Below are 102,334 nucleotides of genomic sequence, written 5' to 3'. Positions count from 1 at the left end.
AGCAGTGTTATTTGGCTTAACTGCCACCTGCATCTCCGGTGGATAATACACAAATTAGTTTTAGAGATGTACTTATTTATTCCACATAAGAACAAAAGAAAGAAAGAAAAAACAAACAAACTTAGATAGGAAATAGACAAAGAGGTCCTTCCACATTTCCTTCTGTGTATTTTAAAACTTGAAATAACTGGTATAAAATGAACATTCCATTTAGTGATAGTTTTCTATGTTAATCAATGTTACTCCTGAGGTGAGGAGGGGGGAGGTACCTTGCTAATTCAAATTAAAAAGGACCCAAGAGTGCCAAATTGAAGGTATTAAAACTAAATTGGGCCATTGGGAAAGTGTAGTATTCTTCACCTAGCACGTCATTCTAGACTGGGTCTTAGGATATGCGCAATCATTACAATGTGGGACTGGGACCCAGAGTCTCTACTTCGTCATTCAGGGTCAATATTTTCTATTAAAAATATTGACATTACCTCTTTGTTACCAAAGATAGAGTCCATGTTCAGTTTCTACACATTTCCCAAGTAACTTTCTCAAGTTTTCTTAGTGCCCAAATTTTCAGGGGTAACTCAATAAATGAGGTCTCAGAAATAAAGTGCAAAAATCTACATATTAGTAAAGTTATTTCAATAGAATCGTTTACTTTTCAGAAAAGTTATCTTTACTATAAAGAAGCTACTATACGTAATTGATAGAACCAGTTTTTACCCAGAAATGTAAATAAAATAAATGAACTTCATTTGAAATTTAAGTCAGGTCTTTCTGTTCTGCAGTGAGAAATTCTACTAGCAGTAATTATTCTAAAAATTATTCACAAAAAGTTGTTAAAATACATACTGATCTCTGCAGTGTTTTCTGTGTGCAATTGGAATGTATAGTAAAAAGGAGGGAAATGTTTCCCCCCGCTGAATTCATAGCTAACAAAGAGGAATGCATATAAGCAAAACTATCACTGAGGCAGATTTTTTTTCCCTTTCCCTACTGATAGTGTAATAGTCATAAAGATCGGATTTCTTCCAGATCCTTAATGCAGTGATTTTCAACCAGTGTGCTGCAAGAAGAATTTTTAAAACATTCAATACCTGACTATTTAGTCAGGGGCACTGGCTTCTTCTCAGATTGTCAAATAAAAAAAAAATGACAACAGCCAATACAACAATAGCCGTCTGGTATGAAGGCTCTGTCTTGAACCATAAATACAGTGTCCCAAAAAAATGTATACACATTTGAATAGCTGATAGCTCAATTTTGCAAGGGAGATGTATTATAATAAACATTGCCTTTATAATAATCCAAAGTAGGTGTATACATTTTGGGGGGACACCCTATATATAGATCATGTAATAATTAGTTGCACCTTATTGGTCGCATTGCATAATAAGGTTTCATCTGATTGGTTAGTTCTTGGTACCAGAAATCTTTATATACAAGCAAAAAGGTAGGTAATTATTATTATTATTATTTTTTTGGTAAATAAAAATTATACTTTTTTTTGTCAGATTGGCAAAAAATATAGTTTTTGGTGTGCCACAGAATTTTAGTGACTAGTTTATGTGTGCCGTGAGGTGAAAAAGGTTGAAAATCACTGCCTTAATGTATTATAAATGGTCTCCACGTTCTTATTTTACTCCTAAGTGTGAAGCTGGTCATACCCAAGGGTCCAGATGAGTTATAGTATGTTTTAGGTAAGAGTGGTAAGAAATAAGGAGGGCCATCTTTCCATCCAACCTTACAGAATGTTCATTTTAAGAAAGCATTAAAAATTCTAAAATACACTGAATGCTGTGGGCGAGGGCCAAATATACACCTGGTAAGAGAAAGGAATTCAGCCTTTACCAATGAATGGTATGGATCCTGCAAGGCAGGACAAGGTTTCAGTGCTTCTCACTTTATATACATGTATACCGTCTCCGTCATTTTACTTGGTACAGCTATCTCTAGTATCTCCTTATTACAACCGCATCAGAGAATGGTGGCAATGCTTTAATGCAGAAGTTTACATTCTGCTGACATCAGGCAACCTTTTTCTTACAGGGAGTCCACTGTTGTGGACTAATAAAGTAAGATCCAGCAGAACATGGTCTCTTGGCCTTATGTGCTGAGGGCAGTATCTCTGGGAAGTACTACCAACCGCCCAACAATGATTTTTCCTAAAAAGGCAAGTTATTGTTTTTTCAATCAGCAATAAAAAAAATTTAGGCGACAGTTTTCCCTTGAGAACATCACTGTCACCCTTTGTTTCATCATTGTTATTTTCAGAGTCAATAGGCCCCTTGGTTAAGTTCCTCCCAACTCAAAAGATGAAGCAGTTCTCACCTAACATCGACCCATAAAATGCCCCTTCTCCTTTGGTGCCACGGCTTGGAATGAAGTCCATGGCCATGGACTTGTCACACCCTTTCTCCACCTTTGGTACAAACACAATACGCCACTTAATAGTTCCACAAAGGAAAAGTAAGGCTTATCAATGTATTAAAAAAACAACCCACAAACAAGGTAAAATGTCTCCATCTTGAACTCTACTTGCCACTGAAAGATCTCCATTCCACAACAGCAACTCCTAGGGTCCCAAGAGTCAATTTGGTAAAGGTGGCCTTGATAAAATAAAACCCCAGTCAATTGTACGAGTGTCCAAACTGTAACCTCCAAACTCTTGAGTGAATGACAAATTGTAAAAAAGAGTTGTGTCAGAAGCTTTCCGATTTATGAATGAGAAAAGACATGATGTGACTGTGGGTTCTAGCTCAAGGGTGGCACGGCAGTTAAGGTTTCGTGATATGCACTTCCCTGCTCCCGTTCCCGTTGGTGGTGGTGGTAATGATGTACTGTGTGGGCTGCTGTTGGCTGGTGGCCTGGGGGTCCAAGTCACTGTGCGGAGTTGGCTGAACCTGGACTCCCCCAGAGAGGGCAGAGGCTTGCTTTTCCTCCAGCTCCGGTTGACTTTCTGATAACACATAATGACCCTAGAGCAGGAAGAAAGGATCTTTAGAAATCTGAGGCCTAATGGGGGCAGGGGGTCCTGGGGACAGAAAAAGGGAGGAATCTGTAAAGAAATGTTATAAGGGGAACTAAAATAGGCACATAGGGGAGGTGCCCTACCAAAGTGTTTTGGAGAGAATGGGTCAGGCACAGTAACTGACGACAAAGGTGACTTAGGAGGGGTCCTTAGTTATTCTACCAAAAGATACAGTGAGAGACAGAACTTGGCATCACAATGGTAACCTACATGGCAAACAAAACATTTGCCCTTGTACTACTCTTAAGAATTTGGATTTCTAAAGTAAGATTGCTATATGTCAATTAAATTTTAAGATTAATATAAAATTGATCAAAGAAAAATTATCATCTAAAGCAAGCATGTCAAACTCAAAGGCTTACACAGGCCAAACAAACGAGGCATGTGGCCCTCGGGCCGCGAGTTTGACATGCTTGATCTAAAGTCTCATTAAAGAGGCAGAACAGCCCCCAAGACAGGTAGTTAAGATCAACTGTTCCCAGACTTCAGAATTTCAAACGCCGGCAAAATTAAAAGTAATAATAAATGTTTCCAAATGTTATCTTGCCAAGCAAAGCCATTTTTGAAATGCCGCTGTCCAACGAAAGACGCTTTAACCCTCAAAAGCATAGGAAGAGCACAGTCTTAGAATAAAGTCCTTACATTGAATACATTATCTTCATGAAAATATACACTGTCTCTCTATTTCCTCATTTTCCTAATAATGAAATCTCCCTCATAGACTGCAGCTAGCTATATCCTCACGTTAACATTTTTAAGAAAAAATGCGGACAGAAGGGGGATTAGCTAGCTACTAGGCTGAGAAAAAAGGAAGTCACAGAGCAAAGCCAGTGTTGCTCAGTGGTTGAGCATCTACCTATGACCCAGGAGGTCATCTGTTTAATTCCCGGTCAGGGCACATGCTTGGGTTGTGGGCCCAATCCCCAGTGTGGGGCATATAGGAGGCAGTTGATCGATGTTTCTCTCCCATCGATGTTTCTATCTCTCTATCCCTCACCCTTCCTCTCTGAAAATCAATAAAAATAAAAAAATAAAAAAGGCACAGTTTGAAAACTCAAGCATTGGCCTTTTCAAGCAATGCTCAAAAAAAAAAAAAGCCATAGCCAAATACCCATTTGATTGATGTAGGGCAGCCGTGGGCAAACTACAGCCCACTGGCCGGATCCGGCCCGTTTGAAATGAATAAAACTAAAAACAAACAAAAAAGATCATACCCTTTTATGTAATGATGTTTACTTTGAATTTATATTAGTTCACACAAACACTCCATCCATGCTTTTGTTCCGGCCAGTTTAAGAACCCATTGTGGCCCTCGAGTCAAAAAGTTTGCCCACCCCTGATCTACGGCCATATGCTCTGAGTCTACGCTCATCACACAACTATGATTATGATTTGGTTTCCCATATGGATCTGGTTCTCAACCTAGGGTACATAAGTGGACTTCCGAGAATTTATGAACCCCCCAAAATATACATTAAATTTGTGTGTATGTATATTGTGGTGAGGGAGGGGGCATCCTTGGCTATAATCTGATTCCCAAATAAGTTCCTGGGTAAAAAATGGTAGAGTCACAGGAAGCAGAAATTTCATTGATCATTACCATTTTACATTAGTTATTGTTTTCGTTGACAATAGTGTTACTCTGGATTACACATCTCTCCTCAGTCTGGGTAATGTGAGTTTGGATGCTAAAAAATGAGTGTGCTCTCAGTATGCTTTGAAAAAAAAAAATCAGGTTTTTGAGGCCACTAGACTCTCCTGCTACGCTTTGAGGCCTCTTGGGAATCAGTCTTCCCCTGGAACATCTTGTTATTCGTATCCACTTAAAGAGTATTTTCCTTAATTTAAATTTACATACTCTGTTTTCTAATAACTTAGAGGCAGGCCAGAATAAACCAGTGAAGATAAAAACAGAGGTAGCAGATACAATCAATGTTGACCTGCCCAATCTAAATATAGCAAGATAATTTATGGTAATGTTTTTCACCCTGAGATGGCTGAATTGTTTAAAATAGTTTGAAAGAGCTCTATAATAGATTCATTATGCCATTCTCTCCCAACCCAAAGTGATAACCAACAGTAATGACAGCTCATATACATTCCAAGGAGCACATAAAAAGGTGATGAATTATGAATCCATATGTATATGGATCTAGGAGGTTCATTATAATTACACATAGGATAGATATTTATTGATCATTTACTATAGCCCAGCCTCCTGTGCAAGGCACTGAGAATAAAGAGGTAATGACCAAGACCCGGCTTTCAAGGAATTCATCACCTACTGAGAAAAGATAGACAGTAAACCGATAATGAAAATAAACTGTGACAGGGTTAGAATACAGCTCCACAAGTTGTAAGGGGAGCACAAGAGGGGTACTTCTAACTCAGACATTGCAGGTTGGGGAGTAGAAGGCAGGGGAGGGGAGTCGGGTGCAGTAGGGTGGACAGGAAACCCCTCTCGAGCACACAGCTTACCGGAGTCACCGCCTTCACTTGGCCAGTTGTGACTGGAGTTGCCACCCCGCTATCGGTAATCACAAACTGTCCTGGGGGAAGCGTCATCATCTGAATCTCGGATGCTGAAAAACAGGAAATATGCATATTCCAGTGGTCTCAGATTTTAATACAAGGTGTAGACAAAAACCCTAACACGTGACCACCTTCCCCACCGAGACACTGCCATGGATTTGCTTGCTGAGAGAGACTTATGATGACGTGATTTTTTGATATAGTAAAAGCACCTCTGGCACGAACTGCCCACATGAAGGTTAGACAGTTACCAAATATTGCAGGCGATCAATGCACCTCCCTCAACTGTGGCTTCTGAATATCCATAAAGACAAATACACAACAGCTTTTTAAAACCCTAAAATCAGACACAAAAACTTACCTGTTACCTTAATATTTTTATCTCTTATAGTCACATCTGAATGAGTAGCATAACGTATCCATTATTGCCCAGTAATCACGAATCAACCAAACTTGAGTTTTATTTCACCAAAGTTCACCCTAGCACCCAGTTGAGTCTCTGAGTAATATTTTCTACTAAAAGGGACCAGAGCTTCTTGGGAAAATGGCTGGTTCCAGATTTGGGGAACCTAGAACATGGTGTCACATCAGCACGCAAGATACTACAAGAGACTACAGGATTGTGTAGAAAAGATACAGGAGCCAATCCAAAGACACTCCCAGTCAGCATGGCTCAGGGATTGAGCATCAACCTATGAACCAGGAGGTCATGGTTCGATTCCTGGTCAGGGCACATGCCCAGGTTTCGGGCTCCACCCCCCAGTGTGGGGCATGCAGTAAGCAGCTGATCCATGATTCTCCCTCATCATTGGTGTTTCTCTCTCTCCCTGTCCCTTCCTCTCTGAAATCAAAAGTATATTAAAAAAAAAAAAAAAGATGCTCCCAGTAGCTAAAGATGGGTAATCTGAGCATAAGGATAACCGCTGCAGTGATCTGGAACACGTCAGCTGTGTTGAAATCCATGAGCACATGACAGCACTAACACACACATAGCCCTCATTGGTCTACTGGGTAATACTAGGAAACAACGCATGAATTTGAAAATTGGCAAGTAAAGGCGATGAGCCAGGTATTTCAAGCATTTATCCTGCCATTACTGCACAAACTGTACCTCCGAGTAACCTGCTCATTAAGGTAAAATTGTTTTCTTCATTGAAGTTTCCTAGCTAATCCTATATAATAAAAGCTTAATATGCAAACCGACCGCATGGCAGAATGACTGGAGGAACGACTGGTCGCTATGATGCACACTGACCACCAGGGGGCAGATGCTCAATGCAGGAGATGCCCCCAGCCCGCAGGCCCCAGGTCAGCCGAGGGAGGTGTCAGCGGGGGCTCCCTGATCGTCCCACCAGTTGCCCCACAGATCAGCCCTGATTGCTAACCCAGGCCTAGGGACCCTACCTGTGCACGAATTTCATGCACCAGGCCTCTAGTTCGTGTATAAAAATGACAGAATCAGCCTAGGACCACTTTGCCATCCCTAATGAAATAGTGGGCCAAAGGGAAAGTGAGACAGCAGACACTGTGTGCCTCCTGATGGACACACACGGCCAGCTATGAAGTGTCGGGGACAAAACTGAACCTGATTCCAACAGGGCCTCTAGATCTAATTGCCAGCCTACAGGGAATAAAAGGGCCAGACGCAGGCATCTTAAATGATCATACAGGGATGTCAACAGCAAAATCCATGTGGGATGTTGAGAAATGTCAGAATGTGAAAAATTCTACAGGTCAAATGACCCACCTTCTTCAACGCATAAATTGTAACTTAAAAGAGAGAGAACACATATTAAAAGAAATTCAAAATACAGAATTAATTATAATGTCTGGCCCTTATTTGGAACCCAGTTTGGACAAACCAACTACTAAAATTTTTGAGACAGTCACAGAAATATGAGCCCCGACTGGATATCTGATGGCATCAAAAAAATTACCGTCATTTATTTTTAGGGGCAGTCACGGTACTGGAGTTGTGTTTTTTAAAAGTATATTCCTTTGGTTTTAGAGACACATACCAAAATATTTGTGGATGAAATGACATGGATTATTACCTAGTTGGAGAACTGGGAGAGAGGGAGAGAATGTTGAGGGGACATGGGGGTGTTCAGTGGAGATAAAATTGGCCATGAGTTGATAACTGCTGCAGCTAGATAATGGGTACAGGGACACTCATTACACTATTACTAGTATATTTTTCTATCTTTTAAATTTTTTCCCTAAAATAAAAAAGTTCAGTTCTACAAACTTTTTCTTCATTAGAATGCTAGTTCATACTATTATCACCATGACTGTCTTCATCATTCCGTATTTCGTTCACAGGGATTAAACTGAGTATAAATGCCAGCCTGTTGACCAGGATCCCACTGATGTTTCCCATGACTAGAAACTAGACTCAGGCCTCGTAGTGCCCCCCAATATTTAAGAGAATGGACTGTAAAAATAACTAAGTGGACAGGGTGGAGCCTAATTCCATACCAAATCTATATAACATAGCCAATGATCAAACACAACAGAGATGAACCACCCCCCCCCCCCCCAAAGAAATCAATAGTAGGGGAAGATCATCACTGGCCTTCCCACCTTCTCAGCCCCTATCCCTCCTAGTTCCCTGTACTGAGGCCTCTAGTCCTGTTCCTCCCACATCTTCAGTCATAGAGGTCCGTACTTTCCAGCTCATACCCAAGGCTGTCATCCCCCAGACTGTCGCCTGTTCTGAACTTCAGCAGCCAGCCTTTTGCTGCTTCCGTAGCACTAATCTCAAGGTTTTGAAAGCAACTACTCATATCTCTCTCTCAAGCAGCTAACGATCTTTTGGAGCCAAAGACAATCTCCTTAGGAGAGGCAGCCCAGCAGGGTGGTTTGGTGTAAACTCTGGATCCAGATTGCTGGGTTCAAACCTCCATTTACAAGCTATGTTCCTCAGACAAGTTCCTCCATGCCTAAGTTATCTTTTCTGTGAAATACAAATAACTATTGTACTTATCTCATAGGTTGTGGATACTGAATGTGTATATACGTGGCTTAAAAACATTCCTGGCACATAGTAAGAGCTTAATGAAAGCTGGCTAGCATTATTATTGGGTGGTGCTAGTGATGTGAATGTTAACCTTTTATATACCCAGGGTCTAGCACACTGGTGGATATGCAGACATTCAATAAATACTGGTGGAAGACATGAATCAATAATCGACAGATCCTACAACCATCTATTCTACTATTTAAATCACCTGCCTACACTTATTCCAGCAATATTCCTAATGACTCTGAAATGGGTGGCTCTCTGATCAGGATGCTACCTTGAATTCTGTCATGAAACTCATTCAAGTATATGCTGAGTGAAGAAAATGGTCAATGAAACTTTAATATAGAAAATCCATTATAAAGCTGATGAAATTATGGCCCATGGCTGCAGGTTCCCCACGATGACCTGTAGCTTTATCCCCTTGTTTCTTTTTATTTTAATGACTTTAGAGAGAGGAAGGGAGGGAGAGAGGGAGAGCAAGAGAGAAACATTGATGTGAGAAGAAAAAAAAACATCAATCAGTTGCCTCCCGCAGGCGTCCTAACCAGGGATCAAACCCGCCACCAGGGTATGTGCCCTCACTGGGAATCAAGCCGGCCGGACACCTTTTGGTGAACAGGCAGACACTCCTACCCACAGAGCCACCCGGCCAGGGCCCTGTTCTCTCACTTACAGTAGCCACGAAAGGAGTTCCAAGTGCTGGGCAGGTACGTGTGCTGCACAGAGCTCTGCTGCTGCTGGGGTGCCTGGCCTGGGGCCGAGGAGCTGCCTTGCATGTGAGAGGGGCTGAGCCCTTGCTGAGACTGCTGGGAGGAGGGGCTCAGCGGCTGCCCAGCCACCTGGAGGACGAGAGAAAGCGAGAGTAGAAAAATCATGAATTCCCAATATAGCGAAGGTTCATAAATAAGTCAGGCTAGTATGAATTCTAATACTGAAAATACCCCTGCTAAAATAGTAATATTTTAAATACAAATAGGATCAATGAAAAGTAATCATAACAATGAAATCCTACTTCGTTTTCAAAGGATTATCTCCAAGAGTATATTGTTAGAAAGATAAGTGAGTGAAAATACGATTATCTGTATCACACGAAGTGAGAACAATGGAGAAGCGAACTAACCTGCCTGCATCACAAAGCTAATCTGTCGCACAAACTGAAGTCCTACTTCCCACTGAAGTGAACAGCACAGACCCAGCGTTAGCGGAGCTGAGCACAGGGCGAGGTGCAGACCCCGCTGCGGAGCCCACTCCTGTCCCCAGGGTAAGGCCCAGGCTCCCAGGCTGCCCCTCGAGCCTCCCATACTCCAGCTCCAAACCACCTTTCCAGCTTTTTTTTCCCCAAACACCAATTCCTGTTACTACCTAAACAGTTTTCTATACATACACAATGTCCCATCTCTGGGTCTTGACTCAAATGAGACCATATTCAAGTCATCATGCCTTCCCCAAGTACCCCGTCAAAATCCTACCTCTCCTTCAAGACCTAATTCAAACACCACTTCTACAAAAATGTCCTAAACATCATCTTAATTCCCAGAATTTATCTCTATAGCCATATCACTCTTTGACCCAGGCCAGGGGGACCCTTATTCGCTGTGCCCTCCTCCTAGGAGGCCAAGTGATTACGCCCCTAGAATGTGAAAGAGCCCCTTCCAGGCCTCCCTTAGGGGGCCACACCCCCCTTCCCTGTGGAAATGGCCCTGCACCCACTTCGAGGGCCTGTACAAGTCTCCTCCTTGGGCCTGTCCTCCTGCAGGGGTCCTGCCTCCTCCATGTGGGTTTCAGTGGTTCTCAACCTTCCTAATGCTGCAACCCTTTACTACAGTTCCTCATGTTGTGGTGACCCCCAACCATAAAATTATTTTCGTTGCTACTTCATAACTGTAATTTTGCTACTGTTATGAATCATAATGTAAATATCTGATATGCAGGATGTATTTTCATTGTTCGCGACCCACAGGTTGAGAACTGCTGCAAGGGTTTTGGGCTCCTGAGACCGAGGGGCCTCCCTCTACCGCCCCCACTCCCTGCCCCCAATAAGCAGGAAAGTAGAGACTGTGTGTGTGTACCCCATGGATTTCCACAGAAACTGGAAGGGCAAAGAGCTAGCAAACGAGAAAGCCTTCCTCCCAGTTTCCTCCTGCGACAGCCCAGCAGGTGCTAGAGCCATTGTGGTGTGTGGCAGAAAATACTATTCATTTCAAACTGGCACTACCCACGTATCAGGTTATTATGATCACTGTTACTTCACATACACGTCTCAATTTTGTCATTATAAAAGTGTATGTGTCAAGTAGGAAGACAGAACATATTTTATTTAATGGTCTGTTAGCTTGACTCAAGACTTGTAAGTGCTCTAGCCCTGGCACGCAGGTCTTCATCTGTACTCTCACCCTGGGGCCTGTGAACACCAGGGGGGCCTACGTGCACCCTTTAGGGTACACACACCTCCCCTCCACGTCCTATGCATGCACGTCCTATGTTATCCCCCTACGAGAATCCACGCTCCTGCGGACAAGACCTAGGAAAGCTTCCTGAAAGCGATAGGATTTCCTAAATATTTTAATGGGTCTCGCTATGCTATCTTAACAACAGACTCAATCATCCCAGCTCAATAGTGTTCCTCAAAGTCACTGCTCCAAATGACAGGAACAACTTAGCCATTGCAGACGTCCATCCCCGGGCACTGAGAAGAGGAAGCAAAGGCCATGTCGTCTGCAGGATGTCCTATCACAGGGCCTGTTGGGATCAAAGCTGATCCCTTAACGTGTGACCATAATACCAATATTAAGGTCCACACTAACAATAGCTCGGTAGTCAAGGAGACCAGGTCTGAAGGGAATGTCTCTTCACTCTTATTAATTCTTCCGGGTCCCTGGGTCACACTCATGTCTGTGAACCGTCTACGCGTCGTGTACCTGGGAGGCCGGGGCCGAGGCGGCGGGCTCGGTGACCTGGATGTGCTGCACCTGGATGGCGTGCTGCGTGTAGGTCTGCGGGTCGTGCAGCTGGCCCACGTCCACAGTGGACTGCTGAGACTGGTGAGGGGAGGTGGCCTGGGGGAGGCAAACACAGATCCATTCTGATCGAGGTGAAGGGAAGTCTTTCCGGAGAAGTTCAGCTCAACCAATATCCCAACAGAAACACAGGAAGAGGGGGAAGAGAACTTTAGATCCGACGCTTCGCTCCCAGGGAGCTCACACCTAAGCCGAGCGGGCAAACCTCAGGGGAAAAGGCAGTTTTCAAAACGACGCTTGTAAAACAGGGGCCACTAATGCTATTAACTTCTGAAAGAGAAGGAGCCAGCAGAAATATAGCTCTTAATAAAAGCTGGATGAGACGCTCTCCGGAATCGGAAATCTTTCCCCTTCAATTTCAATTAAATGTAATGACCTACCCTTTATGAGTTAAAAGATATCACGGAAGAGAATTGCCTTTTAGCTTGTCTCGACTGAACCACTAGAACAGTGGTTCGTAACCTTTTATACATCGCAGGCATCTTTGAAAACCGGCTAAAGTCTGAGCCCTTTTCCCAGAAAAATGTACATGCACATCGTATTTTACAGGCAAGTCCAGGGACCCATAGATTCTTCCAGAGCCCAACCTTAAGAGCCCTCCCATAAGAAAAACGAGAGGAAGAACAGTCCGTGAGTGGCAGCTTCCACTCCCTGCTCTGGTATCAGCTTCCAGTTTTCAGAGACCACATGATCTCCATTTGGCTTGTTCATGCGCCTGGTGGACCCTTCCTCAGTGTAATTAAATAAAACAACAGTTCTGGGAGGGTTCCTTCTCTCAGCTCCCTAATCAGGAAGAATGAGCTACTAATTACCTGGTAGAAGGAACACAGTTCTATGCCTATACCAGTGATTTTCAACCTTTTTCATCTCATGGCACACATAAACTAATTACTAACCTTCTGTGGCACACCAAAAAATATATATTTGCTGCCGATCTAACAGAACAATATGTATAATTTTGATTCATTCACGCCAGGCAGCTATTGTTGTGTTGGCTGTTGTCACTTTTTTACTTGAGAATCTAAGGCAGTGGTTCTCAACCTTCCTAATGCCACGGCCCTTTAATACAGTTCCTCATGTTGTGGTGACCCCCAATTTCACTGTTACAAATTGAACATAATTAAAGCATAGTGATTAATCACAAAACAATATGTAATTATATATGTGTTTTCCGATGGTCTTAGGCGACCCCTGTGAAAGGGTCATTCGACCCCCAAAGGGGTCGCGACCCACAGGTTGAGAACCGCTGATCTAAGGGAAGAGAGGCCACTGCCCCTGGCTAAACAGTGAGGTGCTGCATGTTTTGAAAACCCTGCGGCACCCCTGTTGAAAGTCGCTGGTCTATTCGAATAAGGTGCTGACTGGTATTCAGAGACTGGGTCACATTTGTTCTCAAGCTCCCACTGAGAGAAGGCACTTGGTGCCTGTGTCGGGACCTCTCACACTGGCTCCTCACCAAGAAGTCACCCCAGTGACCCAGGATAAGGATGCAGAAGAGGCTCAGAGAGTCTGCGCGGGTACTGTCCGCAGCAGCGCGGATGGCAGCGTGCGCTGGAGCCTAAACCCTCTGACTGCTAGGTCGGAGCCCTGCACGGCCTGCGGAGGGCTTTACAAACGCCTTAGACTCCGAATGTACGTGCAGAAGCACATTATAGCAGGGCCCCACGCCAGCTCTGAGAATCGTTAAGCTCAGGGCCACATGTGCTGGTGACAATGTGGCCTTCAGGAAGGGAACGAGAGACGAGAGCAGTACAGTACCGGGGCCACTTGCACCACTTGAAGCTGTATGTGCTGAGGCTGCTGGAGACTGGATGCGGACTGTGACACGGGGATGTAATGAATTCGCTGGTAGTCCCCTTGCGGCGTCCGGTAATCGGTCGTTAGGGTCTGGGACAGCTCTGTCATGGCCTGGGTTAGCAGGTCTGTTGTCTAGAAAATTCACACAAAACTCATTAGCTGATGGCAGTACTGCTTGCAGCTACTTCAGTGCACTTAGACCCTACAAAAGGCTCATTGGTATCACTGGTGGATCGTGGAACCTACAAGTTAGTCCTGAGCTCAGATAGAAGAAATTCCTAAGCAGAGAGGATGTGGGAAGGTTACCTACATATCTGTATCCATCTGCCTACGCCAGGCCCAGTGGGGTTACCCTCAAGGTTCGGACAACCTGGCGGCCAAGGAGCAGCACTGACTACCCCTTTCACCAAGGAGACCCGATCAGAAGCAGAGTGGCTACATTTGCAGCCAATTCAAGACTCTGGCCTTGAAGGAGAGATGCTCTCGCCGGTCACACACTTACCACCACGGTCTCGCCGGTGGCACTGTCGGTGGTTAACACGGCCGGAGCAGTGCTGATCACAGCGGTGGTCAGCGGCGTGTGCAAGGTGTTAGGGAGCTGGGCGTACTCTGGATGCTTCTTGCGAATGTGCTGGACCATCTTGGTCTGGAAAATTATGGCAAAAACCGAGAATGAGTTACTGCTGGAATTAGTTATTCTCAGTCTTTCTCAAAAGCAAACCTACAAAGGCTCCTAAAGTCTCTGATGTTATCCATTTAAAAAAAAAAAGAGCCATGCTGGCTGTGCCCTCCCTAAGGCGGCACATGCTACAAAGGGAAAAGAAGAGGCTGAAAGAAATTAAAGAATCACATGACCCCCGCCATCAGGCAAGGTAAGAACACCTCACGGCACCCCCTGGTCCCACCAGCACCTGCCGCAGTCAGTCACAGCCCCCCTTTTCAGGAGCCATCACGTGAGCTCCCAGGCAGTACTCGAATGCCCAAGCTCACAAACTCTGGGCTGGACTCTCACAGGAGGCCTCAGCTGCAGGCCAAGGAAAAGGAGCCCAGTCGAGTGCTCAGGCCACCAGAGGGTGCTAATCCTAGGGCAGGCCCACCCTCTTCTCCCCTGTTCCATCTATGGTTCCCAGCTCTCAGAAAGCAGCTCCTTATAACCGTCAGCCCCCATCAAGTCGGAAGAAGCCGGCAGAGCGCCTGGGAGAAGCCACCTTCTCTCCAGAGACCCTTTACACAGTGGCCCAATTCGGACTCCGCCAGCAGCTCCCCTACCTTGCTGCTGTACTGTTTGGAGCAGTGGGGGCAGCAGACAGGAGGAGTGGCTATGGTGCCTGTGAGCTGGGTGTGGGTGCTCAGCATGGGGTCTGGTTCTCCAGGGCCGGCAGGACGGAGCTTCCGAATGCTTGGGGGGAGCTCGGCCCCGGGATGGTTCTTCAGGATGTGGGCCTTCCGCTTGCTGGCACTTTTGTAAACCTGCAAGTTCAGATGCTCTGCCGTGAAAGCTGTACACAGTTCCCCTTTCCTGCTTAAAGCCAACCCTCTAACAATTTCCGTACAAGAAAAAGAAAAAGTATTACTGTAGCCCAAAATAAAATAGATATCATGCACCCAAAATAAACAGATAAAATGGAAGATAATGTATAACATAGATTAGAATAAAACAAGGGCATCATCTAGCCCGGCCAGTGTGGCTCAGTGGTTGAGTGTTGACCTACAAACCGGGAGGTCACGGTTCAATTCCTGGTCAGGGCACATGCCTGGGTGCAGAATTGATTCTCTCTCACCAGTGATGCTTCTAGCCCTCTCTCCATCCTCCTTGGATTTATAGATCTGCGCTAGTAATAGCGAAACCAGCCTTTCTCCTACAGTTGAAGAGGTGGCTACACAGAGAAAGAGAACTGTCCCTAAGACCAGTCCTCCTTAGCCTTTCTGTGAAAGCTCTCACATGATGTATGGACTAGACTGCCAGATGCCAAAGAATCCTCCACAATGAAAAGCCTAATAGCAACCAGCACCTCTAGTGGTGACTGTCCATTGTATAAGGAAACAGTGTTACAGTGAAGCAATAAACACATATTCTCCTTCGGTCTTTTTTGTAACTGTACAGAAATAAAGAATAAAATAGCACAGAGTACTCCACCGCAAAACTTTTGCACGTGCTACTCGATCTTCCAGACATCCAAAATCTACCGTATGTCTTACAAACCCGCTGATAAACACTCTCATTTTAGAGCTAAGACATTTTAAATGAATCCATATACTAAGCTCTTGGTAATAAGACTCTTCTTTTGCAGCAAAAATCACAGAGAAGGGAAAACGAGTACAACAAAGCCAGCTCACTCTGAAGAAAAACAATTTGGCTTAAGCTGAGGCTACACTTGCAGCCCTTGTTTGGTGGAAAAACACTGAGAGCCGGGGAACCATCTGTCGAGAGCCCTGCAAGGTCCTGGCCCACGTTCCCACCCGCAGACCAGCTGGCCCTGCGCAGGCTCCCACAGGGCCGCCGCGGCGGGCGGTTCCGTTACCTTGTCACAGTACTGGCAGAAGTAGTCGCGGTTGGGCTTGATGATGGGCAGGGTTAACTCCGGCACCTCCTCTATCTTCATGTCCGGGTGCCTCTTCGATAAGTGATTGACCTAAACGGGAGAAAGGACATGAGAAAAAGAAGCCCATGGCGAGCAGAAGCAGGCAAAGGTCTCGGAGCGGCGGCGAGAAGCTGGCATCCTCTGCAGCAGCGCCCCGAAACAACAGGCGTTCGGCCAGAACCAGGCCCATCTGACACCAGAGCATTAGCAGTCCCTGTTAACAGGAACTCAGCAGATTACGGCAGGGAACTGGGCCGCTGTGGATCCCATGAATAGTCTTTGATGAAAGAACTGTTGGCAAAGGGAAATTACAGTAGCAGGAACTTCTCTGGTGAATTCTCCTGAAGCAAACCTGTCTTTCATTACTTAGTGCCCTTCCCTAAGGGAGGACATTGACTGAGATAAAAATTAAGGTTCTGAATTTTATTTTTTAAAAAATATTTTTATTGATTTCAGAGAGGGAGAGGGAGAGAGAGATAGAAACATCAATGATGAGAGAGAATCATTGACTGGCTGCCTCCTACACACTCCCTACTGGGGACTGAGCCCACAACCCAAGCACGTGCCCTTGACTGGAACTGAACCTGGGACCCTTCAGTCCACAGGCCGAGGCTCTATCCACTGAGCCAAACCAGCTAAGGCAAGGTTCTGAATTTTAAATGATGCTCTCTGACTTTAGCTCCTGGCAGAAATACAAAGTCCTCACTTAATGTCTTAGCTGTCAATAGGTTCTGCAACTTTAAACAAAACAACAAGAAGGAAACCAATTTTGCCCCAGGCTAATTGACACAAACAGGGATTAGGTCCCTCTGGCATCTCATTGAGATTGTAACAGAAGGCCGTATTGGGGCCTGCTGTGCGCTGGCTGTCCTGGTGTCCCAGCTAACCTGGTCACACGCCTGCCTTGATGAAAGTTTCTTCTGTTGCTGTGTCATAGCTGGAAAGAGGCATTAAAGGAACCATCGGCGAGAAGGCAAAGAGCCCAGAGGAAGTACACTCAGGAACACAAATGAGAAGAGGGAAATAAAATGTGGTAAGACCAGAGACTGAGATAGGTAAAGCAAAACAAAACTAGCAATGAAAAGTGATAGATAGCCCTGGCCAGTGGCGCAATGGTTAGAGCGTCGGCCCATGCACCAAAGGGTCATGGGTTCGATTCCTGGGTAAGAGTACGCACCTGGGTTGCAGGTTCTCCCCCGCCCCGCTGGGGGCACATACAGGAGGCAACCAATTAATGAGTCTCTCTCACATCGATGTTTCTCTCTCTCCCCCACCCCCCCCCTTCCACTGTTTCTAAAAAAAGTCAATGGAAAAAAACATCCTCAGGTGAGGATTAACAAAACAAACAAACAAAACAAAAAAGAAAAGTGCTAGCTGTACACCTCTTCTAATGAACTATGGCAAAGGAGGGAGAAGGGAGACTGGCAAGGAGAGAACTCCAAATTGGGAACGTTCGCCTGTTTTTTTCCCCAGCCACTGCCAGAACCTATGGACAAGTCTGTAGAGAATACAGGTAGATACAAGAGACATCACCATAAAACAGAAATGGGAGGGGAAAGGTGGCAGGCGGAGCCCGCGGCCACTCGGCACTGACCAGCATGCCCCGTCTCCGGAAGCCCATCATACACAGGCGGCACTTGAACGTGAAGCTGTCGTAGTCGGTGGACGTGATGCGAGGCTTGAAGGTCTTGGAGCGGCTGATGCGGTCAGCTTTCTTGGCCTCCCTCTCAGGATTATGCATCCTCTGCATATGTTCCCGCAGTTTGTCTTTCCGCTATTGAGAGAAAATCGTTGAAAAGGCGATGGGGTGAGAAGTGGGGCTAGAAAGTTTTTAATTGAAGGGATATTTTTAAAATATCAACACAAGTTAGCAGTGACCACAACCTACTGAGATGCACCGGAGTTGCCAGAGCTGGAACATACAAGGACATGGCAAAGTGGCTCGGAATGACTCTGTCCACTAGCAAGTAAGTGCATCTCACCGAGCCTCAGTGGAAAATGACCCTTCAATTTGAAAGATACTGATTTTTGCCCGGCCCATGTGGCTCAGTGGTTGAGCGTTGACCCATGAATCAGGAGGCCACGGTTCAATTCGCAGCCAGGGCACATGCCCAGGTAGTGGGCTCAATTCCTAGTAGGGGGCATGCAGGAGGCAGCCAATCAATGGTACTCTCTCATCATTGATGTTTCTATCTCCCTCTCCCTTCCTCTCTCTCTAAAAATCAATAAAACTGTTTTTTTTAAGAAAAATAATGATTTTTTAGGAAAAAAAATGACTGCATTTTTGCAGAAGAGATCGAAGGGTACATGAAATAAGTCTGGTAGTAAGAAGTACAAGACAGATTGATAATGAATGATAGCTAATACGGAATTTACAAAGCAGTATGTAAACTCAATTCTCACATGTTTTAATAAATATAATGACATTCTTCTAAGTCCCAAATAAATGTAGTTCAAGCAAACAATTACACTGCCTGCTATGGACAGAGCTTATGGTCTAGGTCTAGTCAGAGGAGCACATGTTGGTGTGAGTCCCTAGAAAAACAATGAGGCAGAGCCCATCCTGAACAAAAACAAATGCAAAAACAAAACACGCCAGCTCCCTTGCCCCGTGAGGCGCTGCTCTTGGACATATGATTACACAGTTTCTTGTGAAGGTTCAGGACCTCCCAGCAGACTAGGTCCTCTCCTCTTGGGTACAGACTGGGAGGTGCAGATGAAGCAGCAGCCGCGATGCTCTCCGGTCAGATGCGGTGGTACCAGAGCATCCCTGCTGTCTCCCATGAGTCACCAGCTCTCAACTGCCAGCCCTGCTGGCCAGTCCATGTCCACCCCATGGGCAGCCACTCCGTCGTCCACGGGCAGCACCAGCTCTCCCTCACAGCCCACCGTGAGCTGGAAGGGCCTGGGTTCCCAGACTCCCCGCTTCCCATTTGTGCACCCAGACCAGGGTTTCACACAAGGGCAGCAGTGACCTTCTCTGGTCCTCCAACTTCTCCTGTCAGACCTTTACTTCTCCGTCTCCTCCTGTAATAACCCCTCATCCCATAGTACTCACAGTGGTTTGGCTTCTCTGACTGAAGCCTGTCTAATACGTCGGGTGAAAGTAAAATGTATTAGCAGAAAAGTGTGTGTGTGTGCGTGTGTGTGTGTGTGTGTGTGTGTGTGTGTGTGTTTTATGCCTAGGTGCTAAAATGGTATCTGGCACAAAATAGATTACCAAAAAATGTTAAGTGGATTGGATAGATGGCCAACCAGTTAGCATCACAAAACAGGAATCCTTTTAGATAAATGGCCATCTTCCCAATTCAGAAACAGAAAAACCTAGACCCCTTTATACTTTCCCATTGGCGTCCTTGAGAGAGTTCTAAATCACGCTACTATATATGAAAGGCCATCGAGATTACAACCTGTAACACACACACCATAAAACTTAAGCTTTGAAAGGTGTTTCCACGTTCCATACAAACACATCCTTGTAAAATTATCTTTCCCCTCCTGATACTTTTCCAGTTTCCATGACGGAGCCACCTATGTCAGAGCCAGGAGGGTGTCCCCCCACAAATCTTTGCAGAATCATCTGATTTCCCAATGAAGCATTGTTTTTAACCATTTTTACATTTATTTGTTTAACTCAGATCTCTGGGCCTCCCATGGGTTTTTCCTGTGCTTCTAAATTCCAGGCAGGTTACTGAATTTATCTTCCAATTTAATCCTTGACGTCATTAACACTCCCCAGAGTGGCCTAAGCCCTCTCCGCACCCGACAGATGTCCCACCTCCATCAGATGACGGTCCTGCTGCTGCAGAACTCAATCACCAGCCTCCTGTGCTTAGTAAGTGCTCAATAAAAATCTCTTGATTTGGTAAGTAAACGGACTGTTCTCTTAGGAATGCCTCATAGCCATTTAGTTCTAGTTATCATACATCTGGATTATTTTAGGAGATGCATTATTACTCTGTTTGTTCAGGGATCTGAATGAATAATTTTGGGAAATGAAGGTGAGCTTGTTTCCTTAATGTTATCAGAATAACTAACTCAAACATGAGGCATGAAATGCATCTCCAGACCAGTTCTTTGAAAGTGGGTGATGAGCTGATGAAACAAACACGCACTGATCCTTCGCTCGACATGACTCAGGCTGCTCCTGCTTACACACCTTAAACTGCTTCCCACACGTAGAACACAGGAAATCCTTGCGGTCCGAGTGTCGTAGCATGTGGAGGCGCAGCTTGTCGGGGCGGCAGAAGGCCTTGTCGCACTCCGTGCACTGGTAGATCTTTTCTGAGTGGAAGCTCCGCACGTGTTTTTTCACCTGCCAGCGAAGACAGAAAAAGTCAGGGGACTGGGGCATCAAAGGAAATGACAAGGCAGCTTATCAACTCTAGAGGGCGCCAGAGGCGTTGCCAAGCGCTTTCAGAAGCTGAGCAAGGTAATCCCATTAGCTGTGACTGGTAATTGGCCTCAGTAACACACTCTTTCCTTATGACAAAGTGACAAAACAAGTAGCCAGAAGCCTTACAAATCTTAACCTCCCATAAGAAGAGGCAGAAGGAAGATGCCTGTAGTCAAGGCCCTGATTACATGCAACCACCATTTTTTTTCTTTTTCTTTCTTTTTAAGATTAAAAACAGAGTTCTGCCTAGCCGGTTTGGCTCAGTGGATAGGGTGTCGGCCTGAGGACTGAAAGGTCCTGAGTTCGATTTCCATTAAGGGCACATGCCCAGGTTGCGGGCTCGATCCCCATAGGGGGTGTGCAAGAGGCAACTGATCAATAATTCTCTCTCATCATTGATGTTTCAATCTCTCTCTCTCTCTCATCTCTGAAAATCAATAAAAATATATTTTAAAAAAATAAAGTAGATTGAAGAAATGTCTTCAACTGTAAAATTGTTACAAAGAAGGGAAGAAAATGCAGGTGACAGGTGACGGCAGTCTCAATTTTCCAAAAATCCGTGTCTCTCACCGAAAGAAGGGAGCATAGGGGAATCTCAGTGGCAGACACTCACCTGGATAAAATCTGGGAACCGCTTCTTACAGGTCGGGCAGGTGAAGTAGCCGTCATTGATATGAATGGCCACGTGGTCTTTCAGCAAATCAAGGCGGTCAAAGGATTCCGGGCAAAAAATGCAAGAGTACGTCTTCTGGTCCGAATGGAGCTTCATGTGGCTCTCCAAGGAGGCGCTGCTGATGAAGCCCTTGTTACAGAGGTCACAGGTCAGCGGGCAGTTCCCCTCCCGCCCGTGGAAGCGCAAGTGCTGGTCCAGTTTGTCCTTTTCACGGAAGGCCTTGCCACACTGCAAACATTTAAAAGGCCGGAAGGACTTGCGAATGAACAGATGCTGGAGAGCTGCGTTCTGAAAGACACACACAGACATGATCATTTAGGGAGGAAATTAATGTGTGATCGCACGTTTATAGAGAAAGCGGATGATCTCTGTGATCACAGATTTCCCATAGAAATGAAACTCTAGGACACACTGGAAAAAAAAAGATTTTTCTGGTGAAACATTAAAAATGAAGACTTCGCAAAGAAGTTCATCTTGAAAAGACGAACGTTTCCTGTGTTTTGTTTTATGTCTATGTGTGTGTTTTCTTATGAGAGGATTTAAGCAACATTCAAAAACGTATTCCCAATAGAGGGCTTGCTCAGTAAGACAAATCCTAAAGTGACGTGGAATAAAAATTGCACACTTGGAAGAAATGACTTGGGATTAAGTCACACGTGCATGAATGAGGCTGGAGCAAGTCAGTCAAATGTTACTTGTTCAAGTCCTTGAGAAAAAGAATTCAAAGCTTGACCTGGCCAGCGTGACTCAGTGGTTGGGTGTTGACCTATGAACCAGGAGGTCATGGTTTGATTCCCTGTCAGGGCACATGCCTGGGTTGCAGGCTCTATCCCCAGTAGGGGGGATGCAGGAGGCAGCCGATCAATGATTCTCTATCATCACTGATGTTTCTGTCTCTCTCTTCCTCTCCCTTCCTCTCTGAAATCAATAAAAATATGTTTTAAAAAAAGAAATAAAGAATTCAAAGCTTGATTAAAATGTTTAGCAAAAAAAAAAAAATACGGTAATAAAAAGAACTGAAGGGTAGCACTTGCCAAGGGCTGGGTGAAGGAGGCAATGGATACGGGGTTTCTTTTGAGGGTGATGAAATGTTCCAGAATTAGATAGTGCTGATGACTGCACAACTGTGGGAATATTCTAAAAACCACCATAAAAGGGCGATTTTTATGATATGTGAATTATGTCTCAATTTAAGAAAAAGAACTGAGACAGAAACAAAGGATACAGATTTATGTGAACATGTTTATATATCATGAGATAAGATACATGAGCACACATGATAAATAGAGACTGTACATTTAATCACTTCTACGCAGAAAATGCAGAGGACAAGCCTCAATGCAGCTAGTTAGTTCCACCGGTTAGCATGCCAGGCTAACCAAGTTAAGCTTGTTGCTTTGGCCCCTTGTGTAGACCAGTCAGTTTTGCCCCCCCGCCCCCTTTTCAGTCACAGATTGCATTTCTAATGTTGATTAGCCACCTAGGAAATGCATGCAGTTGTTATGGGGGATCCAAGTGAGAGAATACGGATAGTCAGTGCAAATTCATCACCACTATTGGAAAAGCCACTCATCTCTCCTGAGAGCAGATTAACAGTCATCTTTCACAGGGATAGTACAGAACCAACACCTTAGCTAAACTACAATGAAGTTTCATTCATGAGCTCCTCAACAACCAGGGGTAAGGTCTGCATAGCTATGAGAAGGGGCGGGGGTAGGGGAGGGGAATCTCTCAAAAAGAAAAAAATATATATATATATATATGGATAGGCATGCTTAGGTAAGTAGAAGGGAATAGTAATGGAAGAATTAGGAGAGCTTTGAATGCATTATTTGTAAAATAAAAAGTGCAATGAACAATGCTTAAACCCTTCATTTCAAATTACTTACACACCGCAACTTTTAAACTAAATTTGCTATAAAATAATCATTTCTGGAAAAAGCAGAATACTTGTTTTTGATTTAGTGAGAATTCTGGACCTAGTTACTTTGCAATATAAAACTTCCTCCTCGGGGCTTCTCCAGAGGGCTGAGAGTGCACGTTACACTCATGTCTTGAGCGGGTGCTTAGGAATTCTCCTATCTTCCAAGTTGACGGGGGCTGCTCCAGGCTTACAGCAGATCTTATTCACCTTTGCATCGAGAGCCCTTTAAAAATACCTTCTTTCATAGGAAGTGTTCAATAGACGTTCGAGAATTAATGAAATGCATTTCGTATGAAAATCAAAAAGAATTATTTCAAACTTTCCATAGCATCTGCAGAGATCTTTAAGAGTACACCTTTCTCAAATCAGCCAGAACTCGCTTTCGCTTCATTCTCCTGCCTAGCAGTGGCCCAACCTTTTAAATCTACAGATCCTTATTTTACATCAAAGCTCTCAGTATTTTAGCTCCTGTCAAAACTTTATGGAAACATGGCAAATAAGCAAATGCTGTCCTGAGGTTCAGAGAGTCCAGATTTAGAGCGCTTTCGGCAGGTAAGAATCGTTCCCTTCACCCAAGTCACCGAAGTTCCCAAGGGCAGACACAGTGTACACCACCTGACCTTGGCCTCGCTGGAGAGTCCATTTCTCCTTGGATGTCACCTCTAGGACTCAGTGTTGTTTTGATCCATTACGCTCATAGGGCTCCTGTCACTTCTGATTATGGATGCGCATCCTCAGACACTAGATCTAACTGAGCAGCCACCTGGCTCCACTTCCTTGGTGCTTGGGACAACCTTGCTCTTATCGTCTTGTCCATTCCCACAGAGCCCTGAGCACAGTCTCGGTCCCCAAGAACCAGAATGCCCTTCTCTGATCTGATGACCCTAATGAAATCCTCGCATTGCCCGGCAGGGGTGCTGAGACCATTCCAAGCACGGATGCAGGCATTTCACTCCGGGAGCTCCTGTAGCTCGGAGCTACAGTTGGCACACATTTCCAGGAGAAATCATGGAAAATGGTGACGGCAGCACAGATGCATCCATTATGGACCCTGTAATGCTCACTGGCATTAATGAGATACGGCCAGTCAACCACACCACCCTACACGGTGCAGAAGCTAACAGAAGGGAGCCCAAGTGGTACAGCTGCTAAAATCTGTGATGAGAGATTCAACTTACAAAGGCAGTGAATTCTGAGACCACAGATTCTTTGCAGACAAAGACCATAACATGTTTCTAACGTTTGATATTAATAGCTCAAGGAATCTAAACTCTTGATTAATTTCCATATTATTTTGATCCTGCATTCAAAGCCTTGGGTGGGCTAGCCCTGCCCGACATACCTCAGTCACTGCTGTCCTTCACCTGGCACCCACCCTAGGGTCAGGCTAGTGTGCGCACTGTCCCATAACCACACCACGCACATCTTTCTCGGCCTGCATCCCATGGCTGCCCTCCTTTGAAATGGTCGACCTTCTTCCGGTCTCTCTATGAAGGACTAGTTTTAAGTCTCACTACATCTATGAATTCATCTATTCCCTGACGCCGTCATCTTTTTTTTTTGCCTTTCACTCTTCGAAGTTCCTTTAACAATTATACGCTATACTTTTAAATTTAGCTCTTAGCACCTTGCATTAGCACTGTCTTCCCAATCAGACTGCAAACTCTGAGAAGTCAGGCCTCGGGGAAAGTTCTACTGTACACAGCACATGCTGAACACGCGTTAGAATTCAATACCAGTCCACGCGTCACTCAAACTGTCTTAGAGCTGGAAGGGACCTTGGATTGATCACTTAGTCCTACCCTTCCTTTTGTGTCTGAGGAATCCGAAGCCCATGACTAACTCGCTGATCTATTAGAAAATCAATGATCATTATCCATTAACTAATTTGCATTTACTGCCGCAACCAAGCTGTAGTTTCTACCAGGATTTAGTCAGTACGGGTTGCAAAGGATAGCAGGTAAGGCAAACACTTAAAGGAACATTCTGTTATTGAAACACAGAAACCAACCTACCTGCAGCTCCAGCTGAGCAGGCAGCATTAGAGGAGAGAAAAATAGTTACATTACCAATTGGCTTGGAAGACTTCCTTTCAGTTGGTCATTACCAACCTGGACAGAAAAGATGAAAAAAAAAATACATAGCCCTACCTTTTAGAGTGTGTGAGGGGGGAAAAATAGCTCAACTAAGACTGACCTTTAAGAAGCCACATGCACGTGGCTTTTGCTTTGACAGGAGGAGCCTTGTACAGAAACCGGCAACCCACTCACTCAAGAACACAAGTACAATCATAGCTAGATTATGCTTGTATGTCCATATCTTCACTACACGGGTGGGGTTGAGGTTTTTCCGTCAAAAAATAATTAAATCTAGTAAGCATGTCTCTGGACTTAGTGAAAAATCAGAATGGCCAAAGCAGAAAAGACAATAATTGGGCAAGAGCATGAAATGCAGACTGGGAAGTAACGTGGAATGATGGATGGGAAGTTACTGGTTCGCAGCCGTTTGCCTTTCTGGTCTCTAGTTCTGTGTGTTTACATACACTTTTGAAATAACATACATGGAGCCACAAGTGTTATATGTTTCCGTTGCAGGACCCTCACAGAGGTCACATAGCCTCAGTGGGCTCAGAGCCCTTCGATGCTACCACGTAGCTATTAATGACTAAACACATTTGCATAAGACATGGACTACACTATTTTTCAAGGTCCCTTCTAGCATATAGGCATATAAGAATGCCAAAAGAAATATAAGCTACGCCTATGCAAGTAAGAAAACCAACAGAAGCATTAGCTAAAACCATGAGCCATCTAGAAATTGGAAAGTTATACAGAAAGAGCCCAATCGTCCACACATAAAGTACTAATAAAAGTCTTTACACATCCTGCTCAAAAACAGGGGTTTAAGACACTGTTTTCTGAATGCAAACTGGCAGCACAGGCACTTACTCCACAAAACCACATTGCTCTCCACACGCACCCCTGCAGCTCCTGACTCGGACTCAAAGGCTATCTGCAGAGTAAGAATAAGACACGTGCGCCTGGAAGTCAGAGAGGCCCTACAGCCCTGTGGCCTCGAGTCAAGATGCAGGGCACACAGGGGAGATGCTGACTTGCTCCCGGACCTACAGCATAACTTCGAGCTTTCCCGGGGGGTGTGGGTCGTACCTGCCACATCAGCTTGGACACAGTCCCTTTGCATTGATGGCTAATGACACTTGCCAGTCTCCCCTTGAAAACTGCAGCTAACCAAATGAAGGTGCCCCAGGGTAACTTGAGAGCTATGATTAGACACAGATGAGCCTGGCTGAAATGTACGTAGCTATTATAATGAAATGTACTTATTTCTCCATTTCCAATCAGTGAGTTTAGGGAGCCAGAGAGCTCTGCGACTTTAACTATCCCAGTCCAGGAGCTGCCAAAAGCCCAGCTCTGCATCCTTAATAAACGGATGGACTCTAGAACCAGCCACCCAACCTGCCTGCCACAGGGCACAAAGACATTGAGACCCAGTTAACACCTTCTTCCAAAATAAGGGGACTGAGCGTGGGATAAGCAAGATGCAAGATTTTGAAGTGGATGGTGAACAGGTTGGAAAACACAGCACCTTTCAGCCGGCAGACTGGAGAAAGGCCAGCGCCTGCTTCCCACTTACTCGGATGCGTTTGGCCCTGCGCATGTCATCGGCGGTCAGGGTGCTCTGGGTGGGCAGCACACTCTCCTCGTGCTGGGGCTGCAGGTGCAGGCTGTGCGCTTCTGGCTCCTGCTCCAGGGAAGACGGGGTCTCCTGTGGCAGCTGAGGGATCGGGAGGGTGGTTGGTTCTGGTTGATCCAGCCCATTCAGAGTAGCTGGCTCAGCCTCATCGAACTGTTCCTTGGGGGAGAAATGTAGCAAGTCCTGAAATTGCAATAACCAAGAATTATTCCCTCACCTACATAGAGATGAGCGTGCTTTGAAAGAATGTTAGCTATGGTTTTGAATTACTGCTTTTTTGAAATGGCTAGAGTCGTAATGCTCAGAAAAAGTATTTTCCTCCTGGGGAAGTTAATTAGACAACTACCCATAGAACGTGAAAACTATGAGACATTCCAGATCGCTTCACGAGGAAAAGACTCTTCTGGAACATCATTTTTTAATTTTTAAACTAATTAAACAGAGTCCCCCAATATCTCCAGACAAATTCAAAGCTTTAGGGCAGGAAAGTTGGGTTTTTGTTCTAAGTAATATCTGAAAATACAGTTTTCTTTGCCTTTCTCTAGCCACACTTTTTTTTTACTAATTCATTTTTATTGCATTTTACAAAATGTTAACAGCAAGTTTAAAAAACCAAGCATGCCCTGGTCCATCTTCATGGATGCCTTAGAGAGCACTGCTCCTGACTCCCTTTCCCAGCCTGCACTGGGCGGGGGCTGCTGCCCCAGGCTGTGGATGTGAAGTTCTCCTTTGGGTCTCCAGCCACACTGTAAGCAACAGGCAGCAGAGGGCTGGCCTGACAGAGCTGTCATCCTCGGAAGGGCATCTGTATTAAATCCAATAGTAGTGCCAGTACATCCTCTAATTAACTACAATAGTAGTGCCCGTATGCCCTCTAAGCCAGCATCTTTCCCATCAGTCCCAGTACCTGTGTCCCATCATCACACTTCTCCCCATTTTCACTGGTGATTTCCAAGCGGATAAACTTTGGAGGACGCCCTGGCCGTCGACCTGGGCCAAATCGCCTCTTGCCTCGTCCCCTCCCTCTGCATCTTGTTCTGAGGACAAGAGATTGGGTTATAATGAGTCATGGCTACATATTGCGCTATTAACAAATACTTTCCCAAATCTTAATTTCCTTACTTTATATTATTCTTCCTGATTTTTTTAAAATGGAAACTACTGTTTCTGCTAATATATAGTACACTTCTTAAATGTCTCATCTTTGCTCTCTAGAGAGCTCAAAGAGATGTCTCAAATTATTCAGAAAAAAAAAAGAAGCTAGAGCCCTGGCAGGCGTGGGTCAGTGGACTGTGCAACCCAACCCTCCGCCCACTCTGCACAGCACCTCGCAGCGAAGGAGCTGGAGATGGCACAGCCACGCTGGTGGTCTCCCTGTAATTCATGGCCATGGCCTCAGCGAGCTCCCCAGGCTGCAGGCAATCATACTGTACTTCCCAGACCATTTACTTCCCACTCCCTAAATGCCCACACCATCTCCTCTCTTTTCAAATCCTACAGAGGTTGGTAGCCCTACCTCTGTCCTCTGGTCCTTTCCCTTCCAAACCACTCATTCTTCACCGGGTCAGTTGGAAGAGCTTCTCACTGGGCTCCCTGTCTTCACTCTTGCTCCAACATAAGCTAAATTGGTTTTATTTTTATCTGGGTGATGTTTTAAAATATAATTGACATCACAATACTCTCTGATCAAAGCACCCTAAAGATTTCTTACCAAGACTCAGAATAAAATCCACATTTCTCACCATTACTCATAAGGCCTACCTGTTCTGGCTCCTGCCCACCCCATCCGGTATGATTCTCCCTCGTTTATCTTTTTGATATAGTGGAATTAAACATATAATGAAGGAATTCTACTACAAAAAAAACCAGTCTGAAAATCAAAGGTGCAGATTATTTCCAAGGTGTATGCGATCTCAAGAATTCATACTTTAGGATCTTTAGTTAGGGGAGATTTAACTAAGGTGAAAGGCCCTCCCATTGCTGGCGACTGGTTATGCTGGAAAAGAGTTTTATGATAAGTGAGGATGGAGTGGGCGGGAAATGACATAAAAAATTCCCCTCAGCAGCCTACCTGGTTACCTGTCTACACACACACATATACACAAACACTCATTAGTTTATAGACAGTATGAAGTGAGTCTGGACTTGAAAACCTAAGTTTCTGAAACCTTCCCCATCATTCTACCTGCTAAATACATCCAGTTTCTCGTCATGAGAATTGAGATGCTGTTGCAACTGCTCCGAGCTTATAAATCGGCGGTTACATTCATAGCAGGGCCAATTCTTTTCTTGCTCTCGAAGAACTACAGTCACAGGAGAGAAGTTATAAAGGCTGATGATCAATAGACACCAATAAAACTCAAGCATCCTCCCCCACTCATCTCACCACAGCCAAGTTCATAAACATACAGTGTCTGCTACTTGCATTACTGTTTAAAATCAAAGGCTAAAGTTTGACAGAGAACAATTTTTAGGACCTTATTTTCTGATATATTCATGATGTAAGACATCAAAGGAACAAACATCCTCATACTATCCTCTTCCACCCCCCAACACACACACACACACACACACACACACAGCCTCACCACACTGGAAGGACAGAACGTGCTACAGTGTGAATCTGTATTCAGATAGCCTAGTGATTCAGATGCAAGCTTCAAAATCTGAGGGCATATTTTATCACAAATAACTTGAAAATCAATGCCCAATATAACCACTTTGGCACAATGTTCAGAGTTGATTATATGCATAACCTATGACCCAGCAATTCCACTCCGAGAGGTACACCCCTGAAATGCACACACATGTTCACTAAAAGACATGCATAAGAATGTTCAGTGGCACTCTTCATAAGATCCAAAAGCTGGAAATGACCCTCCCATATAATGATGAATTTAACCGGCTTTTGTCCTTGGCTCCTGGGAGATAAACTCTACCTTGGAATTTCCCAAGTAATATGTGTTCTTGTGACTGATAGTAGTCCCTGACCATCCCTGAATTTATGCTAATGAGATGATTCTGATGAGGGCTGGCTGTGCCAGAAAGCCAGGCCACTTGATTACAGATTGCTTTGAGCAAGGCAATAGCAGCCAGGGCGTGGAGCAGGAGCTGGAAGGTAAATTCAACCCCAGGGACAGTGAGTCACTCCATGGCGCCTCGGTAATGAGATCTCAAAAAAACCCTGGGCCTCGAAGCTCAGGTGATCTTCCATAGTTGCTAAGCACACATCAATGTGCCAGGGAGGTGACATGGCCCAAGAACCGATCTGGTATTCTATTGTATGAATATACCACAATTCATTCATCTATTTTACCGTAATTTGGGTTGTATATATAAAGCAATTCTGACACTACCTACTTGGATTTAGGTCACATAGCAATGAGAACGATTAAATAACAATACACAACAATATGGATGAAGCTCATGAACATAACGTTGAGCAAAAGGTGCACACCAGAGGTGTACACATCACACACTTCTATCAGACAAAGCTCGGTGCCAGCACGTCGTGTCTGGGAGGGAAGGCAGGAGGCATCACATTGGGGTGAGGGGCAACTGAAAGAAGCACAGAGGCCTCCTGGGACACAGGTCCTGTTCCGTACCTGCACCTGGGTGCAGGTGACACAGGTATGTTCACTTCATGGAAAGTCACCGAGCTGTATACTTCTAATTTGTGCATTTCTATGTTTGGAGATTATCCTACCGTAACACTTACATTAAAAACAAAATTGATGCCTGTCTGGCTATGTCCCCAGAGATTACATCTAGATAGGAATCACCCTCTGATTTAGCATGTGCAGGTTTTCATTACGTTAAATACTATTTCCCAGCACTCATGAAAGAGATGTAAATATGTCACTGTCATTTGATCCTAGAATTAGACAGGGATGTGTAGCTCTAGAAAGCCTACTGGAATATCTTTCTAAATATATTGAGATAGAAAAACTAGGGATTGCATAAAGATACAATCTATGTAACTTAGAACTCATATATAACATATATATATATATATATAAAAAAACACAAGGCAGCCACCTTTCCTTTCTTCCTCAGAAATGTCATGAATTTTCTGGTTCACAAACTCAGCGTAGGACGCGGCGTACCACACCTGCAAGAACCAAGCGCATTGTCAGGCACTGCGGGCCACCACCAGGCGTTCTCTGCGAGCTTAACTTCTCAAATACTTCTCCTGCTCATAAGAAACAATGCGGGCCTTTCCACAGCCCGTGGAGAGCAGCTCACAGCAACAACACACCCCACTGGGCCCAACCCCTCCAACTCCAGTCGGCAGATGGGCACTCAGGAAGTTCATCTGCCAAGACACAGAGCGTGTTTTCATTTGCCTTTTTTTAAAAAAAATAATTGTTTTTGTTATTAGAACGACTTCACAAGAGGTGATATTCATGTCTCTTCATCTAAATAAAACACAGCCTCTCCTGATGTTTTTATCTGTATTTAAACACGGGTGTTCACACAGCTGTCATCACAGCGGCTCCGGCCCCCACCAGTCACCAAATGGCTCTCACCCAGGGCTCCAGATGCTGTCCCGCCCTTCCTGGTCTGTTCCCCGCGCCCTGCATCTGCTCCATGTCTGGCTCTTCTTCCTCTCCCTGACTTCTAAATACTGGTGTTTCTCAAAGCTTAGTCCAAGTTCGGGGCCTTCTTCATTGTTACGAAGGTGGTCATATCCATTTCCAACCAATTCTACGCTAATAACTCCCAAATCAGTATCTCCATCCTAGACCCTCCCTGTTCCCTCCACGTACATTCTATCGCCTACTTGGTATTTTAGGTGTTTCACAAACAGCTCCAACTTAACGTGCCCAGAACTGAATCCAAGATGCTCCCCAACTCCCCTACTAACCACTGCTTACCTTCCCCATTTCAACAAATACCCCACCTTTCACCCAACTGCTCAGACTTGAAACGCAAAAGGTATCTTGGACTTCTGTTTTCTTCTGTAATCCTTTAGCAAAAACTGGTGATTGCTCGAATGTTCTTCATCTCTGCTTCTGCCACTAGATACATGCCGATGAGCCTCCTCTTTTCTACTCTTGCTCCCTCCAGCCCATTCTCCACACAGGAGCTAGAGTGGTTTTCTTAAAACACCGTCAGATTCCGCCATTCCCGTGCTTAAAAGCCAGCAACAGCTTCTTGTTTGGTGACAAACCTGACATGCTTGGCAGCCTCCTCAGGGCACATAATCTGGTCCTACCTTGCTAAGCAATCCCAGCTCTCATCACTCTGCTTCACTGTCTCTTCAACCAAGAGGCCCGGGGTCAGTTCCTCAAACACGCCAGTTCTTTCCCACCCCAACCTTCACTTGCCCTTGCTGCTTCACCACTGGGAATGCTGGATTCTTTTCTTCACCGTCCACTAACCCTGCTCCACTGCTGGCCCCTTCTCGTTAGCTAGTTCTCGGCCTAATTATCTCTTCAGCAAGGCCCTCTCTCTCCAGCGATCTAAGCTGGTCCCGTTCCTGCTATTTGCTTTTTTTGCACCATTTGTTTCCTTCCTAATGTTCACCACTATTTGATATCATTTGCTTATTTATATCCTTTGCCCATCCTCCTCCCTCCCCCCCTCCCTCCCCCATCTAGAATACAAGTTTCCTAACACAGGGAACCATCCACCTTTTCCTCGTGTCTGAAACCAGTAGGAGTTCCGTGTGTTAATCCCTAAATGAATGAATCCTACATCATTGTTATGGAACATTATTTTAGCAACATGAAAATATTAATTTTGAGAGACTTCATTTTTAACTGTGGATACTATTCCATAAAGTCTGTATTCTAAAATGTACTTAGCCATGACCCTGTGGTTGGATTTTTAGGTGATTGTGGTTTTGCTGTTATAAATTCGGGGGGGGGGGGGGCGGGGAGTAGAGAAAGCATTAATTCATCACAATTCCTAGCAGAGCCCCCACTGAGGCAGCTCCGTACCTTCAGTTCCTGCTTGGGTTCCACGTTCTTTATTGTTGTGTAATACACGTGATGGCCATACTGGTAAGCCACCAGGTTCTGCTCCAGGTGGTTCTGGGCTGGACGCACAAACATCATCCAGTTACAAAGGGTCTCATCAGACAACTCAAACCATAGGTCTTCGTGCAAGTCCCTGTCTTTTCTGTCCCCTTTGTCAAGGGAAACCTGCAACCGAAGAGAAAGTTCAAAGCCACACCGAACAACAGAAGTAAAATCTTCAATAGGCTCTGCATTCGCATCATAATAATAAAAGATTAAACCATATGTCCCGATTCTCCCCTCTGCACAGCTCCTGGAATTGTGTCTTGCCAAATATAAAAGGGAAAGGATACTTCCAAAGACCCACCAGTAGGAGAATGACCTGGCAAAACCACAAAGTTAACAACCTGATTGTATAGTTTCTGACGATGTTTTATCATTAACTAACACATCAAAAAACGCTACAAAATAAGCCAGAAAATGCAAGCAAAATACTCCATTTTATTACAACTCCATTTTATTACAACCCCCCAAAAACCTTGATCTTGGCCTTCTAGCCTCCAGAACTGTGAGAAAATGCCTTTCCGTCATTGAACTGGCGTTTTGTTATGCAGCTCTAGCCAACTAATACAGCCCCTAACACCAACACCTTTGAGAGCTGCTCATTTCCTGCCTTAGCAATCAACTGCTAGGAAACTGGGTTAGGAGGCTCAGTAGGAAAATGTGTGCCCTTTACAAGTAATGAGAACAAGAGTGAACTACGAATAAAGCATAGCTTACCTTGAGGTGAATGTAACAGTCTTTCAGCTCGGACTCCCTGACCAGGGGTCCCTCCACGGGGCCGAACTGGGTGCGCTTAGGGATGCGCCTTTTGGAGAACACACCTCCAAGGAACCGGTCAATGTAGAGGACCAGGGGGAGGCTGGCTCTGGCTCTGGTGAGCACGGGGCGGTTGGGGATGGGGTGCAAGGGGCCGTGCTTCGGGCACACTGAGGCGTGTGCATTGTTACACTCCTCACACCCTGCAACAAACAGAAAACCTGCAAGTCAGACCTTTCAACATGACTTGATCTCAGGTAAAAAGTTCTAAAGCTGAGCCCTGGCCGGGTAGCACAGTTGGTTAGAGCAGTGTCCTGATACGCCAAAGCTGCACATTCGATCCCCGGTCAGGGCACATACAGAAATCAACCAATCTATAGTAATAAAAGCCTAATATGCAAATTGCTCAAACGGCTGAAAAGGGGAATGGCCATCCGGATGACCTTCCAGACAACCTTCCGGACAAAGCCGGGGCTGCGAGGGGTGAGGCAGTTGGGGCTGCGAAGGCCTACTCTTGCATGAATTTCGTGAATCGGGCCTCTAGTAGATGCATAAAGAAGTGGAACAACAGATAGATGTTTCTCTTTTTCTCTCTCTTTCTCTCTCCCTTTCTTTCTCTTTCCCTTTCCCCCCCTAAAAAAATCAATTAAAAAGTTCTAAGCTGAAAAACCCCCAAGTTTTCAGACCAAAATTCAATTAACTCCTATAATTACAATACCCATTCAATTGTAATATATTAGCTTTCATAGGCCAATAAAATCCTGAACTTCTCCTCTAAAATCAGGCAGAAATCAGCTACGCCTGCCAAAAATAATATGCAGGCTGTGGCTGTGACTTATTTCTCTACTGGTATTAATTCCAATAGTGGCCACTAAATTTACAAATCAATTATAATATGTCTGAAAAGAAAAAAAGAAGAGCTTATTAGGCTAAATGTTATAAAATCTGATGAGATGAAGAAGGTGAATTTTATAGTGTATAAATTATGTCTCAATAAAGCTGTTAAAAAGAAAACCTGACAATACCATTTAATCAATTTTTTCAAAAGAAATTACAGAATTACAGAAATCTCATTGTCTGGGAACAAAAACAGAGAGCGTGCTGTGCAGTTTGAGAGTTCAATGCACTCCGTGAAGGTAATGCTTCAATGAATGAATTTAACATCCCAGCCTTCATTACCTGGATGGCACAATCGGACCCACCCGGAGAGGACCCGCTGGCTCATTCTCCGAGTGATCAGTTTGCACTAAGCATCCACATTCACCGCCTCTCTCCCCGTAGCACCCGTCTGTCAGCTAGCCGTCAGAATGATGTATATATAGCCACTGGACCACACGGAGATCATACTCATGACCCTTAGCTAATTTAATTAGCCAATCATATTTTACCAACTCTGGCTGTGTGAAGATCTGGCTTAGGAAATAGGAATTTCCAATTTCAATAATTCTCCAATAGTGAAGAGTTACTTTATATGAATGTCTATAAGAGAAAGTGACTTTATGCGTATTTTGACTAAGGAGTGGCCTTGAAAACACATGCATTCAAGGAAAAACACATGAGGTGGGGTTCTCTGTTGGACATGAAGGTGATCTCTGGCCCCATGCAAACGGGCTTTACCACCATCACACAGAAGGTCCCAGGAGAAATCTGGGGAGCCTGGCCAGTGTGGCTCAGTGGTTGAGTGTCAACCTATGTACCAGGAGGTCAGGGTCCAATTCCCGGTCAGGGCACATGTCCAAGCTGAGGCTCGATGCCCTGGAGCAGGGAGCTCGGTCCACACAGGAAGCCTCACTCATGAGAACTCGCCAGTACTCACATAAGTCGTGCGGGTCAAAGGGCCGAGGGGGATCCGGTTCCCAGTCATCCAGGTCTGTGTCTTCACCATCTTCCTCCTCCTCTTCCTCTGTGTCCTCATCCTCATCCTCATCCTCTTCCTCTTTGGCCTCCAGTCTACTCATAGGGTTCTGTAGAGTGACCAGGGGGTCCGGGCCGTCCACACTCTCGATGGAAGGTAACACCTGGTTATGCACCGGCAACGAGGCCTGGACAAAGTCGCATGACAAAGTTAGCACACGTCCCCTTACAGTTACTGTAGAAACGGACACACGTGACATTCAGGCAGTGGGAGCGGGTATTCTTCACACGAGCCCCCTCCAAGGTCCTGGAAAAGTGATTTCCATCCATCAGCTGTAAACAGAGTCTGCCCTCAGTTTTGCTGCTTCTGCCCCACATCCGGGCAAGCTGATGAGAAGTCCCAGGTGCTCCCTCCTTTGATACTGGCAGGAGTTTCAAACCCCACCAGCACCTGACCAGGTGCTCTCGAACCCTCCATCTCAACAAAACCCTGAGCCATTCCTTACTCCCTCCAGCCATTTCCAACCTGCTGGAGAGGCCTGCCCTGCCTCCCCTGGGACTGCAGGGATGTGAGCAGCAGACCTTTTCATAGCCTTGTGGTGTGCGTGTGGTATCATCAGTCTCGACCTCTGAACTCAGTTTTGGGTGGGGGTCCCTCCTGCCTCTTCAGGGTGGCCACAGCACTGTAGGCAATGATTTTACCTACCTTCCACCACTCACTTCTCAAACTAAGCACATGGTGCAACCTGCAGTTGGTAAAATTCCATGGTGAGCAGCTCTCCCTCTACCCCTCAGAGAGGCTGAGGTCTTAAGAATGAAAGTGGTGTCTATGTGTTTCAGCGTGCTGAAATCGGTCTTTTGCAAATAAGGGGAGGTTTGGGTCATGTACTGGGTTAAGGCCACCTTACCAAATCTGCTGGCAGAACATAAAAGGTCCCTCAGAGAGTTTTCTCACCTAAATGAGTGCCATGGGTTACAGACCACCCAGATTCCTTTTACCCAATCTTATTTCTCCTGCCCAACTAGTCCCAATTAACCCTAAGTTACACTCAAGCCATGTGCCCTTACAATTTAATAAATACAGCAAGACCCTAGCTGGTTTGGCTCAGTGGATAGAGCACGGGTCCTCGGACAGAAGGGTCCTGGGTTCCATTCCGGTCAAGGGCACGAACCTCAATTGCAGGCTCAATCCCCAGCCCGGGATTCTGTGGAAGGCAACCCATCGATGTGTCTCTCTCACATCAATGTTTCTCTCTCTGTTTCTCCCCCTCCCTCCCATTCTCTTTAAAAAATCAATGGGAAAATATCCTCGGGTGAGGGTTAACAAAAATATAAGTAAATAAATACAGGAAGGTCTTTTTTTATGTCTACTCCCTTTTTCTTTATCTCCCCACCTGGCGTTTTCCTCACCTAGAATGCTCTTCCCGCACCAATCTTCTAAAGCAGACATCACCTTCCAGTTTCTCCATGACCCATCCTGACGCTCTAGCCCTCCCTGACTTCTCTGCTCTGACCTGTGCACCTGGAGGCACAGAATCCCATCCACGTCACCCAGCCCCTGCTCCCTAGTCAGCACCTCCCAGAGCAGCCGGACCCCACTGGAGAGTTCAGTGATGGTCTCTGTGGCGTGGAGATGTCCCTGTCCGTATCTCCCATGCATTGGACGGGCCCTACATCTTCCCTCTCCAGACACCTGAAGACAGTTCTTCAACGACGTCAAGACCAAAACCTCTAATCCATTTACATGGCCGAACTTCCAGCCCCTCTTCATCCTGCTGTCTTCATGGGCTCCCCGGTGGATTCCATATCTGTCTGAATGTAGCATTAGCATTTATGACGGCCTCTGTTCCCCGGCTGACCCATCTCGCATTTGCAGATCATTAAATGCCCAGGCCCCTCTTCCCTCTCAGAGAGCTATTAATCCACTTCTCTCCTCCTCAGAACTTAAACAGCTGATTTTCACTCAAATGAGAGGATTCTGCATTTCTTTCCAGTCCATTTCCTTTTATTGCTTGCTCTGTCCTTCCAGTCTGCCAAGATCTTTTAGAAGCTAGATTCTGACCTCTCACACATTGGCAAGCCCCATAGCTTCGTAGCCACTGCCAAACACCACCTGCTTTTCAATGCTAAGCGTTTTCCTGTGAGTCCACCTTGACTCTCCAACTGCCTCTCATGGAAGCAGAGCGCATGGGCTTTGGCGTCAGATGTGGATTAAAATCCTGGCCCCCTACTTGGCAAGGTAACAAACTACTCTGAACCTCAGCTTCCTTATCTGTCAAATGGACACAGCAATAAACCTACACCAATAGGTTGTGAGGACTAAATGAAACAATGTATATGAGGGTAGTAGTAAAGTGTCTGGCATTTAGTAAGTGCTTAACATTAATAATAATATATTATTATCAAAAATTCTGTAAGGACTGAGATAACATTATATGTAAAAGACTGCTGAACATTCTATGTTCAATGAGGATTACTTTGTGAAAATATATCGGCCCCTTGGGAAATGACACGAGTCCCTGTAGGAACCTAAAGGAACTGGGCTGCTGGTCACAGAAACACCTGTAGTGGGTTAGTTGTGCACCAAGTCCAAGAGCTTCCTAAACTCTATAACGAGGAAGTTCTGCGAGTGTTTACAGAGCCTGACGCTATGGCAGTCAAACCTCACAGGGAAGGCAAGGGAGGGTGGGGGGGAGGGGGAGAGATCAACCAAAGGTCTTGTATACATACATATAAGCATAACCAATGGACACAGACACTAGGGAGGGGGGTGAGGGCACGAGTGGAGGGGGTTGGGGGAGCAATGGGGGAATAAGGACACATATGTAATACCTTAATCAATAAAGAAAAAAATAATTAATTTATTTATTTTTTTAAAAGATCATTGTCCAACGTTTAAAATACTCAGGCTCGCCCAGCCAGTGTAGCTCAGTGGATTGAGCATCATCCCATGGACCAAGAGGTCCCAGGTTCGGTTCCCAGTGAGGGCACATGCCCGGGGTGCAGGCTTGATGCCCAGTAGGGGATGTGCAGCAGGCAACTGATTGGTATGCCTGTCGCATCACTGATGTTTAGATCTCTCTCTCCTTCTCCCTTCCTCTCTGAAATCAACAAAAATATTTTAAAAAGTAAAAAATAAAATAAAATGCTCAGGCTCCAGAAAGCAGATAAAAATCAGTTACCTCCAACAGTGCGAGCCTGTTTTAACATGCATGCCTGCAACCCAGGAGCCCCGACTCCTACATGGCATCCCACCTCTGCAGCTCAGGGCCTTCTAGAAGCTTTACGTGGGAGGACAGCATGCTAGGGGCTGCTTCAGCTTCGGCTTCCATAAAAGCAGAAGGAAATACCCGCCGAGTGAAGCCTGAACAAGAAAAAGACCAGGGACTCCTGTCTGGCAGCAGGACTGCGTTTGCCACCTCCCCTCGCAGCCGCCCCTGATCCTCCAGCAAAGCTGCTGCGTCCCCACTTGTTATCTCAGAGCACAGTTTCAATGTCGCCCTTTATTCTAAGCACTTAAATTTTATGCCTGTGTTAGTGATGAATGTTATCACACACTGAACAAACCAAAGCATATATCCACCTCTGCTCCTCATAAATTCTTTATATCTCTGCAGAGCCAACCTCAAAGAATGAATTCAGCAATTCAGAGGCGTTCCAGCGGAGCGGAGATGTATTTCCCCCGCAGATGCTGCTAGAAAGACTGTGGTTGGGCAAGGTTACCGCTGGCTTCTCGCCACTGCTGAGAAAGCTGACATTAAAATAGTACCAGCAACCTTCTCCTCCCCCGCGCTGAGCTCCCCTAAAAGACTGTGGCAAAGAAAAGGCCCAACACTTCAGCATTATCTGGAAAGGCTGATGTTGAAGCAGAGGTTGAACGCACAGCAGAATCGTGCAAACTACTGCTGAAAAGGGATGAGAAGGGTCCATGACAATCATTGCTAGGGACACACTGTCTATTTCCAGAAAGCATAGACCTCAACACACAGTAGGCATGCATTATAAATTTGTTCAATTAATGATTCAAATCCAGCCTGGCCAGTGGTTGAGTGTTGACCTAGGAACCAGGAGGTCACTGTTCAATTCTGCACATGCCGGGTTGTGGGCTCAATCCCCAGCAGGGGCCGTGCAGGAGGCAGCTGATCAATGATTCTCATCATTGATGTTTCTATCTCTCTCTCCCTCTCCCTTCCTCTCTCTGAAATCAATTTTAAAAAACAACATATTTTTCAAAAACTAATTCAAATTCAACTGACACTTACTGGGAGCGAGGCATATTTTTAAATTCCTTTGAGGCCAGGTAACATTACTACATCGCTCCTAAGTGGCAGAGATAAAATTCAGATTCTGATTCTGCTTTTTCCGCTACATGACAATGGCCCCTAAGGAGCAACCGCGGAGGTGAGCCTCACATACACCTTGAACCCCAGAGCCTCAAGGCACCCACCCCTGCTCCGGAGACAATAGCCAGGCGGCAAGGTCGAGTGGCAATTATACTCACAGGAAGAGAATTCAACACAAAAGTACTTTAATCCTGTGCATTTTGTCACCCACAATAAAACACGGGAGGTAGGAGGAAAAAGAATTTGTTAAACTTATTGGTGCACCTTCTCCGTCCCACTTAATGCCTCGCTCTGTAATTACCTCTGAAACTATGTAATGCGTTTCAGGAGGCAATTTATGGGAGGAGTGAAATAGGAAGCCACACTGGACAGCAGCAAACGCAACAGAATGCTTCAGGTCCCTCCCGAGACCCATGATCAGCAGCATATTTCCTCCTCAGCGTGTGGGGAGTCACACATACTCATTTTCAGAAACAAAGAAGAGACTGTGCTTCCAGGTCTGGAGACCGCGGGTGCCTTGCTTAGCAGGTAGGGAAGACACATGTGAAAAAGGCTTCTGCCCTAGCCGGTTTGGCTCAGTGGATAGAGCGTCGGCCTGCGGACTAAAGGGTCCCAGGTTCGATTCTGGCCAAGGGCACATGCCTGGGTTGGGGGCTCGATTTCCACCCCCCCAGTAGGGGGCGTGCAGGAGGCAGCCAATCAATGATTCTCATCATTGATGTTTCTATCTATCTCTCTCCCTTCCTCTCTGAAATCAATAAAAAAAAATTTTTTTTTAAAAAGAAAGAAAAAGGCTTCAAATGGGTTTTGCCACCACTGAAAATAGGAACCTTTTTGCTAAGGGGGAGCGGGGAGGGGGAAGCTTTTATCGTCTGTGTTAAATGCTCATCCAACTCTCTATCCAGAATGTATCCAGGTCACAGAATAAGCTGACAATCAATGAGGTGTTATAGCCAGGAATAAAAACCGTGAGGGTTGAAAGGAAGCTGTAATAAAGAAAGATGCTAAGCCCACGGTTACACTTCCTTGTGATGTCACTGTTCACAGAGCTATCTGAGCCCAGCCTTCCTTTTGTACAGAACATGAAACAGATTGTTTCTGGAGATTGAAGAAGATGAAGGGCCCTTTGAGGTGCAAATGGCAACACCATTTCTAATTAAAATATGACTTAATAGTAAAACAACAGAATACCATTTTGCATATCAGATTGGCAAAATATTAAAAGAACGGAAGGGTGTGTGGTAATGGGCATTCTCATATATTGTTGGTAGGAATGTAAATTTTTTCACCTTCTGAAAAGCTGTTTAGGGCATCTTGTCAAAATAACTTTCCCACTTATAGTGAAAAATTTTAAACATATGTCAAATAGAGAGAATAGTATAATACACCTCACACACCCATCACTCGGCTTCAAGTATCAACTCACAGCTAACCTTATTTCAACTACTCTCCCACGCATTTTCTCCCTCACTAGATTATTTGGAAGCAAACCTCGGGCATTGTTCATTTTCATCTGTAAATAGTTCTGTAGATAAGCCTACAGAAAAATAACTTTTAATTTGATATATTAGCATATCTAAAAAGTTAATCATTCCTTAATATCATCAAATAGCCACTTAATGTTAGGATTTCCCCAGTGGTCTCATTTTTTCTTTTTTTTTTACAACTGGTTTGTCCAAAGTCTCCTTTAATCTGTAAATCCCCATTCCTCTTCTTTTCCTTTGCAATTTATATGTGGAAGAAAGTAGGCCTTTTGCCTGACCATTTCCCACAGAATGGACTTTGCTGACTACAGCCTTGTGTGTCTCTGAACTTGTTCTAGTTTGTCTATCAGGCTTCCTACAAGCTGGTAGCAGAACCCAGAGACTCAATCAGATTCAGGCTCAATTTGGGGAGAGGAATACTTCATATGAAATGAAGTAGAAGGTACACAACAGCAGGAGGCCTATAATGAATGGTTCTCTCTTTTTCATGATATTAACAATGTTCAGAGGGTCAGGTTGATCCATCCGTTATAAGGTGCCTCGTCAGCTTTTTCCTGATGGTTTCAGACTATTGTTAATGATCACTGCCTAGGTCCATATTTCATTAAAGATGAAAAATGGTGATATTCTAAGCCAGGCCTCCCCTCTTTATTTATTAGTTGGAATGCTTCTAAAAAGATATTTCCCTCATCAAGTAATTGTTTACCTGAGTACATTCAGGGGAGAAAGGCCGTATTCTTTCTGGTCATTTACCAGTTTCCTGAAGAATGAATGTAGTGGTCCCTTAGCATCCTCAAAAAGTGACCAGTGAGTTATTGCTTTTAATATCGGTATGAGCTTATGGGTTTTAAACATATTTAATGTATTTCAATCTATTATACTTGTTTTCCTATTAAAAAATATTTTAAATATATTTTTATTGATTTCAGAGAGGAAGGGAGAGGGAGAGAGAGATAGAAACATCAATGATGAGAGAGGATCATCAATCAGCTGCCTCCTGCATGGCCCCCACTAGGGATCGAGCCCCCAACCCAGGAGGTCACAGTTCAATTCTGGTTGGGGCACATGCCTGGGTTTTGGGCTTGATCCCCAGTAGGGCGAGTGCAGGAGGCATCTGATAGGTGATTTTCTCTCATCATTGATGTTTCTTTCTCTCCCTTTCCCTTCCTCTCTCTGAAATAAATAAAAACAAATATATATATTTTTTTAAGTTCAAAAGCAGAAAGTGCTTACCAATTGAGAATGTACTTAATAATCACTCGAGACACTCAGTGGTGTGGCTAAGTTAATCATACTACCTGACATGAAAATAAAACTATTTGGAATAAGACTGACAACATCTAGCTCCTGTACCTTCTTTATTACTTTCACAATCTGGAGGAGAACAAGGAAATCCCTCAAAGTCAAAAAGGCTATATTAGAAATATGGATGAAAGGAAAGAAATGTTTTAAAGGGTAACCAAAAAGAATCTCAGTTTTTCAGAAGCTAGAATGATGAAGGCTGCCATCAACTTTACTTTCCTATATGAGAAGCACACATTCAAGAGAATACGCAGTACAGAGGGTTGGGGAACATTCCAGGGAATGGTAACATTCGTAATATTATCCCCAACAACAAAGAGGCAAAAAGGAACTCATTACCTGCTGAGTTGTAGCATCCTGTTGGACATAAGCGACCTGGCTGGGGTCTGTAAACAGAGTCTAGACAAAAACAAAAACAACAACAAACTTATCAATAGATCTTTAGACAGCTCGCCTACACAGAAAAAATTATCCTATTGCTAAGCACCAATTCGTGGGAGAGTTAACTCCCATATAGCTAGTAATAATCCTTCATTAATAAAGAAGATAACGATAGCAATCTTACATTTAGCTAAAGCCTTTCATTCAGATGGCACCACAGAGGCTGTGTAGGCTAACCATCTCAACTGGCTAACATACTTCAACATTTTACTCGTCAGCAAAGCCTCTCTTGAGGCTGAATGTCACGGCTAATTTAAAAGGCCTGTCATGAAAACATAAAAGACACGCCATGAACGGGGGTGCATTCGCTCACACTTACACTGTGAACCACAAGGAGTAGACCTACAATTAAATGAAAATGATAAACATACACAAAAATATAGACGAGTACTGCACATGCAGCCATGGCAACTCTTTCAAATATAAAATGCACACATTATCAGAAGAGCAGAAGAAAAATAAGCTCAATTTAATATTCCATAGATTTTTTTTTTTCAGAAAAGCCAGTAAAATCACAATTTAAAAGGAAGTTCTCATAAACACATAATTTATGTCATGATGCAGCAAAGCTGATTACAGAAGAAAAATCTTCAAAATTATTTTAGCCCAGGCACCACAGAAAACCTCCAGTCCAGAAAAATATTCTTTCCCCTAAAACCTTTAAAAGACTTTAATTTGCCCACGCCTTGAGCGAACGCATGGGAATAAGAACTATGGCTACGTTTCGATTGCAAAAGAATGTAAAAGAGAGTTTCAGCCAGTGCCAGATTCTTAAATCTGACATTAAAAATTAACAGAATTCAGACTTGCGGGGGGGGGGGCAATGGGGAGATGAGGACACATATGTAATGCCTTAATCAATAAAGAAAAAAAAAGAATTCAGACATTTGGTAATAAACTAAAAGCTGGACACAGAACAGTCTTTACATTAACTATGTGATCTTATTTTAATACAGTTAGGGGACTATGCCTAAGCAGAGGCATTCCAAAACTATCATCTCCATGTTTGGCAATTTCATGTTTATACCAATTTGAAAGGTATCAATTAGGTAGGCTCCATTTCTTCTTGGAAATGATTTGAGTCTCCTGATTAAATATTACATATAAGGGCACATTTTTATTACCAGGATCCTACGATAAAAGCATGGAACCTAATTTTTTTAATATGTTTAAAAGTGCTTTGTCCAGTGTAAAAAAAGTGCTAACAAGAGAAACAAAGAGTTATATTGGGGAATATTTGTGTCATACATTTGGAGACTAATACCCCAAGTCACTGGCAAAAAAAAAAAAAAAAAGAACCTATAATTGTACAGCTTTTACCTTCGCTCTCTGACAGTCCTGCAAATCGGTAATGAATTACTAATAAATAGCAGTGAATAAGCTAGTGGGACCTTTGCTTATACATTTAACTACAACTCTGTATGTTTTCCCTGACCCGTCTTTGATTAAGCTATGCAGAACTAAATGCCATTTTTGGCCTGCTTGTTGATACTTAGGAAAAGTAACATGTTGATCTAGTCCAGGATCACTGGGGAGAAGAACTGATACAAGCCCAGTGCTCTAACTCAGCGGCTTTCAACCATGTGCCGCAAGAATTAAAAAAAAAAAAAAAAAGTGCAATACCTGACTACATAGTCAGGGCTACTGGCCTCTTTTCCCTTAGATTGTCAAATTAAAAAATAACAACAGAAAACACCACAATAGCTGTCTGGTGTGGGTGCCCTGTCTTGAACTATAAATATATAGGTCATATAATAGAGTTGCATCTTACTGGATATGTTGCATAATAAGGTTATGTCTGGTTGGTTAATTCTTTGTGCCAGAAATCCTTATATACAAGTATAGGCACCTGATTTTTTAAAAAGTCACTCTGGAACAAAAAGGGTGGGTAATTATTATATTATTGTTATTTTTTGGTAAATCAATCAAAAATATACCTATTTTTTGGTCAGATTGGCAAAAAATATTTTTTTTTGGTGTGCCGAATTTTAGTAATTAGTTTACATTAGTACCATGCAATGAAAAGGGCTGAAAATCACTCTTCTAACTCATTACATTTAAGTTAAATAAATAAATCGTATCTTCCTCTGCCAAGCTGGTTATAAACTCCTTGAAAGCATAAATCTTATGTGAACATTTCCTGTATCAACAGCCACCGTGGTGACTGGCAGAGAGTAAACAGCAGTCATGAGTGAATCAACGGATTAATAAACAAACGATACACAATAGTCATTCACGTGCCTGCGCAGCTTCCACGGGATGGATGTACACCAGCGTGTGCTCGGGACCGTCCACTGACGTGTAGGAGGCACCATCTGTCGTATACACCACCTGCTGGGGCGGCCGAACCTGGTCATCGGTGTAGACGATTTGAGCCACAGTTCCGGCGTCTGGGACAAAGTGTACCTGGGGCAAAAAGCAGCCACGTCTGTAGCAACTACCCCTGCAGCACAAAACCAGTCTCACAAAGATCCGTGCAGACCAAGCGGAGTACACAGCTGCGAGCCTAAAATATCCCCCACGAGAGAGGGGGATTGATACATTCTCACCTCTGCGGAGTTAGTGACCGGGAGGCAGGCCAACTCGTCACTCATGATCTACTGCTCACTATCAGGCCACTGATTTAAATTCCCCTGTGCCTCAAATATCCAATGCGGATATCTCTTTGCGGGAGCTTATGGGGGGAATTAACTAATCCTGGAAGTAAGGCTGGAGGCTGCAGGTCAATAACATTCCCAAAATAAAACTTATTCTGTAATGTTAAAAAAATATATTCAAGACTCAAAAGCCAATTGCTGTTAACACATCATAAAAACTCCACTTTGTAACTAATCGTGCCTTTCAGCAGACACTTTAAAATAAGGTCACCCTCTCTCCTCCGAATTCTTTCACACTCCACGGCTGCACTGGAGGCACGTCAGTAAATTTTTGCTGAATCAAGGACTGTACCAGAATTCCTTGCCCGCTAGATCAACATACAGAAAGTTCTAACCGAGTACTTTTAAGGGGTTCTGGACAACTCTTTCAGTTGTCAACAGGGTAAACAATTTTCCATCTACCAAGAACTAAAGCAGAAATTGAATTTCCTAACATGTTTTCTGAGTAGTCAGCTTCAGAGGTTTTGAATTCTAGAAGGCTCGAGTTTGGCACGCCGCCTGAGTCTGATATTGAAGGTACAGAAGCAGATGGCCAAGCACACTTTGGGGAGAGAAATAATTTATGTGCTGATACTAAAGTTGATCACTCACAGTCCATGACGCACACCAAGCATAGGCTGGAATCCTTACTCCTATACTGTCTTGTCTTTGGACCTAACTCTTTTTCTCCGATGGAGAACAATAGGACCCAAAGATGACATAAGCTAATTTCATCCCCAGAAACCTAAAGAGCAAATGCAATCAGCACCACAGAAAGAAAGCAAACTTCCACTTTCACACTCAGTGATCAGTCCTGCTTCTACATAAATTTAATTTGTCCATGAAGGTGCAGTTTATATATTGGAAGAATTAGGCTTATAAGATACTTGTGCTGCACATTTAAGTGCTGCAAAATAATTTTGTGACTTTAGATTTGCCCATTTACATCAAAACCCTGCCCTGGTTTCAGTGCTTTAAAAAGCAAAAAACATTTCCTCCTCCCCTCGCTGTCCTGCTAACCCCGAGTCCCCAGCAGGGAGAAGGCAGGGTTGGGGGAGAGGACGCAGTGCGGGAGGTGAGCTCTGCTGTCTGGTGACCCACGTGTGGGGACCCTGGCCACACAGTGCCGTAACCACATTTTCTTTTACTCTGTTCTTCAATACACTACATTTCTGTTTATAAAGAAAATACATGGTAATATATAGCTGCATTGAAGCACCTTCAAAATGGTTTCCATGAGAACAAAACAGCATTCTCGATGGCTCTGCTAGAAGCATCTCCGGAACGTTTTTTTAAGTATTCAGACTCAGACATTTAAATCATACCAGATGATCTATTTTATTCGCTGTAATATTTACTATATTGTTTAAATTAAATTATACGCGTACATCTAAAGGTTTGAATTAACATCCTCATTTTGATATTATTGTGGTCATGTCATTCAGTGAAAAATTAAATAAAAATTCCATATTTACTATAATGCTGAAAAAACTAAGTTTTGTACTGTGGTCACATACAAAAGCTGGCTCCCCGGCGCACAGCAAACATGCAGAGGGCCTGGCTTTGCCGGAAGGAGCATGCCCAGAGCCGGCGGCTGCCAGGGCAGAGGTTTCAAAGGCAGAGATCGCAATCACCACGGCACTGGTGTAAGTGACTAACCTCCAGAGCTACTGACTCAACGGGACAACTTTCAACCAGAGGTTTACACTCCCCATTGGAAAAGAAAGAAAAGCCACTCACTTTGTAGACATACCTTGAACTTCATTACTCGCAAAAAAAACAAAACCATATACTAGATAACATCAAAGTAACGCACTTTCGCCCAGCCGGCGTGCTCAGTGATTGAGTGTCGACCTATGAACCAGGAGGTCATGGTTGATTCCTGGTCAGGGCACATTCCCAGGTTGCAGGCTCGATCCCCAGTGTGGGGGCGTGCAGGAGGCAGACGATCAATGATTCTCTCTCATCATTGATGTTTCTGTCTGTCTCTCCCTCTCCCTTCCTCTCTGAAATCAATAAAAATATATTAAATAAATTAAAAAAAAAAAACACTTTCAGCACCAATAACAAAAGAACATGGAGGAGTGAGACAGACTGTGACGTGAGCTGGGGAAAGCAGAGAAGCCACAGGGTTGGAAGTTCAGTCCCTCTGCATCGCATGGGAACACACTGCGGGTCCCTCACCTCCGGTTCTGCAGGTCGGCTCCCTCCCGACTACTCACTACTGTTTGGAAGCTGCTATTTGGCTGTGAGCACATGTCCCCACGCTGGAGACCCCTCTCACCTGTGCGGCGCTCTCTTCGTGTTCTGCAGCCGCGGGCCACACGTGTGAGCTCTCATCTTTGGAATCCATCCTTTCCCTGGACAGCTCACGTCGGGGCGCCTAGAGCAGCATGGGGCGAAGGGCAGTCACCTGTCTACCACGCAGGTGTTCATGAAGGACGAAGGGATGCCTCTGCGATGTGCCTGCAAAAAGAGAGAAAAGGAACCAAGGCTTTAAACAGATGAATACATTTTAATAAATTATCATTTCAACCACAAAGAGAGAAAAATAAAACTCTGTAAAAGAGAACACCTGGACAAAAAGGTAGAAGTAGAGAAAAATTTTTATACTAATGCAATGTCTAGCATGCTGACTATGTTCTAGGCACACATGATATAATGTAACCCTCATCAAAAATATTTAAGGTGGCCCGGCCGGCTGGTATGGCTCAGTGGTTGAGCATCCACCTATGAACCAGGAGGTCACAGTTCGATTCCCAGTCAAGGCATATGCCCCAGTTGTGGGCTTGATCCCCAGTGTGAGGCGTGTAGGAGGCAGCTAATCAATGATTCTCTCTGATCATTGATGTTTCTATCTCTCTCTCCCTCTCCCTTCCTCTCTAAAATCAATAAAAAAAAAAAATTTTTTTTTTAAAAATACTTAAGGCAGTTCTCTTAGTTCCGATTAGGAGAAAGAGGTTCTAAATGCAGGTAGTGACGGTTCACACCCACGTCTGAGTGCTGCACAGCCCGAGCCCCCCTCTTCCACACCTGCTTGCACGATGAGTTCCCATTCCACCTTCAGAAATGCACAGCAGAATAACAAAAGTTACAAAACCAGAAAAAAATGGCAGGCAGAGGAGGCTAAATGTTCTGGGCCCCCATTGGGCGAGCACAAATATAAACTTTGTTTCCCATTTGGTCAGTATAGGAGTGATGAGTGAACAAAGCCTTACCAAACATCAACCGGCACTGAGCCTACCTCTTGAAACCTTATTCTTTTCCAAAACAGGCATTTTAGGGAAATCAATTGTCCCTTTAGATCAGTGGTTCTCAACCTTCCTACTGCCGCAACCCTTTCATACAGTTCCTCATGTTGTGGTGACCCCCAATTTCATTGCTACAAATTGAACATAATTAAAGCATAGTGATTAATCACAAACACAATATGTAATTATATATGTGTTTTCCGATGGTCTTAGGTGACCCCTGTGAAAGGGTTGTTCAACCCCCAAAGGGGTCGCGACCCACAGGTTGAGAACCACTGCTTTAGATGATGATAGAATGCTGACATTTTACAAGCCCGTGGGGTTGCTGTTTAATAGGGCATCGGGGCAGCCGTGCCTGATAAACCGCCTCCAGCTACCCCACCGAAGAGGCCTGTGTAGACAGAAGACGTAAATCTGCCCAGAACATCATTGAACTAAACGTAATTTCCTCCCTTGCTAGTGATGAAGGGGACCAAAGTTTTGACTTTTGGGATACTGATTTCAAACTGGTTATTAAGAAACAAAAGACTCAGGAAGGACCTTTGACGCTCTCTCTTCCTGCCTAAGAGGCTGAGATGGAAAGACCCGCTCCAGGAAAGGAATCTTGGGATGCTCGCCTTACCTAATTTGAGTCAATATGGTAAATGGGAGGGCGCCAGGCAGAGGCCTCTGAACTAGATACCCGTGTCCTGTTGTTTCTGAGGTGCCTGCCCTGTGTGCTCAGCAATTCCTCAACTACAGCTACACTGCCTGCTCTCACGTCTGAAACCTAAGACCCCGCCCAAGCCCTTTCTCTCCTTTGTCCAGAAGGTCATACATGCCCAATGTTGCCTGTCGTCGAAATGTTCATGTTTATGTGAATTCCCTGTGCACAGGTATTAAAATGTTGATTTCCCTGTTCATCTGTCTCTCTTCATTTGCTTATTAGCCCAGCTAGAACTTAGCAGGTTCCTTTATCTCCCACCATGGAAACAAGCTGAGAAGCACATTCTAAGACTACACATGCTCCAAACTCCGAACCCATTAAGGCCCAAAGAAGAAAGAAAGAAAAGATTCAGAAACGCCCAACGTCTGGGCCTGACTCAGAAACACAGAACTGCCAAGTCCCAGCTGCGGGGGAGCCTCAGGGAGCCATGAGGAGCCTGTTCTGCGTCACCTCAACACCAGCCACCATCCTCACCCCCCCACGCCCTCCACCACTATGCTCACCCCGCAAGCACCCCACTCTGCTCTCCACCTGGGACCATGTGCACCAGCGGGTGAACGCATCAACAACGGGACAGAGGGAACTTTCTGAAGAAATGGAAAGGTTCTACATCTTGTATCTGAACTGCAGTGGTGGTTACATGGGGAATAATGTGTCCAAAGTAAAAAAAAACCTCTTTAATTAAAATATGTGAATGTTATCGTGTATAAATTATCTATATTTTAATAATATAGCATAATATGCTAATTAGACTAGACAGCCGAACACCCTTCTGGACGTCCTTCCGGACGACCTTTTGCTGTGAGGGCCGAGCCCCTTGCATGAATTTTGTGCATCGGGCCTCTAGTAGCCTAATAAAGTTAGTTTTTAAAAACTCCTTACAAACAGCACTATTTAAGCAGATCTGAAAAGATATTCAGGATGAGTTGTACAATATGTTCATTATACCACAGCAAAGCTAGTTTTTTAAAAGGGACAAAAATATTAAGAAACATAGGAGAAAATGTCAATGATAATATAAACACCTGGCCCTCACCCAAGTGGCTCAATTGGTTGAGTGTGGTCCCATGCACCAAGGGGTCAGGGCACATGCCCGGGTTGGGGGCTTGCAGGAGGGAGCCAGTCGATATCCCCCCTGTCTATCTCCCTCTCCCTTCCTCTCTAAAAATCAATAAAAATATTTTTTAAAAGAAATAAATGTGGTACATATATACAACGGAATACTCTCTCCCCTCTCTATCTCTCTCTACCTGAACTATTTGACAGTAAGTTGCAGATACAATGCCCTTTCACTACTAAATTCATGCTTATTTCCTAAAAATGAGGACATTTTCCCACGTAACCACAGTATTAATATCAAAATCAGGAAATTACCAGTAAAACAGTACTATTACCTAATTTACAGACCTTCTTCAAAAGTTGCCAACTGTCTTGCTCTGGCTGGTTTAGCTCAGTGGATATAGCCTTGGCCTGCGGACTGCAGGGTCCCAGGTTCAATTCCGGTCAAGGACACATGCCTGGGTTGCGGGCTCGATCTCCAGTGGGCACTGTGCAGGGGACAGCCAATCAGTGGTTCTCTCTCATCATCATTGATGTTTGTATCTCTCTCTCCCTCTCCCTTCCTTTCTGAAATCAATAAATATATATATATATTTTTTTTTTTAAGTTGCCAATTATCTAATTAATGTGCTTTTCAGAGAAAGAAACAACCTCTCGTATCACACACTGTGCATGTAGTTGTCACGTCCGCCAGTCCCCTCTGGTCTGGAACAGGTCCCGGTCTTTCGTAGTTTTCCACGACCTTGACATTTTTGAAATGCACAGGCTATCTATTTTTTAGAATGTGTCTCAATTTGAGGCAGTCTGCCATTTCTTCATGGTCACATTCAGAAGATCTATTTTTAGCAGGAACACCACAAAAAAGATGTGTCCTTCACATACAGGAATTTGAGAGTTTTTTCCAAGTTGGTTCATCGATTGCACAAATCCTCAAGTGTATACTACGCTAGCACTGGATGTGATGAAGGCGGGCTTATCCCACACACTAAAGAAACATACAAGCCCAGAGGGCTTTTCTGTATTTGTTTCAGTGCCTAGAAAGGTGCTTATTGTTGCTTTCTTTTTAATTTTATTTATATCTTTTTTAATAGGGAGTAAATTCAACTGACTCAAATTCAAAAAGGACAAAAAGGTATGTACAGTAGACAATCTCCCTACCTGGAATCCCCTAGCGACTCTTCAGAAGCACCTTACAGGATCAATTTCCTGTCTATTCTTCCAAAGATATTTTATGCATGTACAACCCAAAACATATACAACAGGGTGTCCCAAAAAATGCATACACACTTTAACAGCTGATAGCTGAAATCTGAAAATGAAATGTATTTTAATAAACAATGCCTTTATATTTACTTAAAGTGTATGTATACATTTTTGGGGATACCCTTTATACTCTTTGCCTCTCTAACCACATACAGCAAATAATATTGATTCTATACAAAGTGGCATCTCTTCTACACCTTGTTTATTCCACATAATACCATACTTTTTACATTGTCCTCATCCATACAGCATTTCCTCATTCTTTTTTTTTTTTTTTTTAATGTTTTTATTGATTTCAGAGACAGGAAGGGAGAGGGATAGAGGGATAGAAACATCAATGATGAGAGAGAATCATTGATCGGCTGCCTCCTGCACGCCCCCTACTGGGGATTGAGTTTGCAACCTGGGCATGTACGCTGACCAGGATGGAACTGTGACCTCCTGGTTCATGGTTGAACCAGTATGGCTCAACCACTGAGCCACGCCAGCTGGATCCTCATTCATTATAACTGCATCATTTCATTGTAAGAATATATCATAATTTATTTAATCAATCTCATGTTGATAAACATTTAGGTTATTTCTAATCTTTTGTTATTACAAGCAACGCTGTGATGAACAACTTTGGACATATATCGTTTTACATGTTAGTATCTTGAATTCTTTTGGTCTCTGAGGGAAGACACTGAATCAGTTAAGTGGCTGTGTGGCTGTTAAATTATTATTGGTTTCTGAATGAATTCCAACACTGGAGCTCATCTTCCCCTCCTCCCCGCCCCCAAGCACGAGGGCCCTGAGGATACACAGGGCAAGGGCTCAGTGAAGGGGCAGCAGTTAGTTCAAGAGGAATAGTGGTTAAGAGCCTGGACTCTGACCTGGATTTGGGTAGCAATTCTCAGACTTCACCGACCTTGGGCAAAACACAGAAGTTCCCTAAATACCTCTTCCTTTTCTGTAAAATGGGGACCATAGGTTATTGAGAGAATGACATGAAACAATACATGTAAAATGCTTAGCACAGTGCCCGCTATAAAATAAATACTCACAAATTAGCTTTTTATTAAAAGATATTCAATCATATTGCATTTTTCTGACTAATAGTCTGCCTCCCCATCTCAACTCTAAGTTCTTTCAGGGCAGGGAATGTGTTTGCTCACGACAGTACTCTAGACCCGGCATGGGACAGGTGTACGGAGTGGTTTAAAGGCATCACCATGCGCAGTGGGAGAGAGAAGAGGCCACCCAATCCCAGCCACAGCCTTCAGGGATGACTTCTCCGAGGAGGTGAAACTTAAGGATGAATGGGAGCAAGTAAGCAGAAATGGGCAGGGCAGACTGAAATATCTTCGTTCTAATTCTACCAAAACAAGGAAGCAGATACGTGACATAAAATTCCATCAGGCAGGGAAAAGGGGAAATAACTACCTAGCAGATGTGGAGCAGAACAGAACAGTTAATACACGCATAGGAAACTCTGTCAGGAAAATTTAGCAATAAATTTTGCCCACAATTTTGCCAAAAAAAACCACAAAACAACAACAACTGCCCACAACAGCAGTTCCCAATAATTTTAGAACACTGTTAGCAAATAAGGAAGCCTAAGATGGTGAAACCCTTTAATTCAAGAAGTGTCTAGAATCCAAAACAGAGATACAGCATACGCAGTTAGTAATTCCTGTTCTTTAAGACATAGTTATAAGGCCTAGTGAGCTTCTGTAACTACTAAACTGAAACACCAGCATGGCCTTCTGCAATTATTGTTTAAAAATTTGTTCAAGAAAACTGAATTCTAAACATGACTCCACACTAAGTAATTCATTTAAAATCCTCTAGCATCCGTGTCCTCATCTGCAAAATAAGAACATAAAATGGTTTCTAAGGCCTATCCTAGCCTTAAGCTCAGATGGTAAGCAGTAAAGTAGAAAATCTGCAGAATCTGAATTGAATCCTGGCTTCCAGACTGTCTCTACTGCTCACTAGTTATATAACCTTGGCCAAATCACTTAAGCTCTCAATATCACCACATGTAAAATGGAGATAATAATTGCCTCCTAGAGTTATGGTGCGGGTTCCATGATATATGTGAAAATGCTAGGTACAAGATCTGGCATAGAGTGGCTCTCAAAGACATCAATGTTTATATTTTACAGATGAGCTTATAAGAGGTTCAGAATTTTCAAAACATGTCATATTTTTAAAACCTAGCCATGTGTCAAATAACAAATGCCCTGGACATGAACGTCCTTTATAGTAAGGCTTGCCGTATTTGTTTTCCTTTTTAATGACACAATTTATAAAACCCTGTGGATCTTTGTTTTTCCATCTGTGATTTTTATCATTTTATTTTTCAATTACAGTTGACATTCGGTATTGTTTTATACTGGTTTCAGGTGTAAAGGAGCCCTGTGGATCAGGATTTAGAGGAGATGGGAGGTAGCATCTGGGAGCTACCTCAGCGCTGTCCACCAGGCCGGTGCTGACGGGCTCTGCTAACTAGGGATACACTTCCTCACACTGCTCACCCTGTTGCCCCTTCTGCAGACCTGAAAGAGCTAGAGAACCAAACGATGCGTTGTCTAGAAAATGGTCACCCACATTCCATTCTTTCACCCATTGTCCCAAATGTTACAGACTATTTCCAAGAAGAGAAGGTCATGCTTGCCTTCTAGCCTCTCTAATGACTTTATTCAACAAATATTTATTAAGAAACTTAGCATATGTCAGGTACTGTTCTAGACCCTTAAAAAAAAATCAGTGTATCAAAAAAAAAAGATACTTGCCTTCCAGAAGCTTCGAGTCCAGTTATTTTTTTTCTTGAATAGTGTTGTACAGTTGAAAGTATGAGCTTTAGAATCAGACCTGTCTGGATTCTACGCTTCCAGACCTACCAAGTGCTTAATGGGTGTGATGCCAGTAAGCCACAAACTGAGCCTGGATATCCTCATTTGAAAATCTCAATTGTCGCCCTAGCCCGTTTGGCTCAGTGGATAGAACGCTGGCCTGCAGACTGAAGGGTCACGAGTTTGATTCCAGTCAAGGACACATGCCCGGGTTGTGGGCTCTATCCCCAGTAGGGGGCGTGCAGGAGGCAGCCGATCAATGATTCTCTCTCATCATTGATGTTTCTATCTCTCTCCCTCTCCCTTCCTCTCTCTGAAATCAATAAAAATATATTTTAAAAAGAAAAAAGAAAAAGAAAATCTTAATTGCCCAGGCTGATGGCTGTAAGAATAAACAATCTGGCCCTAGCCGGTTAGGCTCAGTAGATAGAGCATCGACCTGTGGACTGAAGGGTCCTGGGTTCGATTCCCGGTCAGGACACATGCCCGGGTTGTGGGCTCGATCCCCAGTACTTCTAAACATTTTAGAGCTTGATGGGACAAGCACGTTTTATGTTTAATTTTAGCATGAACTACAATGCCCCTCTGCCCTTGAGCTGCATTCCTACATGCAGTGAAGTGGGTATGCTAGAGCCACACACCTGGATTCCAATCCTGGCTCCACCCCTGACCTACCAGATGACCTTGCCCAAATTACAGAACTGATCTATGACTCAATGTCATCATCTGAATAAGGTGACAAGAATGGGCTGTACTTTAGAGTTGTAAAGAGGATTAAATGATGCCCTGACCAGTTTGGCTCAATGGATAAAGCATCAGCTTACGGACTGAAGGGTCCCAGGTTCGATTCCAGTCAAGGGCATGTATCTTGGTTGCGGGCACATCCCCAGTAGGGGGTGTGCAGGAGGCAGCTGATCGATGTTTCTCATCGATATTTCTGACTCTCTATCCTCCCTTCCTCTCTATAAAAAAATCAATAAAATATATTTTTTTAAAAAGAGGATTAAATGAGTTAATATTTTCAAAGTGCTTGAACAGAATCTACATTATGATGAGCACTTTATGTGGTAAATGAAAAAATGACATGGGTCAATTCTGAGTCACAAATTTAAAATGGCAGAGCAAGAAGAAACTAACGAGGGGGAGGGGAGAAGGGAGCGTAAAAGGAGAGAGAAGAAAAGAGGAGTCTAATGACGAAACAGAGGAGAGAGAGAATTCTGGAGGAGAACATAAGACTGGAAGGCAATGAGGGAGGAGGACACAGGGAATAGAGAGGGGGAGTCTAAGAAAGCAAGAGCTAAACAAGCGCAAGAGGAGTGAGGGGGGGAAGGGAGAGAATAAGAGTAAAATTAATGGGAAAATGAAATGGATTGCTCCAAGCTAACTGGATAAGAATTGGAAGTACAGGTAGGACAATCTACAAGACTGTTCCCGTCAGAAAGATTTCCCAGGTACATAAACGCAACAGTTACAGCTGGGGTTTGGGAAGGGGACACCTGTTAGGCTCCCACCAGGATGGGACTCTCTCATCATTGATGTTTCTACCTCTCTCTCCCTCTCCCTTCCTCTCTGAAATCAATAAATATATGTATTTTTTTAAAAAGTTAAATGGTAAATTTTACTGTATGCATACTTTACCACAATAACAAAATTTCACATTAAAACATGCTGTAGATGACCTTGTAGTAACCTCCAGCCCTCCCCACCAGGGTGGAGATGGGACTTCACTGGTCCCTTTCCCATTGCAATCATCAATAAACCCCATGGCCACACAGAGCCCCTACTCTTCACATTCACAAACAACTCTGACCTCCACTGGTCCTTCCTCTGCCCAGCCAAATATACCTGTGCTGTCCCTGTCATTACTGCCATCACTTTCAGCTCAGGTCAAAGGAGCTAACCTCTAACACACCCACTCCCGGAATTCCTGAGAGCCAATCAACTGGTCTTGTAGCAAGGTAGCTACCATATAAAGAATCCTACTATGTGCCATCTGGTAGCTAACATGTAGTGGATGCTTACCGTGTGCCAGATACTGATCCATCTGGCACATAGTAGGTGAACAATAAATAGCAGCGATTGCTATTACTTCCAATGTCCTGTCAGACTTCAATTTCATTCTTCCCAGTTCTTAGGTACAAATACCTCACCCACATAAGTTACCTCTAAGACTCTGGGGGACCGGGGACAAAGACAGGAGGATAAGAAGGAAGGTCCTTGTCCAATTCACTTTCCAGTTAAAGGCCCAGTCACCACAGGCTGCCCTGTGGACCTATATCAACTGTTCCTTTTTCCCCATCTCCCAGTTCCTAACTCACAAACTCTCAGGCTCTGGTTCTGGGTTTATTTCCTGGATCTCTGACTCCAGACCTGATCCATCTTGGGTTTCACTCCACACTTTTTAGTGCAAGGCTTGGGAAACTCCCGATCCTGCTGGCCGTAGAACCTACCATGGAGCACAGTCCTCTGGTTCTGGCACTGAGCCCCTTGGGTGGACAAGGGAAGACAATGAGGCCAGTCACGGGGGCAGGATATGCAGTAGCTAACGTGTAGTGGATGCCTACCGCGTGCCAGACACTGGTCCAATTAACACTTACCATTTAATTACTGTAATGTCCACAATGCCCCAATTAAATTGTTTAAAACTCACATCCTCACAATTCAGAAAACTAAAGAGTACAAAATCAGAAATGAGAGAGCTTCAAAATTAGACCAAGTATTATGTTCACTCACTTGGAATGGCAAGCAGAGATTTAACATTTAACTGATTTCTAGAACAAACAGTTTTAGAACAGAAAAGAAAAAATACTGAACTTAGTTCTAAATGGTGAACAGGAACTAGCAGCAGAAGTAGCAATGAACAAATAACAAAATTATACAAATTTCAGCACAAATTCCCCAGTGTTGCTGAGAAGGGGAAGCCCAAATAATCCATCACATAAGTTTCTCAATTTAAAACATTCACAACCAATTATTAGCATTGAAAAAAAAGTGAACATGGGTAGTTAAAAGTAACAACACTTTAACCCAGCCCAGGAAAGTTCTCGAAGTGCCCTCCGAAACCTCCTTGCTCTTCACCTCGGTCCTGTGGGAGTTCCCCATTTTACAGAGGGGGGAGTGACTGAGGAGAGGTGACGGCCTTTGCCCACAGTCGTGGGTCTGGTCAGGCTGAGGTCACTCTGTTTGTCATCTTACCCTACCGTGACCCAAACCGAAGAGCGACTGGAAACCACAAATGAGGGTGGAGAAATAGGACTAAAATATTTTGTTAGTTCCACTCAGAAGCAAAATAAACACCATTTTAGTTAGGGGAAATATGCCGAAGGACCTGAAGGTTCCTGGGAAAGTAAATAAACAGGGAAGCCAGGCTTTCATAAAGGCTCTCAACAAATTTTAAGAATGGTAACAGAAAGCCTTTGACTAGGTCCCCCCGCCCCAGAAATGTTTTTGATTAGGCCACGATGGATCCAGACTATTTCCATCTACACAGAGAGATCCAAAGGGAAAGGTTAAGAATGAAAAAAGTGATCTAATGGGGTCCTCCAGGTATTTCTACTGTCGCCACTCACATTGAACATTTGTTTTCAGTATTAATAAAGCAAACAATGAGATGCTCAAGACTGCAGAAGAACTCCAGATAAAATCACATGCCACTGGAAAAAGAACTCCAGGAAAAACACTGCAGAAAATGGATAACGTAAACAGGCAATGGCAGATAGATTTCAGAGAAAGCAGCACTTGAATAGCATGAGACTGAACTATTCAGTTACAAAGAACTATTACAGCAGCGGTTCTCAACCTGTGGGTCGCGACCCCTTTGGGGGTCGAACGACCCTTTCACAGGGGTCGCCTAAGACCATCGGAAACACATATATAATTACATATTGTTCTTGTGATGAATCACTATGCTTTTAATTATGTTCAATTTGTAACAATGAAATTGGGGGTCACCACAACATGAGGAACTGTATGAAAGGGTCGCGGCATTAGGAAGGTTGAGAACCACTGCGTTATAGGATGTACCCTAAAGAAATCCGCCTAATTTGTTTCTGGTCACCATCAAGGATGATACCAGAAGAGAACTGAACTACTGTAAGGTCTAAGTAAAAAACAGAAAAACAAGCAGATTAGAAAACAAGGGAGACAAAAGCCTGCAAGGAATGAAGTCATGGAACAGGTCTGAAAGAGCGACCTTGACCTTCTTTTCCTCTTCATGTGTGTCCCTTTGCCCTTCCACTTCCCAGGCAGAAATCCTCACGGCGCAATGGTTCCTCCTACTTTCCTTGTGCACTAAAGGACTTCAGAGACTATGAACGAAAGGTTTTCTTCTGCGAAAGAAGGTTCTTTCCTGGTCGGGATTGTGCACTCCTTTCTTCTGGTTCAAAAGAGGCACGCAGGCAAGTACTTCTTCACGTCAGCCCAAGACAGCTTTTTTTTTTTTTTCTAGTTGAGATTAGAATGTTTCATGTACCAAGGAACAAAGACTGGTCCTCCCACACTATTTGATAGCTCCTTAGCGATGCATGGGAACCCCATCAAGTCCCTGAAAGAGCTCTCAGCACTGACCCAAGGGAAAGAAGAACCTGGGCTCAGGGCCCTGTTGGGGGTCTTGGCCTGAGGAGTCTACATTAAGACCCTTGAGCGTGTAAAAGGAGCCAGCACTCAGTGCCGTTCTAGAGAAGGATAAATCCTGACGCCTGCCTTCTCCTTCTTGCAAAGGACGCTGGTTGGCTGGGAAAACGGGAAGGCCATTTCAAGGAGAAGTCTATCAGGAGGCCTCCACTCGACTCTCCCAGGACTGTAGGTACAAACCTCACAGCCGCAGAGTGTATCGCAGGCAAAAGCACACAAATCATCAGCGCCCAGCCTGCGAGGTGCTCACAAAGTGAATGGATGTGCATCAAGGAACAGACCACCAGCGGCTCCTGGGAGCCTCAGGGTGGCCTCTCCCGGGGCACCCACACCTTCCCTCCACTGGCGGCTGCAGCAGGGCAGGCCCTCGATCCCAGAGCCCCCGGGAGCTGACTTGGGCGGTTGTCAGTCCCCGTGGACTAGAAGAGTAGGCCTGCTCCCAGGTTTGACCTGCCAGGGCTGACAACAGATTTTGAGTTGTTCCTTGGTGGACCCTAATCCCAGTTTTGGTCTTTCCAGCAAAAATATTGTTATTCAAATGTAATTCTCCTAACTTTGCAATTAAACGTGTTAAATTAAATACGCCTTCTACACACATTACGGTGGAGTCTTACCAAGACCGGCCTCTCCACTTCGCTGCTCTGGAGCGGGGGCCGGCCTTCTGGAACCCCCTGGGCTCCACCGGGAGTCCTCTGCCGCGTCACTTTCTCCCTCCCTCCTGGAACTTTCACATCCGCAAATCTGCGTAATATCTCCTACCTTTATTTTCATTTTACTGATTCTCTATTTATTAAAATTTTGTTAAAATATATTTTATTGATTTTTTACAGAGAGGAAGGGAGAGGGGTAGAGAGTTAGAAACATCAATGAGAGAGAAACATTGATCAGCTGCCTCCTGCACGCCCTCTATGGGGGATGTGCCCACAACCCAGGTACATGCCCTTCACCAGAATTGAACCTGGGACCCTTCAGTCCGCAGGCCGACGCTCTATCTACTGAGGCAAACAGGTCAGGGCTGTTTATTAAAATGTTTAAGTGTGTACTTTTCTAGACATGTATTTCGATAAAATGTTTACAAGCAAAACCTTTCCCCTGAACCCAGCCTCCTGCTCACCTACAACACTACCTGCTCTTTCTCACACAATAAAAGCTCTGAAGAGACATCTACAGTCCACCTGCCTTCCTCACCGCACGTCCCCTCCTAGGCCCTCCCAGCCGGGCTTTGGTCTCCCACGAGAGTGCACTGTTTAAATGTCTATTGCCAAGTCCAAGGCTCATGGGGAGGCTGTCATCTTACTCGACCTCTCTCTACAACATCCACACCCTCCTTAAATCTCTCCCTCTCCTAACACGAGCGGGGAAGCTTCCCCGGTGTCCCCCAGTCTGGGCAGCTCCGGCACAGCCTCCTCCGTGGCCTGACCTCTGGCTGTGCTGCCCGCTGGCTCCGTGCCTGCTCTTCTGTTTTCTGCTTCCACTCCTCCGGGGCACAGTCCAGCCCTTGAGCTTTTGCAGGAGCTCTACCTGAATGCTTAGCACATCCTCCTCCACGTTCAGATCTGAGAATCAGTGCTGCCTCCTCAGGAGGCCTTTCCTGTCCACCCTCCCTCATATTACTCTCCTTTAATGCTGTGCAAAGTGTTTATCATCAATTAAGTGATGCATATAGTTGTGCATTGTCTTCTTCCAACCCCACCCGCAATGATCACATGAGAGCACCCTCACCCTCAGCGCCTAGAACCGCGCCTGACACCCTGGCCATCAACAGCTGTTTCTTGAACAAATGCATGCTACCGTCTTCTCCTGCCTTCAGAAGAAATTTGTTACTTAACAAAATCCCTTAGGATGAATTCTCATAAATAAAAAATGTACTGCCATTTAGAATGATGATGCACACTGCTTCCCCAGTTAAGAAACTAGGCATATGTATGACTTCAATGTTTGTAAATGAACTTTAATGAGCAGGAAAGACAAAACACACAAAGAGGGAGACAAGCAATTTATACATGACATCATCTGGTACATAGACTAGCACATCAGAATATCCTGAGAGAACTTGAACTGATGCCAACTACACTATTGGAAGAGGTACGCGGAATGCAGCTGCTTCCCAGGTACACAACATCAAAGTCAGTCCTTGAAAGCGCAAAGAATACGCTGTGAGCCAAATATGGTGTCAGAAGAAATCCTCTGAGAAGTCAAGGTGTGTTTTGATGTATGATGTACAGTTTCTAAAGCTGTCACATCCATGATCTTGTGTCATGTCATGACAACGCTGTAAGATTAACTCAAATATTACCATCTCCATTACACAGAGGAGCTGAGCGCGTAGTGGTCAAAAGGCAGGCTCCACTTGGCACAGCCAAGGTCAGTGGTAGAGCAGTTCTAGGAATAGAATACATATCTCACTCTTCCCCACAGGCCTCCCACCTGCTTTAGTTAACAGGATGGGCACAGGTTCAGAAATGACCGTGGGAACTGTTGGAAATAACTCATAGAGTATTCCCTCATGTAACAGGCCTGTGGCAATTTCTTATGTAATATTTGATGTTTTAACATGGCCTTCCAGTAGCCTGTTATTGATCAAACTTCCTCTTTTCCCACATCCAGTCCTGCCACATGAATGTGGACGAGAGGTAACCCAGCTGAGAGTCAAACTCTTCAGCCACTGTCTACTTGCTACATGACTGGGTAAAGCTAATTCACTTCTCAAGCCTTAATTCCCTCATCTATAAAATGGGAATAATATTGTTCTACTCCCTGAGGCAGAACTATGAAATCAATGAAATAAAACCCCATACCTGGCACAAAGGAAACACTTGAAAATGTTCATTGTTGTGATCCTTCGGGTTATTAATATAATTATTAATACACCCTAATAATTCATGTTCATTCCTAGAGTTAAAAGGAATGAGTACTTGGGTTCCTTTTTTCCCCCTTTTTTAAATATATTTTTATTATTGATAGTATTACAGATATCTCCCATTTCCCCTTCTTTACTCCCCCCTCCCAGCCCCTGCCCACACCTCCTTCCCCCCACCCCAAAGCACTTGGGTTCTTTACCTGCTATTGTGTAAGCAGAATATTTGAAATTCAAATCATACAGATTGTAAACTCTCCACTAAAAATTGTCCAGCTAAGAAAACGTACAGGATATTATAGCTTCAGAATAATAGCTGAACATCATTCCTAGAGCCTGAATTTCAGCAAAATACTGATCTCTGAACATAACACTAGGAAACATTTATTTTTAATCATCACCCAAGGATATGTTTTGTTTTAATTGATGAGAGAGAGAGAGAGAGAGAGAGAGAGAGAGAGAGAGAGAGAATCGATCATCTCCCATACTCGCCCCTACCGGATCAAACCTACAACCTAGGTATGTGCCCTGACCAGGAGTCTAACCCATGACCCTTCAGGTGCATGACGACCAACTAGGCCAGGACTAGGCAACTTTTTTAAAGCCATGTCAACTAACTATACCATATAGCCTTTGTTAATGCTATTCTAGTTTCTACCCTACTCATTTTTGTAGTATATTTTAATCTTCTCAATTCATTCAAAATTCTGATATAGCAGCAGATAATAGCAAGTATTGGTGAGGGTGCAGAAAAACTAGAACCCTCATCCAGTGCTGGTAAGAATGTAAAGTGGTGCAGCCACTACGGAAAAGTCTGGAAATTCCTCCTAAGGCTAAACATGTTAGCAAATGACCCAGTGATCTGTCACCAGATATAACAATCCAAGAGCAATAAAACCATATGTTCACATAAAAGCTTGTACATGAATGTTCACAGCAGCATTATTCATAACAGCTATAAAGTGGAAACAGCCCAAAAGTCTATCAACTGATGAGTGGGTAGATAAAATGGGGTACTATCCATATAATGGAATATTATTTACCAAAAAACAAAGAAAGAAATTAAAATACCTTGAAAACTTTTTTCTCTTAAATGAAAGAAGTTAGTCACAAAGGACCACATGCTGAATGATTCCATTTATATAAATTTGCAGAACTGGCAAATCAATAAAAATAGAAACTAGGTAAGTGGTTGCATGGGAAATTGGGACGAAATGGGGAATTAAGGGGTGATGGCTAAGAGGCATGGAGTTTCTTCTGGGGTTATGAAAATATTCTAAAATTGATTGTGGTCCTCCGGGTTATTAATATAATTATTAATACACCCTAATAATTCATGTATATTCCTAGAGTTAAAAGGAATGAACACTTGGGTTCCTTTTCCCCCCTTCCCAGTTGCAATAGACAGGTAGATAGAAAAAATTATACTTGCTACTACTTCAGTAAATATAAAGGCATTTCTGATTAAAACAGCTTGAGAAAGTTTCAGAGACAAGAGAAATTTAGGCCATGCTCAGGGACTAGTAACTATGAGAGAAAAGCTTCAAACAGTAGCTAGGATGGGCCTCTAAAAGACTTCAAGGTGAAGTACTACAATTCCCATAGTTGTATCAAAATCACCTGGGGATCTAGGAGAAAGGCCAATGTCAGTTGCAGAGGTCCAGGAAAGAGCAGGAATCTTTGTTTACAAACCTCCCCAGGCACTCCTGATGTCAGCCAGATCTGGCTAACTCTCCCACAATAAGAAAAGAAAAATATTTTCTCATGGCAGGAAACTCCTTTCGGAGAGTCATTCTGTAAGTAACCTGAGGGAGTGATTATAATGAGGCCAAGAACTGTCTTCAGTAAGCACTGGGCAAAGATTAGAGCCCTGAATTCTTACTCCAACTTAGTGGTATGAACAGATGTTCATACATAAACCTTCAGTGCTCAAAGTCTTCACCTTAAAAAAGACTTTTATGTTACTGAATAACACTTAGCAAGAATCCTTACACCTTTCTTAAAGACTTACCAGCTTCCCCAGTATGTCTGTGGTATTTATGCCTTAGAATTCTGCAAAGACTGGGTGGCTGTGCACTGGGGTGGTCCTCCTTGCCAACCATTTACTCTCATGGGCATTTGATTGTCCAGCTTCCCTTCACCACATGACAACACGGAGATCTATTCCATATACTTATCAGGAATATTTTAAATAAGCTCTGTCTATAAATATGGTTTTATGAGGAACACTTGAAAACTGAAAGGTTGATACAAATGACTCACCAAATAATATTATCTATGTTTTTCGACTATGAATGATAGGTTTACATAGCTCCAGCACAATTCCCTCCAGTTACCTTTTTGAACAGTGACATTCATTTGCAAGACAAACAGCAGGGGTACAAGTACAATCTGTGGCCCTGGCACACCTGCACGCAGAAAGCTATCTGGCCCACATATCTCAGGTTCTGTTGCTGAACTAGCAATTGCAGTAACTGAATAGGCGACTTGCAGGTGGGCTTTCTGGGGCCCTGACAGCCTTTCGTACAAGTGGGTCTGGGTGGTAAACTCTGGCTCTTGACAATCACAAACACAACCTTAGTATAAGACACTGGATAATGTACTGAGGCATAATCTTAATTACTAGAAAGTATAAGCTGTTTCCTCAGTACACTTAAGTGCTTTAGCTGGGCTAGCATGGCTCAGTGGTTGAGCATCGACCTATGAACCAGGAGGTCATGGTTCGATTCCTGGGTTGCAGGCTCAGTTCCCAATGGGGGACGTGCAGGAGACAGCCAATCAATGATTCTCTCTCATCATTAATGTTTCTATCTCTCTCTCCCTTTCCCTTCCTCTCTGAAATCCATTTTTAAAATTTTTTTTAAAAATTCAAGTGCTTTAAAATGTTTTAATTGGGAAAAGAATATTAAAATTGCTTGGAGGAAATTATTCTAGAGCACAATTTTCATAATTTCACACTATGCATATAACACAAAAGAAAACAGTGTAAGTACATGTTCGCTCTACGTCAAACTCCTGAAACACACACAGCCTTTTATCCAGGAGGCTGAACCATGGCACTGGCCCAGGACTAAGGAGCAAACGGCTACTGATTTGAAGTAATTCCCTTCATATCCCATTCACTCCCCCTGTGATAGGGGAATGTGGGCTTCACCTTCTGTTCATTTTCAAAATCTCATTCCTCCACCTCAGTTCCTTGGTTGCTAAGTCCAATATGAAACACAATAGTGTCCAAAGCAAGCATTTGATTAACAAGATGGTGAGCCCAGTGAGGCAGTTATTATTGCCTTCATTAAGAACTCTATCTTACTGGCATATAATTAAGGTCTGTCATCGAAATGGAACCTCCTCCATCTTAATAAAACTGCGACGGCAGACCAGCATCCGCTGGCCTAATATTCAAAGTTGTCTTCCACAAGCCAGGATGTTTCTTAAAATGTTTTCTCAGTACAGAGGAGTGGGAAAACATTGGAAGGCAAGTAAAAGTTCTTTATCTGGACAACTGGAATAATGCCACCTGTATTACCTGATCCGCAGGCTCACTGTTAAGTTATAGTGGGATGCTTGTTATAGTACAGCACAATGGTATAGAGCAGAGATTTACAACCTTTTTCAGCTCATGGTATACAAAAGCTATTAAAATTCTGTGACACCAAAAAATAAATAATATTTTTTGCCGATCTGACCAAAAAAAAGTAGATGTAATTTTGGTTCATTCAAACCGAACCGTTATTGTCGTGTTGGCTGCTATCATTTTTTTTATTTGACAAGCTAAGGGAAAAGAAGTCAGTAGCCCTGACTAAACAGTCAGGTACTAACAATTCTTGCAACACACTGGTTGAAAATCACTGATAGAGTGTATTACAAATATTAATAATTATTTAAATTATGATCAATACAGGCTAAGTATTAGATCACGAAGGTATTTTATCCAGAAAAGTCTATTTTCCAATTAAGAGACATTTTTAATATTTTCATTATTAAACAATTTTTAGGGGAACAAGTATCTCTTAAGTGTGGGCAAGTGCTCTCTCAAATGATATATTTCACTAGAAAACATGTACATTTCAACTTAAAATGGACAGAATTTTAAAACTATGTAATTGGCGCCCTAGCTGGTTTGGCTCACTGGATAGAGCATCGGCCTGGGGACTGAAGGGTCCCAGGTTCGATTCCGGTCAAGGGCATGTACCTTGGTTGCAGGCACATCCCCAGTAGGGGGTGTGTAGGAGGCAGCAGATCGATGCTTCTCTCTCATTGATGTTTCTAACTCTCTATCCCTCTCCCTTCCTCTCTGTAAAAAACCAATAAAATTATTTAAAAAAAAAAAAAAACTATGTAATTGGCATTTTCTTCCATAAGGAAAGACAAAATAATGGCATCATGCTCCTGTTTAGAAATCTCAGCCTTATCTACTCTTTGCAAACACTTGCTGATCAATTTCATGGTTGGATTCATTTGCAAATCCAGTGTTGGAGTTAAATGAGACCACAACATTAGAATCCCCTAATAGATGCAGCTCTTTGTTTTAAATATCAGCATAATCATAGTTCATCTGATTAAAAATGTGGAAATTCAATGTTACTTAAGTAAAAAACCAGTACAATAGTGATAATTATAGCAATTGCCATTTACTATGTACCTATCGCATGCCAGGCACTGTGAGCTGTACTGAGTACTGTATTTAAATACTCAGTATGTCTGTAAATATTTAAATACGCAGATATTTGAGTAATCCTCACAACAACCTAAAATTGTTACTTGTCCAAGGTCATGGCACTGATAAGTGTGATTTGAACCCAAATTCTTTTATTACCGAGCTTAGATATCTTTTCCCTTCTCTGCAGCACCGCTCTCCTAGGCAAAACTGCCAAACCCAAGCTTGGCTTGGACCTGCTGCTGCTAATCCCTTGGTCTCCCACCAGCTGATGCAATCACCAGACTAGGCTTGATCTCAAAGGAACCAGGGAAGGTTGTAATTTTCCAGGCCACAAACAGATTGAATTGAGCAAATCAGTCAATAGAGAGTTGAGGTAACTATAAACTAATAGTGAAGGGTACCCATTTTAAAAATTCAAATAATTGTTTAAAAACACAACAATATTTATCAAATGCCTATTCTGTGCCTAGCGTTGTTTTAAGAACTGAAAGCCAGGCTGAATATTAAAATATTGAGCAGATGTGCTCAGAAATATATAAGACACTGAAGAAAGAAACTGAAAAAGATACAAATAAGTAGAAGCATATACCGTGTTCATGGACAGGAAGAATCCACATCATTAAAATGTCCATACTACCCAAAGCTATCTATAGATTCAATACAATTCCTATCAAGATACCAGTGGCATATTTCACAGAACTAGAATAAATATTCCAAAAATTTATATGGAACCACAAAAGACCCCGCATAGCCACAGCAATCTTGAGAAAGAAGAACAAAGGTGGAGGGATCACACTACCTGATATCAAATGATACTTACAAGTTCATAGTAATCAAAACAGTATGGTACTGGCTTAAAAACAAACATATAGATTAATGGGACAGAATAGAGAGCCCAGAAATAAACCCATGCCTTCAGAGTCAATTAATATTTGACAAAGAAGGCAAAAACATACAGTAGGGTAAAGTTAATCTATTCAATAAATGGTGTTGGGAAAATTGGACAGATACATGCAAACAAATGAAACCAGACAACCTTCTTACACCATACACAAGAATAAATTCCAAATGGATAAAAGCCTTAAAATGTTAGACTTGAAACCTGTGTAATTTTATTAACCAATGTCACCCCCAATAAATTCAATAAAAAATAAATAAAATATTCAGCAGAGAGAGAAAAAATAAATAACATTCACTCACTGTTGTGGAAAAAAAACAAACAAAACAGAACAGAACCTAGCAGCCCTCAAATATTAACTGAATCAATTCACATCAGGAAAACTGATTACTCCAAATATTTTTTCTGATTCTCTCATGTGTATGTATTTATCTAAGAGTGGAATCGCTGGGCTTTAAAAGACTCTGCATATCTTTGACTTTCTAGGTAATGCCAAATTATTTCCCAAAGTAGTCAGACCAATGTATATTCCTAGCAGCCAGGTATGACTATTCCTACTGCTCAACAGCCTCAGCGTTTGGTATTGCCACCACTACTTTAGGTGCGCAGTAACACGGCTGTAAGTTGCACTAACAAGATTGAGCATCTTTCCATGTGTCAGTTAGACATTTGGATTTCTCTTGAACACGGTAAGTGCCTGTTCAAGACCCTTGCCCAGTATTCTATGAGTACAGGTAACATCTTAGTTAAGAAACCTTTCTCTGTACTGAGGTCATGAATTCTATATTAACCTCTAAACGGTTTATTGTTTGCCTTTTATCTGCCATGTCTCCTGGGTCATAGATCGAGTGTTTGAATATGTGTGGGACTGTTTCTGGACTCCTTATAGGGTTCTATTGGCCTATTAGTCTATCCCAATGCCAACAGCACACTGTCTAATTATTATAGCTCTTCTTGATCTCTAGTAAAGAGTTTTCCCAATTTCTATTTCAAGAATGTCTTGCCGCCCAGCCGGTATGGCTCAGTGGTTGAGCATCTACCTAGGAACCAGGAGTTCACCAGTTCGATTCCTGGTCAGGGCACATGCCCAGGTTGCGGGCTCCATCCCCAGTGGGGGGTGTGCAGGAGGCAGCTGATCCATGATTCTCTCTCATCATTGATGTTTCTGTCTCTCTCATTCTCCCTTCCTCTCTCTGAAATCAATAAAAACAAGTATTTTTTTTTTTTTTAAAAAAAGAATGTCTTGCAATTTACTGGGCCTTGACAAAAATGTTAATATTGGCTTGTCTAGTTGGGCTTTTTTTTTAATTTTCTGGGATTACATTAAATCTACAAGTCAGTTCCAAAGAATTGGCTCCTTACAATATTGAATCTTCCAATCCTTGAACCAGTGTGCCTTTCCATTTTAGATTTTTTAAAAATTATTTTTATTTATTTCAGAGAGGAAGGAAGAGGGAGAGAGAGATAGAAACACCCATGATGAGAGAGAATAATGGATCGGCTGCCTCCTGCAAGTCCCCCACTGGGGATCAAGCCCACATCCCGGGCATGTGCCCTTGACCGGAATCGAACCTGGGACCTTTCAGCTAGCAGGCCGATGCTCTATCCACTGAGCCTAACCGACTAGGGCCATTTATTTAGATTTAATTAAAGTCACTTTCAATAAACCTTTAAAAATATTTCTGTAAAGGTCTTACACATATTTTGTTAGACTTAACTGTTGAAAAACCATGAACATGAAAAAAGATATGATTTTTTAAATGTATCAAAATATATTTTGATGAGATACCTAGGCTTTGGGATAAGTCTATATAAGTATTGAAATAAACTTTCTTAAAATTTTTAAATGAAACAAAGTTCACCAAAGCACAATTAATGCTACGTAATTTAGTTTTAAATCTAGGGCTACTGTTTTATAGTTATGTCATTTCAATAGGTTCTACACACTTGAGAAAACTTACATGTCACATAAACAAGTGTCCTAAACATCTATTGGCCATAGGTCCTTATACTAATCAAATTGTGAAATACATAAAACCCAGATTAAGTTCAATTCATCAACTTCCAAGAGAAAAAGAATGAAAGAGATGAATAAAAGGTAAGAGACTGAAATCTTATTAATATCACACCATTGCCTGAGATTGAGAAATACAAAGACCTTGCTCCTAGCCTTAGCTCCCACCACTCTCACATAATTCACTAAGCTTCTGTCTCCTTTTTCTCATTCATGATATAGTTACTACACTGTTCTGTCAATGACGCGCATCAAGGATTTAACAAAAACAGGTGCCTTAGAAAGGACACTTAAAAAGTTAGTCAAACACAAAGCAATGGTTACAGCTATCCCACCATCAGAAGGACAGCTGTCATCGTGGTTTGCAGCAAGACTGAAAATAACCCCCAATAGATGGGCCTCGAAATCTTCAAGCAATGCTAAGAAAATGGAAGCATTTGCATGCAACGCTAAGAATTTTGAAGAAAAAGGCTTCCGTAATCACTTCGAATGTCTTAAGTTAATTGTATTCACTCTTTTATTCCTCCAGACATTTTAGAGTCCAGTAAGTAAAAGTCATTCTATATGAGGGGGGCTAAAAAAATATATCCATTGCTTTAAGGAATTTAGGTTTAGGAAGCAAGAAATAAGCACAAATCATTGCTACAGGACACAAATTAAGCACTCAATAAACGTCATTATTACAACCAAACGGTACAAAAATACTGTAGGACATTCGCAGACAAAAGGAATCACTTTCAAATAAAATGCTCAACAGAGCCGCTGGCAGGAATGTGTGCTTTCAATTTGCTCTAGTTCAGGGGTTAGCAAACCAGAGCCCACGGGCAGGGCAGCAAGACATCTGCTTTTGTAGGGCCTGTGAGCTAAGAATGGTTTATACTTTTCAAAATAGTTGAAAAGACTCAAAAGAAGAATATTTCATGACACATGAAAGATATGCTACTTCAAGTTTGGGGGTCCATAAAGTTTAATTGGAACACAGACATGCTTTCGCACTATAGGGAGGGAGGGCAATAATTTCAACAGGGACCATACCACCCACAAAGCCACAAATATTTAGTCACTGGTTTAAGAAGAAGAAAAGTTTACCAACAACTGCTCCAGAAGAATGGGTGGGACTTCAGTGGGCAGAACTGGGGCGGGAGAAAGGAGTGGGCAGAGAGGAACAAACATCCCAATCAATAAATGAAGGAGTGAAAACATGAAGGAAAACCCCTGAATGCTGTAGGGACAATGGGAAGACCAATCTGGCTGAAGCAGTGGGTCCAAAAACCAGTAGACATTACTGAGCCCCATTACTCTACTTTGTTGTTGAGCCATTTATACTATTGAGGCACGTGAACACAAGCACTCTCCCACCTCGTCTATGAGACTGATGCTATTATCATCCCCATTAATAAAGAAACTAGTCGCCCTAGCCTGTTTGGTTCAGTGGATAGAGAGTCGGCCTGAGAACTGAAGGGTCCCAGGTTCGATTCTGGCCATAGCTGGGTGGAGGGCTCGATCCCCAGTAGGGGGTGTGCAGGAGGCAGCAGATCAATGATTCTCTCTTATCATTGATGTTTCTCTCTCTCTCTCTCTCTCTCTCTCTCTCTCTCTCTCTCTCTCTTCCCCTCTGAAATAAATAAAGAAATATATTTTTTTAAAAATAAAGAAACTAGGCCCTAACCAGTTTGGCTCAGCGGATAGAGCATCGGCCTGCAGACTCAAGGGTCCCAGGTTCGATTCCGGTCAAGGGCATGTACCTTGGTTGCAGGCACTTCCCCAGTAGGGGGTGTGCAGGAGGCAGCTGATCGATGTTTCTCTCTCATTGATGTTTCTAACTCTCTATCCCTCTCCCTTCCTCTCTGTAAAAATCAATAAAATATATTTTTAAAAAATAGAAATAAAAATAAAGAAACTAGTTAATGATTTATTAAAGAAACGAAGGCTTAAAAAAAAAAAAGAAAGAAAGAAACTTGGGCTCACAGAAGTTAAGTAATGGGCCCAAGGTCACAGCCAGTCAACTGAGCTGAGCTATGAATCAGCCTAGGTTCCTTTGCCTCTAGAGCCCATGCTGTTAAGTGCTACACAGCATCAAACCTCCATAGATAGTAAAGGAAACACATCTACAAAGGTCAAGGAGGGCAAAACGGTCAATGTTTTCAAATACAGGTGTGAAACAACATGATTTTTCCCTGTAGGCCATGATTCTTTGTGTTTAAAAGGACAGTTGTCCCACAGTTGGTCCAAAGTTCACACTTAGAATGAAACTATTATGGTTTGTTTGTTTTTAATCCTCACGGGAGGATATGCTTAGAGAGGAGGAGGGAGGGAGGAAGGGAGAGAGAAACATTGATGTAAGAGAGAAACATGGATCGGTTGTCTTTCGTAGATGCTATCACTGGGGAAGCTACCTGACACCCAGGCATGTGCCCTGACTGGGAATCAAACCGGCCACCTTCAGGTGCACATGACAATGCTCAACCAACTGAGCCACACTGGCTGGGCTTGCGATCTCTTCTTAAATCACCGGAGAAAAAAAATTATGAGCTTGATTGTCTCAATTTTAAGTTTCTCACAGAGATCTTTCTTAAGTCTTTGAAAATTGGTACATTATAAAAATCAATGGGTAAGTAACAGACCAAGTTTGGGAAATTTTAGTTGGTTATGCCTAGCTCAACTTTTTTTTTTTAAATATATTTTTATTGATTTCAGAGAGGAAGGGAGAAGGAGAGAGAGAAACATCAATGATGAGAATCATTGATCGGCTGCTTCCTGTACACCTTCTACTGGGGATAGAGCCTGCAACGGGCATGTGCCCTTGACCGGATTCGAACCTGGGACCCTTCAGTCCACAGGCTGATGTTCTATCCCGAGCCAAATCGGCAAGGGCAGCTCAACTTTTTGGTTAAAGAATTATGTGCTCAACAGCTATCATTTTATTAAGTTCAAAGGATTAATTGAATATGTTAATTCCATAACTGTTAACTCAATTTTCTGGTCGTCTTAAGATTAAGGTGTTCTGCAAAATAATAATGGTTCTGTGAGAGCTGACAACACTAAGATGATCAAATACATCAACATATTAGCAGTATCTATTAGTAGAAACTAAAGAAACAAAAAGATAAATGCAAACACAAATAAAAGGATAAAAAAATTGTATGATGACAGTGCTACTTGGGAACGCCCACCCCTACCAGACTAAGTCTCAGTTCATGAGAATCACACATGCCATCCACATGTAACTTTATTTTAATTTACCTTGGACCACGGAAGACAATGCCTTGAGAGAGAGAAACATCCATGGGAGAGTGAAACATCACCGGGGATCAAGCCTCAAACCCAGATACTTGCCCTGACCAGGAATCCAACTAGCAATCTTTCGGTGGGCAGGACAACGCCCAGCCAGCCAACCGAGCCACACCAGACACGGGTAATTTTAAATGTTCTGGTAGCTGTTTTCTTAACATAAAAAACAGGCTAACATAATTGTAATAATATACTTTATTCAACTTAATATCTGCAACATATTTCAACATGTAATCAGTATTTTAGAAACAGAAGTATTTGGGGGTTTTCATTCTAAGTCTCAAATCTGGCATGTATTTCATATTTGCAGCACTGACCATATTTCAAGTGCCCCACAGACCACGTGGGACAGCACAGATCTCAGGGATCACAGCAGGAAAGAGGCTGTGGCCTGCAACCTGCCACTAGAAATGAAGGACCTGGGTAAAGAAAGGGGGCATTTAGCTCCAATAATTCTGTTAAAACAAGACTTCAACTAAGAAATGAATTTTTAAAAAATATTTTAGCAGTTGTTTTCACCACATTTTAACTAGTCTTGCTGTAGTTGTGACGCCTTGGGATTATCCATAACCTTCTTCCTCCTCCCTTTCCATTTCTGCACTCCCTAGTTCTCTCAACTATTTCAAAATTATAAATAAAACAAAACATACTTCCAGGTGTTTTCCACAACCTGAACAAACTTAAAAATCTGCACAGGTACAGGCAATGGGAAGGCACTGAAGGATTGCGAAGAGGGAATGGAAACAATGTTTCAGAGTCAAGTACCAATGTCACAGGGGGAGCTGCAGGAGGTAGCTGGAAAGGCGCCAGTTCAGAGTGTTCCACAGAAGTCTTGAACCGGAGTTCTCACACTGATACTAGAAGGACAAAGGCCAGACGCCCTCGCCCTGTCTAGTGACTCAACTTTAGTAGTGATTCAACTACATCTCATAAATGCCAGACGAGGGAGAGGAAGGCTGCCACAGAGAGTTGGTCAAGTCAGAGGGGAGCCCCCCTCTTGCCTTCCCGCCGGGAGAATCCGAGCAGAACCATTCTGCAAAGATTTGGCTGTGGCAAGCATTTGCTTTTTCTTAACTCATTGACTCGACACCAGACCAAATTCTCATTCATTCTCAGAGTACCTATGATAAATTTCAACAGTAGCCGATAAATTCTGCTCGTGAAAAAAAAAGAATACAAATTTCTGGTATGTCTACACATTTTGGAAAGGAGGTGAGGGTGGGGGTGGGGAAAGACTGTACTTTAGTGGTGAGCAGGTCAAAGTACATCAGCCTTCTATTTTAACGCAAACGATGACTAAACAGTTCAAACATTGCAGTGACAGCATGTTCAACAGTTTACTATTTTTACCGGGTGAAATTGTGTATTTACCAATGCTGACCATGTAAAATTAAGGAAATCAAAATTATAGCTGGATATTTCTCAACTCTTTAAACAATTCCGCTCGTTACTCAGAAACCTCTCCCACTAGGTTATGCGCTTGAAAGGTAAAATGATTCAAATATTGCAATTATTTTAAAGAATGAAAAAGCATCCAGAGCTTTTGAAGACATGGACTTGGCCGTTTCTAGAATACAGACTCAATTACGGTCACCGGGCGAAGAAAACGTCTTGGTTCAAGTTTTTAAAATGTGAATCTGCTGCTAAATTCTGCACTTTAACATGGTTCACTTTGTGCCCGTTTCGCCTCAATTTATTAAAAGAGTAAGCCTGCAAGTTCCTTTCTAAACATACCAGATTGAATCAACACTGCTTTAAGGTCGGCTTTGCTCCAAACAATCCGTTTTGGGGTTTTTGTTTGTTTGTTTCTTGATTGTACAGCAACACGTATGGTTGGTTCATCAACATGACGCTCCTTGGACGCTGGGGGTGAGGGGTGGTGGGAGAGTGCTAACAACATAGAGTAGACCTTCCTACTGAAAGCAACAGAGGAACGGGTCGGAAAAAGAGGCCACGAACCAGTCCCGAGTGATGTTGCGTTTAATGAAGGTTAAGTTAACAGTTTAGAGAAGTTCTGGGTGCGATGCGCCCGGCAAGATTTGAACAGGCGCATGAAGACACCGGGCTGAGCGGGGTGGGACGCAGCGCGTTTCATCCTCGATGACAGCACCCCCGCCAGCCCTGCGGGTGCTTGGCCGTACGCAAAGGTTGAAAACGCAAAGCCAACAAACCCGCCGAGCCGGGCCGAACGCGCACGCACCCCAAACTCTGCAGCGCTGCGTTCCCTTTCCTTAGGAGACGGGGGGACCTAACACCTGGCCACGGGCTAACCAAGGCTTCGGGAAAGCGGAGGATGGGCTGCAAGCCGAAACACCAACCATCCCCGGCTCCCCCGCGGCCTTCCACGCCCGCCTCTGCACTCTGCATGCAGCACAGGTGGACCTCGGCCTCCAACCAGCGCGCCCCCGGCCACTCATTCCGGAGACGAGCCCCAGCGCGCCATCCCCGCGCGCCTCCAGGAAACGGGGCCTCCCGGGTCCCAGGGACGCCCACTCGTAAAAAGGAACCGGGGTCCGGCCATCCATGGCAGGTGGCGGCGCGGCCTCCGGGGACAAAGCAGGGCGCTCCACGGCGCAGGCCCGCTGCCCACCCGGCCCCTGGGATCGGGCCGCGCCGCCACCCCCGCACGCCCCCCCAAACCCGGCCCCGATCGCCGGGGACGCCCCGCAGCCACCCGTGCGCCCGCCCAACCGCCGCCCAGGAGCGCGCCGGGCGCCCAACCGCCGTCCCGGCCCAACCAACGCGGGCAGGGGAGAGAGGTGCGCGCGGCCGGCGGAGCGTGCGAGCCATCGGGGGTCGCGGGGAGGACGTGTGCGCGGGGAAGACGGGGGCGCAGCGGCGCCGAGGCGGTCGCGGGACGCAGCGCCGGGAGGGACGCCTGCAGGGGGGTCTGCCCCGTTCCCCTAAGAAGGTGCCGATGGTTTGACCCCCCCACCCCGAGTGAGGTGCCGCGTCCCAGCCCCGGCTGGACTGTACCATCGGGCGGTGCCGCCGGGATTTCTCCCCCCCACCACCACCATCCATTCCCCCCCCACCCGGGTCCGCGGTCGGTTGGCCCCGGCCGGGCTCTGAGACGCGGAAAGCGCTTGGCGCCATTTTGGGTGGGACTAAGCAAAGACGAAACACCCTCCCAGTCGCTGGGGTACTCTGGACGCCGGCTTATCCGGTTCCCTTAATCCTTTAGGTACTTACACGATGTTGGGTGAGGGGAGCTGGAAGATCAGCGGGTCCCCGATCCTCTCTCCCTAGGGGTGATGGAAATCAATCCCCCCCCGCCACCTCCAGGTGGTTCTTCCCGCCGCAGAGTGGGAGCAGCATAAAAGGCGGGGCCTCATTACCATAATCTGCCTGGCAACCTGATCTCGGCGTTATGTGATTGGCTGAACTCTATAAACCCCATGCCCAGCCTAGATACCAGTAACGCTGGGACGAACTGACAGGCCCAGATTTAAGACTCATGACGAAGATTTCCGAGCGGCTTTTTCACTCGGCGGAGAAGGCAAAAGGAGATCCACACAATGGCCCAATGACGGAAGGCCTCTTTATTTCGTGCTCTGCTGTTCTTTGAAAATCCAATCAAAGAGCGGGTCTCAGGCAGGGCTCGCCTGCGTTCGCACTCTAAGCCAATCAGAAAAGCCGACTCTTCGGATGCAGAGTCGGCCAGGCTCTCGGGGTCCCGCGGGCTCCGGGGCGGGGAAACCACCAGCCTCCGAGCTCCAGGTGGTGGGGACGCGCTGCATGCAGGTGGGGGTTCCAGGCCCCCGACGCCCGAGAAGCCATGTGTCCTGCAGCGGCGTTCCTGCCCAGCGCGCAGCTGAACCGGTGCTCCGCGCGGAAAGCCGCGCCCCGGCCTCGGGCTCTAGGGTCGCGGGGCTGTGCCCGGGCCCGAGGGCTTCCTTCCACCTCTGACCCGCCCCCTCTTAGGTCCCTGCCCAGCCCTGGAGCGCTTCACTGCATCTATCCTTTCTCCTGACCATTCAGATAAAGGGAATGTTTTTTTCGGAAACGTGGAGTATTATTATTCAATGCTGGTTAACCAGTAGTTTACCCCTTTCTTAACCAAGGGCCCCCACACCCTACCATCCCTTAAAATTGCCTTCTCCAAGGGTAATCAAGTGCATGGAAATAAGCTCAAGCTTTGGAGCAAGAACCGCAGCTCTCGTTCTACCCGTGATATGAATGGATGGCGACTGGATCTCCAAGAGACCTGAAAACGTTGCACCCTCAGGGAGCAGGTTTCCCATCCACGACATCTACCCGTCTGCGTTATTGTGAAGAGTAAATAAGATTTACAGCCCGGCCCGTGTGGCTCAGTGGTTGAGCTTCGGCCTATGAACCAGAAGGTTCTGGTTCGATTCCCGTCAGGGCTCATGCCCAGGTTGTGGTCTCCAATACCCCGTGTGGGGCGTGTAGGAGACAGTCCATCCGTGATTCTCATCATTGATGTTTCTATCTCTCCTTCTCCCTTCCTCTCTGAAGTCAATTTTTTTTTTAATTGTTTTTAAAGGCTGCAAGAAAGGGATAAATCCACAGACCAAAAAAGAGGAGCAAAGGGAAAACAGATCAAAGTGGCTGACCAGGAACCGAAAGAAGATCTGCCAGCAGAAAATGGGGCAACTAAAAACATAAGAGGGAGGAGATTCCACCTCGTCCCATTTTTTTAAAGTGTAAATGCTTTTTTATATTGATGTTTTTAATTGATGCAAATCAGATAGAAAAAAATTAGATGGATTTTTTTTCAGCACATATGGCACTATAGAAGAGGAAACACAGTGATACTGTTACCAAGGCCCTGGATGCATAATTTTAAAGACTGAGAGGAAATAAGCACCACTGGTTAGAGAAATTTCTCTGATTATAAAAAGTAGGAGACCAGTAAGAAATGAGAGGAAACTCTATTGGACTCTAAATGCCTACCATGATACTTCATGTTTGGATTTTAAGTTGCTTGAGCTTTTTGCTCCTTCTCGTCAAACATTAGCAAGAGACAGGTACCGCCTAGATTTAAATTTTAGTAGGACCTTTTGCCTCCTTACCAGTGTTTTTTATTTACTCCTGTGGTCATGGATATAAATGTTCTCTTAACTTCTCCTCCTTTTCATATTAAAACTAGAGGCCTGGTGCACAAAATTTGTGCACAGGTAGGGTTCCTAGGCCTGGCCGGCTATCAGGGCTGATCGGGGTCTTCCAGCTGCCCACCAGGGCCTGCCTTCATTCCACGCTGCCCCCTGGTACACACGTCATAGCGAGCGATCGAACTCCCAGTCTCCTGGTCGAACTCCTGAGGGGACACTTTGCATATTAGCCTTTTATATAGATAGATAACCAGTAGAGGGCTTGAAAATTAGGCAGGAAGTTTTTTCCCTCAAGAAGTCTTTTCAGCCGAACCGGTTTGGCTCAGTCGATAGAGCGTCGGCCTGCGGACTGAAAGGTCCCAGGTTCGATTCCGGTCAAGGGCATGTACCTGGGTTGTGGGCACATCCCCAGTAGGTGTGCAGGAGGCAGCTGATCGATGTTTCTCTCTCATCGATGTTTCTAACTCTCTATCCCTCTCCCTTCCTCTCTGTAAAAAATCAATAAAATATATTAAAAAAAAAAAAAAAGTCTTTTCAAATTCTAGTATGGAACCCAATTTCTTTTCATTTTAGTCAAGTCAAAAAGCAAAAATTTTAAGTTAACTTTTTTTAATTTCCTCACAACAAAGAAACATTAATTACCAATACCTACAAATGTAATAATTGCTGATGACTAGGTCCATAGAAAAACATACATTTTTTTTGTTTGTTTCTTCACACAAAGTAACCTACACATTCAAACATCTCAACTATTCAGGTTGTGTTCATACCCTGATCATTCAGTCTATTCATATATGAATTGTTGGCAGTGTTCCTCCAGGTTAGAGAAGAACATTAAAATCCTGGTTTTTAACCTTGAGACTATGAATCCCTCTAAACATTTTATGCAAAATTGCATGTTCAGTTCCTGGCCAGGTAGCTCAATTGGTTAGAGCATCGTCTCGATATGCCAAGGTTGCAGGTTCGATCCCATGGTTACCAGCAGGGAGAAGACCTCGTCCCCACCTGTTCCTCTTGGGGGTGAATTTCTTGTGATACCAGAAGAAAAAGAATTTTCTGACCCTCGGGAGGATGAGTTATTGTAGAAAGTCTTATTTCTGTGGAATCAAACCCCTGAGTTTCAAAGGTCCATTTCCCTTAGTCCAGTCATAGAGGAAGTGTAGCTGGGGCTTCAGCAGAGCTAAAAGCAGAGCCAGTGTTCAGAGTTTCCGTTCCAGGCTGGAGCCGAGTCCCGTCCAGCATCAGCCTAGCTCAGCTTGTTTCCTGCTGCGGTCCATTAGTCCCTTGTGTGTGAGTCCACATGGGCCATATGGGTGAATGCGAGAGCCAAGAGAGAGTTCCTCTGGTTAGGGGATTATGTATCCCCAAATTTTCACGGGCTTGCGTTGGCTCCACCATTTCTGGTCAACACATGGTTCCCTTGGCTAGATTGACTGGCAGGTACCTTCCCCGTGACCCCACCTTCACTGTGCATGTGTCTGTCTCTCCTTTGTTGGGCTCCTTCCCCCAGTGACCTGCAGGGAACAGGCCAGTGGCTCCCTGGGGAATGTAAAGTTGCAGCTTCCTGGTGAAGCTGCCCAAATGACATGCCTATAGTGTCTGGCTTCCCCCTCTACTCCTTTCCTATGATTAAAAACTAGCTAATTACAGGGCACATACAAGAGTCAACCCATGAATGCATAAATAAGTGGAATGACAAATTGATGTTTTTCTCTCTCTTTCTTTTCCTCTCTCTCTAAAATTTAATTTAAAAAAAAATACCATGTTCAACTTTATGTGTGTATTTCCCCCAAGGACAGATTTCTGTTCCCAGTGCATCCCAAGGAGTTTAAGATCCCATAAAAACTTAGAATCACTACTTTGTAATAATTATTGAGATTTAACAGTCTGTTCCAGGCTTTTATGTCTCTGCATCTATTTTGTTCATCAGTTTATTTTGTTCTTCGGGTTCCACATATGAGTGAGATCCTGTGACACTTGTCTTTCTCTGACTGGCTTATTTCCCTTAACATAATACTCTCCAGGTGTCTCCATGTTGTCTCAAGGGTAAGAGATCCTTCTTTTTTACAGCTGCATAGTATTCCATGGTGTAAATGTACCACAGCTTTTTAATACAGTCATCTACTGATGGGCTCTTGGGCTGTTTCCAGCTCTTAGCTATTGAAGTCATTTTTAAAGTAAGGTTTTATTGAGCAGAAAATGTTAGCCAGAAGGCCGGTCTGGGGCATAGAGTCTAAACTACCAGCAGCATAACTAGGTAGAAAAAAACAGCATGTTTGTTGTCCCAGAATTCTGCAGACGCTTTTATACATCATTAAATTTACAAATGCTAATCTGAAACTTGCTAAATTTTAAGTTCTTTTAGTGGCTTTAACACATCCATTTCCCAGAATAGCATTTGCAGAACTGTTAAATGTTGACTCATGTAGTTTGTCGAGTGTGAGCAACATTGATAGCCTATAGAGACCTCTCATTTATGTTTTTCTTTCCTTTATTTTCATGTTTTCTTAAGAAAATAATTAGCAGTTCAAGTTTAAATGACCATTAAAGCCTTTCAAATTACATTCCACTAAACTTGTCTAATGTTAGGAAAATTAGCACTCTTACTATTTCTTTAAGAATGTCTTCTACTTTGAGAGGTGAACACTTCTGCAATTTTTTTTAAAATTTCTATTTTTTATTTATTTATTTTTAAAAATATATTTTATTGATTTTTTACAGAGAGGAAGGGAAAGGGATAGAGAGTTAGAAACATCGATCAGCTGCTTCCTGCACACCCCAAACTGGGGATGTGCCCGCAACCAAGGTACATGCCCTTAACCGGAATCGAACCTGGGACCTTTCAGTCCGCAGGCCGACACTCTATACACTGAGCCAAACCGGTTAGGGCTTTTTATTTATTTTTTTAAATATTTTTTTATTGATTCCAGAGAAGAAGGGAGAGGGAGAGAGAGAGAGAGAAACATCAATGATAAGAATCATTGATTGGCTGCCTCCTGCACATCCCCCACTGTGGATCAAGCCGCAACCTGGGCATGTGCCCAGCCGGGGAATCAAACTGTGACCTCCTGGTTCATAGGTTGTTGCTCAACCACTGAGCTACGCTGGCTGAGCTTTAATTTTTATTTTAATATGTTTTTATTAATTTTTTAGAGAGAGAGAAAGGAAAAGGGAAAAAGATAGAAACAGTGATGTGAGAAACATCCATCGGCTGCCTCCTGCACACCCCCTACTGGGGATTACTGGGGATGGAGCCCACAACCTGGACATGTGCCCTGACTGGGAATTGAACTGGTGACCTCACCAGTCAGTCAACTTTTGCAATTTAAAAAAAAAAAAAGAAGATTTGACCTTTAAAACAATTTAAGACATAGATTGAATGGATCAGTGATTCCACTCTGAAGAGAAGAAAAAAGTATCATTTATTGACCTTTCTTATACTTCCTCTGTTATGAAAAAACTCCTAGGAATTAGTAGACATCTTTTTTGAAGACTTATAGAATTAATATAGCTCTTAACAGGTCAAAACAACTATCAACCTACCAAAAAGTATTTATTGAACACTGCTTTAGGATCAGACCCGCCACAGGTGCTAGGAAATATAAGGAAAGTGAATAAGTGGTCCTTTGAAGGTTCAGCAGAGAGGGGAGGAGGAAAGTGAGAAATCAAACTGCGGGTTGCTGCACCAGGTCTTTCATAACCCGCTGAAGAATATGGAGTTTTGCCCACAGCAATCAAAAGCCTTTAAATATTTGTTTTCCTTTCTTTTGGCCATACCATAAATCAGTGGGCATCTTTATTTTTTTAAATTTTAAAATTTTTTAAAAATAATTCTTTATTGTTGAAGGTATTATATATGTTCCCTTCCTCCCCCCCATTGGCCCCCTCCAGCCCGCCCCCACCCCTGCCCCAGGCCCTTACCACCCCATTGCCTGTGTCCCTGGGCCATGCATGTATAGTGGGCATCTTTAAATGCACAGACATGTGCGGGGCTACCGTTGCCATATTTGCAACACCATGAGTCCAATTAAATAATAAACTGTTATCATTTCTCTTTGAATTTAAAAAAAATGTGTTTTAGAAAGATAATTTGGGCGACAGTGTGGAAAATGGACTGCACAATGGAGATATGGGTGGAGGGTGACCACCGGGAAATTGATTGCAACAGTCCAGGTGAGACACGACGAAGGTCTAATGTTGTAAGACATCACGCTGAGCACCGCAGGGAACACAGAGCTGAACAAGACGCGACCCCACATGAAGGATGAATGAATGAAAATGTCACACTGCGGGCTTGTGACAGGATGCCCCTGGAGACGGTGATGTAAACAGATGTGAATGAGAGGAGACAGACTTTTATCAACCTCCTGCTGAAGGAAAAAAAATGATAGAGAGCAATAATTCTTGCTTGATCTTTTCAATTTGGCTATGTTGTCCCCCATGTCTTTATGTAATCAATTTGCACACCCTGCTGGGTGTGTTTTGACCAACCATAAAGGACCAGGCGACGGGAACAAAGCCGGCAGCAGTTGCCTGGACTTGTTAGCGGATGTGCTTTCAGTAACTAACTAGTTGCTGACTCAGAGACCAGAGGAAAGCAAAAATCTCCTCTCTGTTCTGTGGCCAGCCAAGCGGTTACAATGATGCTAAAGTCCACGGTGATGGGGACCTCTTCCCACTGCCCAGCTTGCTCTTTTGCTGTGTCATCGGGAAGCGGGACTGGGTTTCACAGTAAACTCAGAGAAATAAGTGAGTCATGTCAATCCTTTCCGGGGCTTGGCATCCAGGGCTTGGTATCCGGGGCTTGGTGTCCGGGGCCAGGTGGCAAAAAGACCGTCTAGACTCCTTCCCTGGCCCTGGGCTCCTTGACTCACTCACCTGTGCTCTTGTGCGGCTCCAGCTCAGGCTCCTGGGCCAAAAGAAAAGCTACCGCAGTATCCTTTGCTGTATTTGCAACACCATGAGTCTAATTAAATAATGAAATACCATCATTTCTCTTTGAATTAAAAAAAAAAAAGTGTGTTTCAGAAAGATAATTCAGGCGACAGTGTGGAAAATGGACTGCATATTTGCTAATGAAAAGGAACACGCAGCACAGAGCCCAGTCCCACAGGAATGGGAGGAAAGAATGGGATGTAGAGTCAGATGTGGTTGCATAGGGGCTTTGTCAAGGCTGTGTGACCTCTTGCCAGTCAGTTAACCCCTTTCAGCTTCAGGTTTCCCACCGATAAAATAGTGGTTATGATATGGTCACACATATCTATGCGAAAGAATATATGGCCCTAGCTGGTTTGGCTCAGTGGATAGAGCATCGGCTGATGGACTGAAGGATCCCAGGTTCAATTCTGGTCAAGGGCACATACCTTGGTTGAAGGCTCTGATCCCTGGCCCTGGTCGGGGCACGTACAGGAGGCAACCAATTGATGTGTCTCTCTCCCTCTCTTCCACACTCTCTAGGAAAAAAAAAAAAAAAAAAAGAATATATGTACAACACCTGGCGCTCCCATACTTTGCTGGTAGGAACGTAAAATGGTGCCACGTCTTTGGAAAACTGTTGGGCCGTTTCTTTAAAAGTTAAACATAAATTTACCATACAGCCCAGCAATTCTACTCCTAGGCATCCACCCAAGAGAAATGAAAACATATGTTCTCACAAAGACTTGGTGTGTGAATGTTCATAGCCGCATTCTTCATGAGTGAACCACGAAAACATTATGCTAAGTGAGAAAAGCCAGACCAAAAAAAATCACATCTTGTGTAAGTCAGTTTACACGAGGAAAGGCAAATCCAGAGAAGAGAGACCTTAAAGTAGGTTGCAGTTGCCTAGGGCTGGGAGAAGGGGAAGGAGAGTGACTACAAATGACATGAGGGATCTTTCTGGGGTGATGAAAATGCTCTAAATTGGGTTGTGGTGATGGATGCATAACTCTGTAAATTGACTAACAGTCATTAAATATACACTTATACTGGTAGAACATTATGGTATATAAATTATAACTCGTCCGGCTGGCGTGGCTCAGTGGTTGTGCATCTACCTATGAACCAGGAGGTCATGGTTCAATTCCCAGTCAGGGCACATGCCCGGTTGCAGGCTTGAACCCCAGTGTGGGGCATGTAGGAGGCAGCCAATCAATGATTCTCTCTCATCATTAATGTTTCTATCTATTTCTCCCTCTCCATTTATCTCTGAAATAAATAATAAAAATATATTTTAAAAATAAATAACTCAGTAAAGCTGTTTTTAAAAACCTACCAGGCATGTAGAAGATACTCAATACTGTAGTGAATCACTAACATTTAATAAACATTTATTGGTAAGCGACTTTAAACACATCACATGCCTTAATTCAACTTAACTCCTATTTCTAAGGCACATTTCTAAGTTTCACAAACGTTTCAGTTTTTCAAATAACTACTTTTACTACTTTGTCCATGTCCACATTTCGTGTCTGTACTCCACTTGACTGGGTAGAGAAGGGCTAAAACAACTTAAAAAGATCTCACATTCAGCCCTGGTGAGGCGGCTCACTGGGTTGGAGTGTCATCCTATACCCCAAAAGGTTGTGGGTTTAATGACAGGTCAGGGGATATATCTAGGTTGCAGGTTCGATCCCAGCTCACGGTGCGTAGGGGAGTGACTGATCAGTGTGTCTCACACATTGCTGTTTCCCCTCCGCTCTCCCTCTCCCTTCTCTCTCTAAAAATCAATAAAAACATATTTAAAAAAAAGAAAATGCGCTAGAATGATATCTAAGCTACTGTTGTAGTAACATATAGAAATGTTTAAAAATATCTAAAAATGTTTAAAAAGGTTTCTAAATGTTTAGTTAACTTTCCTGAAACTTAAAGGATGATATTAAGGACACATACCCCACTACCCTGAATGTGTGTCTCCCATAGATAAGGATTTGAACTTCGATTATTGGCTTAGAGTGACTTGCTATAATAGACATATGTTCACCTGTATAATTGCTGATTAACACTTGTAGCCCTGGCGTAGTTACAGTCTTCATAAACTTTGGTCTGTCTTTTCCAAGTGATGGACATCAGGGCAAAATTTAGTAACACTACACACCTGAACAAAAAGACGATTTTTCTCACTTTCTCTGTTTTCCTTGTTTCTTACTGATTTCTCAGTTCTTGGTCAGCAAGAAAGAATTCTGCCTGCCACTCTCCATTGCCCCTGGGAGGGAAAATGTTGGGGCACAGAAACTCCTGCCTGTGATGGCCCGAGTTTGAGTTCAGGTTCTGCCTCTTGTTACCTATTTAGCCTTGGGCAAGTCCTTGAACTTCTTGGACTATGTTTCTCTATCTGTTAAATGAGATTAATTATAGTATCTGCCTCCCAGGTTGTTGTGAAGCTCAAATGAGGTAACATGAGGCTACACACGGTACAATTCTACAAAAATGTTACTTTTTATCATCGTGGTGGTGCTTTTTATTTTATTTTAATTTTTTAAAAAATCTTTATTGTTGAAAGTATTTTCCGCGGGCTGGAGGGGGCCAATGGGGGGAGGAAAAGTAATTTGTCGAATTATGATATGTTTGTATGCTTCAACATCTCTCAGAAACATAAAGTTAAAAAACAAGAGTAATTTGTAGAAATATATGCCATGTATTTCAACGTGGATTTAACCAGCTTTATTGAAATATGGTTGCCATGTTTAAAGTATAGAATGTGATGAGATATGTGATATATATGTATTATGAAATGTATAACCCTATAGTAGGCTTAGTTAACATCTCCATCACCTTATAATTACCATTTCTGTTTTGTGGTGAAGAACATTTAAGATCTGCTCTTTTTAGCAACTTTCAAGGATACAACAATATAGTATTGTTAACTTATAGTCACCATGTTGTAATTACATCCCCAGAACTGGAAGTTTGTATTTTTTGACCAACATCTCATTTCCCCCACGACCAGCCCTTGGAAACCACCATTCTACTCTGTTTTCTGAGTTGGCTTTTTTAGATTTCACATATAAGTGAGATCATACAGTATTCGCCCTTATCTGTCTGCCTTATTTCACTTAACATAATGGCTTCAAGGTCTATTCATGTTGTCACAAATGGCAGGATTTCCTTCTTTTTTTATGGCTGAAATATATATATATATATATATATATATCAGTATATCTCACATTTTCTTGATCCATTTATCTGACACTTTGGTTGGGTGAATATGCTACAATGAATATGGGGGCACAAATGTCTCTTTGAGATACTGATTTCATTTTCTTTAGGTATATACCCCAAAGTGGAATTTCTGGGTCATGTGGTAGTTCTATTTTTAACTCTTTAAGCAAACTCCATACTGTTTTCCATAGTGGCTGCACCAATTCATATTCCCAGCCACAGCGCATCAATCTCACTGACACTTATCTCTTAGCTTCTTGATCATAGCCATTCAAACAGATGTAAGGTGATATCTCATCTTGGTTTTGATTTACATTTTCCTGATGACTAGTGATGTTGAGCTTCTTTTCATGTACCTATTGACCTTTTGTATGTCTCTTTTGGAAAACATTGTGAATTTTAAAACACATGAAACAGTGATATCTATTGTTTATGAATATATACACATATTAGAGGCCTGGTGCATGAATTCGTGTACTGGTGGGGTCCAGCCGGCCAGCCCAGATGGGGGCTGATCGAGGCCAGGAGGGCGGGGTGGGGGAGGGGATACGGGAGGTTGGCCGGCTGGCCCTGCCCCCAATTGGGGTGGGGGGGCTGATTGGGGCATGACTGGGGGGAGGGACCATGGGAGGTTGGCAGGGGCCAATTGGGGCCCCGATTGGGCTGGTTGGCCTCCACAGTGCATGTCATAGCAACCAGTCATTCTGGTCGTTCCGGCCGCTTGGCTTTTTTATATATATAGATATAGATGTAGGAAGAGTACTTCAAATGTGTAGGAAAACACATTAAACTCATACTAATGGTTGCTCCTGGGGAAAGGGAGGGGGCAACGGAACTGAGGATGGGTATACAGGGGAATCCAGGTGTAGCTAGAGTATTTTATTTCTTTGGAAAAAAGAGAGAGGAATATTCAAAGCAAATATAACAACTTATGAACAAGTGTTCAATCTGAGTAGTAGGCACATGAATGTTAACTATGTTGTTCTCTATGCTTTTCTCTTTTGAAAAAAAATTATTTTTTCTTCTTTTCACATTTCATCTTTTTAGTTTAAAAATGTTTCAATTACAGTTGACATTCAATATTATCTTATATTCGTTTTAGGTATACAGCATAGTGTTTAGACAATCATATAATTTACAAAGCCATTCCCCTGATATTTCAAGTACCCAGCTGGCACCATACCTAGTTATTATAATATTATCGGCTATATTCCCTGTGCTGTACTGTACATCCTCATGACTGCCAATTTGTGCTTCTTAATCCCTTCACCTTTTTCACCCAGCTCCCCAGCTCCCTCCCCTCTGGCAACCAACAGTTTGTTCTCTGTATCTGTGAGTCTGTTTCTGGGGTTTTTTTTTTTTGTTTATTTTGTTATTTAGATTCTACATATAAGTGAAATCGTATGGTACTTCTCTTTCTCTGTCTGACTTATTTCACTGAGCACAATACCCTCTAGGCCAGCCGTGGGCAAACTACGGCCCTTGGGCCGGATCCGGCCCGTTTGAAATGAATAAAACTGGAAAAAAAGAAGACCGTACCCTTTTATGTAATGATGTTTACTTTGAATTTATATTAGTTCACACAAACACTCCATCCATGCTTTTGTTCCGGCCGGCCGGTCCAGTTTAAGAACCCATTGTGGCCCTCGAGTCAAAAAGTTTGCCCACCCCTGCTCTAGGCCCATCCATGTTGCCACAAAGGGTAAGATTTTATTCTTTTTATGGCTGAGTAATATTCCACTGTATATATGTACCACCGCTTCTTTATCCAATTATCTATCGATTGGCACTTAGGTTGTTTCCGTATCCTAGCAACTATAAATAATGCTTCAATGAACATAATATGTCTATTCAAATTAGTGTTTTGGATTTCTTTGTATAAATATCCAGAAGTGGAATTGCTGGGTCATACGGTAGTTCTGTTTTTAATTTTTTTGAAGAGACTCCATACTGTTTTCCATAGTGGCTGCACCAATTTGCAATCCCACCAAAAGTCCACATCCTCCCAACACTTTTTTGTTGATGTATTGATGATAGCTATTCTGACAGGTGTGAGGTGATATCTCATTGTGGTTGAAGTTTTGTTTGTTTGTTTGTTTTATTGACTTCAGAGAGAAAGGGAAAGGGAGAGGGAGATAGACACATCAATGATGAAAGAGAATCATTGATTGGCTGCCTCCTGCACGCCCCACACTGGGGATCAAACCCGCAACCCGACATGTACCCTAACTGGGAATTGAACCATATCCTCCTGGTTCATAAGTAGATGCTCAACCACTGAGCCACGCCGGCCGGGCTCATTGTGGTTTTAATTTGCATCTCTCTGATGATTAGTGACATTGAGCATCTTTTCATGTCTATTGGCCATCTCTATCTCCTCTTTGGAGAAATATCTATTCAGGTCTTTTACCCTATTTTTTAATTGGATACCAAATGTTAGCTTGTTGTGGTGTTAAGTTCTATGCACTCTTTATAAATTTTGGATAGTAACCCCTTACCAGGTATGTCATTGGCAAATATCTTCTTCCAATTGAGAAAAAAAAAATTCTTAATACATGTTTTAGCTCAATGCTGAAAATCTGGAGAAAACACAAAAGAATAGAGTCCATGACAACGAAAAAACCTAACTAAAACAACTACTATCAACATTGAGTGATATAGGTGCCTCCCATCTCTTTTATTCACTTAGGCCAGTGGTTCTCAACCTTGGCTGCACATTAGAATCACCTGGGAATCTTTTTAAAATCCTGATTTCTGGGCCTCATCCTCTGGAAATTCTGTTTCTTTGTTACTAATGTTGTGGCCCCACCCCATAACAAAGAAACAGAATTTCCGGAGGATGAGGCCCAGAAATCAGGATTTTAAAAAGATTCCCAGGGGATTCTAATGTGCAGCCAAGGTTGAGAACCACTGACTTAGGCGAATGCAGGTAAACACAGCTGTGTCATTTCATTTTGTGAAACCCGAGGCGCCTGCTGGCAGCTGGGTTAGATTGCTTTTGGCCTGGGTGTCAAACAGCCGGGTCTTATACAAACAAAACCATTTCCCCCACCCTTTTCTTACGGAGGCTTCTGGTTTATAAAATTGCCCTTTACAAAAGCTCTGTTGTGTAGAGTGTAAATATTTAATTTAATCCACATCCACTTAGGCCTGCCTGGTGTTTGCTTTTCATTTATATTTCACTGTGTTACATAATGCCAAATTCATCTGTCCATTCACTCCATTAGGTTTGGAGGGGGGAAAGCAAAATCGTGTTTTGGCGGTGTAGAGATACCAAATGGTCAGTGACTACGTTTTCCTTTTCTATCTACTTGATTTAGAATTAATTGTATATGTGTTCTCTTCAGAAATAGATAAGGATTTTTCAATCGCCTACTTCTTCTGTTTTTGTTTTTGTTTTTGTTTTTTAAATCCTCACCTGAGGATATTCCAATAGTCAAGAAATCTGGATGTGGCCTGTAATATCTGGAAAAGCCACCCAAAAGTATAAAGTTGCACTGTCTGATGTAGTAGCCACCAGCTATGTGTGGCTAAGTTTGAATTTATTAAACTAAACAACATTTAAAATTCAGTTCCTCACTCACACTAGGCACGTTTCCAAGCGCCCGGGGGTGGCCTGTGGCTTCTGTGTTGCACAGCGCAGGACAGAGCAGGGCCGCGTCTCAGAAAGAGCTGTGGTGAGTGCTGGTCTGGAATCTATGGCAGCAGCATGGCCACTCCCTGCGCTTTCCAGGCCTCCCACTTCCATCTTCCGAACTTTGAGAGAGGTCTGCAGGTGCAACTCCGGATGAGGAGACTGTGGGTGATGCGTGAATGAGGAAGACAAAGCTAAGGAGAGCCCTCTTCGCCTTTCCTCTGCTGCTATGTCTGCTGAGCTGCTCGGGCTTCTGTCCTGGCCAGCATCTCGGAGCCCTTATAAGATTTTCAGGTAAAGATCTTACCAAGAGTCAGAAGTGCATTCACCCACCTAAGGCTCCTTGTCATTTTATTTGTGAGGAAAGAGTTCTAAAGGATATGAAGGCCCAGCCGGCGGGGCTCAGTGGTTGAGCGTCGACCTATGTACCAGGAGGTCATGGTTCGATTCCCAGTCAGGGCACATGTCCAGGCTGTGGGCTCAATCCCCAGTGTGGTGTGCAGGAGGCGCCAATCAATGATTCCCTCTCATCACTGATGTTTCTATCTCTCTCTCCCTTCCTCTCTGAAATTATATATATATATTTACAAAGGATATGATAATAGGCAATTATGTAATAGCCAATCCAGTTTCATCCTTAGACAAACTGCTAGTCACTGCATCTATCTATTCTCTTTTTGGAAATCAGACTAATAGAGAGACAAAAACATCAGTATCGATCAGTTGCCTCCTGCGCCTCCCGCATGGGCCCAAACCCATGACCTTCCTGTGTATAGGATGATGCTCCAACCAACCGTGTCACCCCAGCCAGGGTGAAACGCCTCTTATTTTTGTAGGGAACTTGCTCTACTGGCAGGTAGGGAGGGCAACAAGATCAGCTAACACTAGGTAATCTTTGAATTGGGGGGGAAATAGCATATAAAATTCCTGGTGAATATGTCTTTCCCAAATTCATGAGATTTTTCTTACCACTCTCTCTGTTGTTTCTGTGATCTCGCCGAGTGCACCACTGTTTAATTTTTTCACTGGGTTTATTCTCATCTGCATTTTTCTATCTGGCTTTTACAGATGTGTGCTCTATGGTTATTTGAGAATGAGTCAATACACCACTTAAACTTTAAATCAGGTTTTATTAGAATACCTATAAAGTATTTATTATTCAATTAATATAAGCATGTCCTTTGAATCACCACCTTGGGGAATGAGTACAAAGTTAAAGGCACGCAGAATGGTATTTAACACTGTAAAAGCCTCCAGTCAAGGACAGACTTCAGGCATTAAGCCACTTTAAATAATTTTCCAGCAGCCTTCACAAAATACTCTCTTATGGCGAGGCCAGCAGAAGAAAGATAAATGTTGGTCCAAACTCCGAAGGCAGCCAAACTAGAGGCTTCAGCAAGACTGGAGTGAGAGGAGGTCACGTGGGAGGGAGGTCCTCCAGAGGAGGCCTCTGTTGTTTTCTGGCTCCCTCTCCTGCAGGTGGACTGGGGCCCTGTGAGTTGCTATGCTCCACCTGATCGCAAATTGCTGCCACGCTGCAGAGGAGAGGCAGTCACTAGGGTAACCAAATCTCAAACCACTCAGGTCTTTAATAGACATGGTCAACACTTAAAATTCTCCTTAGAAGCTAATAGGCAGCTTGTTCAGACCCTCCAAGGTGAGTTCATCGCCTGCTTTCAGATTTTCAGAAGTAAAGGAAACAAATCTGATGAGTTTTCATCTAATTCTGTGAATCTTTCCTGAAAGCTAGGCCAGCACTGTTAGCACCACGTGTAGTCACCATTGCTTCTCTTCAAATCCCTGGAGGCCAGTCGTCACTCCCAGCTCATCCCCTTGGCCTCTTTGCAGGAACAATAATGAGCTTTGGAGAGAGGACTCAGCCACACAGAGTTCCTAGTTCCAAATCATCTCCCTTGTGGTTGAGCATATTATTTCGGGCAATGCTGGGACCACCTGCATAAGTATAGCCACATGCTTACGATAAAGCAAACTCCTAGGCTCCACCTGAGACCCAAATGACTCAGACCCTTTGGAGAGCGGTGCCAGGAATCTGCATTTTAACGGCTCTTTTCCACAATTCTGACATTAAAACTTAAGATGAAATGGATGGAAGGTAAACAGGTCTTCTATGCCTTTTATTATGAAGAAATGAGTGGGAAATTCAGCTACATCTCTGAACCAGGGCAAACAATTCATAATGGAGAAATAACTCTGGGCAAAAAGCAGAAGTAGATGAATCTTAAAGCTATAAGTACTTTTAAGGGGTCCAGTGACTTGTAAGCCCAGTGATCCTATACTCCTCGTGTTTCAAGTTGGTTCCGGTTGCAAGTATCCTGTCCTATTGGCTGAGATCATGTGCAAGTGTTCATCTTCTCTTTATTTCTATTTCTCATTTGTATTTGTGAAATGAGAAGTAGAAAGTTCTGTCCTATGAGAAAATATATGTCAAAGCAGTTTGCAAACTGTAAGGTGCTTTGCAAACATTATTGGGTCCAGAGAGCAGTGAATTGTATTATCCTTTCATTGACTAATCTTTGTCATTTTTGGAAAAATCAGTTATTAATTCAATCTTCTCTTCTGTAAAGTAGGGCCATGTCTTTGAATCGTGAGTGCACTGTATTATGGTACAATCCATCCATTCATTGTTTGTCTTTGTAATTGAATTAACCATGTGGCAATTGACACCGATTATGGAGGTATTCAGATAAGATGTGTTTTTTAGGGCTTTTCATAAGTGTAGACCTCATTCCTCTCATGATTCTTCATACTGTTTCTTTTCATTTAAATTTATTCATTTATTTATTTGAGAGAGAAGAAAAGAGAGAAAGGAAGAAAGAAAGAGAGAAAAAAAATCAATTTGTTGTTTCACTTATTGATGCCTTCATTGGTTGATTCTTTTTTAAAAATATATTTTTATTGATTTCATAGAGGAAGGAGAGAGAGATAGAAACATGAATGATGAGAGAGAATTATTGATTGGCTGCCTTCTGCATGCCCCACACTGGGGATCGAGCCCAAAACCTGGGTACCTGCCCTGACTGGGAATTGAACTTTGACCTCCCGGTTCATAGGTCAACGCTCACATCAGTTGATTCTTGTATGTGCCCTGACTGGAGATCTAACCCGCAAACTTGGCGTACCAGGACGACGCTGTAACCCACTGAGCAAACCAGCCAGAGCTCTTTTCATTTTTGCTATTTGTTTTAAATTATCTATTTAGGTCTTTAAATAAGTAATACATTTGCAAGAATCAAAAAATATAAAAAGCTATAATATACAAAATCTCTTTGCTTCTCCATCACCCACTTATTCCAATTCCCACCTACTTTTTATAAGTAATCACCCTCATTGATTTCTTGTGTATGCTTCCAGCATAATCCATATACTATTCTGAACTTGTTCCACTTAACAATGTATGTTGGAGATCTTTCCCTAACACAATAGAAAGAGTTTATTCAACCTTTTTTACAGCTTCAGTAAATTCCATTGTATAGATGCACTATAATTCATCAAACCAGTCTCATCTTTTTTAAAAAATATATTTTTATTGATTTCAGAGAGGAAGGGTGAAGGAAAGACAGGTAGTAACACTGGGGATTGAGCCTGCAACCCGGGCATGTGCCCTTGACTGGAATCAAACCTGGGACCCTTCAGTCCACAGGCAGACGCTCTAGCCACTGAGCCAAACCGGCTAGGGCAGTGGTCGGCAAACTCATTAGTCAAGAGCCAAATATCAATAGTACATCGATTGAAATTTCTTTTGAGAGCCAAATTTTTTAAACTTAAACTATATAGGTAGGTACATTGTTATTAACTTAATTAGGGTACTCCTAAGGCTTAGGAAGAGCCACACTCAAGGGGCTAAAGAGCCGCATGTGGCTCGCGAGCCGCAGTTTGCCGACAACGGGGCTAGGGCAAACCAGTCTCAACTTAATGAACTTGTAGGTGCATTCCAACCTTTTGTTATTATAAGTATGTTGTAATGACTAAACTTGAACATTCATTATTTCACATTTGTATGAGTGTATCTGGACGATAAATTCCATATGGCTCATTTTCTAGCCTCTGCATGTTTTGGTTGATTTTTTGGGACAATCGCAAGTTGTGCACACCTCTCTTCAATTAGAGAAACCAAAATTGTACATAAACCCTAAGAAGAATCTTCCCCATGCTGAATATAACAGGATTGCTTTTCACTCTCTAGTTCTTGCCAATCAGATCTGCCAGAATTGTAAACCGGTCTTTCAAAGTGGCCTAACAACTGTTCTAAACAACTAAATGTATTAAAAATTAAGACCTAACATTGCTGAAAACTATGAAATATTTAGGCACCGTGATTTCCAGTTATATTACTGCTGTTTATTTTTATACATTACTTCCTCTTTAACACATGTTCATTGTTTGGGTCTCTATCCTAATGCAAAAGTTTGATTACAATCAAGGCTGCCCAATACATAACAATGAAAGCAGCTATTAATAGGGGGGTAGAATGGGAAAATATTATTTTAACTGCCAAGTATATATGGTGGCTAAATATTCTGATTTAAAATATTTCAGCTCTGGCCGATTTGGCTCAATAGTTAGAGCATCCATCTGTGTACCAAAGGGTCGGGGGTTCAATTCCCAGGCAAGGGCCCAAACCTTGGTTGCAGGTTCCCAACCCCCGGTGGGAGGTGGGGGTGGCGAGAAGCAACCAATCCATATGTGTGTCTCTCTCTTCCCCCTCCTCCCTCCCTTCCACTCTCTCTACAAATCAATGAAAAAAATAAAATATTTCATCTCATTATCTGATTAGAAGGCTCAATTTTAGCTTCAGAAAATACAATCGCCGCACAAATATAGACTATCTTTAGCCCAGGAACTTGGTAGCTATAGCCTGTTAGTGTTTAAGGTGGCACCAGTTGCTTGAGAATGTCCAGTTTCCCTTAACGTTGATAGTGCTCAGTGATTCCAAGTGACTTAGTTAGTAGCAAGCAGAAATAGCTACTAACTCCAAGGAAATTTTGCGGTATTTACTGAACATACACAAGCCAAATGGCACTGCATCGGCTTTTTGTTTGTTTGTTTATTTGTTTTTACTTTAAAAACGACATCAATTTTTGATAAGAAGTGGACACTTAAATAATGGAAAGACACAAAGAATCCCAGAAGTTCACTTTAACTGATTGTCTCATGATGATTTTCTCTTCGTCTTACCTAGCCCTTTCTTTCCTGTTCTCACTCCCAGATCTCCCTATGGCAGAATTTCTCAAGCAGGGGTAAACGGACTTTTTTTTTTTTTTTTTTTTTTTTACAAAAAGAAGTCCTTGCATTTCCTCAAGGGAGTGGCTATAAAGGGAGTCAGCAGTTTGAGGAACTAAGAGGTCATGGATAACATAAAGTAGATGGACAGTGGAGAACTCACTTTGTTTGGTTTTCATCAGACACCTCTGAACTCAAATTAGAACTGACTTCTAGCTGAGTGGTAGAAAAACCAGAACGCAAGATTGAACACCCCAAAAAATTTCATAAAGAACTAAGCAAAATGGCATGACGAACAATTATATAGAAAACCTGTTGTTGAAAGCACAAATTTTTAGACTTATCTGCTCCCTTTATCAGTGATAATTCAACCTCATGGGTCTTGAAAGCTTCAACCTTAATCTGTGGAGGGCAGCAGCCAAGAGCAAAAGATTAACAACAACCGTGACAAGAATAACTCCTCTTGCAAGGAAGGGTTATTGCCCCATACATCGTCTTTACGACTTGAAATTGTCCTAATCTTTTTATTTGGTGATAGTAACTTGATCTTCAAGTATTCAAGTATCACTTATCCTTACCAAACATGTCGGTTGATGCATTTGTCCTATAGTTTATCTTTACTGTTCTCTGTGCACATCAGCGTAAATATTTCCAGCAGATCTGGAAGACTATTCACACAGTCAAATCTCAATGATCCAGGTAATGCACTTTTAAATTACAATTGACCCTCGAACAATACAGGTTTGAACTGTGAGGTCCACTTAGACGTGATTTTTTTCAATAAACACTGTAAATATATTTTCTCTTTCTTACAATTTTTTTTGTTTGTTAATCCTCACCTGAGGATATTTTTTCCATTGATTTTCAGGAGCGTAGAAGTGAGCGGGGGAGAGAGAGAAACATCAATGCGAGAGAGACACATCAATTGGTTGCCTCTTGCATGAGCCGGGGATCAAGCCTGCAACCGAGGTACATACCCTTGACCAGAATCGAACCCAAGGCCCTTCAGTCCTCGGGCCAACACTCTAACCACTGAGCAACTTGGCCAGGGCTTACAATTTTCTTTTTCTTTTCTTCTTTTTTTTTTTTAAGTAGGAGAGCACTATCTTTTTAAAAAAATAAATTTTATTGATTTTTTACAGAGAGGAAGGGAGAGGGATAGAGAGTCAAAAACATCGATGAGAGAGAAACATCGATTGACTGCCTCCTGCACCCCCCCCCCCCCCACTGGGGATGAGCCCACAACCAAGGTACATGCCCTTGACCAGAATCGAACCCGGGACCTTTCAGTCCACAGGCCGACGCTCTATCCACTGAGCCAAACCAGTCAGGGCACAATTTTCTTAATAACATTTTCTTTTCTCTAGCTTACTTTATTGTAAGAATACAGTATACCATATATATAGCCTACACAATATGTGTTAAGCCACTGTTGACATTACTGGTACAGCTTCTGGTCAACAGCAGGCTATTATATTAGTAGTTACGTTTTAGGGGAGTCAAAAGTGACATGTGAATTTTCAACTGCATGGGGATTCCCCAACCCTCACATTGTTCAAGGATTAACTGAACTTGCATCAAACATTCCATTCTGCCTGCTCCTCACAGGCTCTTCATCTAGGAGCCACCCCTTCTTCTTCCATTTCACCCCTAGATACTTCTCAGTATGCATTTCCAAGGAGAAACATTTTCTCACATAACCACAATAATGTCACATCCAAAACACTTAACAAAACTCCAATGCATCTTCGTTTCATGACATTTTCTCATTTTTAAATTACACCCAAAAGAAAGAGTATAATTGAGCGTGTGGATACCAGCAAGGCGCAGATGCCACAACCCCGGTTTTCTGGAAAGATCTGGAGCCAATCTGGTCCTTCGGAGATCAGCAACATCTGAAGGCATGGCGGTGGGGTTGCTCACCCCGCGGTGAAGAGCTCCTGTCTGGTCTGCCACCATCCACAAAAGGAGCGAGACCGGTTTCCTATCGCATTATCTGGAAACAGCTCGGGTCTGCAGCAGCCCTCCCTCGTCATGTAAAATGGAACAGGGGTTTTACAAGCTGATTTCGACTAGGTTGCTGGACTGCTGGATGCAGAGCTCTTTTCATCTCAAAATAGCACAGACATCATCCAACGTCCCCAGGGCAGGCGTCCAGGAGCCGCGCTGAAGGCTGCTGACTGCGCCAGAACATGGGATCAGAGCAACTGCTCCCGCAAAAAGAGCCCCGGGAAAGCGCCTCCAGAATTTGGATGCCAGGTCGCCTTCGGAGAGTGAAGCCACTGAGACTTAGCCCCTGCAGAAGGGACAGCGTTGTGGGTGAAGAGACGGGAAATACCTGTTTCCGACAAATGGACAGGGAAATATTTGTGTTTAAAGCAGTATGTGTCTAGTCTGTACCCAAGAGAGACAGTTCTGGAAAGAGGCAGACCTAGGTTCAAATCCTATTGTTTCCACCGAATTTCTGTGTAACATGGAACAAGTGCTGTAATCTCTCTGAGCCCCAGAGACTTGTTGTTAGTATTAAATTAAAAATTAAATGGCCCCGCTGGCGTGGCTTGGTGGTTGAGCGTCGACCTATGAACCAGGAGGTCACGGTTCCATTCCTGGTCAGGGCACACGCCTGGGTTGTGGGCTCAGTCCCCAGTGTGGGGCGTGCAGAGGCAGCTGGTCAATGATACTCTTTCATTATTGATGTTTCTCTCTCTCGCGCTCTCTCTCTCTCTCTCTCTCTCTCTCTGTCTCTCTCTCTCTCTCTCTCCTTCTCCCTTCCTCTCTGAAATCAATGCAAGTATATTTTAAAATAATAAATTAAAATTAAATGAAATAATTTTTAGTTTCTCACATGCCTTGGCATGAAAAGGGTTCCCAGAATAGCTTGTGTGAGTATTCTAGTCTTCTGAAATCTGTAATCCCATCGTCAATTGCTGTACTATCTTTTAGTTCTATATGGCAAGCTCTTTGACTCTGGTTACCTTGAGATAGTACTGCAAGGGTTCTAATAAGATCAAATTTCTGATCTGCAAAACAGAAGACTACCATGTGATCCAGAAATTCTACTTTTAGCTATGTACCCCAAAGAAATAAAAACATATATCCACACAAAAACCTGTACCCAAATGCCCATGAAATCATTATTCATAAAAGCTAAAAAGTAGAAACAACCAATGAATGGATAGATGAGATGTGATATACACATATAACAGAGTATTATTTGGCAATAAAAAGGAATGAAGTCCTAACACACACTGTAACATAGTTAAACCTTGAAAACATTATGCGTAGTGAAAGAAGCCAGTCACAAAAAGAGCACATATTTTATGATTCCATTTATAGGAAATGTCTACTAGAAGAGGCAATTCTGGAGATACTGAAAGTAAATTAGTGGTTGCCTAAGGCTTGGGGGAGGGCGGCTGGGGGAAATGGAGAGCGACTACTAATGGGTTCAGTGTTTCTTTGGGGTGTAATGGAAATGTTCTGAAATTGATTGTGATAATACTTGCACAACGCTGAATAAACTAAAAAACAGTTGAGTTGTGAACTTTACATGGGTGAGTTGTGTGGTATGTAAACCACATCTCCATGAAGTCGTTATATCTATGTTTAAAAATAGAGCAAAACAACAGCAAACAAACAAAAACAACCAGGAAGTGATGGAACTTGGGGGGTCCCACCAAATCCTTCTTACTCTGTGAGGCTCTCTCAGAGACAGGCCGGCTCACTCTCTGACATGTCTTAATTGAAACAACAAACAGACACTGCCAATATCTGTCCAGAAAGAAGAATATGACTTATTAGTTTGCTCTACATCTTATCTTCAACTCAAAGGTTTTCAAGTCATTTAAAGCTGAGTGGTTTCATAGACTACCTAATCAACGTACATTTAGTGATGCACAAAACAACGCAAAGAGGACCAAAATGAGGACCCCAGGAAGGGCAGTTGGAAAGAAGGGAAGATGAAATTTGTGGCTAACCCGGCAGTGAGATCCAAGGTAAACTAAATGTTGAGAAATGTAGTCATTGACATTGTCAATTTCCTACCTAATATCTTCTTCCCAATTCTCCCTTTCTATTTGATTTTCACCCTTCCCCCGAAGCTGCTCCCACCTCCGTAGCGTTGGGAGGTCCTGGTTGACTTAGCACACATATCAGGTCATATTTTTGCCCCTCCCCCTGCACCATATCCCAGTTACTGATTCAGGAGTGAGTATGGGACCTAACTTGTTCAATCAGAGAACCTCAGGACTCTTGTTTGGGAGACTGGGGCAGGAGCTGTCTTTTCTTCTGGCCAATCTCCTGTGCTGATGTAGAGTAGGATCCAAAACCATTGCAGATGACTCATGGTCAGCCTGTGGATGAAGCTGCCCCATGAGGAGGACCAGGACAGAGGTGCGAACTGAACTCCTAGCTGGAGCGATGCCTGCTCTCTGCCCCTTCACCTCTAGATCTTTCCAGTTACGTAAGCAAATAAGTACTATTTTTATTTAAGCCAGTTTGAGTAGACATTTCTATTATTACAGCCAAATACATAAAAATCAGACAATTCTAATAAATTCTAAACTCATATCTAAACATAATATACATTAAGATGCATAGGACAATGCCTGGTACATGGTAAGTAGTAGGTAAGTGTTAGTTATTATTATCAATAGAAGTGCTTGTATTATAAAATGGAGGTAATAATGATTAACCTATCTATTTAACAAGACATTGTTAATAAGACAAAAAAGTGTAGCATTCCTCCATCTATGCATATCCTTTATAGAACATTTGAAAAACACAGAAATATATTTAGAAGAATAAAACAATCATTTACAATCCAACTCTCCAGAAAAAATTCATATGTTGTTGTTTTTTTTTCTTCCAGGTTACTTTAAATGTGTACTTGAAAGAAATCTATACATACAATTTTGCATTCTGCTTTTAAAAAATTTACCATATCTTAGAAGCATTTTCCATTATTTATTCACATTTTGGATTATTTTCCTTGAGTGGAGTCCTAGAAATGGAATAAGTGAAACTTACAGGGTTCTTCTGAACATGAAATGAGATAATGGATCCAAAAGAAATTTGAAAATTGAAAAGCACTATACAAAGATGAGCTCCTGCTGTAATCTCATTATCTCTTCCCCAAACTTGCTTCTCCCCCTGAATTCTCTCTTTTGCTGAATTGCACCAGCATAATCACCACCATAAACAACCAACCACAATTACCGACTCTTCTGTGTTGAGCACTTATTATGTGCTACACCCTGGGCAAAACGTGTAAGAGCTTTATCCATTGTTCCAATTAGTCTGTATAAGATCTCTGCTAAAAAGGCCTTATCTTATTTTGCAAAGAGAGTGCTGACCTTTGATGGAATTAAATCATTTAAAGTCACACAACCAGGAATTTTGGAATCCACGTTTTTAGGGGCTGATAGGTGAATTAGAATGTCTACAGAGGTACATTGATGGCAAGGAGGTCTAGAAACAATGTCACCAGAAACATAATTATAGAAATGAGTCTGTTCACATAAAAGAAAAGACTTTGAGAATGGGGAGGGGAGGGTGGGATATGACAGCCATCTTCAAATATATGATGAAGACTCGTTCAATAAAAGGACAACATTTCTAAGCACAGAGCTGTGTTTCTGCAGCCTTCCATTACGGATATTATAGAGAGAACGCCTGCATGGAGTAGAAAGATGACTCAAATATCTTCAGACTGTTTGATTTGGGGCGTCTCAAGCTGAGTTATTTCATATCAGCTTTTTGGAAAAGCAATACCATATAGAAATCAGCAATAATAAGAAATTTTAGCCCAGTCGGAGTGGCTCAGTGGTTGAGCATCAATCTATGAACCCAGGAGGTCACGGTTGGATTCCCGGTCAGGGCACATGCCTGGGTTGTGGGCTAGATCCCCAGTGTGGGGTGTGCAGGAGGCAGCGAACCAATGATTCTCTCTCATTATTGATGTTTCTATCTCTCTCCCCCTCCCTTCCTCTCTGAAATCAATAAAAAAAATATATATATTTTTTTTAAAAGAAGTTTTAGTGCAAGGAGTTCCCCACACTGAGGTTGTTTGAATCCTCATTTTATATGTTTTACACAGAAAGCAGAAGACATCGTTCAAAGAAACACCGAACGAGAGGCACTAACACATGTGGCATCGTTCTGGGCAGCGGAGAAGTGGCCATTGCGTAGAGGCAGAACTCACCAAGTACAAGGAACAGGTGGCTTCTTTCAAATAAAGACTCAGGGGCAACAAACGAAAGGCAGAACTCACCAAGTACAAGGAACAGGTGGCTTCTTTCAAATAAAGACTCGGGGGCAACAAACGAAAGGCAGAACTCACCAAGTACAAGGAACAGGTGGCTTCTTTCAAATAAAGACTCGGGGGCAACAAACGAAAGTCAGTAAAGAGACAGAGTCAGATGCCATAACAACTCCTCCAAAAGGGACTTGCAGCCTGAGGCAGTTTTCTCAGAGCTAATAAAGATTAAGCTTCGGGGCCACTCTTGCCCCAGTCTCCTCCAAGGCCCTGGCAGAGACCTGCAACAACCTTACACTGTTTGTCTTTACCAGGGTCCCCAAGAGTGTCATAAGTTTTAGGCCTTACAACCCTTATTCCCTTTAAGCCTGTAAGCCAGTTCACCATCAAAACAAAACTTAGGATACCTGTAATGTGTTTAAAGTTGTTTTTCAAGCCTGTATTTTCAGACTTGCCCGCACTCCCAGATTGTGATCAGTTAAATCGATATTATCTTTGGAAACAAAGGTATTTACATGTATGCTCCGGGGCCAGATCCCTTCCCAGGCCTAGACCCTGCTCTGGCATGACTGACTTTGGGTGTTCTGTCATCTAGACCCGTAGGAGGTAGAAAGAAGACTCTAAGTTAAAATATTTAAATCGTAATTATCTAGTCATGTGGCCAAGATATGAATCATATAAGGTTAAACCTGTTCTGCTTCAAGCCCCATGTCCCTCTGAGAAGCGATTCCATCATCAGTAACAGGAAACACAGCAGCCTTCGAAGCAGAAGAGAAAGACAGGACAGCTGGGTAACTTTCTAACCCCTTGAGTCACATTTTTATAGAGTGGCTTCTGTTGATGAATAGAAGTGTGATTTTAAAGAATATGACAAAGCTATATTAAAATGCAAGCAAAAAGAATGGCCAATAAAAAAATACATATATATATATATATATATATATATATATATATATATATATAATCTCCCATGTTCAAAAGCTGTTAAATCGCG

General features: G+C 43.3%; 1 protein-coding gene across 5 annotated transcripts; it reads right to left on the bottom strand.

The window, feature by feature from the left end:
* Positions 1 to 1,220: 1,220 nt before the first annotated feature.
* On the bottom strand, positions 1,221 to 76,346 carry PRDM10 (PR/SET domain 10). Of its 5 annotated transcripts, none has more exons than XM_036354070.1 (22): positions 76,191 to 76,345; positions 47,812 to 47,993; positions 45,133 to 45,297; positions 42,790 to 42,849; positions 35,284 to 35,509; positions 33,429 to 33,670; positions 32,631 to 32,834; positions 30,724 to 30,796; positions 28,871 to 28,988; positions 27,593 to 27,722; positions 26,626 to 26,868; positions 20,988 to 21,335; positions 20,138 to 20,293; positions 17,573 to 17,752; positions 15,919 to 16,029; positions 14,666 to 14,866; positions 13,899 to 14,042; positions 13,358 to 13,528; positions 11,501 to 11,638; positions 9,256 to 9,421; positions 5,504 to 5,607; positions 1,221 to 2,972 (listed from the first exon to the last, which is right to left on the bottom strand). In XM_036354070.1, the coding sequence occupies exons 2-22, from the start codon at positions 47,878 to 47,880 to the stop codon at positions 2,772 to 2,774; spliced, it is 3,450 nt and encodes a 1,149-aa protein (XP_036209963.1). In that variant the 5' UTR covers positions 47,881 to 47,993; positions 76,191 to 76,345; the 3' UTR covers positions 1,221 to 2,771. The 5 variants fall into 5 exon arrangements, with proteins under 5 accessions (XP_036209963.1, XP_036209966.1, XP_036209964.1 ...); XM_036354073.1 differs by having other exon boundaries at positions 26,626 to 26,844; XM_036354071.1 differs by lacking the exon at positions 76,191 to 76,345 and adding an exon at positions 50,879 to 51,025.
* Positions 76,347 to 102,334: the final 25,988 nt, after the last annotated feature.

This window comes from Myotis myotis, unplaced genomic scaffold (assembly GCF_014108235.1).
Source record: "Myotis myotis isolate mMyoMyo1 unplaced genomic scaffold, mMyoMyo1.p scaffold_m19_p_20, whole genome shotgun sequence".
In the NCBI taxonomy this organism is placed as follows: domain Eukaryota; kingdom Metazoa; phylum Chordata; class Mammalia; order Chiroptera; family Vespertilionidae; genus Myotis; species Myotis myotis.
The sequence above is the reverse complement of the archived record's forward strand: the minus strand, read 5'-3'. Positions and strand labels throughout refer to the sequence as shown.

Excerpts from the sequence above, each read along its gene's own strand:
- PRDM10 (XM_036354070.1), bottom strand. The coding sequence starts at position 47,880 with ATGGATTCCAAAGATGAGAGCTCACACGTGTGGCCCGCGGCTGCAGAA. Across the intron at positions 27,723-28,870 it reads AAACTGGATGTATTTAGCAG|AACAAGATGCAGAGGGAGGG; the intron begins GTAGAATGATGG and ends TCTTGTCCTCAG. Across the intron at positions 14,867-15,918 it reads TCTGCCAGTACTGTGACAAG|GTTTACAAAAGTGCCAGCAA; the intron begins GTAACGGAACCG and ends CTGAACTTGCAG.